The sequence below is a fragment of the Miniopterus schreibersii genome, assembly GCF_964146895.1.
Source record: "Miniopterus schreibersii genome assembly, chromosome: 17".
Lineage (NCBI taxonomy): Eukaryota > Metazoa > Chordata > Mammalia > Chiroptera > Miniopteridae > Miniopterus > Miniopterus schreibersii.
Window position 1 is genome coordinate 44,015,196 of NC_138117.1, and position 134,838 is coordinate 44,150,033.

At 55.9% G+C, this 134,838-nt stretch overlaps 9 protein-coding genes across 22 annotated transcripts; 4 read left to right on the forward strand and 5 right to left on the reverse strand.

Annotated features, from left to right (window-relative positions):
• Positions 1 to 3,803: 3,803 nt before the first annotated feature.
• Positions 3,804 to 6,644, forward strand: HGH1 (HGH1 homolog). The gene is made up of 6 exons (XM_081116901.1): positions 3,804 to 4,499; positions 4,577 to 4,677; positions 4,783 to 4,881; positions 5,061 to 5,152; positions 5,231 to 5,353; positions 5,444 to 6,644. The coding sequence occupies exons 1-6, from the start codon at positions 3,868 to 3,870 to the stop codon at positions 5,621 to 5,623; spliced, it is 1,227 nt and encodes a 408-aa protein (XP_080973027.1). The 5' UTR covers positions 3,804 to 3,867; the 3' UTR covers positions 5,624 to 6,644.
• A 1,013-nt stretch (positions 6,645 to 7,657) lies between these two features.
• Positions 7,658 to 9,382, reverse strand: LOC308547138 (testis-specific serine/threonine-protein kinase 5-like). The gene is given in 7 exon segments (XM_081116921.1): positions 7,658 to 7,785; positions 7,788 to 8,000; positions 8,338 to 8,539; positions 8,710 to 8,786; positions 8,789 to 8,993; positions 9,036 to 9,060; positions 9,173 to 9,382. Coding segments are annotated over 7 exon segments (906 nt in total). The 5' UTR covers positions 9,325 to 9,382; the 3' UTR covers positions 7,658 to 7,753.
• A 3,409-nt stretch (positions 9,383 to 12,791) lies between these two features.
• Positions 12,792 to 69,807, forward strand: MROH1 (maestro heat like repeat family member 1). 12 transcript variants are annotated; one of them, XM_081116539.1, is made up of 44 exons: positions 12,824 to 12,864; positions 22,926 to 22,985; positions 24,784 to 24,862; positions 24,965 to 25,110; positions 26,299 to 26,430; positions 27,003 to 27,165; positions 27,386 to 27,484; positions 27,931 to 28,082; positions 28,519 to 28,659; positions 28,912 to 29,004; positions 31,159 to 31,237; positions 31,461 to 31,574; positions 35,305 to 35,378; positions 36,221 to 36,343; positions 45,896 to 46,000; positions 46,214 to 46,358; positions 46,518 to 46,558; positions 46,807 to 46,948; positions 47,264 to 47,316; positions 47,713 to 47,820; positions 48,134 to 48,253; positions 48,509 to 48,631; positions 49,385 to 49,531; positions 49,613 to 49,639; positions 50,639 to 50,761; positions 50,972 to 51,051; positions 51,133 to 51,244; positions 51,355 to 51,450; positions 52,028 to 52,132; positions 54,723 to 54,858; positions 54,964 to 55,076; positions 56,064 to 56,216; positions 59,991 to 60,145; positions 63,057 to 63,222; positions 63,745 to 63,941; positions 66,348 to 66,485; positions 66,958 to 67,072; positions 67,487 to 67,633; positions 67,829 to 68,017; positions 68,448 to 68,603; positions 68,678 to 68,812; positions 68,895 to 68,997; positions 69,071 to 69,136; positions 69,553 to 69,807. In XM_081116539.1, the coding sequence occupies exons 3-44, from the start codon at positions 24,841 to 24,843 to the stop codon at positions 69,636 to 69,638; spliced, it is 4,920 nt and encodes a 1,639-aa protein (XP_080972665.1). In that variant the 5' UTR covers positions 12,824 to 12,864; positions 22,926 to 22,985; positions 24,784 to 24,840; the 3' UTR covers positions 69,639 to 69,807. The 12 variants fall into 12 exon arrangements, with proteins under 12 accessions (XP_080972660.1, XP_080972664.1, XP_080972671.1 ...); XM_081116534.1 differs by lacking the exon at positions 22,926 to 22,985 and having other exon boundaries at positions 12,792 to 12,864; positions 28,909 to 29,004; XM_081116538.1 differs by lacking the exon at positions 22,926 to 22,985 and having other exon boundaries at positions 12,792 to 12,864.
• A 121-nt stretch (positions 69,808 to 69,928) lies between these two features.
• Positions 69,929 to 90,940, reverse strand: BOP1 (BOP1 ribosomal biogenesis factor; the record flags this gene model as incomplete). Its single annotated transcript, XM_081116546.1, is given in 18 exon segments — positions 69,929 to 70,149; positions 70,224 to 70,331; positions 70,410 to 70,494; positions 70,601 to 70,889; positions 70,964 to 71,144; positions 71,225 to 71,357; positions 71,437 to 71,506; positions 71,575 to 71,655; positions 71,745 to 71,906; positions 71,996 to 72,208; positions 72,273 to 72,374; positions 72,451 to 72,568; positions 72,657 to 72,811; positions 82,956 to 83,045; positions 88,847 to 89,038; positions 90,595 to 90,695; positions 90,698 to 90,839; positions 90,842 to 90,940. Coding segments are annotated over 18 exon segments (2,475 nt in total). The 3' UTR covers positions 69,929 to 69,995.
• Positions 74,368 to 76,262, forward strand: SCX (scleraxis bHLH transcription factor). Its single transcript, XM_081116429.1, has 2 exons — positions 74,368 to 75,004; positions 75,894 to 76,262. Exons 1-2 carry the CDS (start codon positions 74,450 to 74,452, stop codon positions 75,930 to 75,932), a joined length of 594 nt encoding a protein of 197 aa, XP_080972555.1. The 5' UTR covers positions 74,368 to 74,449; the 3' UTR covers positions 75,933 to 76,262.
• Positions 90,919 to 106,254, forward strand: HSF1 (heat shock transcription factor 1). Of its 2 annotated transcripts, XM_081116547.1 has the most exons (14): positions 90,919 to 91,208; positions 101,210 to 101,318; positions 101,714 to 101,850; positions 102,011 to 102,135; positions 103,220 to 103,295; positions 103,368 to 103,429; positions 103,517 to 103,613; positions 103,699 to 103,835; positions 103,921 to 104,193; positions 104,527 to 104,610; positions 105,379 to 105,484; positions 105,554 to 105,619; positions 105,704 to 105,773; positions 105,854 to 106,254. In XM_081116547.1, the coding sequence occupies exons 1-14, from the start codon at positions 91,092 to 91,094 to the stop codon at positions 106,057 to 106,059; spliced, it is 1,665 nt and encodes a 554-aa protein (XP_080972673.1). In that variant the 5' UTR covers positions 90,919 to 91,091; the 3' UTR covers positions 106,060 to 106,254. The 2 variants fall into 2 exon arrangements, with proteins under 2 accessions (XP_080972673.1, XP_080972674.1); XM_081116548.1 differs by lacking the exon at positions 104,527 to 104,610 and having other exon boundaries at positions 91,025 to 91,208.
• Positions 106,255 to 107,630: 1,376 nt separating this feature from the next.
• DGAT1 (diacylglycerol O-acyltransferase 1) lies at positions 107,631 to 116,117 on the reverse strand. 2 transcript variants are annotated; one of them, XM_081116903.1, is made up of 17 exons: positions 115,826 to 116,117; positions 111,483 to 111,570; positions 110,418 to 110,458; positions 110,225 to 110,310; positions 110,090 to 110,142; positions 109,773 to 109,878; positions 109,525 to 109,638; positions 109,351 to 109,431; positions 109,152 to 109,255; positions 109,030 to 109,068; positions 108,894 to 108,935; positions 108,774 to 108,818; positions 108,590 to 108,702; positions 108,449 to 108,514; positions 108,279 to 108,366; positions 108,125 to 108,187; positions 107,631 to 108,029 (listed from the first exon to the last, which is right to left on the reverse strand). In XM_081116903.1, exons 1-17 carry the CDS (start codon positions 116,029 to 116,031, stop codon positions 107,874 to 107,876), a joined length of 1,491 nt encoding a protein of 496 aa, XP_080973029.1. In that variant the 5' UTR covers positions 116,032 to 116,117; the 3' UTR covers positions 107,631 to 107,873. The 2 variants fall into 2 exon arrangements, with proteins under 2 accessions (XP_080973029.1, XP_080973028.1); XM_081116902.1 differs by having other exon boundaries at positions 109,351 to 109,638.
• A 5,840-nt stretch (positions 116,118 to 121,957) lies between these two features.
• Positions 121,958 to 124,866, reverse strand: SCRT1 (scratch family transcriptional repressor 1; the record flags this gene model as incomplete). Its single annotated transcript, XM_081116904.1, has 2 exons — positions 121,958 to 122,901; positions 124,752 to 124,866. The coding sequence occupies 2 exons, from the start codon at positions 124,864 to 124,866 to the stop codon at positions 121,958 to 121,960; spliced, it is 1,059 nt and encodes a 352-aa protein (XP_080973030.1).
• Positions 124,867 to 132,845: 7,979 nt separating this feature from the next.
• TMEM249 (transmembrane protein 249) lies at positions 132,846 to 134,265 on the reverse strand (the record flags this gene model as incomplete). Its single annotated transcript, XM_081116922.1, has 5 exons — positions 132,846 to 133,025; positions 133,213 to 133,298; positions 133,449 to 133,644; positions 133,741 to 133,835; positions 134,052 to 134,265. The coding sequence occupies 5 exons, from the start codon at positions 134,263 to 134,265 to the stop codon at positions 132,846 to 132,848; spliced, it is 771 nt and encodes a 256-aa protein (XP_080973048.1).
• Positions 134,266 to 134,838: the final 573 nt, after the last annotated feature.

The window sequence follows — 134,838 nt, forward strand, 5'->3', positions numbered from 1 at the left end:
AGGGACTTATAAGCATATAAAGTACATAATAAATAATCTATGACTCAAAGAATAAATGGGGGGAAACCCTATAATAGAAAAGGTTTCAAATTAATGGCCTCAGCTTCTACCCTAAGAAATTAAAAAAAGAACAGCAAAGGAATCAGAAGAAAGGAAATAGTAAGATCAAAGTAAAAATCAATGGAATTGAAAAAGAAAGTGCCCTGGCCAGTTTGCATCAGTGGTTAGAGCGTCAGCCAGTGGACTGAAGGGTCCGGGGTTTGATTCTGGCCAAGGGCACATACTTCAGTTGCAGCTCCTGCGGGAGGCAGGCAACCAATTAATGGGTGGAGATGCAGGGTGTAATCACAGAACCAGCTAGTCCCACACCCACATGTAGCAGTTTAAAATCGAGAGAGATATCTTGGCTGTGGAGGTTTCCCAGAGGAGCGAGAGGTCCCAGCCCCACATCAGGCCCCCAGCCCAGGGTTCCAGTACCAGGAAGACAAGTTCCCATAACTTCGGGCTGTGAAAACCAGCAGGGATTGAAGCTGCGGGAGTCCCAGGCAGCTCCTCTTAAAGGGTCCAGACATAGACTTACTAGGATTCACTCCCTCTGAGCTCCAGTGCTGGGCAGCAGCTTGAAAGGAAACTGGGACATTCGGGGAGGAATTAACTTACCTGGAATTAGGAGAAGAGCTAGAGGGGCAGCTTTCTCCCAGACAGAAGTGCTGGCAGAGGTCATTGTTCCTTTGCTGAGCCCTCCCCCACAGAGCCAGCAGGCAGGTGCCATATCTGAGTCTCCATCAATCTGGCTCACACATTTCACCTGGTCTTGGTGATTCTCTGAGACCCCACCCCTCCCTACTTGCAGGTTCATCCAAGCCATTTCCAGTGGCTTTTCCATACAACTGGCCTCTCTAGCCTCATGCTTAGGACTTTCCTAAAATCTCTCAAACAAACAGCAGCTCGCCTCAATGTGCCCTGTACCTCTCAATAAGTGGCTTCAAGCCTGGCACTAGAGGTAGCCCACCTTGGGTCACAGCTTGGCCTCTCTTGGGCACCTCCAAGCCCAACAAAAATAGCAGCCACCTACAGATTGTTGTGTAGCTCATGCTGGGAGGCCCTGGGAAGGGCACAGGCAGAGGCTGACTTTGCACCTCCCAGGAGGCCCCAGAGCCAGTGCACCCAGTGGTCAGCATCGACCACCCTGGATTACAATCCTACCACATCCACGAGTGACACACTCAAGGGGAGGACTTGATGAACAACAAAGCCCCATTGAAGCAAATCCTGCTCCATAGAGGAGTCTCCTGCACAGAAGCTCTCCAGCTGTAGTTGAAGGTGGTCCTCACAGCAGATTGGCCAGGGGATCAACTTCTCCCAGTGATGCCAACAGCAACCAAGGCTCAAGTACAACAGGACAGTGCACACAGCCCACAAAGGAGAGCACCTGGAGTGCCCAGCTCAGGTGATTGGGGAGGCTGAGCCATCGGGCCCTACGGGACACCTACTATACAAGGCCACTCTACCAATTCCAGGAGACATAGAAGCTCTACCTAGTACATAGAAACACAGGAAAGCAGACAAAATGCAGAGACATCAAAGAGACAAATGAAAGAACAGAAGAAATCTCCAGAAAAAAACTAAATGAAACGGAAGCAAGCAAACTACTAGATACAGAGTTCAAAACAATGGTTAAAAGGATGCTCAAGGAACTTAATGAGAATTTCAAGAAAATTAGAACATCAACAACATTAAAAAGGCCCAGTCAGAAATGAAGAATATACTAACTGAAATCAAGAATATTTATAGGAAATCAACAGTAGACCACGCTGAGAATCAAATCAGCAATTTGGAACACGAGGAAGCAAAAAACACCCAACCGGAAGAGCAAAAAGAAGAAAGAATCCAGAAATATGAAGATAGGGTTGGGACAACTTCAAGTGGCCAAACATTCACATTATGGGGAAGCCAGAAGGGGAAGAAAGAGAGCAAGAAATTGAAACCCTATTTGAAAAAATGACAGAAAACTTCCCCTACCTGGGGAAAGAAGTAGACTTACAAGTCCAGGAAGCATAGAGTCCCAAACAAGAGGAATCCAAAGAGGCCCACAGCAAGACATATCATAATTAAAATACCAAAGGTTAAAGACAAAGAGAGAATCTTAAAAGCAGCAAGAGAAAAGCAGTTAGTTCCCTACAAGGGAGCACCCATAAGACTGTCATCTGATTTCTCAACAGAAACTTTGCAGGCTAGAAGGGAGTGGCAAGAAATATTCAAAGTGATGAAAAACAAGGAACTACAACCAAGATTGCTCTACCCAGCAAAGCTATCATTTAGATCTGAAGGTCCAAAAAAGAGCTTCACAGATAAGAAAAAACTAAAGGAGTTCATCACCACCCGACCAGCACTACAGGAAATGTTGAAGGGTCTTCTTTAATAAGAAGCTAATGAACAAAATAAACTGACCAACAAAATAGACCCAGAGAGATTGATGCATGCAACAGACTGATGCATTTCATGGGGGGGGGGGGTTAACCAAAGTTCTTACATGCATATATGCAAAACCCATGGACACAGACAATTCAATGAAAGCTTGGGGAGGGAGTAGAGGGGGGTCAATTGGAAGAAAAAAAGGGACACCTGTAATACTTTCAACAATAAAGATAAATTTAAAAGGAAAAGAAAGCAAGAGAAAATTTATGAATCCAAAAGGTGGTTCTTTGAGATCAATAAATTGACAAAGCTTGCCTGACTGGTGTGGCTCAGCAATTGAGCATCGACCTATGATACAGGAGATCGAGGTTCAATTCCGGGTCAGGGCACATGGGCGGTTGCAGGCTCAGTCCCCAGTCCCCGGCGTGCAGGAGGCAGCCAATCAACAACTCTCTCATCACTGATGTTTCTCTCTCTCTCCCTCTCCCTTCCTCTCTCAATATGTCTCAATAAAGACATACTTTTAAAAATTTTTGACAAACCTCTGGCAAGGCTCACGAAAAGAGAAAGAAGACAGAAATTACCTATATCAGACTCTACATATATGAAGGAGATAGTAAGGGAATATTATAACGAGCTTCATGCCAATGAGTTCCACAATTTAGATGAAAAGGACTCATTCCTTTAAAGACACAAACTGCCAAAAGTCACCCAAAGAGAAAACCTGAATAGCCATGTATCTACTAAAGGAATTTAATTTGTAGTTGAAAAATCTTCCCAGAAAGAATTTTAGGCTCAGATAGCTTCACTGGGAAGTTCTACCAAACACTGAGAAAAGAAATATGACTTTTACAAACTCCTGCAGAAAACTGAAGAGGGGGGAATACTCCCCGATTCTTCTGACTTCAGGATCACCCAAATACCACAACCAAAGGCATGACAAGAAAACTGCAGACCAGTATATCCCGCGTGGACAGAGATGCAAAAATTCTAAACAAGTTTTAGCAAATCGAATACAATAATATATAAAAATGAAAATATATCACGAGCAAAAGGGGGTTATGGTAGGAATGCAAGGCTGGTCTAACACCGGAAAGTCAATGTTATTGATCATGTGACTCTTTCAGCGAAGATGGATCTCTGCCCAATCCACGATGGAGGAGGGCCACGTAGTCAGCCAGCCACCAGGGGCTGGCGGGTCACCCCAAGGCACGTGCCATGGAGGGCGCTCAATGTTTGTACCTAAGGGACCCCCACGGCCACCCCCTCTCCCGCCCCGGAGGGCCGCTCGGGGCCGACCCTCGGTCCCACAATCCCCCGGGCCTCGGCGCGGCCCCGCCCCGCGCGCCGGCCCCGCCCCGCGCGCCCCCTCGGCCTCGGCGCGGTCCCGGCGGCTTCCGGCTTCCGGGCGCGCAGGGGCGGCCGAGCCCGGGCGGCGGCGGTAGCGCGATGCGGGCGGGCGCCGGGCAGGCCGCGGCGCACAAAGGTGCTTCGAATGGCGGCATTGGCCCCGCAGGGTCGCTGACTCCGGAGGCGGCGGCGGCGAAGCTCCTTCCCTTCCTGGCGCCCCGGGCGCCGGCGGACTTACAGGAGGAGGCAGCGCGGCACGTGTTGGCGCTGACCGGCTCGGGACCCGGCCGGGCGCTGCTGGCCGGCCAGGCGGCGCTGCTGCGGGCGCTGGTCGAGCTGGCGGCGGCCCCGGCCCCGGCCCCGGCCCCGCCCCGCGCCGCCGCCCGCGCCCTCGTCAACCTGGCCGCCGACCCCGGCCTGCACGAGCCGCTGTTGGCGGCCGAGCCCGGGCTGCCCGCCCGCCTGCTCGACCGCGCGCTGGACCCACAGTGGCCCTGGGCGGAAGAGGCGGCCGCCGTGCTGGCCAACCTCAGCCGCGAGCCGGGGCCGTGCGCCTCGCTGGCGGCGGCGCTGGCGGCCGCGGGCCCGGGGGAGGCGGGCGCGGAGCGGCTGGTGCGAGCTCTCTGTACCACCGGCTACAACGCTCGCGCGCCCCTGCATTACCTGGGGCCAGTGCTCTCCAACCTCAGCCAGCGCCCCGCTGTGAGAGCCTTCCTGCTGGACCCGGACAGGTGAATATCAGGATGCCCGTCGGGCGTGGTGGTGGTGCCAGTGAGCGGGGACAACACTGAATGGCCCCTCCCTTCAGGTGCGTGGTTCAGCGGCTGCTGCCCCTTGTCCAATACCCCGACTCCACGGTGCGCAGGGCCGGGGTTGTGGGGACGCTGCGAAACTGCTGCTTCGAGCACCGTGAGTGGTGGTGGGGGCGTTGTGGAGGGGGGCAGTGGGGCTTGAAGAGACTGGATCCTGAGGCCCCTCTGGACTGGCCCCCATTCCCGTCCCTTCTCCCTTCAGGACACCACGAGTGGTTGCTGGGGCCTGAGGTGGACATTCTACCCTTCTTGCTACTGCCCCTGGCTGGGCCTGAGGACTTCTCTGAGGAGGAGATGGAGCGTGAGTGGGGTTGGCTTGGCAGGAGGGGAGGCCAGTAGTGGGAGGGGGAAGAAGTGTCCAGATCAGGGCCCCTTCTGAAACCTAGCAGCTAGCTGCTGAGCACAGGCTGAGCTTACAAAGGTGAGTTCTAGCCTGTTGGCCCAACCCAGGGACCCAATGACTCCCACATTCACTCCTAGGGCTGCCCATGGACCTGCAGTACCTGCCGCCAGATAAGCAGCGGGAGTCTGATGCCAACATCCGCAAGATGCTCATTGAGGCCATCATGCTGGTGAGCAGGGTTCCTGCTGCAGTAATCCCACTCCCCAACATAAACACTGGTATCTGGCTAACCTCTGCTGTCTCCCAGCTGACAGCCACAGCACCTGGTCGGCAGCAGGTGAGGGACCAGGGAGCCTATCTGATTTTGCGTGAGCTGCACAGCTGGGAGCCTGAGTCTGATGTGCGGGTTACTTGTGAGAAACTCATCCAGGTGGGTGCAGGGTTTGGTCGGGGGGTGGGTGGGGGGGGTGGAGATGTTCATGGTGTGCCAGTAGCTGCTCACCTGCCACCCCTGCTGCAGGTACTTATTGGGGATGAGCCAGAGCATGGCATGGAAAACCTGCTGGAAGTGCAGGTGCCTGAGGATGTGGAGCAGCAGCTGCAGCAGCTAGACAGCCAGGAGCAGGAGCAATGCCAGTGGGAGCAGCAGGAGCAGGAGCTTTCTCCAGAGCCACAAGCAGAGGGGGCTGCACCCACCTGAGGCCCCTGCAGCTCACCACCAGCTCCACACCCACCTTTACTAGCCCATCAGTCCTGGCCTCTGGCCTCCCAGACCAGGCCTTCCTGCAGCTGCCTGCAGGCCTCTGGGTCACCTTGCTCAGAGACTGTGCCCTACTGTGAAGCAGAACTACACTTAAGGTCCGAGTTCATGCTGAGGACTCTAGGTTAATGCCCCGTAAACATTGGATTGAGGGCAGCTCTCTGTGCCGTTGCTTCCAGCAAAAATGCAGCTTGTTCAAAGGAGCACTGTTCAGCTAGAGCTGCCCAGGCCCTGTGGCCCTTGGGTACCTCCAGGGGGGAACGGCCCATAGAGGCCCTGGTGTGGTGGTGGGGCTGGACAGAAAAACATCGCAAGCCTGATAGGCCAGCTGGAGCTTTCCAGTTCTAGGGGTCTAGGCCTAGGCAGGCACCCAGATGCAAGCAGTGCCCCTTCCTGCCAGTCCCACCCCAAGTCCCTCCATCTGGGCCCTCAGCTGACCCCTCAGTCTCAATGGGCTGACCTCTTGAGACCTTCACCAGCTACATCCTGTCCATGGGGTCTCTTAGAGCTGCACCCCCCTAGCCTGTCCTTGAAGCACTAACTGGGTGCTGCCTCCCCTTTACCCTCTCCACTTTCCCACTTAACCCATGTCCTGGTTCTCCTTGCATCTCCTTTCCAGCACAGAACCTCCTCCCCAGTGCCATGTGTGGTTCCCCTAATTCTGCAACCTCCAAGTAGTTATCAGTGTGGCCCTCACCCCTTTATATTCCCTTCCTGGGCCTCCCACCAAACCTAGTGCTATCTTTTGCACAGGACCCAAGTATGTGCTGCAGTGCAGCTTGGCTCCCCAGGAGTTCCCAGCACCCCCACCTCTTATGTCCTCTGTCTTGGTGCTATTTCCAAAGCTAGAGGTCTGCGCCACTTGTGCTGTCCCATGGAGGCTCATTGCTTCATGGGTGTCTGGTATCTCCCTCTGAGATCCTTTCTACTCCCCTTCCCCCAATTAAAGCTCTGGCATGGAGATTGTGTGGACTCCTTTTCCCTGGTTCAGGAGCATTGCCAGTTTCCCCTAGGCCGACTGGTTTATACCTCTGGCTCTACAGAATAAATGGTTTATGTGGCTTCCACCCTGTCTACCACCACCACCATGCCCCTGCCCTCAGTTGACCGGGTAGTGCCCTAGCACACTCCTGACAGTGAAGGCAGCTTCCTGGAGGTGCCCACACCTGAGTTGGCCTTTGTGATGCTCTGGAACCCCAGCCTGGCAGATCCCACACCTCATCTAGGGCAGACTTCTGGGGGCTCTGGCATTGGGCCAGAGGCACTCTTGGGGGTTTCCTGCTGCTGGGGGCAACGCAGCTGCAGAAGCGTCCTTGGGGGCTCTGAGTACTCTAGGTTCCACTGGATTCTCTCCTGGGACCCTACTGGGGAGTCAGTCTGGGTGCTGAGGGATAGCCCTCCTGTTTGGCCGTGGGGCCCTGCCTAAGAGTGTGTGGCTACCTGCTGCAGGTCTAGGCGCACGTGTGGGCGCAGCTGAAGCAGGGCCCAGATCAGGTCCTGCCATTCTTCAGGCAAGGACTCATGGCTGCAGTGCACGGTCCCTCCCCCTTTGCCACCTACCTTGTAGCCTCTCCCGTCGCTTCCCCAGCCTGTGCTCATCCCCTACCTAGAATTAGCTTTGAGGGGTAAGCTGAAGGACCTCCCCCTGACACCGACTGGAAGACAGGCACTGAGAGGAGAGGCATCTTGCCTTAGGCTAGTGCAGAGCTCACCTTTTCTAAGGTCTTAAGCCCTTTTGCAGCCAGCCCAGCTTCCCTCTTCCCACAGTGGGCAGGGTGTGGGGAGGTGCCAAGTAAGTCCTTTGTTATCCCCTCCATGGCCCACAGTGACCCTTTTGGCCAGATCTCCTGCTGGGACTTGGGAAGGACACAGGGTGGCAGCACTCACCTAGCCACAAGCCTGATGGGAAGGTGGGGCCATGGCATATTAGAAGCAGCAGGTGGTGCAGCCAGTGCTCGTTGAAGGGCAGCTACCATGGCGTAGAGGATGACACCTCTGGGGGCAGGGGCTCTTTAGGTGTGCCTCCCACCCCGGGGTCCTGGCTCACCAGGGGTGTCCATAGAGCACCATTCACAGGCTCCACATGTCCTCCTGTTCCCCATGTACTTTTTGCCCATGAGGGTCTCTGGGGCCTTGTAGGCCACAGAACCCCCAGAGGTGCTCAGCAGCACGTTCTTGAGTCCTGACTGGTCTGCAAAGCCAAAGTCTGTGCAGGGGGGCAGGGCAGGTGGTGCAGCAGGAGGGCCGGGGGTGAGGGAGTAGACTCTGGAGAGATGGCTGTGCAGTGGCCATGGGGTGTGGCGTGACTGCAGGGTGGCTATGGGCAAGGGTGGAGAGGAGGCCTCCTGAGAGGGTTGAAGGTCAAGCCAGGCTAGGGTCGAGTCTGGAGAAGACCAGTGTGGAGGCTGGGAGCCTGACAGGAACAACAGTGTGTAGGGGCCTTCTGCAAGGTGAATGGTGGGGGTCAAGAGTCAGGGCAGGCTGGCACAAGGGTGGGGACTGAGCCACAGGCTCACCGTTCAGCTTTAGGAAGCTTCAGTTATCCAGCAGGATATTTTCTCACTTTACGTCCCTGTGTGAGGAAGTGCATGTGGGGCTGGGCCTGGGCTCAGGTAGACCTCTGTGTAGGTGGGGGTGGGCTGGGTAGTACCCTCACCGGTGCACAATGCCAGAGTTGTGGCAGAAGGCCACAGCACTGACCAGCTGCCAGGATAGCCTGTGGGCCTCCTCCTCCAGCCCAGGACAGCAGCGGTGGTCCAACACTGCATTGATGTGCTCCAACAGATCTCTGTGGCCTGCCAGCTCCAGCACCAGGTAGGAGCACTGGCTGTTGTGATAGGTCTCGTACAGGTGCACCTGCAGGACCCCTATCCGTCTGCTATTACCCCAAGGAGGGGCTGTCCAGTGCCCTGGATTGGGGTGTCAGGATGAGGAAGGGGGCGAGCCTGGTGTGGACAGCAGATGTGGTGAGGGCTGGTGCAGGGGATGGGCAGGATGGGGACAGACATCTTGGTATCTCTACCTACCACATTCAGGTGCTTGTAGGTAGCACTGAGTGATGAAATTTCATGAGGCAGGTACTTTTCGGAGAATTCCACAGGGCTTCAGTGGTAGAGATGATCTTGATAGCCATCTGCAGGGGTGGATGGTAGCCGCTGTGTACAGGCCATAGCCCCTGAGGGCAGGATGTGACTGGACAGGTCCTGTGTCCTCTGTGCACAGTGTGAACTTGGTGGAGAGAGGCAGGGTAGACAGAATTCTGGGGGACAGCACTGACCTTTCCCTCCCTCCTGTCCTGGGCACTTATGTGCTCAGGGGTTCAAGAACTCAAGAGTAGTCAGCCTGTGGGAGCCTTGGCCTCCAGGGAGGATGTGGGACTGGGAGAAAGCCAGAGCAGCTGGGAATTAGCTGGTTAGGACAGGACCTTCTGGGGCTGGGTGGGAGGGCACCCCAAGCCCCTGGCCACCAGGAAACGGCAGGCTGCCTCACCATGGTGTGGCACTTGCCTCGAAGGTTGGAGGCCAGCTTGGGATTGCTTGCCCCTGTGTGGCGTAGGCCAGGTAGACTTTGGAGAAGGCCCTGGAGCCGATCTTGGAAGAAAGCAGGTAGCCCTTGTCCCTGTACTTGCGCACCTGTGCCATGAAGGTTTGCTGATCCAGCTCTTCCCTACTGCTGCCCTTCGTGGAGGGTAGGATGCTGTGGAAGGGGCTAGGGCTATCCAGCTTATGGTGGGCTCTTGGGAGGGGGTGGGGGACAGAGGATACAGGACAAGTCTGAGGCCTGACTTGTTTCAGAGGAACAGGTGACAGGGTCTCAGCTCTTTCAGAAATCTTGCTGGGACTGGGGAAGAAGCAGGGGAATGACCAGGTCTGAAAACTCAGGGTTGGGACTGATGCAGCTGAGGACTGGTGTGGGGGAGGGCAGGCCCTGGGAAAGAAGGGGCAGGTTCTAGAATGAAGGGTTCTAGAGCTGCACCTGCATTGTGCCCTCAAAGGGAATGCCCTTCTGTCCCCAGGACCTGCCCGTCCTGAGAATGTCTTGCTGAAACCAGCCCTATTCTGCATAGGGCCCACTCTCTGTGTGGTAAGAACCCCTAAGGACTAGATGCAGGCTGAGGCCTCTGTGGACCACCCTGGATGTAGCTGGACACAAAGGGCCACCAAGAAGCTGAGGATGGGGAGTGAGAAAAGGAAGGGGAGCGGGTTTTCTAAGGACGTATAAAGGGTAAAGGACAACACATGCCAGCAACTATTTCAACTGCACCCCTTGTCCTTGGGGAGGGTCCCAAGGTGGCAGCTGGGGGGATGGGCACTGGCCTTCCTCTTGCTGAGGCCTAGAACCTTCTCCTGCCCGAGCAAAGGCCTGTAGGAGGCCTTTTCCCCAGAGCTCTCTGCAGACTCAAGGACACATTCCCAAGGGATGTGTGGCCCCACCCCCTGGGCTCACCCCAAACTGAAGCTCCAGGAGAGAGCAGCCAACATGACCCTGCCTGCTCCTGTCCTTGAAAGTCTTCTGTGAGCACTCTTACCATAGGGAGTAGCAGGTGACATTTACTGAGTGCCTGCTACATGCCAGGTGCTGTGCAAAGTGGCCATAGTAGTTGCAACTACCACTTCCCACAGACCACACCTGACATGACCTGTCCCAGGAGGCAGGCAGTGCACGTTCAGGACCTAAAATTGGAGCACAACCAGGTGATGCCCATTTTACAGGTGACAGAACTGAAGCCCAAATATGCGGTCTCTCTCCTGTGAGCTGCATGGCACAGAGGCTGTGTACTGCTGTCCTGGGAGTGTTCCACTGGGTTGTGGTGGAAGCTTAGTGTCTGTGGACTTGACTTGGCCCCCACTGGGTCTCATGGTGTATGTGGTGTGCCTGCTGCAGGGAAGGCCTGGGAATGCTCTTCCTGGGATGCTGAGGCTTTTTTTTATTATTGATTTCAGAGAGAAGAAGGGAGAGGGAGAGAGAAACATCAATGATGAGAGTCATTGATCAACTGCCTCCTGCATGCCCCCTACTGGGGATCGAGCCCACAGCCCAGGCCTGTGCCTTGACTGGGAATCAAACCATGACCTCCAGGTTCATAGGTTGATGCTCAACCACTGAGCTACACCGGTCAGGCTGAGTTTCATTTTTTCATCCCTGTTGAACTGTGAGCTGCTTAGAAGCAAGGCTTCTGTTTGCTATTCCCTTGTTCACCCACAGCCTATGTCTGGCAAATTGCCTAAAATATAGCAAATGTGGACAAACTGGTTTGTTGCTAACCTGGAGGTTAGGAGAAGACCAACCACTCCAGGTATTCAAAGCAGAGGGGATTTAAGGTGGGATTGCTACTCAGGTGTTGGAATGGAGAAGGGCCCTATCTAGAGCTAGAGCAGCACAGAGAAAACTGTGAGGCTCTGGCCAAGGGTGCCTGTGTCCCTACCCACACCCCTCTTACCTTCCTGGCTCCTACCAGGGCCCAGAACACACTGGAGGCCAGCAAGTCAGTCACTAGCTCCATCCACTCTCCCTTTGCCAAGTCTGTCTTACCCTCCTCTTTCTCTGCACCCTAGGTCATCCCTCTAACCCATGGACATTCCTTGAGCATTCATCAAATGCTGGGCTTGATGCTGAGCTCTTGGGAACAAATCACAGACACAGGCCTTTTGTAGATCTGTTGTGGAAGTGAAATTGGCATTAGTAATTTAATAAAAGTGAAATGACAGCTGTGATGTGTGCTGGGCAGTTTGTGTGCTTGGGGACTGAAGTCTGACTGAGGCTGGGGAGGGGACAGGGTCAGCAGGTCATGCCGGGCACTGGTCATGGGAAACATAGGCAGGGCTTAGGCAGGAGAGCAAGCTGTCCAGGTGTGAGCTTGAAAGAAAAAGCCTCCTGTCTCCCTCCCTGGCAACTTCCGCATGCCCTAGTTGACCCCTCCCCCTCCAGCCCGGTGGGGATACGGTTGTGGGTAGGTGTCTGGGCTCTTTCTGAGGTGCCAGCCCCATCTGCCAGCACCTCACTCGGCCATTTGAGTTCTGCCCCTTCCTTTGGGCTCCATCCCTGCAAAAGAAACAACCTGAACTGCTTCTCTCTGTGGAAGAAGAATGCCCCTCTCCTCACTGATACGCTGCCACTCTGCCCCCTTATTGACGTTGGGGCCCCACTTTGTCACCTTGCACCCTGGCTCACAGCTCTCTGCAGACCCAACTTGCAGTAAGACAGACACTTGTTACACCTTGAATGTAGTGCTGCTGACCACTTGCTTCTCAAAATGCGCTGTTCACTTTCTGAAATTCTGGAACGTCACTCCCTCCTTTATTTTGGTTGTGAAGACATCCAAGCTATTTCAATCCCGCGTCTTAGCAGGTGCCAGCGTCTCTGCCCAGAACAACGGCTCCTTTCCCAGGCCCCGGCCGCACCCCCTTACAGCGTGCCCTGTGTCTTGTGGATCGTTTGTTTATTGTCTGCTTCTCCAGATCCAAGGCCCCTAACGCAGAGAATTACCCACCTTGGTTCCCACGGTTTGCTGGCAGACTGGTCATGTGCCTCCTGTGTGCATGTGTGTGTGCACATGTTCGCGGAGGGGTCGGGGGGCCCCGGGGTCTCCGGGTCTTTGTTGGGTGTTCAGTTTGTGTGTTCATGTGCGAGAGAGCGCCTAGTGCCCGTGTGCGCCCAGGCGCGGTCCACCTGGCATGTGTACCCGGTCAGGTATGTGTTTGCGAGGGAGCCGACTTTGGAAGAAATGGCCGGCTTCTCCGATGTGTCCCCCGCTGTGTGGGGCGGCGTCCGGGTGCCGGGATCGTGGGGGACAAGTGTCCGTTGGGGCACACGGAGGAGTGAGAGGCGACCGCGTCCCGCGCCGAGGAAGCCTGAGCACGCTCTCCGCGCCTGCGCAGCGTCCGGCCGAGCCCGCGCGGGGCCCCGCCGTCACCGCCGCGGTCCCGCGGGGCGGGGCCGAGCCCGAGCCCGGGGCGGAGTTTGCGCTCTCCTCTCGCGGGGCTTCGGAGGGCGGGATGCGGAGAGCGAGAGGGACGCGCCCCCGACCTATGAGCGCAGAGGTCGCGTGGGCGGACCCGGGCGGCGCGCGCCGGGCCGCGGTTGGCGGAGGGCGGCTGGGCGGGCTCAGCCCGCGGCCCCGCCCCTCCGTGCGCGCCCGGGCTGGAGGCGGCGGCCCGGCGGCGGCCGTGGCTCCTCCTCAGGTAAACGGCGGCGGGGACTCGCGACCCTCGGCGCTCGCTCGCGGAGGCGGCTCTCGGGGGAGCCTGGGCCCGAGAGCTGGGGGCGTCCCGCTGTCCAGGTTGCGCTGGAGGCCGAGTCAGGGGGCGCCCCCAGGGTCGCCGGGCGAGCGCAGGGGGGCCGGGCTTCCGGGGGCCGAGCCCGCCCTCCTGCCCGCGGCTCGGGTGCGCCCGGGTCCGGCGGGGCCTCGGCGCCGCCTCGCGACCCGGAAAAGAGGCTCGGAGCCTGCGGCTCGCCCGCTTCCTCCCGCCGGCGCGCGGGGCCGGCCCCTCCCAGGGTGGGGCGCGGGGTGCTGGTGCCAGTCCCCTGCCTGGAGGGCGCGAGGTCCCCTTTCCTAGCGCTTGTCACCTCCCTGGGGGCATGGGGTCCACTTCCTGCTCCCCCCAAAGGGGATGTCGGGGTCCTTTCTATGGGAAGAAAAGCCCAAACCGTGAGAGTCCCAAAGCTTAGGGTCGTCGTGCGCTTTCCCTCGTCCCTCTGACGTGAGGGGAAGCGCGGCAGAGCTCGGCGGCGCCTGTCGCAGTCACGAGGGCTGTGCGTCGCCGTGTAAGTGGTGAAGCCGGCAGGGCCGTGGGGAGCCCCGGTCGCAGCCGAGGCTCGGCCCGGATTTGGGCTCTGATTTTCTTGCAGCGCAGCCCAGTGGCGTGCAGCGTTAGGGCCGGAGGAGAGGGTGTGTGGGTGCGGGTAGTCCCACCTCCACGCCTGCCAGCGGGCAGGAGGGTGGCGGGGGAGGGGGCTCAAGTGCGGTGAGGCGAGCACGAAGGGGTGTGGGAGGGGGCAGAGGGCACTGGTCGGGGGGCCAGAGGAATGGCCTTGCCTGGGGATGTAAGCTGGCCTGGCTGGCTGGCTGGTGGCAGGGGCAAGTGGGGTTAAGGTTGAGGCTGCCTGGAAGGGGACAGGCAGGCACCACTTTGGAAGGGGTGTTGGTTGGGGTGGTTGAGGTGGTTGAGGTGTAGAAGGAGGCCAGTGAGGGGCCAGCAGGGTGTGGGAGGGAGATGAGGAAGGGTAGGGTGGGGTGCTGACATCTGACAGACAGCTGAGTGCAGGTGACACAGAGAGAGGCCAGGGTTGAAGACAGTGAGCTGAGTGTCAGCACTGTAAGGATGGAGTGGCAGTGAGTGGTCCAGATGAAGATGCCCAGCAGGCACTGGGCCCCAGGAGACCATGCAGGAATCATCCTCAAGGGACACTTCACGATGGATTGATTGTGACTGGTGGTACCTACAGGTACAGTTCTGGCAGCCAGGGGGCCAGAGGATGCTGCTGTGAGTAGGATCTTCATCCCAGGCCTCTGGCTCTCCTGGCTTAAGTGAGCAGGTGTCTCTGGTCTCACTTTGCTGTCAGAGTGGAATGACCTGAAGCTGAGCTGTCTTGGTTACCTTTACACCAAAGCCTAGGCTGCCGTGGCTCGTTCAGACCGGCATCTCGCTGTTCTTACTCTCCCAGGATACCAGTGGATCAGAGGTAGATCCTATGGGGAACATGCTCGCTCACATCACAGCTGACCCATGTGCCTGGAAGCAGGTGTCTGCTCTTAGTTTTCAGACCCAGGGTCCTCTGAGGCCCAGGTGAGCAGTCAAGTTGCTGCCTGTCTGTGATAGCGGCTTCACATCTCTGAGTCCCTTCACAAGCTGTCATTTGATCTCCAGGTGGGGTCTCCAGGAACACCCTGTGGCTTTTGTGCACTTCTGGCCAGTGCTCAGGGAATTCTGGCTGCTGGACATCATGAGAAATGTACTGTCTTCATGGAGTTAGAGGGCCACCTGGCTTTGGGGGTTTGCCTTCGAACTCAGTGACACAGCTTGGTATGGCTTGTGTTGAGCATCAGCTTTCTCAGGGGCTTGTGAGCCATGCACGACACCTCAGGTTCTTATTGGTGACTCTGGAAATTGACTGCTTCTCTGGCTCCAGTGCTAGAGGGAAAGTCTGCTATGAGGGAAAGTCAGGAGGGCCTACAGTGTGGATGGGGCATCCCTCTGATCCAGAACTGTGTCCTGACTTCCCAGTCCCCCCACACACACCTGCTCTCCAGAGAGACTCACGGCTGCCTCTGGGTTGTGGTGTGCACAGCCTCAGGTTCAGTGCAGTTGGCCCAGTGCCTGTTAGCTAGTACCACGACCTGTGGCAGTGGTAATACGTTGGGATGGTACCTGGTGGGCATTTACTAAATGTGGTTGGATGCATGCTGAGTCCAGGTAAGCAAGGAGGAAACTGGTTATTTATTCATGTGTCTGATGCAGGGAGGGAAGATCTGCCTCCATGACCTGGCCATGGAGTGGAGCTGGGGGTGCCAGACCTGGTTGAGTCCTGCTGCACCACTAACTAGCTGCTAATAGTGTGTTCCTCAAACCCACTCCATCATGTGGATGAAAGGAGATGGTGCCTGTAAGGTGCTGGCTGGGCAGCCAGTGCCAGCACCTTCTTGCAGGACACTGGGGCCTTCCAGACCCTGCCCTGTCTCTGCACCCCGTTCCCCTTGGAGTGTGCACCTCGGCTTGCCATCATTGTGCTCACAGGTCTGTCAATGGAGAGTAGGATCGGTGCTGCCATCCCCCAAGTGTACAATGTCAGCACACAGACCACCTGGACTGGGGCAGGGGCAGGGGCAGCAGCCGCTGATGGGACCTTACAAATTAGCCTTGCTCAGCTGTGTTTCTTTCCAGAAGTTTTATAATTTTTTTTTGTTTTTGTTAATACTCACCAGAGGATTTTTTCCCCATTGCTTTTCAGAGAGAGTGGAAGGGGAGGAGAGAGAGAAACACAGATGTGAGAGACACATCAACTGGTTGTCTCCTGCACTCACCCCAACCAGGGGCAGGGAGCAAACCCACAACCCAGATATGTGCCCTTGATTGGAAATCGAACCTGCGACCCTTCAGTGCATGCCCAACGCTCTAACCACTGAGCACAATGGCCAGGGCCAGAAGTTTTATAGTTTTATATTTATTTGTTTGTTTGTTTATTTATTTATTTTTAAACTTATCTTTATTGTTGAAAGTATTACAGGTGTCCCATTTTCTCCCCCCAATTGGCCCCCTCTATCTCGCTCCCACCCCCTCCCCAGGCCTTCACCCCGTTATTGACTGTGTCCATGGGTTATGCGTATAACTTCTTTGGTTAATCTCTTCCCACCCTTCACACCCCTTCCCTCTTTCCTCTGAAATATGATCATCTGTTGCATGAGTCAGTGTCTCTGGATCTATTTAGTTCGTCAGATTCTTTAGTTCATTAGACCCTTCAACATTTCCTGTAGTGCCGGTCAGGTGGTGAAGAACTCCTTTAGCTTTTTATCATCTGTGAAGCTCTTTATCTGACCTTCGGTTCTAAATGATAGCTTTGCTGGGTAAAGCAATCTTCATTGTAGTTCCATGTTTTTCATCACTTTGTCTTTTTTTAAAAAATATATCTTTATTGATTTCAGAGAGAGGAAAGGAGAGGGAGAGGGAGAGACAGAAACATCAATGATGAGAGAGTCATTGATCGAGCCCGCAACCCAGGCATGCGCCCCGACCGGGAATCAAACCCCGATAGCCTGGATCCCAGGTCGACGCTCAACCGCTGAGCCACGCCCAGCCGGGCTTTCATCACTTTGAATATTTCTTGCCACTCCCTTCTGGCCTGCGAAGTTTCTGTTGAGAAATCAGCTGACAGTCATATGGCTGCTCCCCTGTAGGGAACTAACTGCTTTTCTCTTGCTGCTTTTAAGAGTCTCTCTTTGTCTTTAACCTTTGGCATTTTAATTATGATGTGTCTTGCTGTGGGCCTCTTTGGGTTCCTCTTGTTTGCGACCCTCTGTGCTTCCTGGACTTGTAAGTCTAATTCTTTCTCCAGGTAGGGGAAGTTTTCTGTCATTATTTTTTCAAATAGGTTTTCAATTACTTGCTCTCTTTCTTCTCCTTCTGGTACCCTAATAATACAAATGTTGGGCCTCTTGATGTTGTCCCAGAGGCTCCTTATACTATCTTCATATTTCTGGATTCTTTTTTCCTTTTGCTCTTCTGGTTGGGTGTTTTTGTTTCCTCATGTTCCAAATTGCTGATTTGATTCTCAGAGCCCTCTACTCTACTGTTGATTCCCTGTAAATTATTCTTCATTTCAGTTCATGTAGCCTTTATTTCAAATTGGTACTTTATTATGTCATCGATTTTCTCAGTTGTTTTTGTAATATTTTTACTAATATGCTCGAGCATCCTTATAAACAAAATTCTGAACTCTGTTAACTTGCTTGGATCTATTTCATTTAGTTCCTCTTCTAGAGATTTCTTCTGTTCTTTCCTTTGTTACATGTTTCTTTTCCTCCACGTTTTGGCTGCTTCCATGTGTCTGTTTCTATGTATTAGGTAGAGCTGCTATGTCTCCTGGAATTTGTAGAGTGGCTTTGTGTAGTAGGTGTCCTGTAGGGTCCAGTGGCTCAGCCTCCCCAGTCACCTGAGCTGTGTGTTCTAGGTGTTCCCCTGTATGGGCTGTGGTCACTGTCCTGTTGTAGTTGAGCCTTGGTTGCTGTTGGCATCACTGGGAGGAATTGACCCTCAGGCCAATCAGCTGTGAGGACCAGCTGCAACTACAGCCAAAGAGCTGCTGTGCTGGAAACACCCCTGTGGAGCAGGATTTACTTCAGTGGAACTTTGGTGTTCGCCAAGTGTGCCCCTGAGTGTGTCACTTGTGGATGTGGTAGGGTTGTAATCCAATGTGGTCGAGTCTGACCACCAGGTGCACTGTCTCTGGGGCCTCCTGGGAAGTACAAAGTTAGCCTCTGCCACTGCCTTGCCCAGGGTCACTCAGCATGAGCTACACAGCAAACTGTAGTTAGCTGCTACTTGTGCTGGGCTTGGAGGTTTCCAGGAGAGGCCAAGCTATGAACCAGTGCAGGCTGCCACTAGTGCCAGGCCTGGGGCCGCTTATCAAAATGTATGGGGCCCGCTGCTGCTTGTTTGAGAGATTTTAGGAAAGTTCTAAGCATAAGGTTCGAAAGGCCACTTGCACAGAAAAGCCCCTGGAAATGGCCTGAAAGCTTGCAGGTAGGGAGGGGCGGGGCCTCCGGGAATCACCGGGGTGGGGCCAAAGGTGTGAGTCAGGTGCTGGCCATTTAGATATGGCGCCTGCCTGCCGGTTGTGTGTTGGGAGGAGTCGCCAAAGGAGCAACGGCCTCTCCCAGCTCTTCTGCCTGGGAGGAAGCTGTCCTTCCACCTCTCGTCTGGATTTCAGGCATGTTAGTTCCTCCCCAAGTGTACCACGTTTCTTTCAAGCTGCTGCCCGGCGCTGGAGCTCAAAGGGAGCTCGTCTGAGTGAGTTGGTGTGCAGGCCCTTTAAGAGGAAAGCCTGGGGCTCCCACACTCTCCACGACCCTCAGCCACAATCCCCGCTGGTTTTTACAGTCCAAAGTTGTGGGAATTTCTCTTCCTGGCCCTGGAGCCCTGGGTTGGGGGGCCTGCTGTGGGGCTGGGAGCCCTCACGCCTCTGGGAAACCTGTACCGCCGAGATATCCCTCTCGGGTTTAAACAGCAGCACCTGTTGTGAGCCCGTGGCCGTATCTCTGTGATCCAGCCTGGATCCACCTGCGTCTCCATCCCTCCTAGTGGTCTGGATGCTTCTTCAGTTCCCTGGTTGTAGGGCTTCCGTTCAGCTAGACTTCAGGAGGTTCTGAGTGGTGGTTGTTCTGTATTTTAGTTGTAATTTTGATGTGGTTGTGGGAGGCGGCGGGTGCTGCTGTTACCTACGCTACCATCTTATTTTCCTCTCCCTTTTTTTAAAGCAAGTTTTATAGTTTTAACTTTGACATTTAGGTCATGAATGATTTTGAGTTTTTGTACATGGTGTGAGGTATAGACTGAGGTTTGTTTTCTTGCATGTGGATGTCCACTTGTCCAGGACTGTCTGTTGAAAAGCCTGTCTCTTCTCCACTGAATTGCCTTTGTACCTTTGTTGAAAATCAATTGGCTGTGTAAGTAAGGCAGTGTTAGTCCTCCAATTTTTTTTTTTTAATCTTCACCCAAGGATATTTTTTCCATTGCTTTTCAGAGAGAGTGGAAGAGGGGGAGAGATGGAGAGAGAGAAACATCAATGTGAGAGAGACACATTGATTGGTTGCCTCCTGCATGCACTCCAACTGGGGCTGGGGATTGAGCCTGCAACCAAGGTACATGCCCTTGACCAGAATCACACCTTCAGTCCGCGGGCTCATGCTCTAGCCACTGAGCGAAACTGGCTAGGACAGTCCTCCAATTTTTTTTCTCAGAGTTGTTTTGGCTATTCTAGGTCCTTTGCATTTCCACATGAATTTTAGACTCTGCCAGTTTCTACAGTATATCCACTTATTTTTTCTTTAATATCTCAGCAATGTTTGACAATTGTATTGTATACCCTGTTTATCCTGTCATATCTTGTATCAACTTATCCCTAAATATTTCATATTTTTACATCCTTGATCTTGCTAGCTGACTTACTGATTCCAGTCTCAATTGTAGATTCTGTAGGGTTTTCCACATAAATGATAGCATCACCTGTGATTAAAAACAGTGTTACTTCTTTTTCAATTTGAATGTCTTTTATTGTTTTTCTCTTGCCTTATTGCATTGGCTAGACCCTCTAATATGATGCTGAATAGAAGTGGTGAGGGCACACATCCTTGCCTTGTTCCTTGTCTTGTAGGGATAGCTTTTAGCATTTAGTCTTTCACCATTAAGGATAATGTTCCCTAGGTTCCCTTAGGTGCAGTTTATCAGGCTGAGGAAGTTCCCTTCTATTCCTGTTTGCTGACCATTTTTATTATAAGTGGATGTCTGGTTGTGACAGGTGCTTTTCTGCATATATTGAAATGATAATAGATGCTTCTCAACTTACCCAGATGGGGTTACGTCTGATAAATCCATTGTAAATTGAAAACATTGTATGTTGAAAAATGTATTCACCCTGGGTGGTGTGGCTCAGTTGGTTGAGTGTTATCCTATGCACCAAGAGGTCACCTGTTTGTATTCCTAGTCAGGTCACATGCCTGGGTTGCTGGCTCAATCCCCAGTAGGGGGTGTGCAGGAAGCAGCTGATCCATGTTTCTCTTTTTCCCTCTCCCTCTCTCTAAAATCAATAAAAACATACTTTAAAACATTTCATTGAATACTACACTATAGAGTGTTGGTTGTTTACCCTTGATGTTCCTGTGGCTCCCCAGGAGCTGTGCTTGCTGCCCCTGCCCAGCATCACAAGAGAGGACTGTACTGCATATCACTAGCCCGGGAAAAGGTCAAAATTAAAAATGCTAAGTACAATTTCTACCGAATACATATTGCTTTTGCACTCTTGTAAAGTTGAAAAATTGTTAGTTGAACCATTGTAAGTTGGGGGCTGTCTGTATATGGTTTTTGGTCTGTTATTATGAATTCCACTGGCTGCATTTAAAAATAATATAAACCTGCCCAGCCAGTGTGGCTCAGTTGGTTAGGCATCATCCCGTGCACTAGGAGGTAGCTGGTTGGATTCCTGGTCAAGGCATATGTCTGGGTTGCCGGGCTTGACCTCCAGTAGAGGGCGTGTAGGAGGCAGCAGATTGATCAATGTTTCTGTCTCTTCTCTCTGAAATCATTAAAAAACAAATCAAACAAACAAACTAAACTAAACCAACCTGGTATTCATGGGATAAACCCCATTTGGATATGATATAGTATCCTTTTTTACATGTTGTTGGATATGATTTGATGAAATATTGTTAAGAATTTTTGCCTAGCCTGTGTGACTTATCAGTTAAGCATTGACCCAGGATCCAGGAGATGGTGGTTCAACTCCGGGTCAGGGCACATGCCCGGGTTGCAGGCTCGATCCTCAGCAGAGGGCGTGCAGGAGGCAGCCAATCAATGACTCTCATCATCGATGCTTCTATCTCTCCTTCTCCCTTCCTTTCTCTGAAATCAATGAAGACATAAAAATTAAAAAAGAAATTTTGCATTTGCATCTATGAGGGGTATTGGTCTATAGTTTTAATTTTTTTTTTTTAAATCTTTATTGATTTCAGAGAGAGGAAGGGAGAGGGAGAGACAGAGATAGAAACATCAATGATGAGAGAATCATTGATTGAGCCCACAACCCGGGCATGTGCCCTGACTGGGAATCGAACCCCGATCGCCTGGATCCTAGGTCGATGCTCAACCGCTGAGCTACGCCCGGCCGGGCTATAGTTTTAATTTTTATAGTTACAGTTTAATAGTTATAGTTTCTTTATTATCTTTGCCTGGTTTTGTTGTCAGACTAATGCTAGCCTTATAGAATCAGTTGGGAAGTATTCCCTAATTTAAATTTTCCTGGAAGAATTTGTGTAGAGGTGGTATTTCTTCCTTATCAAGAAAGGGTTGTTGGAATCTCTAATTTGGATTTGTGTTTTTCTCCTTGCATTTTCATTAGTTTTGGCTTTGTGTATTTTGAAGCTCTGTTATTAGATGCATAAATGTTTAGGACTGTATGTTTCTGAAATCTACTTAGTTTGATATTAACACAGACACTCCAGCTTTCTGATGACTATTGTCAGCCTCACTTTTCTTTCCCATCCTTCCACTTTCATTTCTTTATGTTAACATGTTCAGTCTTGCCTGCAGTTTCTTTGTTAATCCTCACCAGAGGATATTTTTTCCATTGCTTTTCAGAGAGAGTGGAAGGGAGGGAGGGGGAGAGAGAAAGAGAGAGGAACATCAGTTCATCGTTCCACTTATGTATGCATTCATAGGTTAATTCTTTTTTTTTCTTTTACTTTTTTTTTGCTTTTGAGAGTGTGTTTATTAAAGCTGAAGATAGTGAAACAAAGGGAGGGCTTAACGTAGGAGAAACAACGGGACAGGAAAAGTCACAGTAAAGGTGACCTTGGAGACAGGTTCAGGGGGTTAGCCTAGGTCAAGTTGCTGCTGCCCACTGCTCACGTGGTTGCAAGTCTTGTGGAGTCCCTTAGAGTTTAGGAGAAAAATAGCAAAATACAAGACATGGGCATACTCTTGGGAGAGCATGCCCCATTGGTTGATTCTTGTATGTGCCCTGATTGGGATGATGCTCCAACCAACTCAGCTACCTGGCCAGGGTGCCCGTCATTTCTTGAATATATTAAATACAGTTATAATAACTGTCTAAATGTTCTTGTCTACTAATTCTTTCCTCTTCTTCATTTCTGGCCAGTTTGCGTCAATTGGTTCATGCTCATTATGGGTTGATTTTTCTTCTTTGAATGCCTGGTCATTTTTTGTTGAATGCCAGACATTGTTATTTCACCTTGTTGGATATTTTTGTGTTCCTATTATTATTCTTGAGCCTGGTGCTGGGATGTGGCTAAATTACTTGGGAACAGTTTGATCGTTTCAGGCCTTGCTTTTAGTTTTGTTAGCTGAGACCAGAATGGCATTTAGTCTAGGGCTCATTTTACTTCTTTATTTTTTTATTTATTTATTTATTTATTTTTTACTTTAGAGGGGAGTGGGGTAGAGAAAGAGAGAGGGAGAGAGAGAGAGAGAGATTTATGTGAGATAGAAACATCAATTGGTTGCCTCCTGTTTGAGCCCCAACCGGGAATCGAACCCACAACTTGCGTATGTGCCCTGACTGGGAATCAAACCTGCCACCTTTTGGTGTAAGGGACGATGCCCAAACAACTCAGTCACATTGGCCAGGGTTCATTTTACTTCTTTACTGAGGCAACTCCCTTTTGCGCACTATTCCCACTGCCCCGAGAGTTCTGGTGTTTCTCCCTCTGACTCTCTGGAGCTAAAGGGATGTTTCCGCTCACCCATTTGGATGGCTCTTTTCTCGGCCTTGGGTGATGTCTTCTCAGACATGGTGTTGTATTAGGTTTCTGTGGCTGCTGTAACAAATAACTACAAACGCAGTGGCTTAAACAGCAGACCCTTATCTTAAAGTCCTTGAGGTTGGTAGTCTGCCATGGATCTCACTGGGCTAAGATCTAGGGCAGTAGGGCTGTGCTCCTTTCTGGGGGCTATGGGGAGGATCTGTTTCCTGCTGTTTTAGATTGTTGACAGAATTTTGTTCTTTGTGTGTGTAGGACCGAAGCCCCTGTTTGCTCAGGTGTATTGCTGCTCAGCCTGAATGTGCCCTCCCTGCGGTGAGCTGAGTGATCTCTGGGTTCCCTGTCCTTCACTCCGGATGTCTGCTACCCTGACAACTGTGGTTTCATTTATTTTGTCCAGTTTTACAATAGTTTGGCTGGGAGGGCCTGTTGGTCCATGACTCTCATGGGGCTGGGAGCTGATGTCTCTTGTGCTTATTTATTTTTGCTTGCTCCTGTTTGAGTTGGGTGAGCACAGCCGTTGCACTTGTATCAGAGGCCTTCCTGATTGGGTAAAGTGGGAGCTGGTTCAGTCCTTGTTTTGGCCAAAACACTGGAGACAGGCTGCTGTGGCTTTCACAGGGCAAAACCTCTGCCCAGGGACAGGCTGCCGGCTTCCTAGACTCAGATTGGGTCTGGGAACTCAGGATTTGGGTTCCACATGAGGGCATGCCCACCCTTCAAAAGTGTGTTCTGTGGGTTCTTTCTGGAACCTCACACCCACCTGTCAGCCACCGTGTTTTTCACCTCCGCCCTTGTGGAGTTTGGGGTTTTGCTTTCTCCTTCCTCTGCCCAAATGGGGTACATATTTTTATTTCTTGTTTTCCTTGTTACATTTAGCTGCTTTCCTGCGGATGCCACCCTCTTCAAACTGGAGTCTTTTTCTCTCTGCTTCCTGTCTGCCTGGGATCCCTAGAAGTGTCTGGTCTGCTAGTTTTATCTTTCTTGTTTCCTAGTGCTCTTGTAGACATTCTAAACATGCCTCTCTCCTGTCCCTTCACTGAGGTCTTCGTGACGGTGCGTGTGTGGGACCTGTCACTGGCATGCAGTGGAGCTCTCACTCACTTGTAGTCCCCACCTCCTCACGTCACAGAGTTTCCACGTTGCCTCCTCCCACCTGTGCACAGCCACTTGGTGGCGTCTCTCCTTTACTACCTTGGTCCTTCGGGAATGAAGGGGTGTGGGCTCACCAGTGAATAGAGGACATGCCTATTAGGAAGCAGGTGGTTCCACTGCTGAGGGCCTGGCTCCTTAGAGAGTGTGACATAGGCCTGAGGGGGTGACCATGAAGTGGAGATAGAGGCCTTTGCATGGTTGATGGATGTTATTCTTTTTTTAAATTTTTTTATATATCTTTATTGATTTCAGAGAGAGGGCAGCAGAGGGAGAGAGAGAGATAGAAACACCAATGATGAGAGAATCATTGGGGATGGAGCCCGCAACCCGGGCATGTGCCCTGACCGGGAATTGAACCTCGATCTCCTGGATCTTAGGTGAATGCTCAACCGCTGAGCCACGCCCCGCTGGGCGATGGATGTTACTCTGTTTCAAGTGGTGCTTGGAGGCACCTGATGTTTGACAGCTGCCACTCTCCAATCCCGTGGACTGTTTGGACCAGTGGTTTCAGGTGCCAGCGAACTGCTGGCTCCCTCTGCTATTTGTCCAGCCTCTCTCAGCCCCGAGAGCCTCATTTACTCTGTGCTGGAGTTTTCCCTGTGAGGAATCCTGGTTCTGAAGGGCTCAGGGCCCTGTTCTTGGAGCTCAGGTCTCCCTGCCATGCGCAGACCCCCAGAACCCCAGGCCTCCTACGTCCTGACCTCTCTTCTTCAAAGTGAAGGCAGGTGGAGGCAGTGACCATGCCTGCTCAGGGACGGGCCCTTGTGGGGACCACAGGTGCCCGGTGGGTACAGCTAGGACCTGTGGAGGGGATGGCGCCTTTCCTCGCGCAAGCAGCCCAAGTGTGGCAGAGATCGTCCTCCAGGATGTTCGTTTAAGTCGTGTGCTTTACGCAGGCATAGTGACTGCCCATAACTGAGAAGGCTATGAATTCAGTGTTGCGCTTTGGTTACTCCAGGTTTGAGAAGGCACTGGCCGCGTCCATACCGCGCTAGAGGAAGCCCAGACCTCCGTGATGACGCAGCTCTACGTGAAGAGTGAGTGCGTGCGGCGGGCGGGCCCAGGCCGGCTGTGTGCTTCAGCGCTGGGCCAGAGTCCTCAGACCAGCCTGAGCACACGCATGGGCTTTGTCGCTGCAGAGCTGTCCGCAGTCCTGCTGGACGCCGTCACTGACAAGGACCCTCTGGTGCAGGAGCAGGTATGCAGCGCCCTGTGTGCCCTCGGAGAGTCGCAGCCGGAGGAGACGCTCAGTGCTTGTGAGGAGCACTTGCGGCAGCACGAAAAAGTATGAGACCGGGGCACTCCTTGCCCTTCCGGGGAGCGGAGGGTCCGTGAGGCCGGCTGTGGGCTGCGAGCGGGAGGGGGGGTCGGGTCTAGAGCCTGCTGGGCTGGGCTGTGGTCTTCTGGGCGGGGTCTGAAGGGTCTGCAGGGCGGGGCTGGGCGCTTCAGGCACTAGACATAAAGCCGCACCTGCGAGTCCAAGCGCTTTCCAGGCCCGGATAGGGTGCGTTTACCGGATAGATGACTTGCCTTGTCTTGTGGCCTGTGGGTTGGTACCGTCTGGGGACTGAGTGCTTAGTACTGGACCGTCCTGTCGCTGGTGAACCGAAGCCCAGTGTTGCCATTCCCTTTCACTCATTGGCTGGAGACTGGATGGCTCTCCCTGCCAGCATCTGTGCTGACCCTGCCATGGGAGAGAACGCCATTTCTCATCAACTACAATAACAGGAACAGGTGGACAAGGGGTGGGAGGTGGGCACACCCTGCAGAGAGGGGATTCCGGAGGAGGCCAGAGCCTCACCTCACTGCCCTCCCACAGACTTTTTTAACTTGTCCAGGTGTGACAGGCTCTAGGGACTGCCTGTTGGCTGTACAGTGGTCCCACTTATCCACAATGGATACGTTCCAAGACCCCCAATGGATGCCTAAATCCTAGATGGTATTGAAGCCTATGCATACTATGTTTTTTCCTGCATATACACATTTTTTCACTTGGTGGAAACACTTATGGCTCTTCTTTGGCATACCTGGTGTCAGCATCACTACTCTTGCGCTTTGCAGTCATTATTAAGTAAAATAAGTGACTTGAACCCAAGCACTGTGACACCATAACAGTTGACCTGAGAGCCTATGGCTACTCAGTGGCTAATGGGTGGGGAGTGTATACATCCTGGAGGTGCTGGACTGAGGGAGGATTCACACCCTGGGTGGAGCAGAGATTTCATCACTACTGAGAACAGGCCACACTGGACGGCAGAAGTCCTCCGATCACCTCTGCCCTTCTGAAGATCATTTTCCCCTTTTATGTGCAAGGCATTAAGTAGGTTCTGAGGGCCTGGAAGAATGCTCCCGTGTTGGGGAAGAAAGGGGTGATGTTTTGAGTAACCCCTGTAGAGAATGCGAGAGGCACTGGCAGGGTGCCTGGGCATTCGGCTCACCTTCCGGGCCCTTCCTCAATGGTTTCTCTCCTTAGCTGGCACATCCATACCGGACGATGATCCTGAGGGCCATGGAGATGGTTGTGAGCAGTCACATCAACGAGCTGGACAAGGACATGGCCAGGGCTGTCATCCTCCTGGCCTCCAGTGAGATGACCAAGGCGAAGGTACTCAGGATCCCAACCAAGTCCCCTTCCTGGCCTGTCGGACTTGGCCATGGCTCAGGGACTTCTTTCCTAAGTCTTTCTACCCCAGGATGTTAGGATGTGGGTTTGTGTCTGGCTGCCTCAGGGTTTGCCCTTGGTCCAGCACACTGACTGCCCTCCTGGGTAGGGAAGGTCACTCTGTCATTTAAGAGGTAGAAACTGAAGCAGTAAGAAAATTCCTAAGCTCTCTTGGTGAATGTAGGAGCACCAGTGCCCACATCCTGGTGTTTGAGGGACAGAGCCAGGCTCTTCGTGGCTGGTCTCTCTCTCCTACCCCAAGCCTGCCCACCCAGGTTCCCTCTCACCGCCTGGGCCTCTTCTGCTCTTCTGCACAGGACTGTGCTTCTTGTGCAAATGGCCCCTGGGGATGGGTGGCCTGGCCTGAGGTCTCCAATAGGTGCTCACTGGGAAGCCTGAAAACAGCAGGTCTGAGGGCAGAGTGTGCATTTTGGCCTCTTGGGTGACTACAGGGTGAGGGCCCTGCATCCTTTCCCTGGCTGGGGTGTCAGATCACCTTTTCTCGGGGGGTGCAGGACTTGGTTTGTGACTGGCAACAGGCTGCTAGCAATGTCCTTGTGGCTGTGGGAAAGAGATTCGTTGGCATGGTGATGGAGGAGATGCTTGGCAAGTTCCAGCCCGGGGTCCTGCCGCACTGCTTTGTGGTACAGACGTTGGCCAACCTCTCAGTCTCCAATGGTAGGTGGCGACTTGACCTCCACCCCCGTCCACCCATGTTCTTGTGCAAGCCGGGAGTTCCTGTGAGCCCTGTTGGCACCTTGGTTCCTTGTGTCTCAGCAGCTTGGCCACCTGCCTCAGGCTGAGCAAAAAGAGCCCTGGCCACATGTGGGTGGGGCACAGGGTGTAGGGGAGATGGGCAAGAGTGTCACAGGACCTCTGTGATCCCTGCCTGTTGCAGTGTTTGGCATGGTGCCCTTCCTGACGTCTGTCCTGAGCACCATGCTGCCCATGCTGAGCATGGCCAAGCACGATACGCTGAGGATGGTGTTCTGTTGTGGTAAGTCGGGGCCTCCAGGGCAGGCAGGGTCTTCAAAGGGCAGAGGTTCAAGGCTGCCTGGCCACTCCTTGTCCTTTTGTCTCCAGCGCCCCTTTGTGGGAGGTCATGGGTCCTCCAGCCTGCAGGCGGAGTGGAGGACAGTGAGAGGAAGGGTGACTGTCTTCTCCCTGTGTCTGTGTTCTCATCTTATGAGGACACAGTCCTGCTGGATTAGGGCCCACCCAACCCCACTGTGACCACATTTTAAAATTAATTCTATCAACAAAGATCCTATTTCCAAGAAAGGTCCCATCCTGAGGTCTTGGACATGAACTTGGGGGGACAGTGCTCACCCAGCATAGTCCCAGAGTCCAGTTTGGCCGGTGTCCTGGGGTTTGGAAGGGGCAGCACTCACATTAGGTGTGATGCCCGCGGCTACTCACCATTCACCGCCTGGGTTGCTGCAGCCCTGCAGCGCTTCAGCGAGAGCACCCTTGAGTACCTGGCCAACCTGGACCAAGCCCCAGACCCCACGGTCAGGAAGGACACCTTCGCCTCTGACATTAGCAGTGCCTACGACACACTCTTTCACCACTGGCTGCAGAGCCGCGAAGCCAAGGTACGCCTCACCTTGCTGGTCACCCTCTCCCACCCTGAGTCTTCCCACCCAGTTCCACTCCCACCACCTGGGCCTCTTCTGCTCTTCAGGGAGGCAATGGAACTGTCTGTCTACATGTGACCCTATCCCAGTGCCATGCGGTCAGGAGGTGGGGTTCTTGTCAGGGAGTAGATGCACCCTGTGCAGTCCCACCTGCAGAGTGCACTGGTTTCTGAGCCCCAGTTGCCATGGACATCACCTCCCACCCCACCCCATGGTGCCTGGGGGGAGGTCCAGGGAGTGATGACAGCATGTGGCCTGGCCCCATTAGGATCCTGTCACATGATACCCTGGTTTCCTCGCATCAACCCTAGGTTCTTATGAGTAAGCTCTTTGCTACTCTTTCCCTGGTGGGCTGTGAGCATTGCCACAGTGGTTTGTTTCACTGTCCCCTCAGCTCCGGCTCGCTGTGGTAGAGGCTCTGGGGCCCATGAGCCACTTGCTGCCCAGTGAGAAACTGGAGGAGCAGCTCCCCAAGCTTCTACCTGGAGTCCTCGCCCTCTACAAGAAGCATGCTGAGACCTCCCATGTGTCCAAGGTATAGAGTTCAGCCCAGGGTCTGGTTAAGATCATCCACCTCCAATGGGAGCAGGAGTGCCCTGAGAGCTGCTTAGACTCGGTGGGTGGGGACCGGTCACATTTCTCCCCATCACCCTGCACTGGACAGCAGCCTGAGAACCTGCACCACTGGCCTCATTCCATGTTCCCTTTCCTCATCCTTCTCCTCCTCTCTGACTTCTGAGGGTGGGGGTAAGGCTTCTGGTGGAACTGATGGCCCTCTGCTCAGCAGAGCCTGGGCCAGATCCTCGAGGCTGCAGTGAGTGTGGGCAGCCGCACCCTGGAGGTCCAGCTAGACTCACTCCTGGCCGCTCTGCATGCTCAGGTAGGCTGGGGGCAGGAGTGGGTGCTAGGGGTGTGTTTGTGGGGGGCACGCTGGGGGCCGGGATAGGTTGCAGGGAGCACTTTGGGGGGCCACGGGGGGCCTGGTCATATGAGAGGTGTGGAGGTCACGGGGACTCGGCAGGGGGCTCCTGTGTCACAGGGAAATACATTAGGGGAAACATCCTCTGATCTCAGTTGATGCAGAGAAAGCTTTTGATGAAGTTCAACACCCACTTATCCTTAAAACTCTTAGCAGCTAGGATCGGAGAGGACTTTCTTTAACATGATAGAGTTTATTTGCTCACACCCTCAACATGTGTCATAATGAGCAGGAAGAACACCACTCCCTCCCAGAAGGGAGGATGGACTGTCCCTTATCACTGCCTCCTGGTCCCCACTTTGTTTTTCCACTTGGCATGGACCTCCTTTTAACAGCTAACCCTGAACAATACAGTTTGAACCACCAAGTCCTCTTATACATGAGTTCTTTTCAATAAATACTGTGATTTTTTTTCTCTAGTTCACTTTATTGTAAGGATATAGTATATAATATACGTAACTTACAAAGTATGTGTTCATCGGCTGTTTATAGTATTCATAAGGCCTCCTGTCACAGTAGGCTATTAATAATAAGTTTTTGGGGAGTCGAAGTTATGTGTGGATTTTTGACTGTTCAGGGGTTGGCACCCCTGTTCAGGGTTCAAACTGTATCAATGACTGCTTGTTGCTGCTCCTGCTAGCAGGGGTGGGGAACCTTTTTTCTGCCAAGGGCCATTTGGATATTTATGACATCATTTGCAGGCCATACAAAATTATCAACTTAAAAATTAGCTATGAAAAAAGCACCTAGATTTATTGAATTTTGAATCCCTCCTGCAGTTGCCTTGGCAGACCCAGACCAAATGGTTTCCCCACCTCTGCACTAGAGGGACATCTGTATGAGATTGTTCTGTCTGTTTCTCTCACAGCTGTGTCCCACACCTAGAGTAGCACCTGGCACTTGTAAGCACTCAGTAATTCTTGTGTGGATGAGGACTGTCACCAGAAATCACCAGTGTGCAAACTAAGTCAGTACACACGTTAGAACCAACCATATAAATTAACAGCATTTCTCTACACCAGTAGTGACCCATGGAAAGGACAAAAAAAGTCCTTTAGTTTTGGGCTCTGTTTATATTTCTTTGCCATGCAACGTACTTTAATTTTTGCATCATCTTTTGTCAGGTTTCCTTATACTTAGAAAGCCTTTTCGATCCTTCACTTTCTTGTCAGATTCTCCCGTTTCCCTGGACTTGTATTGTTGAATCCACCGGAATTTGTTTTAGGGAAAAGGGCTTGAGAATCCAGGTTTGCCTTTCTTCCACATGACTACCCATTTGCACTAGTTACTATTATAACCAGTGACCACAAAACTTAGCACCTTAAACAGAAACTATGTATCTCACAGTCACGGTGGCCAGGCACCCAGGAGCAGCTCGCAGGTGACTTTGGCTGGGTCCCGCATGGTTGTAGTCACTCCTGGGCTGGAGGCTGTGCTTCAACGGTGGCTCCCTCACGTGGCTATAGGCAGAGGCTGTGTTTCCTGGCTACATGGCTCTCCTTAGGGCTTCTTGAGGATCCTCAGGACAGGGCTCTGTTCCTCCAGAGTGAGTGATCAACAGGAGAACAGGCAGGAGAGGTGCCTTTTGTGACCAGGTCCCGTCTCTACGATAGGAACCTGGAGCAGAGCCCTGGGCCAGCGCCTGCCCCCACCTGCTTCCCTATTTCTGAGAGCTGGTTGAGCGCAGGCTGGGCAGGGCCTATGGGTCCAGGGCTTCCCTGCATTATTAGTAACCTCTCTGGTTCACAAGATGGGCTCTACTGAAGCAGGCAGACTCCTTCCCCTTGAGACATCCCATCTGTGTGCTTGGAGGTCCCATCAGCCTCCCTGGCCCACCTGCCCACATCCTGCTCAATTTCAGGGCGAGCTCCTGTTTTGGCAGGTGAGGCCGACAACCTATGCCTGACTGCAGCCGGTTTGGGTAGAAGCCCAGGACCCTCAGCAGTGTGTGTGCCTAGTGCTTTGTCAGGAGCATGTGGCCTGCCTTCCTGCCCAGCTGAGCCCCAGGGTGGCAGTCGCATCCCAGTCACCTCTGTCCCATGTCCCCTGGAGCAGATCTGTGTGCCTGTGGAGTCTTCCAGCCCCCTGGTGACGAGCAACCAGAAGGAGGTGCTGCGCTGCTTCACAGTGCTAGGTGAGTGGTGGCCTGGCCTGGAGACCCTCACGGGGGGTGGGGGGGGTGGGGGTGGGGGGGTGTTGCAGGCATGGTGGCAGCTTCAGCGTGGGCCCACCTCTGCCTGGGCCTGCATATGGCTCCATGGGCCTCAGTCCCAAGTGTGCCCCCTGCTGGGTGGGTTTGGAGGTGTAGGCAGCTCAGAGCAGGAGCAGATCCTTATGATCTACATGCTCTTCTGTAGCGTGCTGCTCGCCTGAACGCCTGCTGGCCTTTCTGCTGCCCAAGCTGGACACCAGCAATGAGAGGACGCGCGTGGGCAGCCTGCAGGTCCTGAGGCATGTCATCAACTCGGCTGGTGAGTGCGCAGAGCCGTGCCTGAGAATCTGCTAGGTAAAGGCAGTGTCTTGCTTTGAATTCTTTGAAAATGTTTCCCAACTTTCTATTTTGTAAAATAGCGAGCTTTTTGAAAAGTTTACCTCTGACACCGGCTGCAGATGCCAGACACGGTGTCCCTGACCCTGACTGGGCATTGGCCACATGCCCACGGTCAGGTTACCCAGAGTCACACAGATGAGACAGACCTGGTCTGCTGCAGCTGCCCCTCCGGGAGAGTCACACGCTGCTTAGCTGTCTCTTAGATGGACCTTTTGGAAGAGTTGGGGCCAAGTGTCCTGTAGAATGTCCCTCAGTTTGCATGTCTGGTGGTTTCCTCACAATTAGATGGAAGGGTCCAGGTTTCCTGCTTTTATGGCTAATTTGCCCTGAGTTTGTTTTTGATGATCTTGTTCCCACCCTGTTACCGGGCTCTGTGCAGGGGCCACATGAGGCCTGCAGCCCATGGGGTTGGGAGGGTTTTCTTTTGTTTTTTTCAAATGTACACATTTTTATTTTATATATATATATATATTTATTTATTTATTTTTAAAACATATCTTTATTGATTTCAGAGAGAGGAAAGGAGGGGGAGAGAGAGAGATAGGAACATCAATGATGAGAGAGTCATTGATTGGTTGCCTAGCCTGCAACCTGGGCATGTGCCCTGACCGGGAATCGAACCCCGATCTCCTGCATCCTAGGTCGATGCTCAACCGCTGAGCCATCCCTGGCCGAGCTTATTTTATATTTTTTAACCCTCACCCAAGGATATTTTTTCCACTGATTTTTAGAGAGTGGAAGGGAGGGAGGAGGGGGAGAGGAGAGAGGGAGAGAGAGAGAAACATCGATGTGAGAGAGACATATCGATTGGTTGCCTCCTGCACCCACCCTGACCTGGACTGGGGATGGAGCCTGCAACTGAGGTATGTGCCCTTGGCCGGAAATCGAACCTGAGACCCTTTGGTCTGCGGGCCAGTGCTCTAACCACTGAGGAAAACCGGCCAGGGCTAGGAGGGGTTTTTTAACATTAACAGGCTGCAAAGGTGAGCAAGGTTGATGGAGACCTCATGTGGCCCTGCCACTGGCAGTATTTTCACTGGCCCTTTAGGGAGCAAGTGTGCTGACAGTCCCATGAGGTTCAGGTGTCGGTGCTGGGTCACAAACAGCACGGTGGATGTGGGGCAGCTTGGGAAGGGACAGGGGCATGGGACAGTGGCAGCCCAGACAGACCACAGCCTGCATCACACTGGCTCCTGAATACAGCTCTCCCACTCCCACACTGAGGAGGAAACCAAGGCTGAGGGAGGTACAGGGACTTGAGCTCCTCCTGCAACATTTGAGGTGGAGCCCGGTACCTGTGTGGGTAGTGGCAGTCCACCCTGGTGTCCTCGTTGATTTCTGTTTACTTTGGGTAGAGAATGCTTCTTTCTACTCAGGAGCTCACCATTTGTGTGCCTGGCATGCTGGCCCTTCCTTGGTTAATTCTGACTTTGTGTTGATGTTTCCAGAATTTGTCTCTCCCTGGCCAGTTTGACTCAGTGGTTGGAGCATCGGCCTGCAGACTGAAGGGTCCTGGGTTCGATTCCGGCCAAGGGCATGTACTTCGGTTGCAGGCTCGATCCCTGGCTCCAGTCGGGGCATGTGTGGAAGACAACCCATTGATGTGTCTCTCTCACATTGATGTTTCTCTCTCTCCCTTCCTCCCTTCCACTCGCTCTGAAAAGCAATGAAAAAATATCCTCGGGTAAGGGTTAAATAAACAAAAATCCAGAAGTTGTCTCATGTTCACCTGCTTGTTTTCCCCGTAGGTTCTTCTCTGCATTTAGTGCGTATTTGTGTGTATACGCAGAGACCTTTTTTTTCTTAACCAGAGACCTGCTTTTCACTGTCTAGTGCACCTGAGGGCACATGGTGTCCACACATGTGGCTCTTTCGCGCTCATTATTTAAATTTGGAGTGTGACACACACAGAAACATGTATGTGCTCACTCTGCCTTGTGTGTGTGTGTGTGCGTGTGTGTGTGTCTAGTGAGGACCAGGCCCGCACAACCTCTGACACCACTGTGTGAACGGGACCCGAGAGTGAAGGATGTGTCTGGCTTCTTCCCCTCCATTCCCTGGCTGTGGATTTTACACCTTTAGTGCATTCATTTCCCCTCTGGGAAGGTCCTAGTGCATGCGCCTGCCCCTCTGTCCATCCTGCTGGTGTGGGCGAGTGGCAGGGTCCTTTTAAAGTTTTTGGCCTACAGTTATATATTTTTTTCCTTCAGAATTTTATTTTCTAATACTGAGAATAAATTGCATTCAGTAACATGCACAAATATCAAGTATAATTTGGTGACATTTATACATTATTCACCCATGTGACCATTACTCAAAAATGTGGAACGTTTCAAAAGACCCAAGAATATCCTTGTGCTCATTTTCAGACAACAGCCACCCCCTACCCTAAGCATTAGCCACTTTTCTGGCTTCTATCACAATAAATTAATTCTGCCTGCATATAAACTAATTCATTCAGTTAGGTAATCTTTTACATCTGTCGTCTTTCACTGAGCATCATATTTTTTTAAATACCTTTATTGATTTCTGAGAGAGGAAGAGAGAGGGAGAGAGAGATAGAAACATCAATGATGATAGAGTCGTTGATCAGCTGTCTCCTGCACGCCCCCAACTGGGGATCGAGCCCACAACCTGGGCATGTGCCCTGACCAGGAATTGAACTGCGATCTTCTGGATCCTAGGTCGATGCTCAACTGCTGAGCCGCACCAGCCAAACAATATCTTTGAGACTCATACGTGTTGTGTCTGTACCTCTTCCTCCTTTTTTATTGCTGAATTGTATCCCATTATATTTTGTGAATAAAAATGTATTCTGTTAATGGACATTTGGGTTGTTTCCATTTTTTGGCAATTATGAAGAAATCTGCTATGAACATTCTTTTTTTTACTTAAAATGACTTGAAGTGTGTGTGTTTTTAAATTCCCATCCCCCCACCCTCTCCCCTTTGGAAACCATCAGCTTTTTCTCTGTATCTATGTTCTGTTTCTGTTTTGTTTTGTTCATTTATTTTGTTCTTTAGATTCCACATATAAGTGAAAGCATATGGTATTTGTCTTTCTCTGTCTGACTCATTTCACTTAGAATAGTACTCTAGGTCCATCCATATTTGTCAAGTGACAAGATTTCATTCTTTTTTTTATGGCCAAATAATATTATATATATGTACCAGGGCTTCTTTATCTACTCATCTATGGATGGGAACTTAGGTTACTTCCATATCTTGACTATTGTAAATAATGCTGCATTGGACATGTGTCATTCTGAATGAGTGTGTCTGCCCATCTTGGTTGTGGAAGCTCATTCCCTTGTGGATCCACAGGAAGGCTCGTGTGAACACAGTCCCTATTTCTTCTGCTCATTGAGAATAGTTCCTTGGAGCCTTTGTACTTGGTCAGTTTTGCTGGTTATAAAATTCTTGGTTTGCATTTCCTTGACTGTCCTGCTGCCCTAAACTGCCAACCTTCTAGCTTTTTAATGGTATAAAATGTTATTGGGGGGAAAAGTCACTTGTCCCCTGGAGAGAAGTGGTGGGCTTTGCTTGTGTGCTCCCCTCTCCACTCACATGATAGCCACGCTGAGGCCAGACCTGGGTGACAGGGCCTTGGGCCTCAATGGGGAGGCTGAGCCACCTGCTTGTTTCTTGCAGCTGCTCAGATGGAGGTTAAGAAGCCCTTTATCCTGTCCTCCATGAGGCTTCCTCTTCTGGACACCAACAGCAAGGCAAGTCACGGGCCAGCCGAGGTGTACCACCAGCTGGCCAGGGAATGTGGCCAGGCTGGTATCTGCTACCACCCTTGACTTGGAGGCCAGCCCCCTGTCGGCCCTCAGCATCACAGGGGGCACAGCAGTTGTGTTTCTGGGAGTCCCCACATCTTTCTCCTGACACAGTTCCCCCAGGTGTGAAGTTAGGCTCAGGTCCCAACACCACCCTCAGGATCAAGAAATCTCTAGGAGTCCAGAACTCATGAGAGCTGTCACACTCAGTTATGGTTCATTCCAATGAAAAGACAGAGGGCACTCAGCTGTGAATGAGGCATGTGGGGTAGGCCCAGGAGGGTATGATGCCGAACTCCAGTTGTCCTCCCTGTGGAGTTGTGGGCAGTGATGTGACAGCACACAGAGGCTGTCATGCTGGGAACCCCCCACCTGTGTTCAAGGTCTTTAACGGGGCCTTCATCACATAGATCTCAGTCACCAGCCCCTTGGAGGCTGAGCTAAAACGGCATGGTCCTCAGCTCTGGGAAGGGCATACTGATTTTAGCTATTGTGACGTGGCCATACCCTCAGGTGGAGCCACTGAGGGGGGCTGGATGGTAGGCTCAGGACTCCCAGGGGAGTTTGGGTGACAGTTGCCGATTGAGGGACCTCCCCATGAAGGGTGAGACAGAGCAGGGGAGGGGGCAGGAGGAGCACAGCCCCTGGATGTGAGACATCTGTGAGGTGCAGTGAGGAAGATGCAGGTGCTGGTGCATGTGCAGGTGTGGTTAAGGCAGCTGCAGGCAGAGGAAAGGGCGAAATTCATGTGTCCAGAATGAACTGTCCAGGCCTGTCCCTCCATGCAGGTGAAGCGGGCGGTGGTGCAGGTGATCAGCGCCATGGCCCACCACGGCTACCTGGAGCAGCCTGGGGGTGAGGCAATGCTGGAGTATATTGTACAGCAGTGCGCACTGCCCCCCGACATCCAGGTAAGGTGTCTCCCACCACCCACTGGGGCTAGGACCTATCAACTCTTCTGGGGAGCATGGGCACCAGAAAGTGTGCAGCCCCAAGTGGGGGGCAGGTGGGGCAGGCACAGCCTCGGGCTGGTGCCCAGCAGCTCTCTCTAGTGTCAGTAGGGGCCTCTGCACCCCAGTGGTCACTTCCTCAGTGACTGGAGGGGCAGACAGGCACAGGGCTCTCTTTAGGGATTTTCTATTTAAAAAGTTACTAAGAAAATCCCACTTTCTAGAGGGAGAGCAAGGTAGACCCTGGTGAAATAAACAAGCACTATGGGGTGGTCACAACATCCCTGCCACTAGCCTGTGGTGAGCATGGGGCCTCAGTTGCCCTCTTGCTGTAGGCCTGGTCTCTTCAGGTCCACAGAGCAGGTCCACAGAGCTCAGGACCCAGGCATGCATGACAGGGGACCCATGTGCCCCCAAACAGGACATTGGCTTTGATGCTGAAACACGAGTTCAGCCAGAGTGAGGGGGGCTGTGAGTCTGTTCCAAATATCGGCAGGAACCTCTTAAGCAAACCCAGCTGCCTGCTTCTCTCCTCAGCCTTGGGAGGGTGGGTTCCTTGTCAGAGTTGTTAGGCACAACTGGGGAGGATCCAGACTCCCATGGTGGGATATGCTTTTAATTCCTTTTGATAGGGAAGGCTCTGCAATGAATTCTATGATTCCTTGTCAACGTTTTGAATCTGAGGAAATGAGACTTAAATGACTTTGGAGGCAGCAGCTACTTGCTTGGCACACTGCCTGCTGGTGGATCAGGTGGAGATGTGGGTGTTCACTGTGTAGTCTTTCTACATTTGCCCGTGTTTCAAAATGTCCATGCTAAAATGTTTAAAAACAAACCAAAGGACTTGGCTTTGAGACGAGTTGCCTTGGACAGTGGGTCTGACTGCCAAGAGAGATGAGCGGTGGTAGAAGAGGCCGTGCCATGTGCCTGTGCGGGCACGGCCCGTCACTGGGTTGGCGTAGAGGCCAGTGAGCCCCTGAAGGATTCAGGAAGTTAGGTACAAGGGCACTTACTGTTCTGTCTACTTTTCCCCCTCAACTCTCTTCTAAAGTCAGGGTTATGTCCCAGTAGGGCATGGCTCAGTGGTTGAGCATCGACCGAGGATCCAGGGGATTGAGGTTTGATTCCCAGTCAGGGCATATGCCCATGTTCCAGGCTCGATCCCCAGTTGGGGGCGTGCAGGAGGCCGCTGATTAATGACGACTCTCTCATCACTGATGTCTCTATCTCTCCCTCTCCCTTCCTCTCTCTCAAATCAATATATATATATATATATATATATAAATAAATTAAAAAGTAAAGTCAGGGTTATGAAGTGTAGTCTGCATACAGCAAAATGCACCCTTAAAAAAATTTTTTTTTTAATCCTAACCGAGGACATGCTTTTTTTGATTTGAGAGAGAGGAAGGGAAAGGGAGAGAGAGAAATATCGATGGGAGAGTGAAACATTGATTGGTTGCCTCCCATATGGATTGAACCCTCAACCCATGTGTTTTCTGATTGGGAACTGAACCCATGACCTTTCAGTGCATGGGATGGTGCTCCAGCTGAGCCACACAGGCCAGGGCAAAATGTTCCCTTTTAAGTGAGCCATTAAGTTCACAGCCCCGCAGCCGCTACCACATCACATCAGGACACAACATTCCAGCACCCCAGATTCCCTTTGCCTCCATGTGGTCAGCCCTCCTCCACCCCAAGGCCCTGGCCACTGTCATCTATCTTCCATTCCCGAGGGGTATCTTTTCCAGAACATCACCTAAATGGAATCGTGTGGTTCAGAGCCCTTTGAGTCTGCGTTCTTTCTGGTGTGCCCCGTGTTTGAGGTCCTCTGTGTTGTTGCACGGACCAGTTATTCATTTTTATTGCTGGGTCATATTTCGTCGTGTGCTTGCTTGTCCACTCGCCAGTGGAAGGACGTTCGAATCACTTTCAGGTCTGGAATTTATGGTACAGTTTCTACAAGAGTGCTGTGGGTACACCTTGGGCAAATACATGGTGTGATGCTGCTGGACTAATGGACAGAGTATGTTTAACTTCACAAGGAACTTCCAGACCATCTTCCAGAATGGCTGCACTGTTTTGCCCACAGCAACCCACAGGAACACAGTGCCTGTTGTTCCATGTCCTTGTCAGCACTTGGGGCTCTTGGTCAATGTCGTGTTGTTTGTTTTTTAAGCCTTTCTAGCAGGTGGGCATCTCACTGTGGGTCTACTTTGCATTTCCCTGATGACTGTTGATGTTGACTCCTCATGCTCTCACTTGCCATCCACCTGTCTGTTCACAGCCTGCGTGTTTGAACTGGGTTGTGTGTTTTCTTGTTCTTGACTAGTGAGTGTTCTCTTCATATTCTGGGTATAAGGTCTCGGTCAGATTTGTGGTTTGCAAATATGTTCTGACAACTCTGTTGCATGTGTGTCTTTATATTCTTAATGGTGTCTTTCAAAGAGCAGAAGTTTTAGTATTTTAAAAGTTTAGCTAATCGGTTTTTTAATTTATAGATTATATTTTCAGTGTCCTAGCTAGTAAATCCTCGCTTAACCCAATAGTTTTCTCCTATGTCGTCTTCAAGAAGTTTTAAGTTTTACATGTAGGCCCGGCATCCATTTTGAGTTAATTTTTGTTTGACCAAGCTGAGGTCCATTGTTCCTGCTCCACATGTACAAAACACTCTTTTGTCCATACTGCCAACTTGCCTGTGCCTGTTTGTGAAACATCAAGTGATGTTGTGGGCTCTGTATGTTCCACTAGCATGTGTCCTTCTGTGGGTCCCATACTCACGTGTATAGCTTTATGGTACATTTGAGGTCAGGTAGCGAGTCCTCCTGCTGCAGTCTTCTTTTCTAATTGTCTTGGCCATTAGAGTTATAGTACCTTTGCTTTTCCATAAAATTTTAGAATCATCTCTTTGATTTCTACACAAATAAACCTGTTGGAATCATGATTAGAATTGTGTTGAATCTGTAGACAATTTGGGAAGAATTGGTATCTTTATAATATTGTGTCTCCAAATCCATAAAAATGGTACATCTCTACATTTATTTATGTCTTCTTTGATTTCTTTCATTGGGATTTGGTAATTTTTAGCATATAGGTTCTGTACACATTTTGTTAGATTTGTAACTATTTTATTTTTAGTGGTATTGTGGTTTTTTGGGGGGGTTTTTTGTTTGTTTTTTTAAAAATATATCTTTATTAACTTCAGAGAGAGAAGAGGAGAGAGAGAGATAGAAACATCAATGAGGAGAGTCATTGATCAGCTGCAGTCCACAACCCAGGCATGTGCCCTGACCGGGGATCGAACCCTGATCGCCTAGATCCTAGGTCGATGCTCAGCCGCTGAGCCAGGCCTGGCTGGGCCTTTTCGTGGTATTGTAATAGTATAGTTTTGTTCATTTCAGTCTCCAGTTCATTACTAGTGAATAGAAACACAGTAGATTTTTTGCATATTGACATTGTATCCTGTGGCCTTGCTTTTTATAGATTCTTTGGGATCTTCTCCGTAGAACATCATGTCTTCTCATAGAGAGTCCTGCTCTTCCTTTCCAATCTGATGCTTTTTACTTTTTTTCTTGCCTCATTGCATTGCCCAGAGCCTCCTGTACAGTGCTGACTATGACTGGTGAGATTAGACGCCCTTGCTTTATCCCCATTCTAAGGGGAACACATTTCATCTTTTACTATTAAACTTGAGCTCTTTCCAGATATTGGCTATTGTGAATTGCGATGCTATGAACATAGGGGTGCGTAAGTTCTTTGTGATTAGTGTTTCAGGATCCTTAGGATATATTCCTAGGAGTGGGATCACTGGGTCAAATGGCTGTTGCATATTTAACTTTTTGAGGAGCCTCCATACTGTTTTCCATAGTGGCTGCACCAGTCTGCATTCCCACCAGCAGTGCACCAGGGTTTCCCTTTCTCCACACCCTCGCCAATACTTGTGTGTTGATTTGTTGATGGAGCCATTCTGACAGGTGTGAGGTGATACCTCATTGTGGTTTTAATTTGCACCTCTCTGATGATTAGCGACGTTGAGCATTTTCTCATATGTCTCTTGGCCATCCGTATGTCCTCTTTGGAGAAGTGTCTATTCAAGTCCTTTGCCCATTTCTTAATTGGGTTGTTTGTCTTCCTTTTGTTAAGTTTTATGAGTTCCTTATATATTTTGGATATTAACCCTTTATCAGATGTGTCCTTGGCAAATATGTTCTCCCATACAGTGGGCTCCCTTTTTGTTTTATTGATGGTTTCTTTTGCTGTGCAGGAGCTTTTTATTTTGATGCTCCCATTTGTTTGTTTTCTCCTTTGTTTCTCTTGCCCTAGGAGATGGATCAGCAAACATATTGCTACAAGAGATGTCTGAGATTTTGTTGCCTGTGTTTTCTTCTAGGATTTTTATGGTTTCACATCTTACATTTAAGTCTTTCATCCATTTTGAGTTTATTTTTGTGTATGGTGTAAGTTGGTGATCTAGTTTCATTTTTTTGCATGTACCTGTCCAATTTTCCCAGCACCATTTATTGAAGAGACTGTCTTTACTCCATTGTATGCTCTTGCCTCCTTTGCCAAATATTAATTGAGAGTAATGGCTTGTATCAATTTCTGGGTTCTCTGTTCTATTTCACTGATTTTTGTCTGTCCTTGTGCCAGTACCAGGCTGTTTTGATTACAGTTGCTTTGTAGTATAACTTGATATCTGGTGTTGTGATCCCAACAACTTTGTTCTAATTTCTCAAGATTGCTGAAGCTATTCTGGGTCTTTTTTGTTTCCATATAAATTTTTGAAGTGTTTGTTCTAGATCTGTGAAATATGCTGTTGCTATTTTAATAGGGATTGCATTAAACTTATAGATTGCTTTGGGTAGTATGAACATTTTAATGATGTTAATTCTTCCACTCCATGAACATGGCATATTCTTCCACTTGTTTACATCTTCCTCTATCTCTTTTTTCAGTGTCCTGTAGTTTTCAGTGTCCAGAGTACAGGTCCTTTACCTTCTTGGTTAAGTTTATTTCTAAGTATCTTTAATTTTTTTGTTGCAATGGTAAATGGGATTTTTTTTTTTTTTTTAGCTTTCTGAGATCATTGTTGGTGTATAAAAATGCCATCCATTTCTGGGTGTTTATTTTGTTTTTTATGTCTTTATTGATTTCAGAGAGAGGAAGGGAGAGGGAGAGACAGTGACAGAAACATCAATGATGAGAGAATCATTGATCGGCTGCCTCTTGCACACCCCCCACTGGGGATAGAGCCCACAACCTGGGCATGTGCCCTGACCTGGAATTGAACCGCGATCTTCTGGATCCTAGGTTGATGCTCAACCACTGAGCCACGCTGGCCAGGCTCTGGGTGTTAATTTTGTATCCTGCTACCTTGCCGAATTCATTTATTAAATCTAGTAGTTTTTGGATAGAGTCTTTAGGATTTTCTACGTACCATATCATGTCATCTGCAAATAATTTGGATGTCTTTTATGTTTTCTTCTTGTCTGATCACTTTGGCTAGAACTTCCAGTACTATGATGAATAATAGTGCTGAAAGTGGACACCCCTGTCTTGTTCCTGTTCTTAGGAGAAATTATTTTAGTTTTTGCCCATTGAGTATGATGTTGGCTATAGGTTTGTCATATGTGGTCTATGTTATGTTGAGGTAAGTTCCCTCTATTCCCACTTCGCTGAGAGTTTTTATCAAAAATGGATGCTGGATTTTGTCTAATGCTTTTTCTGTGTCTGTTGATACGATCATGTGATTTTTGTATTTCAGTTTGTTTATGTGATGTATCACATTTATTGTTTTGCGAATATTATACCAGCCTTGCATCCCTGGAATAAATCCCACTTGGTCATGGTGTATGACCTTTTTAATATATTGCTGGATCCTATTTGCTAATATTTTGTTGAGGATTTTAGAATCTATGTTCATCAGGGATTTTGGCCTGTAATTCTCTTTCTTTCTAGTGTCTTTATCTGGTCTTAGAATTAAGCTAATGCTGGCCTTGTAAGAAGAGCTTGGAAGTGTTCCTCCCTCTTGGATTTTCTGGAAAAATTTGAGGAGGGTAGGTGTTAGTTCTTCTTTGAATGTTTGGTAAAACTCCCCTGTGAAGCCATCTGGTCCAGGGTTTTTGTGTGCTGGGAGGTTTTCTATTCCTGCTTCAGCTTCATCAGCAGTTATTGGCCTATTCAGGTTTTCTGACTCTTCCTTGATTCAGCTTTGGAAGGTTGTATGTTTCTAGGAATTTGTCCATTTCATCCAGGTTATCCAGCTTGGTGGCATATAGTTGCTCATAGTATTTTCTTATGATCCTTTGTATTTCCGCGGGGTCAATTGTTACTTCCCCTCTTTCGTTTCTGATTTTGTTTACTTGGGTCCTCTCTCTTTGTTTCTTGATGAGTCTGGCTAAGGTTCATCAATCTTCTTTATCTTTTCAAAGAACCAGCTCTTGGTTTCATGGATCTGTTGTATTGTTTTTTAGTCTCTAGGTTATTTATTTCCACTCTGACTTTTATTATTTCCTTCCTTCTACTTGCTCTGGGCTTTTCTTGCTCTTCTCTTTCTAAATCTTTAAATTATAGGATTAGATGGTTTATTAGAAGTTTTTCTTGCTTTTTGAGGGAGGCCTGCAGTGCTATGAACTTCCCTCTCAGGACTTCTCTCACTGTGTCCTATAGATTTTGGGTTGTTTTCTGTTCATTTTCATTTGTTCCCAGGAGGGTTTTTATTTCTTCCTTGACCTCATTGGTAACCCATTCATTGTTTAATAACATGCTGTTTAGCCTCCATGTGTTTGAATGGTTTTTAGTGTTTTTATTGTAATTGATTTCTAATTTCTTGTCATTGTGGTCCGAGAAGATGCTTGATATGATTTATGTCTTCTTGAACTTGTTTTGTGACCTAACATGTGGTCTATCTTTGGGAATATCTATTTTTTAGAAGAATGTATGTTGTACAGCTTTGGGATGAAATGTTCTGTAAACGTCAAATCCATCTGATCTCTTGTGTCATTTAGGGTCACTGTTTCATTGTTGATTCTTTGTCTAGAAGATCTATCCAATGATGTCAGTGGGGTGTTAAAGTCCCCAACTATGACTGTATTGCTCTCAATCTCTCCCTTAAAGTCCTCCAGAAGTTTTTTAAAAATAAACTTAGGTGCTCCTATATTGGGTGCATATATGCTTATTAGGGTTATATCCTCCTGTAGGTTTGATCCCTTTAGTATTGTGTAGTGACCTTTCTTGTCTCTCCTTGTGGTCTTCATTTTGAAGTCTGCTTTTTCAGATATGAGTATTGCTACCCCAGCTTTTTTAAAATTTCCATTTGCATTAAAAAAATTTTCCATCCCTTCACTCTCATCCTATGTGAGTCTTTTGTTCTGAGGTGGGTCTCTTGTAGACAGCATATATTTGGGTCATGTTTTCTTATCCATTCAGCTACCCTATGTCCTTTGATTGGAGCATTTAATCCATTTCCATTTAAGGTTATTATTGATAGGTGCTTATTTATTGCTATTTTATTTCTTTATGCCTATGTTTCTCTCTCTATTTCTACTTTCTTATTATAGCAGTCCCTTTAACATTTCCTGCAATGCTGGTTTGATGGTGATAAACTCCTTTAGCCTTTTTTTGTCTGGGAAGCTCTTTATTTCACCATCTATGTTGAATGATAGCCTTGCTGGATAGAGTAGTCTTGGTTTCAGATCCTTGTTTTGCATTGCCTTGAATACTTCATACCATTCCCTTCTGGCCTGTAGAGTTTCTGATGTGAAGTCAGCTGACAGCCTTATGAGAGTTCCTTTGTAGGTAACAGATTGCTTTTCTCTACCTGCCTTTAATATTCTTTCTTTGTCTTGAATTTTTGGCATTTTATTTATGATATGTCTGGGCATGGGCCTCTTTAGGTTCTTGCTTGACACTCTTTGTGCCTCCTGAACTTGTGTGACTTTTTCCTTGATCAGGTTAGGAAAGTTTTCTGCCATTATTTCTTCAAACAAATTCTCTATCCCTTGCCTATTCTCTTGCCCTTCTGGTACTCCCATAATGTGAACATTGTTATATTTCATGTTGTTCCACAGCTCCCTTAGACTGTCCTCCTGTTTTATCATTGTTTTTTTTCTTTTGGAATCTCTGATTGAGTGATTTTTTTCTCTACCCTGTCTTCTAATTCCCTGATCCGTTCCTCAGCTTCCACTAATCTTCTGTTTAATCCTTCTAATGTTTCTTTTATTTCTTCTATGTCATTCTTAATTTCCTTCATAGTTTCCATACCTTTATTCATGTTGCGCATTCTTACAGTCAGTATTCTGAACTCTATATCTAATAGGTTGCTTATCTCCATTTCATTTAGCTCTACTTCTGGAGACTTCTCTTGTTTTTTCATTTGGGGCTTGTTTTCTTTTGTCTCCCCATTTTGGCTGCCTATTTGGGTTTGTTTCTATGGATTAGGTAGATATGCCAGGAATCTCAGTCTTTTTGGATGGTCTCTGGATACAGGCCAATGTCAGACAGTGTTTGTGACCGGCCTTGACTTCCCTGTTTGGAGCTATCAGCAACCCACAGCTTGTGGTCCCCTCTGCTGGTGCTGGGTGCATTCAGACATTACCAAGATGCGCACTACAGCCTACTTTTCCAAGGCCCTGGTCCAGAAGCAGGTTAGGCAAAGACTCTATTTTTATTTTTAAAAAATGTTTTTATTGATTTTTCAGAGAGAGGAAGGGAGAGGGAGAGAGAGATAGAAACATCAGTGATGAGAGAGAATCATCAATCGGCTGTCTCCTGCATACCCTCTACTAAGGATTCAGCCTGCAACTCAGGCATGGGCCCTGACCAGGAATCAAACCCTGATCTCCTGGTTCATAGTTCATGCTTGATCACTGAGCTACACCAGCCAGACTATTTGGTATACTTTTAGAGTGAGCTTTAAAAGTTGTTATTCAAGGCCTAAGTATCTGTAGTTTTTCTAATGGGCTTTGATTTCTAAGTGAGAAGTGTTAATAATCTCCACAGTCAGTGCAGTTTCTCTGTGAAGTGCTGGTATTTCAAATAATGAGCAGGAGGCCAGGCAAATCCTTTAGAAAACTGGTCATTTTCTTGCTTGTAACCTTTCCAGGAACGCCGCTTACTGTCTCCAGGTTCTAGTCTGTTCTTGGTGAAAGTGGGAGTCTTCTCAGGTAGTTTTGTCTGCAGGAAGGCCCTCGCATTTCTGCAGGTGTCAGCATTGCCGGAGTCAGGGATGAAGTTACTTGTCAGGCAGTCAGTGGCTTACAGGAAATTCTAAGAGTTTCCTTTACTTTGGAGACTAAACCTAAGCCAGGTGAGCCTGCTTTCTTGGGCGATTTTAGCACAGACTGTATTTCCTGTCCGTGGTAGATGACATGGGTGTCGCTTCAGTGGTGGCTGGGCAGGGTCTTTCCAGTCCCCATACAGGCTGTGTTCTCAGGGCCCAAAGCCCACGACCTTGGGTAGCCTTGGAGAACGGCGCATGCCCTGTGGTGCTCCATGTGCTCCTTCCCCCGCCCCCAGCCTCAGAAGCCCGGCAATGGGGAGGAGCCCCCGGCCGACAGCGTGCGTGACATTAGCATTAGTACCCTCTACTTGGTCAGCACCACTGTGGACAGAATGAACAATGTGAGTGTGCAGCCCTGCCCCTGCCCCTGCCCCTGCCCCTGCCCCTGCCTTGTGAGTGACCACACCCTTCCTGGCCCCTCAGCCGAGTGCCTACTAAACTGGGCAAACCTTCTAGAACACTGCAGTGCCAGTGGGGTGGGGTGGGTGAGATCCTCTCCGAGGCTGTCACCCTTGCAGCCGCACTACTGAGACAGACCATGGCACTGCCCCCAGGTCCTCTGGCCATACCTGCTCGAGTTCCTCACCCCTGTGCGCTTCACCGGGGCTCTGACCCCGCTCTGCAGGAGCCTGGTGCACTTGGCCCAGAAGAGGCAGGAGGCGGGAGCTGATGCCCTCCTCATCCAGTATGATGGCAGCGGTGAGTCCCCAGACCCTGACTCAGCCCGGATCCTACCCCCAACCCCTGACCACGCCGTGTGGCCACCCTTCCAGGCCCTTTCCCTTATTAGCCCCGTCCCTGCACCCCATCCTGCCCCACACCAGGTGGTGGCTCCTGAGAATCTTGTCTTGTTTGCAGTGACCCTGCCATCTCCTTATGCCATAGCCACGAGGCTTCTGGTAAGTGGTGCGGCACCCTGCGAAGGACGTCAGGAAAGGAGTGGGCTCTCCCCTCTGTCCCTGGGTCCCGTTCCTCCCCCTATCACAATGCAGGAAAGGACACTGCCTCTCAGTGGGGCCCAGTTAGGCACTCCCATTTGGATATTGGCTAGCTTGTTGTCTTGGAGGGCTCTTTGCCTCCACCCCAGCACCTCGTGGGTGGTCTTGTGGTCCAGCATGAGCGCGAGCTCCCATCTGTGCCTCCGCAGACCGTGTCTTCACGCCCCTACCTGGGGGATGGCCGAGGGGCAGCCTCACTGTGCCTCCTGAACGTCCTGCATCGGGATATCCACCCTTTGCTGGGTCAGCGGTGGGCAACAACCATCCCCCTCCTGCTGGAGTACCTGGACGGTGAGGCCCCAGGAGGTGGGCAGGCACCACCCCATTGTACCTGTCAGGACAGCACCAGGGTTTTGTAAGTGGGAAGAAGTGGCCTCCACTGTGGTTCAGGAAGGGTCTAGACAACAGGTCAAAGGTGCTCTTGCTGGTGCCACTTGGGAGCACCTGGGGTGTGGGCCCACTCTGGGTTTCCTTTGTGCTCTGGAAGATGGGATGGGACCTGGGCCAGGAGGGGGCTGCTGAGTGGGGCTGGACTGGGTACTCTGCACACTCCACTGTTGTCGGTTGTGATAGGCCTGCCAGGCTGACTGGTGACTGTCATTTCAGAACATACTGAGGAAACCTTGTCCCAGAAGGAATGGGAGGAAAAGCTGCTGATGGTGAGAGAAGGGAGAAGAGACTGAGGAGTAGCCTGGCCTGGGTGGGGAGAGCTTCGGGGGCTCTACCTTTCTAGCCTGACCTAGTGGCACGGCTGGGGGAGGGACAGGTGGGTGTCTCTGGAGTGAGGACTATCTGCCCTCACAGATTGCCCACCCTGCTGTGACAGCCAGATTACAGGGGCTTTGAGCTGCCCTGACCATGGCAACCTCTGTTGTGTCCATTGCCTAGCCCAGAGCTGTCTGCATCCCTAACCCATTGCATACCTGCCTGGACTCAAAGGTCACCCACCGTTCAGAGCCATGGCACAGAACCACCCTGAGGTCACTGTTTGACAGCCCTGGGCCTTGACCCGTGGAGGCTGAGTTCCCAGCCCTCACTGCTGCTCCTGTCCGCAGTTCCTTCGAGACAGCCTTCCTGTTGTGTCTGACAACACATGGATCTGCCAGCTGAGTCTAGAGATGTGCAAGCAGCTACCCTGCTACAACGAGACACCCCAGGAGAAGGTCCCAGGAGCCCCAGAAGAAAGTGGGGGGATAGCTTGCTGAGGTTTCTGGGCATGGTCCTTAGGCCCAAATTCCTGTGCTTTGATTCTCTGTCACTGGCTGCTTGAGCCTATCTCTGGTGGCCCTTGTGACTCTGGCAGAGCCAGGAAAAGAAGGCCTGTGAGCCACCTCATAGTGGCTAGTGCCTGGGAGATTCCCTCTCATGTAGTAGCCAGTACCATGGGTTCCTGACAGTCCCTCCCACATCGGGCTGGCAGTGCTGGGCCTCCCTCCACTGGGCATCAGCACAGCATGCTCCCTGGCTTTGCTGCAGAACTTCCTGTATAAATGCGTGGGGACCACCCTGGGTGCTGCTTCCAGTAAGGACGTGGTGAGGAAACTTCTGCAGGAGCTGCTGGAAACGGCCAGATACCAGGAGGAGGCTGAGCGTGAGGTGCCAGCACCTGCCCCCACCCCCCATGTTCAGGAATCCCTAGACCCACAGCTGGCTTATAGTGCTCAGTGTCTTCAGGCACTGAGCCAGCATGAGTATGTGTGCATACGTGTGTGCTGTGCACAGGTGCAGCAATGTGGTGTGTGCACGTGTGTGCACTGTGCATTCATAATGCATGATCCTTCTGTATCTGCCCGCACACCTGCCGCTGTGCCTGTCCCCTCCCCAGCGTGAGTGCCCCGTGTGCTTCCCCAGGGCCTGGCCTGTTGCTTTGGGATCTGTGCCATCTCCCACATGGATGACACCCTGGCCCAGCTGGAAGACTTCGTGAGGTCAGATGTGTTCAGAAAATCCATCGGCATTTTCAACATTTTTAAGGTATAGCAGTCAGGCTGGGGAGGAGGTCTAGTGGGACTGGCCTGGGTTCTGAGATCCTGGGGGTGGGTGGGCATCCTGGGCTCAGGGTGCCCTGCAGGCTGGGGATGGGGTGGGGAGCTGCATCCAGTCTCTGCTTCCTTGTGGGCCAGGCTACTGAGTGTGGGCTCCCTCCCAGCTGGTGACAAGGGGCATGCAGCCCTCCTCCCCCAGTCTGGGCAGCAGGGATGGGAGCTGCCTCCTCTGCTCTCCCATCTACCGGCTGTTTGTCATCTGCCCCCTGGTGGCCGGTGGAGGCTGCATTCTTGCCAAAGTCCATTTCAGGAGAGCTGTGTGCCCTTGTCCCTCCCTGTTTTGTCTCCCAGTGCCTGTCCCAGTCACAGAATCTCAGGGTTGGAATGGGTGTGCAGGACCGGCGCACACTTTTGTGTATGCAGGTGTGAGCAGGCCCTGAATACGGAGGGACCCTGGCTCGGCTCCGCAGATCTTCCTCCTGCTTGACACTCCCTCCTTAGTCTCCTACTTAGACCTTTGGTCTCTGTCCCTTGGTCCCCAAAGAGCCTAAGTGTGGCTTGTCCTGCTGTCCCCAATGGAGGGACTCTCCCTGGGATTGAGTGTCGTTGAGTTAAGTCTCTGATGTTGCTGGCAGCTCTGCCAGCTTCCAGAGGGACTTGGGGGTTGCATGGGGGGCCTCCTATGTGTGGGGGTGGGGTTAACTGTGTGATTGAGTCCTGCTACCCCCCACTCCCACCTCAGGATCGGAGTGATAACGACATAGAGAAAGTGAAGGGCACCCTGATTCTGTGCTATGGGCACGTGGCTGCACAGGCCCCCCGAGAGCTGGTGCTGGCCAGGGCAGAGCCCGACATCCTGCGGAACATGTTTCAGTGCTTCAGCACCAAGGTGGGCTCCTGGGCCAGCATGGGGGGAGGGCGCCAATGCCACCACCTCACGTTTTAATGCCTCTCACTTTTTGTTGTTCAGGTTCTGGGAATAAAGGTAGAGACCAAGGTACAGTGTATAGGAGATAAGCACGGACTATGCTTTTCTCTCTCTGTTGGGCTGGGATGAGCTTCAGGGGCAGGAGCCAGGGGGGTGCTCTCTGGGCTCCCTGGTCCTTGTCCATGGGGACAGCCTCTCCCCTGTTCTGACCTGGGCTCCGGGTGGTGGGTGGGAAGAAGGGGGGCCTCCTGCCACTTCAGCCACAGCGGCAGGTTTGGTGGCAGGTTTGCAGAGAGCTGTGGGCTGCAGTCCCTCCTGGCTCTGCGCCCTGATGCTCATAGGGCTGACCTCTCTGTGATTCCTGGGAAGGGGCTGAGTTCTAAAGCCAGTGACTGTGGCCTCTGGCCTCACTAACATGTTTCCTCTCTGGAACCTCTGTCACTAACCTGGACCTAAACCTAACTCTGGCACTAAGCCCCTCTCTGCGACCATCAGCCCTCCCCTTGAGGACAGATCCTCTGGTCCTCTGGGGTTGGCCGGGGGAGGGGCTGTCCTGAGAGTTGTCTTCCCCCACCCACTCTGAGCCCATTCGAGTAGCAGGGACAAGGCACTATCCATGTCCCCCAGACAGCTGTCCTCACCGTCTTCCCCAAACCCCCAGAGGCCAAGTTGCAGGGACAGGCAGGAGGCAGCCCCACTCTGCTGGGGCTCTTCTTGGGTCTCCTTCCTTCTTCCACCTTGGGGGACCCTTCCAGCCACACCCCAGGGTGCAGGGGACACGGGGATAGAGTGCGCCATCTGCCTGCAGTTGTCCGCCCAAGGCCATGACCCAGGGACCCCAGGGGCTGTGCCAGGCAGAGAGCTGAGTGCCTCAAGGTTCCTTCACGGGAGGCCTCTTAGTCCTTGTGGCTTTGACGAACAGGGGGCATGTGGTCTGGCCTCTTGCTGTGGGCAGCCACCCATTCTGGGCTCAGCCCCATGGGCCAAGAGGCAGTGGCCGCCACCTTAGGGCAGAGCTGCGTTGGGGAGTGGTTATTGGCAGTCTCCTGCAGCCCGCTGTCCCTGCAGGACCCAGCCCTGCAGCTGTGCCTCGTCCAGAGCGTGTGCATGGTGTGCCAGGCGCTCTGCAGCAGCACAGAGGCCGGTGCCTTCCACTTCTCGCGGAAGGCAGAGCTGGTGGCCCAGATGATGGTGAGGATGGCAGGGCCTGGTGGGTCCTGGGGTGGCTGGAGGGCACTGACAGACGAGAGGAGGTGGGCCTGGGGAGGTCGGGGCACGTGCAGCGAGGGCCCCAGCACCTACTTGGCATCGAGCTTGACCAGAAGCCTTCACCTGATGGGAGCCTGAAGGGGAGGAGAGCTGGTGTTTTGGCCCAGGGCTGAGTCATGTGCTACCCCCTAGGACTTCATCAAGGCGGAGCCCCCAGACTCCCTGCGGACACCCATTCGGAAGAAGGCCATGCTCGCCTGCACCCACCTGGTGTATCCTTTCCTCCAGACACAGCTCCTGGGGTGAGGGTACTGGGGCAGCTAGACAGGCCCAGCCCTTAACTCGCAGCTCAGCTCCCTGGAGCCAGAGCTGGAACAACAGGCACGGACGGACATGGTCCACGGCTGTCTGCACAGCATCATGGCCGTGCTGCCCGAGCCTGACAGGGAAGATGGCTCCCGGGAGGTATCTCCGCGTGCCCTCACCCCCTGCCCGTGTCCATGGGGGGCAGAGAAGAGCCTGCTGTGGGTGGTAGGGTCACCAGTGGGGCTGGCGCCTCTTTTCCTCCCTTCTAGTCCCTGTTCCTGGACACCATGCATGCCCTTGAGGATCTGCTTAGGAGCATCCTTCAGCGGAACATGACCCCCCAGGGCCTGCAGATCATGGTGGAGGTGTGCAGCGGGTGTGCACTGCCCAGGCCGGGGGTGGGGGGGCACCTGGCAGCCAGCCCACGTTTATGTCTCAGGGCCCTCCTTGCCCTGGGGCAACACAGGGGCTGTTTGGTGCTTTCTGCAATGCAGAGTCTGTAGGCAGGTATGCAGATTGGGGTGGGTCCTCACCCAAGTGGGGCCTGGAGCCTGTTCCCGTGTTTCCTTCATCTTGTGGTGCTGGAATGCAGAGACCCTGCAGGAGCCCCAGATGTTAGCTTCTGATTATCTGGGGCTATCAGGACAGCGGGATGGGCAGGTGGTCGTCATGCTATCTCCCTCCCTGGGAACACCTGGTACCTCTATAGGCCCAGCTTGCTCTGGGTCCACCTGGGGTGGCCATGTGTATGATCCAGGCCAGCAGGACAGAGACAGGGCAACGGTGTGCTGCAATGGTGGTGACCCACCCGATCTGGCCCACTAGCCCCCGAAGCTTGGAAGGGTGGCCTGACAGGGACACTGACCTGCCCACGGTGTACAGGCTCCCGCCTCCTGGGCTGTTCCCAAGCTGGCACCTGTGTGAAGCCCCCCTCTTCCCTAGCACCTGAGCCCATGGATCAAGTCCCCTCGGGGCTATGAGCGGGCGAGGGCGCTTGGCCTGAGTGCCTGCCTGCTGCAGTTCTTCCTGGAGCATCTACATGTCAGTGTGAGTAACAGGTGGTGACCGCACAGCTGCCCCCCCCCCCCTTCCTGGCCATCCCATTCCCAAATCCCATGCTTGGTGACTGATGTTTGCTGCCCTCACATCACAAAGTGCCCATCAGGCTTTCTTGCTGTCTTTGGTCCACCTCCTGGGCTCATCCCACATTCCAGAGAGTGTCCATGCTCCTTCTTAAGGCAGGGACAGAGGGCCAGTCAGGGCCAGGAGTGTCCTCAGGGCTGGCCACTCAGAGTTCAGTCTGACAGGCAACTTTATCATTTGGAGCTCATGCATCAGTCAGGACTGATTTGTGTTATGTTCCCCAAGGGAGGGAAAGTGTGCTGGGGAGCAGGCATGAGGAGGAAATGAGAGCATTGGAGGTGGAAGCAGCAGTTTGGGCAGAGACGGAGCCTGGCCACACAGAATGTTGTGGAAAAGGCAGACAGATACTAGGGGAGGTCAGAACTTGCCCCAAGAGCTACAGGGGTGTGTGTTTTAATGTTCAGTAAGACTTCAGTGCCTACCCTATGCTCTTCCAGAATTCCACAGATGTCCTTACAAGGCCATTAATCCAGGTGGTTTGGGGTCCATGTGACACAGCCCTGACATTCTCATTGTGGTTGTGATGGGATCCATGGACTAAGGAGTTGAGCCAGCAGCGTCTGTGAGGATGGGTGTTTCCGGGCTTTCACAGGGGTGGTTGTGTTTGTCAGTGTAACTCTTTCTTCAACTGAACCTAATTACTACTTATCGCTGGTATGGGGGAAACTGGATTTTTGGATACTTAGTAACTGGCTGGTTTACAAGACTCCTTTGTTATTTCTAATGAGCTTTCTAATGAGTTTCCTTGTGCTTTTCAGATACACAGGCACATAGTTTACAGATGTTGGGGACTTGGGCTTTTCTCCTAATACTTTTACCTGAGTCCCTTCTTCATTTAGCACTTTGGGAACACAACCAGGGTCAGTCCCGCTTTGGGTAGTTTTGATGCTGAGCAGAGGCTTCACCTGCAGGGCCATGTTTACTTTTTCTCATGTTCAGCAGCACCCTGTTCGGTTTTTTTGTTGTTTGTTTGTTTTTGTTTTTTTAAAAATATATCTTTATTGACTTCAGAGAGAGGAAAGGCGGGGGAGAGAGTGAGATAGAAACATCAATGATGAGAGAGTCATTGATCGGCTGCAGCCCACAACCTGGGCATGTGCCCTGACCAGGAATCGAACCCCGATCGCCTGGATCCTAGGTCGATGCTCAACCGCTGAGCCACGCCTGGCTGGGCACCCTGTTTGTTTTAATGAGACTTTTATTTTTGAATGTATTGATTTGAGAGACAGAGACATGGATTTGTTGTTCCACTCATTTTTGCATCATTGATGGATTCTTTTTTTATATATATATCTTTATTGATTTCAGAGAGAGGAAAGGAGAGGGAGAGAGAGACAGAAACATCAATGATGAGAGAGTCATTGATTGAGCCCGCATGTGCCCTGACTGGGAATCGAACCCCGATCACCTGGATCCCAGGTCGACGCTCAACCGCTGAGCCACGCCCGGCCGGGTGATGGATTCTTGTATGTACCCTGACCAGGGATGGAACCTGCAGCCTTGGCATATTGGGACGATTCTCTAACCAACTGATTTACCTGGCCAGGGCTTTAATGAGGACTTTTGTCAGGAGCACAGACTAGATGTTGTCAGATGTCTTTTTTTCATCTATCAGGATGGCTGTAGGCATTTTCTCTTGGTGTTTGACTATTTCTAAAAATGTACCCAAACTTTCATTCTTTATGTGGCCAGATCTTCCATGTGTCTCCCAATAGCTCTTGCCTTCTGTGCCCTCATGAACGGGCTTTTACCACTCAGATTTTCTCGTGGTCGGTCTTCACAGGACCCTGATCCAACTCGAGTTTGTCTTTGTGTCAAGTTTGTCCGACCTGGCTAAGACAAACAGCACCTTCTCCTCAGGGTCCTTTTCCCAACACTCTAGCCTCCTGTTAATCCCCACGCTGATTACCCCAGATCCAGGGTGGGAGCAGTGGGGGCAGGAAGGCTGAGGGGTGTGAGGTGGGGTGGTAACTGGTGTTGAAAGGTGCGGGGCAGGAGGACGCAAGGCTCAGTATTTGAGGAGAGAAGAAAGGGCTCTGAAAAAACAGGACCAAGACCCAGTGACGATGAAAGGGGGGGGTCTCATGCAGTTTCTGTCACCTGATGGGATTTGCCTTCTGAGGGAGGGGGCTTCCCATGGGGGTTGGTGGAATCAGCTGAGCCTTGCCTCCTCTGCTGGCTATGGGGGCTCCATCTTTGCCTCCTGATCAGCCCCCAGCATACACATGCCAGCCAGCCTGACAGGTGTCCCCTCTTAGGGACCCCAGGAGACTGCTCATGGTCAGAGCTGAGCCGGGTGGAGCCAACACTGGGGGTAGCAGGGTCTCCCCTGCAGGGGACAGGCCTCAATGGGGCCATGCTGGCCACAGGGTTTATATCTGGGTCCCAGTGGTACAGCGGCACCTGCCCGTTCCCACATCCCCAGAACCCCAGCTTCCCTCTCTGGCCATCCTCCCCAGCCTCCCCAAAGCACTTCCTACCCCCTCCTCTCCAGGCCCTGGTGCCCTTCCACAACCTGGGCCTTCTCGTCGGCCTCTTCTCCCCACGGTGTGCGGACCTGTGGCCTGCCACCCGCCAGGAGGCCGTGAGCTGTGTCTACTCTCTGCTCTACCTCCAGCTGGGCTATGAGGGTGAGCCTCTGGCTGGGAGAGGTGCTGGAGGGGTGAGGAGCAGAACCGGGGCCCCAGGTGGCCAGGGAGGCCCTGCCCAGCTCCACACTCCCTCCTGCCTCGCAGGTTTCTCCCGTGACTACCGGGATGACGTGGCTGAGCAACTCCTCACCCTCAAAGACGGCCTTGTTCACCCGGACCCTGCTGTCCTCTTCCACAGCTGCTACAGCATAGCTCAGGTACCTGCAAGGCAGTCCACAGAGGGGAGAAGGTCGCTGTCTGGGCTGAGAGAAACTCTTGCAGGAACACCTTGCGTCTCATGGGTCCTGCAGGGCACTGGGATGGGGTGCAGCCTGGGGCCAGTGGGGTGGGGCACAGGGATGGGAGCACAGCAGGTTTCATTCAGAGAATTAGCTGTGTGGCACCACCTCTGCCCAGCACCACTTCTGTCACCCTCCTGACTCCCAGGGTTGAGAAAGCTGCCCCTGGTCCACCCCATGAGCCCCCAAGCCAGGGCAGTTCTGTTATTCCATTTGGTGTTGGAAATAGCATCTCGAGGCTTTCTCTCCTCAGAAGCAGGAAGGGAAGGGGATAAGCAGGGCCTGTTTTATGGGGACTTGGATGCTGGAAGGCAAAGACCCCGACCTCGGGAGTTCTCAGCGGAGCAGGAAACTTCGTGGTTGGGATCAGACTTGTTGATATTTCACCACCTTTATGCTTTCACATCTGGTACCCAATGTTGTGTTTTCCTTCAGCCTTCATGCTGCTTAATCTGCCTTAGCTTCTGGCTGCTCAGTTGTGCTCAGGGGAGAATGAAAGGAGCCCATGGCTGGGCTGGTGGGGGAGTGGAGGGTCCTGTTGGCCTCTGGCTGGGCTGTCTAGGGTGGGACCTGTTGCCCTCTGCTCTTGACTGTCCTAGAGAGTTCCAGAGTGGCTGCTCCTCCAGGGCCACTCCCAGCCCACCCCAAGTGTCAGGGCCCTGACTACCTTCCAGGGGTCCTCAAAAGGCTATACCCAGAGCCTGACCAGGCTCCAGTGGGGAGTTGGGGCTCCTGTGAAAGGGCCACAGCCCCTAGCACCCCAAAGGAGCTCCTGAGAGCACTGGGCCAGGAAGAGAGTGGGGAAGCTGGAGCAGGGACCTGAGGTGGAATGGTGCTGGCCCCTCCCAGAGAGGCTATGTCCGGAAGCCCTTCCACTGTTCTTTTGACACACAGACCTCCTCCTAGATTATTGCGAAGCGCCTCCCACCAGATCAGCTCATCAACCTCTTGCTTACCTTGTTTGAGAGCCTGGGAGACCCTGACAAGAACTGCTCCCGAGCTGCTACCGTCATGATCAACTGCCTGCTGAAGGAGCGGGGCAGCATGCTCTTGGAGAAGGTTGGCATGGGCTGGTGGGGCAAGGTGGGGCTGGATAAGGTGGGGCTCCCTGCTCTGCGGGGTTTGACCCTCACTGCTCTGACCCCTTTCCTTGTGGGCCTGATAGAGACAAATTCTTCTCTTTTGTTTGAGGATTGAGGTTAGAATTTGGCAAAAGTCACTGCTCAGAAAGTAAGGTGAGCAAAGGAAAATGCACTGAGCGGCGTAGAACTGGAAGCTGGTTAGGTCTCAGGCCATGAGGGTACCAGGTGCCTGCACAGAGGGCCCCACAGTGGGCTGGCCCCAGAGAGGCTGCTGAGGTGCTGCCAACCCTCACACACCACCAGCTCCACATCCTCTGCTGGCATGCGCGGGTGGCTATCCCCAAACTTGTCCCCAAATGTGCACTGGCTCAACTCTGGGTCAGACATGTGAAGCGACAGCTGAATGGAGGTTGGAGGCTCCAAGGGTCAGGTGGCTCCCAGAGTGCGTGGGGTGGATCTCTTTCTGATGGATGTGCAATGGCTTTACATCAGTTCATGCATTTCTTACACACCCATACTGGCTACTCCAACATCTTCTTTTGTGAGGATACCAGGCTTTGGCCTATTTTTCTTCTGGGTTGCCTGTGCTTTTCTTACTGATTTGCAGCAGTACTTTATATAGTGTAGACAAAAGTTTTGGTTTTATTGTTGCTGACTTGTAGGAGTTCTTTGTATGTTCTGGATATTAACCCCTTGTCAGGTATATGATTTGCAGATATTTTCCCCTATTCTGTATATTGCCTTTTCGCTATGTTGATTGTGTCCTTTGATGCATAAAAGTTTGACATCGCACCATGTCTGTTTTTGCTGTTGGTGTAGTGTTCAAGAAATCATTGCCAAATACAATGTCATAAAACTTTCTCCTGTTTTCTTCTATGAGTTTTATAGCTTTGGGTTCCCCCTATTGGTAAAGGTAGGTGCCCCACGTACTAAGCTGGCTTCTGGACTTTTGTGGGAAAGGCTGTGAGCTGCCTCCTTCCCAGCCCAGGTTCACAGACAAGTGGTGTGGTGTTCCTGCCTCCGAGGCTCATCCTGGAGCAGATTTGCCACTTGCCACTCAGTCTCAGTGTAACGTTGCCTCTAGTGTCTTGTACCTACAGGGGTCATGACAGGCCACCATTTCCTTTGCTGCCCTGAGAGACCTTGGCAGGGGGACCTTGGCAGGAGGACACTTCCTCTGATATTGAATCAGAAAATGTGGTCCTAGCAAGTGACATGCGACCCATGACCATAAAATAGAGCACATCGTAAAATACAGAGGGCAAGGCGGGGCCGCTCAGCAGGCTCCTCCCCTCAGTTGTGTAGGGAGTAGGAGAAGGGCCTCTTGGCCTGGAGAGGTGGACAGGAGGCCAAGGCAGTAGGAGGGAAGAGACCCCGCTGAAAACAGAAGGTGGAAGGAAAATGGAGCCACCACTGCAGAACATTTTGGCAGCTCCTCAGAGTTCAACAGTCTCCACAGGATCCAGCCATCCCACCCCTCAGTATGACCCTGGGGAGATTGAAACATGCCCACAGAGGCTTGTGCACAGGTGTCACAACAGTACCATGACAGCCAAGTAATTGGGACAACCCGAATGTCTATCAATTGATAAGTGGATAAACAACGTGTGCCCATCTGTACAATAAAACTTCATTGGCAACAGAAAGGCATGGAGCACTGACACTCTGCAACATAGGTGAGCCTTGCAAACACAGCAAAGTGAGGGGAGCCAGATACAAAAGGCCATGTAGTGTCCAGAACAGGCAAATCCAGAGACAGAGTGTGGATCAGTGGTCACCAGGGGCTGGGAGGGAAATGAGGGTGTGAGGCTTCTTTTGGGGGTGATGGAATGTTCTAAAATTGATAGTGGTGATGGCTATACAACCCTGTATGTATGCTGGCAACCACTAAGTTGTATGTTTACCGTGGGTGAACTGTGTACATGTGGGTTACACCTCAGAAAGGGAAAGATCCCCCCATAGTCTCTGGGAGAGGTGAGCCTGGAACACCCTGGCAGGCGCAGTGTACAAAAAAAGCCCCACACAGTGGGCAGCCACCACACAGGTCCCTGTCCTGGGACTGGGTGGACCCTAGTGTGGACAGCAGCCAAGAGCCCTCCACATCCAAGTGCCAGGACACTGTTGGTACCATTCACTGATGCACAGATTCAAGCTGCTCCAAGCACCAGTGGACCCTGTTGGAAAAAATATGCCAAAGCAAAGAAAATACTAGAGAAGACAGGTAAACCCACTGAACCAATGAGAAATACCTGTGACAAGACAGCGCTCAGGGAAAGAGCCGACATCCAGAGAAGCAAAATGCAAGTGAGAAGGGGAAAGAGTGGGTTCACTGACATTTGAGAAAAGGGGGTGTCTGACCAGAGCATCCCAGGCACTGAGGCCTGTCGGAGTGGACAGCTGTCTGAAAATGTTGGTTGGTCTTGACTCTGATGCAGACAGATGGCTGAGTGCAGTTGGCCCAGGACCACAGGAGTGACTGAGTGCTCAGTTAGGTGTCCACTCACAGTCACCAGCCTGCGTGACTTCAGGGGACAACAGCCCTCCTCACTGCCAAGAGCCCAGGAGACAGTGTGTGCCTGTGTCAGCAAGGAACATGGATGGCAAGATCCCTACAGGTCTGTCTGCAGACGTCGCAGCACTGGCAGGCTGAGGAGGGAGACCCTGGCTCCACCTGTGCAGGAAGCACACATCCTAGTTCAGTACCTCCTCCTGCCAGACCACCCAGACTAAAGCAGAGGGCTATGGCCAAGAGGAAGAGCCTATGGTGGCTGCAGGAGTCCCAGACCCATCTGGTCCGGGAGACATGGCTATGCCTAGGTCCTTGAAAGGGGGACATGGAGAAAGAGCTAATCCCTGTTCTGTACTTGAGGTGTCAGTATGTTCACAAACCCTTTGAGAGAGGGAGTGACAGTGGCAGCACCTGGCCTTGAGGTTGGGGCTCCGGCCTGCACTGGGGAGGACCCCACACCGTACACTGCTTGTATGAGCAGGTGGGGGCTGGCCTGGGAGGTTCTATGCCTGAGCCACGGCCAGCCCCTTCTTGCTGTCCTATCAGGCAGCCTTGCCCGGGACCCAGAAGTTGGCGGAGTGCACGGTCTGCCAGCAGCCCTGTCCCAGGGACCGTGTCCCTGCAGCTTTTTCTCCTCTGTTTTCACCTCAGACTAAGGTGTTTTCTAGGTGTGCAGTACGGCAGCGGGGGTGCCTGTGGTTGGGGACGGCACTGCCTTGGGTACAGGGACCCAGAATGATGAGGCCATGCCTGTCACAGGGCCTTCAAGCCATGCTGAGCCCGCTGGAGGCCAGTCAGGGTGTGGAGCTGGATGTGTTCCCGCCCACCAGCCCCATGGGCCCTGAGGAGGCTCCAGGCTGGGGGACGGCTGCCTGCAGCCTCGCCCTGGTTGCCCCATCTCTGGCTTCTGCAGTGGGGGTCATGGCCCTCCTTCTCCTGCCCTTCTCAGTCTGGGGATTGATTAGTCTCCCTTTCTGTCCTTCAGCCCCCAGCCCACTGCCCACCTCCTTGGTCAGACCTGGCGATTGTGTGGGCAGCCCATACACCAGAGGCTGGGTCTCCTTAAATAGGGTGCTCCACACACCCCAGAGGGCACCAGGCTGCCTCCTCTGCCACATCTGCTGAGGGGCTCTGCAGCTCTGGGGCTGCCCTCCCCATGGCCCCATATGGATGGCCCCTGGCATGGGTGCTCCCCAGGGCTGTCCTGCTTCTGGGTCTGACCAAGGTGCCTAACCCCCCCAGGTACCCGAGATCATAAGCGTGCTGCGCTCTAAGCTTCAGGAGACCCGAGAGGAGCATGTCCTACAGTCCGCACAGCACAGCGTGTACATCCTGGCATCTCAACACTGCGTGGCCGTGGTGTCCAGCCTCCTGGGCAGCCCCCTACCCTTTGACAGGTACTGGGTGCCTACCAGCCTGCTGGGGTGACACCAGGCACAGGGGTCCCTCCTACCCTAGTGTGGTGCCCTGCGCCCCCAGCCCCTCCCTGCCTCTGTGCTTGACGACTCCTTGTGAGAGCCAGGGAGATCCCAGGCCCTAGGCATGTGGGAGACACCCCTGCCCCAGTGTCGCTGTGCCCTCCTCTGTGTGCTGGAGGCTGCCTCACGTTTCAGTGGGCACCTGGGCTCACTATCACGAGCTGTGCCATTCACTTCTCCTGGCCTGTCCTCTGCAGGGTATCACCACTGTCTGTGAGCAGACCCCTAGGGCCTGGCCCTCCCTTCAAGCCAGGAAAGGGTTCCCATCCCCCATGTCGTACTCCCAGTCCCATCAGTGCCCCATCCTGCCTGTCTGCCGCCTCCTCTCCCGCAGTGGCCCTCCGGGTGGCCGTTGCTGTGGTCCCAGGGCTGCTGGTGCTGCCTTTCTATGCTTTCGCCGTCATTGGTGGAGGCCCACTGTGTCTTGGAGACCCCGTGCTTTTTGAATTTTGGGCCATAGAAGCCTTGCTTTTGCACAAGCTCCCTGGGCGTCACCTGACGAAGCGCCTCTCCTCACTGGCAAGGCCTTTGCTCATAGGTGCGTCTTAGCTGATCACTTGCCTGGTGGCTCCTCTACCATTGTGACACTGCCAGCACCCTCTGTCCTTGCGTGGTCATCACACCGCTTTTCCATCTCAGGGCCTGCGCTTTCTTGCTGATGCAGTTGGGCCTGAGTCCAGTCTTATTTTTTCTGTCTTACCTGCCTTTTTTCTGTATCTCCTTCTTGTCTCTTTTTTAGATTGACGGGGTCTTTTTTATAATTTCCTTTTTTCCACTCAGTTACTTTTTTTGCTTCTGTTCTTTTAGTGGTCATCCTAAAAATGAACATGTGGGCACAAGGGACGTACCTGCATGGCGCCTCCCTCCAGGCCCCTCCACACACCACCCGCATCACCGCAGCTCCGGTGGTCCCTGCGGTGGTATCTGTGGTGGTGTCTGCAAGTGGCTTTGTTTATCCCTTTCCTTCAGTTTTTGGGGGCATCACTCACAGGGGGCCTGGAGGCCCTCACTGGGTCAGGCGGTGATGTGGGGGATATGGTGGATGGAGCCCTGAGGGACGTGCTGTCTCTGGCACACACGAGGTTGCTCATTCCTTTTGGCCACATGGCCTTCTGTGGGCACGCTGGTTCTGGCTGGAGTGGGCTGTCCTGGGTCAGGGTTGGCACATGCAGCCCTGCCCCACATCTCACCTGCCACCTATTTTTGCACAGCCTGTGAGCTAAAACAGGTTTTACACCTATCAGTGGTTGGAGGAAATCAAGAGCATAATGTTTCATGACATGAAATCACCTGAAGTTCGGGTCTCAGTGTCAAGGAAGGTGTTATTGGGCCCAGCACTCCCACTCGTTCCCACAGCAGTACCCATGTGGATGGGCTGCCCAACTGCCCACTGTCCATGTACCTGCAGTGTGTCCTCTCCGTCCTGGTCGGCATATGTCTCTCCACTGGGCCACCTAGTTTTTGCACCTCACTCTGCATCTCAGCCCCTCACTTTCCTCCCATTTGAAGTGCATCCTCCAGGATTTCCTTACTGAGGGTCTGCTGCTGAAAACACTGCACTTTGTTATTTGAAATGTATTTGGGTTTTGGGGGGTGGTGGTGGTGTGTGTGTTTTTTAAGAGAGAGTGGAAGGGAGAGGGAGAGAGAGAGAAACATCGATGTGAGATTGAAACATCCATCGGCTGCCTCCTGCCCCCACCGGGGATGGAGGCTGCAACCTGGGCATGTGCCCTGACTGGGAATCCAGCTGGCAACCTTCTGGTTCACAGGATGATGGCCAACCACTGAGCCATACCAGCCAGAGTCTGAAATGGATTTGCCAGGCCGCCTTCTTGACTATTGTTTGCAGTGTTTGGAATTCTAGTTTAGCAACTTTTCTTTCCCTGTGTGTAAGAGGACGTGCTGTCTCTCGCTCCTGGCATCTGACTGGAGCTCTCTCTGAGGGATGCCATGTGCTCTTCTTGGATGGGCAGGAGACATCCCTTGTTGCTGACTTGTGTGTGTTCCAGGTTGGGGCCCATGGGTCCTTTTTTTTAAAATCTTTATTGTTGAAAGTATTACAGATAATCATTTTCCCCCCAACCCCCAGGTGGACCTCTTCACTCCACTCCCACACCGTCACCCCGGGGGTTCTTTTATTATGCTGGAAGTGCTGAGCTTCCTGAATCCGAGTCAGTGTCTGGCATCAGTTCTGGATACTTTCCAGCCTGCTCCTCTTCAGGCTTTCTTTCTGCTTCTCAGGTGCAGGTCAGTGTCCATAGACCTGTCTCTGGTTCCATCTTCTGGACCCTACCGCAGCCTCTCCCTGCGCTGGGTTATGCTGATTTCTTGCATCTGTCTTCCAGTTCACTGTTTCTCTCTTCTCTGCACATGTGTCCACCGAGTGCAGTGCTACGCTTCATTCCTAAAGAGCTGTTGGTTCTCTTGTCTATTTTTAGAATTTCCAGCTCTGTCAGGTATTTGAAGTTTGTCACTTCTCTGTACACACATTAACATTAAGCACAGCCGCTTCCTATGTGTCTGAGCACCAATGTCTGCAGGCTGCATCTGCTCATTTCACGTACAGACTGATTTCCCATGTGCCTGGTCTCTGGCCATGTGCTGCTTGCTGCTGTGGGACAGGTGTTCGTAGGTGCCTCCGGGAACCCCTCTCACCACCCCACTCAGCCCTCTCTGTTTATGGACCCCTAGGGTCAGAGGAGGGGTGAGTTTAGATCTAAGGTCAGGGCACCATTTCCTGCCTGGCTAGAGTTGAGTCTGGTGGGCATGTGTGGGGCGTGGAGCTGGGGCTGGCAGTGGCCTCAGGTGACCATCCTCTCCCCTGCTCCAGCCTCACCTGTACCCTGTGGCGGGCAATGGCGGTGGAGCCGAGCCTCAGCACACAGGTCCTGGAGCTGCTCTTGGAGAAGATGAGCAGAGACGTCCCCTTCAAGGAGAGCCGGGCCTTCCTGCTAAGCAGCTCCCCCGACCGCGTGGCCACGCTGCTGCCCCTTGCGGTGAGTGCTGGCCCTATGCTTCCTTCTCTTCACTGGCGGGACGAACCCACAGATGGCTGGGTACCGCCCCACAGGCACCTGGTAGTTGACTGGGACCCCAGAGCCAGTGAGCTTGGAGCCCAGCCTCATAAAGGCCCTGCAGGTGTTGGTCCCCAAGGGAGACCACTCTGTTTCATCCTGTGGAAACAAAATAAACCCAGCTTGGCAACATCTTCAGCAGTAAAGCAGCTGTGAGAATTCCCTCCTCCTCTCTGCTAAGGAGTCAAGAGCAGATGGTCGGGGGCTGTCTCTGGGTGGCCATATGGCCCCTGAGCCTGCCTCCTGCCCCAGAGGGCCCAGCTGGGCAGCCCCGGATTCTTATTCTCCCTCCGAACCCAGACCTCTGGTACACACAGGGCGCACACTGACGGGCCGTGGGCTAGCCTGGATCCTAGGAAGCAGGGACCAGCTTTCATACTGGCCACCCTCATTATACTTGGCCCCAAAGGGAGGGGTGAGCCTGAGGTGGTCCCTGTCCCCCAGGCCACCTGTGCACTGCACGAGATCATGTCTGCTCCAGCATCCGGGCCCGCGGTGATTGAGCTTTACCCTGAGCTGTTTGCTGGGCTGCTGCTGCGCATCAGCTGCATGGTGGGCGTACAGCTGCCCCGGAACCTGCAGGCCAAGGAGCGGAGGGCCGCCAGCTCAGTTCTGGCCTCCAAGACCCTGGATCCCTGCAGGTAACAAGTCCTCACCTCCTGCCTCAGCGTCTTTGTGTGAGCACAAAGCATGTGGTGTGAGCTCGCTGCATGGCGTGCCTCTGGTGTGTGTGCACCAGGCCTCAAGGGTGAGTTTGTGCCTGGGAATCACGCCGCCTCTGGTGACATCCGAGGGCACCTGAGGCCACTGCCAGCCCCAGCTCCACGGCCCCCACATGCCCACCAGACTGCGGCTGGGAATGCAGCTTTCCTGGGCTGCCCCCCTCACTTTCTCCTGGAAGTCTGGGACAGGGACTGTCGCGGAAGCCACTGCAGGTCTCTGGGGCAGTGCTGGCCTCAAGATGGTGGGCAGGAGCTCTTTGGGGATGGTCTGGGGTGCTGTGGGACCTGCAGGGAACCATGCCTCCAGCACAGCCTTTGCAGCTCAGTCCTCCAATCCTCTTCAGACAGAAACGCTGCAGTGGCCTGACCACTGTCCCAGGTCAGCCACTGGCCCCAGCCTGTGCATGCACTTCCCCTAGGCTCTCATGGGGTCCTGGGGTCTCTGCCAAGCAGGTGTTGGGTCCTGGCAGGAGACCAGGCACAGGCAAAGTCCAGCTACTTGCTGAGGGCAGGGGTTACAGAGCTTTAGCAGCCTGCCTGTCCTGGTCCTTGGGGCCATTACCAGGCCCAACACACTGGCACTTTGGGGCTCCCTCCAAACAGACACCTGGGGCCGCAGGGTGAGTACAGGAAGCTAAGTGACAGTGAGCCCAGGTCACTTCTTTATCCATCCCAGGTGTCTGGAGTTGGAAGTGCCCCTTGGTTGGGACACATGGGGACAGCATCACTTCACCCACCCCCACTGCAGGGCTCCTCCACCACAGGACCAACTCGTAAAGTCTGGAAGAGGCTGCATGCCAGGGCTTGCCCGGCTCTGCATAAGCCAAGTGGAAAATGTGAACAGACCAGAGGACACTAGCCCAATGAGCCCTGGGCCTGCCGTGCCGGACTCTGCCCCATGGCCATGAGCTGTGGGGGCTACAGGCCGCACACCCCCACCAGGGGCCCCTGGGCTGTATCCCTGAAGTGGAACATGAGCAGAGCCAGGCACTGGGTTTGGCTCTGACAGAGGCTGTCAGCCAGCGAGTCAGACCCTTGCAAACGCCACATCCACAGAAATTCCAGGCAGCAGGCAGACAGGCAAGGGAGGCACCCTCACTTAAATTGTTCACATTCTCCCAAACCAGACTGGCGCCTCCATTTGTTGCAGCCAAGAGCCGCCCAGAGTGCTGGTCTCAGCCTAGAGCAGGGTATGGGGCTGACCCCATGGGCCTGGCCCTGCTGCTGCCCTGGGCATCTGCCCAGTGGCCATGGTGGCCTATGAGGGAAGCCCCAGCAATGACTGGGCCTTCACTGGCTCCAGGGACAGCAAAGGAGACACAGCAAGAGCCACCTTCCAGTGCTTTCTCTCTGGGGAGGGGCTGTAGAGGGGGGGTGTTTGCTGACACTCAGCGAGGGTGACCATGGGGATGGGATGGGCCAAGTGCACTGGGTTGTGTCCACACTGTTGGGCTGAAGGAGGCCAGTCAGGTATGCTGCCCCCTGGCCCCAGCCTGTGTAGGCACTTCTGGTGGGTGTCTGCCCTGAGGCCAGGAACTCCCAGGGGCGAAGCCTCGTTCACACACTTCTGTAGGCCAGTGTGAGGTGACCACTGTGCAGAAGAGTGTGGGTAAAGGGGGGCTCCCTGTGTGGTTCTGAGGACCCTGCCAAGCTGTCTCTAGGCCACAGGCTTTGCTGGGAGGTTCTGCCAGGTGTAGAGCCCACACTGTTCTCCCCAGACCTTGTCTTGAATGCTTCTGCCTGAGTTGGGGGTTTATCCAAGCAAGAGGAGCTGACACTGAATTCCAGCTGGGCCCTGTAAGCTCTGGCCCCTCCTATGGGATTCTGGTTGGGGCAGCAGGCAAGGCCCACACCTGCCATCCTCCAGCTGGCTCAGCTGGTGGACAGAGTTGGACACTCTGCCAGCTGCTCCAGCTCTTGGCTACCATGTGTCCTGGGAGCAGGGTTCTCTCCATGACTTACATAGCAGCCCAGTTGATATCTGGGAGTGGGCTGGGCCTTTTCTGCTGTCCCTTCCCCCAGGGCTGTGAAGTCTCCTGGGTGGGTAAGGCTGTGCATATAGGAGAGACAAGGCTTGAGGTGCAGAAACAGGCTTTGTGGGGGTCCAGGCCCAGGAGTGGGGGACAGGTGCAGTCTTCACAGCTCACCTGAGACCAGAGAGTCCATAGCTACCTGGCTGTGCCCTGTGCCCAGAGTGGGGTAGGGGGAGCTGAGGGCCTGCTTCCCACAGGGGGTAGCTGGCAGGGTGGGAGCACTCAGCTCTGGGACTCGTGTTTGGGGGTCGGGGGGGTGCAGAGCTGAGTGCGCAGCCACACGCCCCTGCAGCTCAGCAGTGGATGCTCTTCGGGCTGTACTGCTCCGGGGCGGCAGCGAGGACGTGGTACAACGTGTGGAGCTGGAGGGAGGCTGGGAGTCACTGAGGACCACCATAGGGCACGAAGACGGGGTCGCCCAGCTGGCCAGGTAAGCACTGTGGGCCGGCTCCTGTATAGGCAATGTCTAGGGGCTCTGGGACCTGCAGAAGGCCCAAACGAGGGACTCCCCCAGTGGCACAGAGCTTCCTGAGTCTGTGGGCCCAGCCTGAGAGCAGGTATATCAGTGAGGGCCCACATGGGGCCTGCCATCTGGCATTTGGAAGGGGGGGGGGGGCACACGACAGCTGCTCACTTCAGGTTGTGTTGGGGTTGGTAGCTGTCCTGGAATTGGTGGTGGAGAGAGGCCCTGCTGTGGAGGCGGGGCAAGGTGGGCTAGGAGGGGTGCATCTGAGGGGGAGGAAATGCAGGGACTGGCATCTAGGCACACAGGCTCATAGGGCAGAGGGCTTTGAAGTGCAGGGATGAAGTAGAGGCACCCTCCCGCCCCTGATGGAGTTGTCCCAGGGTTGGCTTGGGTGGCCCAAAGCCCCACCTTTGCATGGTGTGGCCTCCTTCCCCAGCGCCATGGCGAAGTTTGCGGGCCCCCGGCTGCCCCTGGTGATGAAGGCGCTCCTGTGTGCACACAGCAATGTGTATGAGGCCCAGAGGGTCACCTCCACAGCCTTCCTGGCTGAGGTAGGCGCTGCTTGGTCTGGGTTGCTGCCAGGGGCCCAGCAGGGTGGGGCAGCTCCCACAGACTGGCACTGACCTGCCCAGCCAGAACCATCACCCAGCCCCCACTTGGTGCTGCAGCGCCCTGGGCCACACCTGCTCTGTGCCAGTAGAAGCCTCAGCTGGACCAAAGCACTAACAATGCTGAAGATGTGCCCAGGGCCATGCCACAAGAGCTGGGGCTGGGGCTGGGGCCAGGTTGGGGAAGACGATGAGGGGTGGCTTGAGCATAGCCTGGCCCTCAGCTGACTTTTGCAGCATCCACCTCACAGTGGCCTGGGAGGAGCTGTCGGGTAGCTGGTGCAGCCCTGAGGGAGGCCAGGCTGGTGTGGTGTGAGCCCCTGGGGGAGCAGGAGGTCACAGCACCTCTGCCTCCAGCTGCTCAACAGCAATGTGGTGAACGACCTGATGCTCCTGGAGTCGCTGCTGGACAACCTGGCAGCCCGGCAGAAGGACCCGTGTGCCAGTGTGCGGCGGCTGGTGCTCCGTGGTCTGGCTAACATCACCTCTGGCTCCCCAGATAAGGTGAGCCAGCCAGCCAGCCGGCCCCTCTGGAGCCCTGAGATGGACAGTAGGACTGTGGTGGGACCCACAGGCAGGTGTAGGGGGGCAGGGATGTGCATGGCAAGCTTACAGGGTGGGGGGCTAGGTCATTCTGTGAAAGAACAGGCACCAGGGCTTGGTGACCTGGGGACACAGCTGAGTGCAGGGTGTCCCCAGGTGCAGACTCACGGCCCCCAGCTTCTAACAGCCATGATCAGTGGGCTGGACGACGGGGATGACCCACACAGCCTGGTGGCCCTGGAGGCCATGGCGGGCCTGGCGAAGCTGCTGGGCCTGGTGGAACCTGGGGACCTGCGCCCGGTGCTGCTGCACACAGCCATCCGTATCCGACCTTTCTTTGACAGTGTAGGCTGGGCAGGGACAGGGGTGGGGTGGGGTGGGGTGGGGTGAGGGGGGGTGTTGTACACCCACTCCCAGCCAGGCTAGCCTGGCACCTGCTGCCTGGCCCTCCTGCCTCTTCTCTGAGCCTCAGCCCTTGCTCCTGGGGTCTCAGCAGCTGTGCCTTGACACTTTTGCTTCCTCCTCAGGACCAAGGTCCTCCAGAGTGTGGATTTGGCCTGGGGTAGCTCACAGTGTGTTCTTGGCATTGGCCTCCCCACCCCCGGGTCTTGTCCCACCAGCATCTTCACTGCTTCAGGTGCCCTGCCAGTCAGGCCCGTGGCAGGTGGGGCAGTGTCCATAGCACGGGGACAAGGATGCATAGGGAAAGGGCCTAGGGCTAGTGGTTGTGCAAGGCTGGGAGCATCCTGTGGGGTGATGCCTGTGTGCCCCCCAGGAGAAGATGGAGTTCCGCTCTGTGTCCATCCGCCTCTTTGGGCACCTCAACAAGGCCTGTCATGGGGACTGCGAGGATGTCTTCCTGGAGCAGGTTGTCAGTGGGCTGGTGCCCCTGCTACTGCACCTGCGGGACCCCCAGGCCCCCGTGGCTGGTGTGAGTAGCCAGTGGGGGATGGGTGAGCCAGGCGGAGCTCAGACTTGGCATGGGAACTGAGTGTCACACTGCAGGCCTGCAGGTTTGCCCTGCGCATGTGCGGCCCCAACCTGGAGTGTGAGGAGCTGGCAGCTGTCTTCCAGAAGCACCTGCAGGAGGGCCGTGGCTTGCACTTTGGGGAGTTCCTCAACACAGCATGCAGGCACCTGGTGAGGGGTATGGGCGGGGCAGGGGCAGGGGCATGGGTGTGGCCCTCATGGGGTGCTCCTGACTGGCTGATGGCCTCTGCAGATGTGCCACTTCCCGGACCTGCTGGGCCGCCTGGTGAGCACCAGCCTGTTCTACTTCAAGAGCAACTGGGAGGACATCCGTGCTGCTGCCCCCATGCTCACAGGTGAGTGCCCTCCTTGCCGCCCCTCCACTGAGGCCTGACCCTCATTCACCCTGACCCCAACCCATGCCCGCAGGGTTCCTGGTGCTGCATGTGGAGCCCCAGCATCGGTCACAGGTGGACCTGGAGCAGCTCATTGCTGGTGAGCAGCCTCCACCCCCTATGAGGTCAGGGGCCCAGAAGCCCCCACCACCCCCACCTGTCCAGCTGCACATGGCTCCCACTGACCCTGTGGGCACCAGGGGGGACTAAGTGATTTTCCTGGATTTCAAGATTTTTTCCCTGTCACTGGTGACCTCATCGTCTCTAGTAATTCACGGAAACTTCCTAACTGTTCCAAAAGAGCTTAAAAAACACTAAAAAAGGAAAAACTATCTTTCCGTTGGCTCCTGAGCCCTCCCAGCAGAGGCCTGTCTTAGGAGGATGGTAGGCGTGCTCCATGGGGTCCTGTGCCAGGAAGGGGGTGGGACGAGTCCTAGCACGGCTGAGCGGGGACCCCAGCTCAGAGTCAGTTCTTGGAGGGCCATGGAGGCGCCCCACAGCAGCTCTGTCCCCCAGCCCTGCAGCTCCTGCTCAAGGACCCAGCCCCCACAGTGCGCATGAAAGCTGCTGAGACACTGGGCCGCCTGGTGAAGTTCGCCTGAGGCTCCTGCATGATGCCCCCCATAAGCAGCACCAGCCAGGACCTCTGAGACGGTCTGAGGAGCTCCTGCCCCTGGCCCACACTGGGGACCAAGCAGCACAGGGCAGTCTGTGCCCCCCACCTTGATTCCAATAAAGCAGTTCACTCCTAAGCAGGTGACAAGAAAGTGCAATGCCCTGGCCTTTCCTCATGGGAGAGGTCATCTGATCTCCCCCACTCCCTACTGGGAAGACTGAGTGAGGGTAGTGGGGGTAGCTAGTCAGGAACCCAAATTCAAGGTAACACCACTAGTCAGAGAGAGAAACATCTCTATTGAGGGTCCTGGGCACCTGCCTGAACCCAGAGCAGGCAAGGCACCTTAAGTGAAGAGGCGGATGGTGCCGTCAGCCCCTGAGGAGAAGACCCACGGCTGGGTGGGGTGGAAAGCCACGTCCAGCACGCCCAGGTCACAGGTCAGTGTGTGCCCCCTCAGCACCTTCACGGGCACCAGCAGTGGGTTCTGCAGCAGGTCACTGTGGGAGAGGGGAGGGGCTCAAATGGGGGCAGTCCCCTGGGGTGGGGGGGGCAGGCAGGTGTCAGCACTCACTTGTACACCATCCCGTGGCAGACGATGACACTGCCGTCGTCAGAGCCAGATGCGAAGAGCGGATACCGGGGGTGGAAGGCCACTGCCCGTAGGGCCTTCTTGTGGTGTCTGGGAAAGGGATTTGATTGAGGGCAGGCCCAGCCCATGACAACCCCCACACCCACACACGTGCGGGCGGGGCCTCACCTCAGCATTCTGTAGGGCTTGGTGGAAAGGTCCAGGTCGAACCATACCAGCTTGCTGTCGTAGCTGCCGCAGATGACGTGGTCACCTGGGGTACATGTGGTGGTGGGGACCTGGTGCCCAGTGGCGCCACCCTCAGGGTATGCCCCCCTCATGCCCCCACCTGCAGAGTACACCTAGCCCGTCACCCTCACCTGCAGGGTGTACGGCCAAGCTGGATACCCACTTGCAGTTGGGCATCAGCTTCTTGGTGAGCTCCTGGCGCAGCAGGTGGTACAGGCGGACACTGCGCTGGGAGGCCACCAGCAGAAAGGGACGGACAGGGTGGAAGGCCACACACTGCACCTGTCCGTGACTGCGGCGGAAGGGGCTCTGGCTGAGGCGGCGGCTCAGCTGATGGATCAGCACTTGGGTATGGCCCTGGGTGGCCAGCACCACAGCCATGTAGTCCCCACGCCCATGCCAGGTCACCTGGGTCACTGGCTGCAGAAGACGAGATTGGCTGAGCAGGGTCCTTCTCCACCCCTCCCATGCCCCCCACCCTCCACGCCCCACACCTTGCCATGGCAGATGCGCAGCCTTAAGCCCCTCTGGCGCTCCTCCTCTGAGGCTTCCAGCCAGCGGGCAGGCTGCAGGGTAGGCTCCTGGGGTGGGGTGAAGGCACCCAGCAGCTGGTCCGTGCTGCCCACCACCAGCCGGTCCCCGAGGGATGGGTTCAGCAGCAGTACTGCATCCTCCCTGCAGACCAGAGCCAGCACAGCCCCTCAGACACCGCAGCCCCTGCTGCCCCAGCTGCCCACCCCCAGCCTCGCACTTACACAGCCACGGCCACCAGACAGATGGTGGGGTGGGGGTTCCATGAAACACTCTTCACCACACCCCCCACAGGCACAGTTTTCATGCAGCGGGCAGTGGCCACCTCCCAGAGCCTCACCGAGCCATCATCTGAGCCTAGACACAGCAGATAGACACTCAGCACCCACTGTCCCACCCAGGCCCCCACACTGGGGCTCCCTGAATTTAGGCCCACCTGAAGCCAGCCACTGGCCCCCTGGGGAGACGCTCAGGCAGCGGACGAGATCGCTGTGACCCCTGTAGACCTGCAGACAAGGGGCAGTGAGGAGATGGACACCCAGGAGTGTGCTGCTTGCCCATCCCACCTGCTTACCAGGGCCTGGCATGTGGGGAAAGGCTGCAGGTCTCGTGGGCGAGGCAGTTTGGGGATGAGGTCTTCAGGGTCCACATTTACCTGGGGCAGGAAAGCATGTGGTCGTGGTCGGTCACCTTGTACCCTGTCCCCCCCATACCCCTGCCCAGGTATACCGCCCCCCTGAGTACCCTCATCTTGCGCTGACGTGGGCACAGGTAGAGATCCAGGCAGCGTTCAAAGCGCTCATGGATGAAGCGTCCATAGGCAGGCACAGCCCGAAGGCTCGGAAACTTGTGTGGTAGGAAGCTGAGCTTTCGTTCACTGGGCTCCTGCTGCTGCCACACCAGGCACTGTGGACACGGGGGGGGGGGGGGGGGGGGGGGGGGGTGGTGAGCTGGGGCCAAGATCCGGGGACCAGACCCATCCAAGTCAGACCCACCTCCTCCTCGCTCGGCAGGTACTCAGGGGGTGGGTTGTAGGACTCCGCATGGCCAGGCAGGGCCAGCTTGGGGGCAGGCACATGCATCTTGTGACGTCCCAGCACAGCACTGGGGTCCTCCTGGGCCCACAGGTCATAGAAGTTTGGGGTAGGGTCCCGGGGGCGGCGAGGCTGGATCCAGCCCATCTTGATAGCATGCACCATGCGAGAGACCTGCAGATAGACACAGTCAGGGCAGGACGTGTGGGGGCTGCACCCTGGAGGAGAGGGCACCCACCTTCTCCTTCTCCACCAGGGACGGGATGAAGCTGCGCTTGTCGGCAGGGCGGTTGGTCACGGGGTGGATCATGAGGTCTCCACTGAAGAAATCCACAGCAGGCTGGGGAAACAAGCACAGGCTGTGGGCCAGGTCCCTGCAGGTGCCCCAGAACCCAGGGAGATTCACTGCCACCTACCTCATACGGGTCAAAGCTCATGTCCCCAAACTGGCCCCTCTGCAGCCGCTGCACCAGGGCCACCTGCTCATCTGTCAGTCGCACATCGTGCCCCGTCATCCGGTCCTGCACTGTGCGCCTGGGAGGCTGCCCATCAGAGCCAAGCTCCCGGCCCCCATCCTGCCCCATAGCCCTGCCCCCCTCTAGGCTCTGCCCTCCAGGCTCACCAATAATCAGGGTCATCCATTTTGTCCAAAAACTGGTCCAGCTCATCTGGGGTTCGCACTGGCTTATAGATGCGCCTGCCATCCAGGTCGTAGCCCACATGCGGGAAGTCATCGTACCACTGCAGGGGCACGTTGCCCACCGTGTTCCGTACATCCTGGGGCAGCAGGCAGCATGTCAGCAAACCCACCGTGCCCACCCCCCTTCAAGCCCCTCAGTTGAGGGGGAAGAGTGAGAACCAGGGGACGGGCCTCGAGGCAGGACCAGGCACCCTGACATGTGCCTGCCCTGGAGTGTGACGTGGCATGGTGGCCAGGATGCCCCCCTTCAGTCCACAGAGGCTCTGGAGCTGCACCTCACATTTTCCACTGAAGTGATGCCAACCCCGCGCCCCCCCCCCCCCCACTGGATTCCCTGGCCAAGGCTCTGGAGCCACAGACAAGGGTGAGCTCATCGAGTGGGCTCTTTCCCCTGGCAGGACCTTAAGCAAAAATGGGCAGCCATAGGCAGGGAAGACCCTGCCAACCCCCTCCAAGGGGAGGCAGGAGCAATTGCATGCTGTCCTACTGGCACTTGAGGACCTCCCAGCTACCCCCATCCTGTCTCCCCACCCCCAACAGGCAGAGCAGCCACATTCCTGGACACACATTCCTGATCGAGGCCCCTGCCAGCCACCACCCTCCCTCCGCCCAGCACAGAGACTGCTGCCCTGGCGGCCACTTCCTGCAACAGTAACCACAGGGGGAGGGGCCCAGATGAGACTTAGCCCAGCTGGGAGCCCAAGGCCCCCCTTACAGCAGGACAGAATCCCCTGGGCACTGCCCTCTGCACCTGCCAGCCTCAAGACCTGCTGACTTTAGTACTTCCAGCAAGCACACACGTATGCCCCTGCTCAATGCTAGGAGTGCCCTTCCTCCTCCTCTGCACAGGGTGGGGAGCCTCCAGGGCCCCCAAGTCTACATGGACATTTCTGAACTGGACCCTGGTGTGGGGCAGTGGCAGGGGTAAGTGGAGGGACATGGGGTGGCTTCTCCACAGCAGGGGAGTAGGCATGAGCCAGGAAAGGGGGAAGGGTTCCAGGCAGAGGGCATAGCTTGTGCCAGACGTGGAGGGTGCAGCTGATGCCAGACAGGGGCAGGTGCAGAACAGGCTGTGGGCCACCAGGGGACCCCACGTGTAACTGTTGGGCAGAGGGGGCCTGCAGGGACTGGGGCTGAACTCCAGCTCCTCAATTGCTCCCCGCCCTACGCAGAAGGCCCAAGTGTACATGGGAGGGAGACAGGGTGTGGCTAGGAGCCCAGGGCCTAGGCAGCTGGGTTAACTTGGTCATGCCAGAGGAGAAGGCTGGGATGACCCCATGACGGATCCCTTTTGACCCTCCTGCCCCTGATGAGGGGGAGGGGAGGGGCTGCACAGCACAGCTCCAGAACCACCCAGAAGGGGGCTCCCACTCCCCCCCAGAGACAGCAAGATGCTCCTGGCCATGCCGAGGGCCCCTTCAGTGTGGCGAGGGAAGGCAGAGGGACGCAGGGCCCCAGCTCAGGCGGCCTCCAGGGGCTGGGAGGCGGGGAGGAGGGCGGGGCCGCGAGGGGGAGGGGCCGCCACCACTATAAAGGCCCGGCCCGCGGCCCCACTTCAGCCAGGGACGCACACGTGCGCGCTGTGCCGCAGCCGCCGCCGTGGGCGCCCGCACCCGCGCCTCCCCGGACCGGACCGGGCGCCCGCCCACCAGGGCCGGCGGCATGCGCGGCGCGCGGAGGAGCTGACAGCGTGCCCGCTGGCCTTGTTCTTCACCATGCTGCGCTCTGCGCCGCCCGGCCGCTACTTGTACCCCGAGGTGAGCCCGCTGTCGGAGGACGAGGACCGAGGCAGCGAAAGCTCGGGCTCCGACGAGAAGCCCTGCCGCGTGCACGCTGCGCGCTGCGGCCTCCAGGGCTCCCGGAGACGGGCCGGGGGCCGGAGGGCAGGGGGCGGCCCGGGCGCCGGGGGACGGCCGGGCCGGGAGCCCCGGCAGAGGCACACAGCAAACGCGCGAGAGCGGGACCGCACCAACAGCGTGAACACCGCCTTCACGGCTCTTCGTACGCTCATCCCCACCGAGCCGGCTGACCGCAAGCTCTCCAAGATCGAGACGCTGCGTCTGGCCTCCAGCTACATCTCGCACCTGGGCAATGTGCTGCTGGTGGGCGAGGCCTGCGGCGACGGGCAGCCTTGCCACTCCGGGCCCGCCTTCTTTCATGCAGCGCGGGCTGGCAGCCCCCCGCCGCCCCTGCCGCCCCCCGCCCGCGACGCAGAGAATGCCCAGCCTAAGCAGATCTGCACCTTCTGCCTCAGCAACCAGAGGAAGTTGGTGAGTGTGGACGCGGGTCATCCACGGACAGGGACCTGAGGAGGATGTGGCACCCCTACCTCCAAGTCATCCCAACAGCCCACACCTGCTGGGCAGAGGCAGGGCCAAGGAACAACCCCCTAGCAGCACCTGTAATCCAAGGGCGAGCGTCCCAGGGAGGGAGGACAAGGCTGGAGCTGGCAGGGCTGGGCCTTCTCCTATGAGTCCTCAGAATACAGGTTCTATGGGGACCAGGGAAGCCCACCCAGACCAGGTGGGGGCCTGAGTGGCAAGCAGGCTAGACACCAACCTGGAACAAGCTGGGGGGCCAGACAACGGTTGGTTCAAGCAACTCTAGCACCCACTGCCTCCAGGATGGGGATTCATGTAAAGTCCCTCCAGGCCAATATGCCAGACTATAGTCCCTGCCACTGGCCTAAGGTTTATTGGTCACCTGCCATCCTTCCCCTGGCCCCAGCTTGGCCCCAGGGCTGCCCACTCAGATGTGGCCGTGGGTCTGAAGGCAGGAGGCTGGCAGGAGACTTGGGAGCTGGGAGTGAGGGCCATGCTGTGGGACGCTGGACGCTGTGATTTACAGCTCCTGCTGTGCTTGGTGGCACCGGAAAAGCAGGGTGAGCATGGAGAAAATACGGCTCGGCTTTTCCCAATCCCCATTTCCTCTCCAGACAGCACGCGCGAGCTCCTGGGGCCTGAACATCTGGGAAATTTAATTTTACAATTCCGGCTGCGCAGCAGTGTGTATTCTCCTCCCCAAGTGCATGGGGAAGCGGGGTGAGCTCGAAAGGGGGTACTTCCCTTGCCTGCCACCTGAGACGGCATGGGGGAGCCCAGAGGCACGGGCTGGCACTGGGTCTCTGCCCAGGTCCTGACATTGCCCTCCCCTCTGCAGAGCAAGGACCGTGACAGAAAGACGGCGATTCGGAGTTAGAGGCTGATGCCACTGGGCGATCCACGGAAAGCCCCCATGGACCTGACTCGGGCACAGGCCTCCCATGAGGGCACCCACCAGGCCTGCTCCGCCTCTGGCTACAAGTGGGGCCGATGGACAGGCAGGCGGCAAAAGGACTCTGAGCTTGCCGCAGTACTTGCCCAGGTCCACTGGAACTTTTCACGCTGGCTTCCCACCTGGGTTTTCTTCTGGTCACTACATGCTGGCATCTTGTGTCTTTGATATGATAATATAAAGTCTGGGGATTTTGTATAATTAAAAACAAAACAGTATCTTCCAAAAGTGGAAGCACACTGTCCTCTCAAAGCGTCCAGTATCCATCCTGAGCCCATCTCCCACCCGATATGGGCTGTCTCTTTCCAGCCCTGTCCTCCCTGGGCTGGAGGCACCCCAGTCCTCAGGGAAGATCCCCACCTTCCAGGCCTCAGGGTTGTCCTTCCCAGACCCAAGGCAGAGTGAGGCACCTCCTGCCAGGGAACTGTGGCCTGGGGGACAAAAGGGAGAGGAGGGCAGGGCTGATGGGATGCAGCCAGCCCTGGGGCTCCCACTCTCAGGACCTGCATGGTGCCCAGGGCTCCATGCCGGACCTCAGGGCCTTGGCACTTCAGCCTATGACCATGGAGCCCCAATAAATGGATGTGTAGGGAAGCTGAGCGAAGGGCATTGCCTGGAAGAGTGGCTTCCAGGCCTGGGCGGCCTGAAGGCATGGGCCAGGAGGCAGCTGCCTGCATGCACCTCACCCCTGCCCAGCCCTGCACTTGGCCCCTTGCAGCACTGTCCACACTGGGAGGACTTCTAGCCATCTACCAGCACGTCCACCCAACTCCTCCAAAAGTCCTATCTGCCAATGAGGAGGGCAATTCAGGCCCCTTCCCTGAGTTGTGCACAGCTGGCTCACCATTAAAATCCTGCAGGTGACAATTATAGTTCAGCAGCTGTGAGCTCCAGGGGCACAGCAGAGAAGAAAGGCCCTATGTCGGCCACCTCCCCCACCAACCCAGGCAGGCAACCAGCCCGACTTCTGGCCAGTGTGGGGAATGGCCAAAAGAGCCAGGTGCCAGCCCCAGGAACTCTCAACCCTCAGTGCAGGCTCAGGGCCCCCATTGAAATGCCCCCTTTGGCCACAGGGGAGCAGCCAGGTGTTGAGGCCCAGGTGGGCACCCCAGGAGGGCAGGGCCAGAGCTGCCCCTCCTCTGCATGGATGGGCACCAGGGAACTGTGAATCAGGAAGTGGTGGTGTAATTTTGGAGGAAATTCTCAAAGCCAGAGCCATTAAGGCCTAGAGAGGGGCTGTGTCCAATATGATAGAAATAGAACAGGATAAAAAGTCATAGTGGCAAGGTCCCATTCAGAGAAACCCAACCCCAAATTTCCTCTCCTTAATCCTGAAGGAGCCTACAGCTGGCCCACGGAGGGGAGGAGAGGGTGAGCTCCGTCAGAAGCCCCCCCACCTCCACCCGTCTGCTTGGGAGCCAGGACCACCAGGGACTGAAAAAGACATCCCTTCCCCTATCAGGACCCCAGGACATTTCAAGAACATGCCCTGGGGCAGAAGTTTTGGCAGGCAGCTACCCTGGGGTATCTGAGGCACCTCCTTGCTGCACTGGGCACCATGCAGGCTGTAGAGAGGCTCCACGGCCCACTGGCCTCACATTTCCAAACCTGGGCCTGAGCTGGGGGTGCAAACCTCCTTCATGAACCACCTCCAAGATGATGGGTAACCAGTGGGCACTCACCTCACAGTCTCAAAGTGGCCACAGGGGAAAGGGAAGCACACAAAGTAAAGCCAGAGAAAAGAAATACAAAGGGAGGGATACCTGGAGCAGGAGGATAGACAGGGAGGCTGGAGAGGAGCAGGCGTCAGGGACAGGGACACTAGCCTGGGGCAGGGTGCAGGGGGAGGATGTGTGGAGGTGGAAAGTCAGTGGGAAGACAGGCTTCTGGGATGGTCCCCAGGGCCCAGCTGGTCCAGTGGTGCATGCGGGCCAAGCCCTCTACTGCCGCGCCTGTGACTCTAACAGCGACTCCCAACAGCGGCTGCAGCTTGGCCGGCCTCAGGCCTGGGCAGTGGGCCCGGCTGCTCCCTGAGCTGCACCAGTAGCAGCGGCGGTGGCGGCAGCGAGGGCCTGGACCGCCAGCCAGCAGGGGAGGGGAGGGGGTGGGGAGGAGCACTCCGTCACCCTCCACTGCTCCAGAAATTCAAACCAGACTGGGGGTGGCTGGGGCGGCCCCACGCAAGTCCACTCGGCAGCCGCTGGGCTGCTGGGCTGGGGTGGCAGGTGCTCCCCGCCCACCACAGCCCTGCTTCCTTCCCTCTACCACGCCTGGCCCAGGGACAAAGACCCAGGGCTTTCAGTGTGTGTGCCCCACAGGCATCTGGAAAGGAGGGGCCAGCCCACACTGGGGCCAGCAGCCGCCTCTGTAGGCCAAGCTGGGCTGGAAACACTCCGATCGGCCTCGGCTGTCAGCTCCCTGTCCCTGGCCTGGGGAACGAGCTGCTGGCGGCACCACATGATTCATCACCAGGCTGCCTGGGCCCACAGGCCAGCCGGCCCCCACCCTGCTCAGCACCTGCGGCTGCCAGGAAGCACATGTGACCTCGAAGGGTGAGCACCGCCAACCCCTCCAGGTCAGGCACTGTGCTGGGAGCCCAGGCTGAGAGCACAGACAGTCTGGGCCCAGCTCTCCAGGGGCTGCTCTGCCCCAGGACCAGTATGTGGGACACACTGGTGGGGTCCCCACCCCAACTTCACCGGACAGGGCAGCCACTGGCTGTGCGGCTACGACGGTTCTGCTCTATGAGCCCGCCCCTCCCCCTCCCCAAAGTGGCTGCAGCTGTCAGGACCGCAGATTGGAACTGCAGGTACAGCCTGGCCCGCTGCCACCTCCCTCCCTGTCTGTCTGCGAGGGAGGAAGCCGGCCCACCTCTGGAATCCTTCACTCGCTCCTCGTTCCCTCTCCACCTGTCCCCCGGGAGCCCGGGGTCAGCCGCCCTCGCTCCGGCTCGCTCTTTTCCCTTGCCCCTCTCCGATTACAATGCCGGCAGTGTTCGCTCAGCTCCCCTACACGAAGCTCCCGCCTGTCTTGGAGCAAGCCTCAGCCTTCCTGCATCTCTGTCCTTCCCAGCTCCTCCGAGGTGTCTAATCTCTGTCAGTGCCCCAGCTCACCTGCTGCAGCTGAACCCACAGAAGGTTCTAGCAGATGAGTCCTGGTTGTTAGACCAAAGAGGAGAAAGCCAGGTCCTGCTCCAAAGGCCAAAGCCAGCTGAGGGGACCCCAGCAGTGGGAGGGCCAGAAGGAGACCGAGCCCACTGGATGTAATCAGCCAGGTCCAGTGCGTCAGGCAGGGAATTCAGAGTGCTCTTCCCTGACCTCCTCCATCAGACTGCCCCATTATTTTTGGACTCAGGTAGCAGGGCAACTCTTTGAGACCAGCCCAGACACCCCAAATTCCATCTGTCCATCCCTCACAAAAGCCATGCTGGCTGGTCCTGCACCTGAACTGTCAGACACTTGTAGGCACAGGGCCCATCCAAGCTCACTGCACAGCCCCTACCAGCACCTGCCTGGCTGTTAGGGAAGCAAGTCTGCCCCCATGGGGTCCACAGGATGGGGAGAAGGCACAGAGACCACCTCTATTCCCAGGTCCTCAGACACCCGAGACCCAAACCACTTGTCCCTCTTGTGGGGCTGACCAGGGTGCAGTGCATGTTCCCAGGTGGGTGCAGGCTTGGGGCCCCTTACTGCGTGGCAAAGGCCTGTTCTAAGCCACACTATTCAGAGACAGAGGTCAAATTGGGCCTGGTCCTGGGAACTGTACACCAGCCCTCACCTCCTTCCCTCACCCTCAGCCACCCAGAGCTGCTCCAGCATCCCTGCCCAACCTTCCCCACAGAGCTTGCCTCCCAGCACCAGACCTCCAGCCCAAGGGCAAACACTCCTCTCACAGGAGGCCCCTTCCCAGCACCCTCCCGCCATGGAAAGTGGCTCCCAGCAGGGATGTGGCAGGCTGGGGCTCTGAAGCCCACCTTCACCTGCCAGCTGCTGCCAGCCCCCCCAGGCCCCAAGACCCTGCTGGATCCCAGGATGCTCACTGTATACCTCCTAAGGGGCAAGGACATCCACCCCTGCTCCCTTCTCACTCACCCCTATCCTACCCTGCCCCCCACCCCAGGGAATCTTCTCTTCAACCAGAGTGGCAACTGGGAAGCACCAGCCAACACAGAGCAGGGGCCCCACCCAAGCACCCTGGCCTCGCTCAAAGCTGAGGCCAGGCAAAGGTACCAGGGGGCACCCTATGGTCACAACCATTACGCCCACGTAGCCCTCCCTCCACCTACAAGGCTGTGGGTCAGCAGTGCAGGCCAGTAGCCCTCCCAGGAGAGGCAGAGACCAGACCCAGGTCCTGGCCAGTGGCCCCATTCGGAGGCTGGCTGTAGGGGTGGAAGGCCGCCAGGGAGGCCGGGGCGTGGGGCGGTCGGTCTGCGAGGCTGAGACACTAGCAGGCTCAGCGCCCGCCGGGCGTCCCACAAACAGCTCAGAAACCTGAGCCGACAGGCTCTGGCTGCCAGCAACGACGCAAGCGCTCTGAGTGCACGCAGCCAGGCGGGGTGGGCGCCCTGGGAGGAGCAGGAGGCCGCCAGCACTGGAGGCAGCTGCCGGTTCAGTAGCTCAGAGAAGCCATTAACGGCGTTTGGCGAGAGAGCAGAGGGGATCGTGGGTTCTGGATGCAGACAGGCCCAGCTGTCCCTGAGGGATCCGGGTTACCTCGAAGCCAAGGGGGGCCAAAGAGCCGGTCAGTGCTACAGCCTACAAGAGGGTGTGGGCCCAGGGTCCTCCCATACTCTTTGGCCAGAGTTCACAGCGGCCCTGAACCCCTCGCCTTAGACACACAACCACAGGCCTGCGGGGAGGCTCCTCCTCCACCCATTGTGGTCCTCAGTTTCTCCAGCTGCTTGAAACAAAAAAGATGGGCAGCTGCGGTAAAGGCCGCCAGCCCCCTCCCCAGCCCTCTCCCCCGCCTCCTAGGTCTTGGCGGCTGGATGAGATCACGTCTGTGGGGGGGGGGTGCCCTGGAGAGGGGTGAGGTGGACATGTGGGGGCAGGGCGGAGGAAGCTCACAGGCTCCTCCCACAAGGCCAGGACCCTGCCAAGAGCAGCAGCACATCAGGGGCTTTGCCCAGAGCAGGCTGGGACGTGAGCCTGGGGAAAAGGATAGGGGGTGCGAGCACTAGGCAGGGCTCAGGCCTCCCAGGAAGGTGGAGGGCACCACACCAGAAGTGTCCGGGTGGAGGGTCCTCAAAGCTAGGCCCAGCAGGGGCCACAGCCAGAGGGCCCAGAAGCCCAGGCGTCCCTCAGCCCCCCAGCCCAGGGCTCAGATCTAGACCCAGGGAGTGGGTAGGGCAGGCCCAAGGGACAGGCATGGAGGTCCTCTCTCCCAGGAGCACACACCCATCAGGACCCCTGCTCACTGCTGAGTGGGACCCTGGCACTACTGCCTATCTCCAAAGACACTGCTGGGAGCAGAAACTGCCCTGACTCGAGTGGTGTTCACAGATCCTAGCCTCGCAGGCACCAACCAACCAGGCACAGCCACAGGGAGTGCCAGGCTCTGCACCCCAACCCTCGCAGTCACCATACCACATGTGCTCCAGCCTCCTTGGCCTCTTCCACAAAGCCCACTGAACTTTGCTCAGATGCTAGAGACACAGCCACAACCTCAGGGTGGGAGACATGGGCCCAGCAAGCACCCAAGGGGCACACATTTCTGGATGGGGGCATCTGCCAGGGCTCCTGAAAGCTGGGCTCTGCCGCCCCCTCCAGTCACCACTGGAAGCAGAGGGGCGGGCAGCACAGCGGCTCCCTTCTGTCACTCAGCCGACATATGGGATACTCATCTCGAGGAAGCGCCCACAGCCCCCGCAGTGACTCCGGGACAGGAGCACCCCCTCCCCCAGGTGGAAGGCCCCTCCCCCAGCCTGCACTCCATTTACAATCATCATCGATTTCTCAAAATACCAAATATAAAAAAGTAGCCGACAGGATGTGGCTGCCGACAGCCAGAGCCCTTGGGAGGGGGAGACAGGCAGGGAGCCGTACTGCACAGCCCCCCTTCACCGAGTGCGCCCGCTGCTCCGGCCAGGAAACCAATTTATTTTGTTTTGTCTCTGTTCTCTGAACGCACAGAGACCGGATCGGGCGAACAGCCAAGGCTCCTGCAGCCGCTGCCAGCAGAGCCTAGGATGGGGGTGGAAGCAAGTGGGGGGGCCGCCCTCCCCAGGCCCGGCTGCCCTGACAGAAGGCAGGAAGCACTCCTGAGGCCAAGGACGCGGTCCCTCAGCCTCTAGGCCACACCTGACTCAGAGACACCAGGGAGGGGACAGGTGGCCAAGTACCACAGCCACCTTGGGGCTCAGAGCTCTTCAGCTCTCAGCCCTCCCGAATCAGCAGGCAACTGAGATATAGCCTCCACCCACCCACCCATCAGGACCTCTGGACCCCAGACTGAGCACCCCTGGGCCAACATCACACTGTCCCTGCTTTCCCCTTCAAACCACGAACATGAGGGAGACAACCAGATTCAGGGGCCTCGATTGGCCTATGCCTCGAAGAAACTGGACAGGTAAGGGGCAGAGCACCCGGGCTGTTGGGTCTTCTGCAGGAAGCTGACAGTGCTGCTGTCTCCCGTGCCCAGCAGGGATGGCATCCAGGTCTGTCACAAGGCTGGCTGGTGTGGGGAAAGCCCACCCAGAGTGTGAGCACAGCCTCCACAGAGTACTTGGGGATCCCAGGATGCCAGCCCCCCATAGGGCCAAGACGTGGGCATGGGCTACTGCACCACAACCCTAAGCCTTCCCTGGCGATAACAGACACACTCCTGCAGTCATGATTCTCAGACCCCAAAATCACTCTTCCAGACCAGGAGTGGAGCCCAGGGCCAGGACACCCATTCAGGCCCCACCAAGGGCTTTCTCCCCTCTGCCCCAGGCAGAGCCCACCCTACCTCCTCGTCAGAACTGTCTTCTGCGTACTCATCGCTGCCCCGTGCTCTCGCCGCCTCCATCCCTGGGGGGGAGGACGGGGTCCTGACAGCCTGTGGAGGACAGAGAAAGTGCTTAAGTCAAGACACCAGAGCCCTCTGACTGGGTAGATCCCAGGCCTCTCCTGGTTGGGGGGGCAAGAAGGACAAACTGTCCCTCCTCCTGACTAAGGCCAAGGTTCCCACCGCTCCAATCTCTGAGAAGTTCCAAATTGGCCCCAGGCCTCAGGACAACACTAGGGATACCCAGGTCTAAGTGGGTCTCTCAGGGAGAGGGGTGGGCCCAGCCCCAGCCCCAGCCCAGGTCCTCTGTCAAGGGCCAAACCCATCACGATATCCAAGCTCCAGAAGAGGACCACCCCAGGGAGGGGACGACACCTGGTGACAGACTGGAAAAGGGGCAGTGAGCAACAAGCCACAAGCCGTCCTATGCCCCTTAACGAGAAAAGTGGCTGCAGGGATCCTGGCCCAACAACCCCACAACCAGCCCCGCCTGGCCCACTGCCAGCCTGGGGGACAAAGTGAGAGCTGGGGAGTCCCACCTGAGGAAAGTGTGTGGCATTCACTGCCAGCCACCTTCACAGCTGGTCCACTACTAGGGCAAGACCCTCGCCCCGAGGCCTAGCTGAAAGTCACATCTAGCCCAGCAAGCCAAGAGGAACCCGGATGCTCAGAATGCTGGGGACTCGGCCCCCAGGAACCTCACCCCACCCACCACATCCCTGGCCCCAGGCTGACCCCATCCACCAGGTCAGTGAGTGGGTGTCGCTGAGCATTCACACCTCAACCTGGAAAACAGATTCCAGTCACAGGGTGGGGGGATCGGGTGCACCGGAACCAGGGTGATGGGGAAAACAGCCCACTACTCACCCTTGGGGGCAGTAAAGTGCTCAGGAGCAGAAACCCCTAAGCACAGTACCGCCAACCAGCCCAGAGCCCACTCCCCTGCCCCCGCCCCCACCCGGGCAGGAGCCAAAGGCCTGCGAGGCAGCTCTTCCTCTTGCCTGTTTTTCCCCTCAGTGTGAGGAAGGTGGAAGACTAAGTTTTTTTCCAGGCCAGGAACAAGGCAGGATTTGGTTTGCATGTCTCCCCTGCCCCTGCTCCCAGTACTGCGGGTCAGCAAGGCCTGGAGCCTGGGTGCGGAAAACAGAGGGCAAGCACCAAGCTCCTGCCTCTGCCCAGGGCCCAAAGCTCTCTGCCGTCCTTGCCCACAAAGCCACCAGCAGGCACACATGCTCCAGGTCCTGGGCCAGCCTGTCTGTGAATCTCAACAAGCACCCTATGAGCCATTGCTCATGGCTGCCCACAGTGCCATCCTGCCCGATGCTCCTCCAGGTGCCAAACCCCCGTGTCCCACACCATCTGTACCACAGGTGTGGTCAGGGGATGTTGGCAGGAGACAACAGACACTTCCCCTGTACTACATGCAGCACAGTGAATCCCACAACACTCAGTTGCACAGCCCTCCTGGGGCATCACATCCTCCTCCAAACCTGACGCTGCAGGGCAGCCGGCAGCCGCCAGGGGGCAGTGCATTTAAAAAACATTTATAGTTAAGAAACAAGACCACTAAGGAATAAAACAGAAAAGGGTGCCAGCTCAGAAATGAAGGTCCCTGCTCACCACCGCATCCCGGCTGCCAGCATCCAAAACCCTGGTTCCTCAGGCACACACACAGAGTGGTGGGGGTGCCAAATCTACATGGCCCAAGATGGGTTCAAGCACTACCTGGCACTGCCCCCCTGAACCTGCCCATGTGGGCTGCTCAGGGGCCACAGGCAGGCCCCAAGGGAAGCGGGGTTCTGTAGGCAATTGCCCCAACCCAGGGACTGAGGAGGGGCTGTGGGTGGAGCAGCCCAATATGGTGGAGTCCCCACGCACCACTCCCAGGGTCTACAGTGAGCTCTGTACAGACAGCACAGGCAGGACTCCTTAAATTATCTGGACAATACTACACATTGGGCTAAAATATTACTAGGTCTCTTGATTGTGGCATGGAAACTAATGAAAATGGGAACTTTTTCACAAAAGATTAAGAAAACAAAATAGAAAAAGACCCCATATAAACAGAAAGAACCAAACCCAACACAACAAGTAGAAGTGGATCTAAACGAGCAGAAAAGGGAAGAAATGGCTTTAGGCACAAGTCCACTCAACATGTGGAACCAAGAGCAGGCACAAGGGCACCATGGCATCTCTGCTGTGAGATAGGAAAGGCCTGCTGAACACCACAGTGCTGTTGGGGGGTCTGGGGGGAAGCCCTGGGGGGGTGGAGTGGGGGGGGGGGCTAAAACCAGCAGTTAAGCCCCAGGGCAGAAACAGGACAGGTGTGGGTGGTCAGTGGAGAGCCAAGGAGAGCACGGAGGCGGACATGGGAGACATGGAGGTGAGTGTGGCCACCTTCAGTGACCCAGGTACAGCCAGCTGGCACAGGGCTCCCAGCAGCAGGCTCAAAGACACTGACATGCTGTTAAGAGTGTGAAGGGCAGGGCTGGAGAGTGTGGCCAGGACACTGCGTGACTGGCCTGGTAGACAGGGACTCAGGTAAACAGGGTGGCAAAGGACCGGGACAGGGCTGTTAGCCCTGAGGGGCTGAGACAGGACGGGTGCTGGGGCAGAGCGGACGCGGCGAGGAGGTCACTGCAGCAGAGCAGCGAGTCCCCACCCAACTACACTCAGCACAGCAACAGATCTGGGTCCACTGTGGGGGGAGGAGAGGTGGGGGAGTGGCCAGCACCCGACGCTGCCCTGCGAGGCTGTCTGTGCTCACTCACCCATGTGTAGCCCAAGTATACCTCGCTCTTCCTCAGTGAGCTCCTCCAGCTGACGGCCAAGTGAGAGCTCAGAAATCTACTGTCAGGATGACCTGTGTCTCCCCAACCCCACACTCGGGGAGGACATGGGCTAACAGGTAAACACATAGCTGTTTCCACACAGGAAGAGAAAACGAACCTGAGGCCGGGCAGTAAACTGAGTTTTAGGGAAAAAGGGGAGTGAAAAGGGAATTCTAGGAAAAGGGATTCGAAAGAACAGTCAGAGACAACCACACCTTCCCCTCAGCAGTGAGCTAGAGCCCAAAGTATGCAGGGGGCTGAGGATGCCTGACAGCATGGCAGAGTGGTCGCTGGGGGGGGCTGCCCCATCCTTGGTAGGAAAGTTATAAGGGACACTCTGGCTGGTGAAATGTGGAGGAAACAGCGACAGTGCTAAGTGGCAGCCGGGAACACACAGCAGAGGAGTCAGCAGAAAGCTGCTGGCATGGTGGGTGTGGGCAGCCTGGTGTGAGCCAGGCCCTGGGAGGGAGGCAGCAGGAGAAAAGGCGGGGGTGGGGCTGTTTGCTCTCAACAGAAGTCATCTCCCTCTCCAGTTAGCTCACCTAAGGACCATACAGTGGCTGTGGCCATGGTCAGGTGTCAAAGAACCTTAGAGACTTTCCATTAAAGTGCCTGGACATTTAGCCAAAGCAGCAGAAGTGGATGTCCCTGCTGGCATGGGTTTCTGGAGCTTATCATAATGGGAAGGGGGTTCTGTGTTGAGGACCCACCCCCAGAGGCAAAAACTTCTGGGAAAAAACCTCCATGGTGTGGCAGGTGACAATCCACCAGCTCTGGCAGGTAAAGGTGGGCCAGCAAACCCCTAAGAGGGCCCTGACCTCCCCAACAAGGTAAGAAGGTCCGAGCAGACAAGCAACCCTCAATCAGCTCCAGGATGAGAGGAACAGGCCAACTAGAGGCCATGGAAGCAGCTTATGACAGGCTTTCATAGGTCCACGTGGATGCCTCATGTGAGCACATGGGAGGACAAAACATGCAGGAAGCAGTGACTGGCCTGCTGGCTCAGTTCCCAGCCACAAAGCTACATGATGGAGACTGGACTCAGACACCCAAAGAGAAGCATGAACGGTAGACATGGAGGGGAATAACCAGCTCATCCAAGTGGCGGGTACAGACAGCTTTTGAGAAACAGGTGAGAAAAAAAAGAGTGATGGGGGGTTTGCCACTGAGGAGCTCAGAACACCCCAACCTCTTCAATTTGCTCTCTTGCCCTGAAAAAACTGAAAGTCATGAAGACATTTCTTTAGAATAGAAAATCCTCCAACAGGAGCTGATTGTACCCTTCAGCTAAAGCACAAAAAAGCCAGAGACGTGACTTATAGGGCTCCTGTGCAGAATAGCCCACAGGAGACAGAGATGGCCCTCAGAGCCTGGGAGTGAAACAGAAGGACATCTCACTGGCAGGAGCCAAGGCAGGTGAAGTCCTGACACTGCCCCTGCATAGCCTGGGGGGGCCACAGTCCTGGGTGTGCATGGGGGACAGCTTGGGCTGCTGCAGAGCCACAGGCACCCTCACCCTGAGGACTGCCCTCATCCAGGTGGCCCCATCCAGCTTCCTGAGACTGAAGGCTCAGATGTCATCTTGCCCTCTGGAGAAGGTGGGGCAGGTACCCTCTCCTGGGCTGGAGCCTCAGTTCCACTAACCCCAGATGGCAGCACTGCAGAGAGCAGCCAGTGACATGGGTGCAGAAACCTGAGCAAGAAGCCAGGTGCACGAGTCCATGTCCGGTGGCTCGGAGAGAACAGAGTGGGCACACCCGGAGCCAGCACCCCTTCCACTGGACAGCCTCTGGGGACACCTGCACACATTACCTACTTTAGAAAAGTTTAAATTAAAAATTCTTTTCATTAAAAAAACTTGAATTTTAGAAATTATTATAAATATCTTGTTTATAAGAAAGGATAAAAATTTAGCCCTAGCCCATTTGGTTCAGTGGCTAGAGCACTGGCCTGCGGACTGAGGGGCCCAGGCTCTACTCCGACCAAGGGCTCGGTTGTAGGCTCCATCCCTGGTCCCAGTCGGGGCCCATGAGGGAGGCAACCTGTCGATGTGCCTCTCACATGGATGTCTCCCTCCACTCTCTGAAAAGCATGGGAAACATGCCTGAGTGAGGACAGGAGAGGATGAAAACTTAAACACTAATGTGCAGGCCTTAATTTCTAAGGTGGGAATATGCTTGAACTATTGTGGCTTCCACTGGAAAAAGGGCAATTAGTGGGAACTTCCCCTTTGTTGAACACTGCCGATGGAAGATCTATTCACTTTTTTGTCAAGGAGGCTATCTTTTGTAATTTTAAGAAGTTAAAAAGAAGAGGAGGAACAGTTTCCCACAGTCCTACACACCAGGGTCAACAGAATGATGGTACCATCTCCTCTGTGAGCCCAGCACTGCAGTTAAAGCCTGAACAGTGGAGGTTTAAGTCTGGTTTTAGATTTTCTTCCTAAGGAAACAAATCAAACCAGCAAGGCTTTCTGGTTTCCATTATGGGAGCAGACTTCTTTGTACAAGCCAAGGTCTTCACTTCTAGAACACAGGGCCAGTATAAATAGTTATAAACTTGTTTCTAGAACATTCCAACTAACAAATGTTATATTTCAGTTGAATTAAGCTTTTCTTTCCCTTTTCTAACTTCAGACAAGAGCAGGGTGCAGCCTTCCCCATCATCACAGAACAGGTGGCCCCTGGGGTCAAGTGGGGTAGACTGGCTCTCTCCTGTGTCCCTTGGCTTTGAATCCTCACCTCGGGATTTCCCCTATGAAACCCAGCCTATGACTGAGTTGAGCAAAATGGGCTGAGTGCCCTGGAGAGCACCCCAGCTTCAAACAAGTGTTCCACCGAGTCCCAGATGTGTTCCAGGTGCATAAAGGAGGGACAAGGGCCTGGGGGTTCCTAAGGAAACTTGGAGAAAGCAGTGCAGGGACAGCCCCACCCCAGAGAACCCAAGGCCTGGCGGGTGCTTTCTTTCCTGGCTAATTTTATTGAGACAGGGGAGCCCAATGAGGAATCCTGGGTCACCCACCTGCTGCCCGGTGATCTTCTCTGTACTGACGTGGCCCTCACCACTGCTGGCCCCATCACGTCCCTCAGTGGAGTCTTCACTGCTGTCACTGCCAGAATCTTCCAGGCCTGAGAATATACTCTCCTTGCTGTCAGAGAGGCCAGAATCGCTGTCATCCCTAAGGCTGGGAGCAGGGGCCCAAAGCAGAGAGGGCTGCAAGAAGCACAGTGTTAATGAATGATGGCAGACCCCACAGCCTGCCCACTAGGCTGCATGCTGACCTGCAGCTCTCTGTGGCCGGCCTCCAAGGCCACAAGTCACAGCCCTCAGGTCACAAGCCTCCACTTCCACTACAACCAGCCACCTACCCAGGTCTTCCTTACTGTCCACCTCCTCCAACACCATGACTACCTGCCCTTGGAAGGGACAGTTAAGTCCCAGGATCTGACATGGAAAAGACTTTGAAAAACAATGTCCCCTTCTTAGAGCTCAGTTCCCATCCACTCTCTACCTGCCACACCCACCCTGGCATCTGAGGCCCCAGAGCTTTGAGGGCACTAGGGTAAGGACTGGGGCCAGCAAAGGACCAGAACTCCTAAGGGGCTTTTCTCACTTGAATAGCCTCTGTACCCAACCAGGTTGGGACAGGCAGTGGGTGCAAAGTTTGGTTGAAGAATGACAAAAATGAAGCTTGACTTAAAAACAAGATTACCCGTTCAACCCATGGAGCAAGACCCGTCCTTTCTGAGCAGACCCCATCTCATCCTTAACTCTACAGACACAATACACAGTGAGCAGCCTTGTCACTGCCTTTAAAGTGGAACAAGGGCCCTGGCCTGTGTGGCTCAGTTGGTTTAAGCTTCATCCGGTGCACTGAAAAGTGGTGGGGGGTTCGATTCCCAGTCAGGGCACATGCCTGGGTTGTGGGTTTGGTCCTGGGTCAGGGCACATACAAGAGGCAGCCAATCGATGTGTCTCACTGTTTCTCTCTTGCTCCCTCCCTTCTTCTCTAAAAAATCAATTTAAAAATTTTTTAAAGAAAACAGATTCCTCTTTTTAAAAAAATGGAACAAGAACTTGCAGACATTTAAGAAGCATCTAAGTGCAGAATCCTAGATTTCACTGTTTCTCAACATTTACAAGTCTCTCACCTAACTGAACAGTCTGCATTTATTCCACAGCACTCAACTCTGTTTTCATAGAAGCAATTCTGATATATACTCTCTCAAGGGTCAGATGGACAGCGTTAGTGCCCACAAGTCCAGTTAAAACGATGTGTCCATTGCGGCAGGCATTGGATTCTATTCACGCTTCCTTATTCTCACAGCCTCTTTTATTTTTACAACAGATCTAACACATGTGACGTATAAGTATATAAGTACTTACCGCAGGTGTGAGCTAAAGTCTTTTGAATGGTAGGAGGCATAATGCAAAGGGTTTGAGAGGCTGCTGCACAGGGGGCTGCGTCCCGTTCCCACTTCTCTGCTGCTCTGACATTCTGCCCCCCCACAGACCCGTCCCCTCGCCTCCCACTCCAGGCCCGTTCGCGCGAGACGTGCTCTCTGCCTAGGACGCCCCCCAGGGCCGCCTTCAGCAGAGGACAGGAAACCGACTCCTGTTCACTTTCCTAGGCTCGCCACACGCTGGGCCAGCTCGCGTGGGCCCGCGGCCGCACACGTAGCTCAGCCCCGCGCCCCAGCCACCACGTGGGACCGGCGCCGCGGACCCAGCCCCGCTGACCGCTCCCGTCCCGCGCAGCCCGCTGTCACCTCCTCCGGCTCCGGCAGCCGCTTCCCGGGCCGCGCTCCCGCCGCCACCGCGCACCCCGAGCTCCGCGCGCTCGCCATTCTCCCCAGCGGGTCCCGACCGCACCGCCACTTCCGGCAGCGACCCGGTCGCGTGGGCCTGGGGGCGGGGTCCGCGGGGTCAGAGGGCGCGGCCGCCCGCCCCGCGCGGTCTGATTGGTGAGGCTCAGCGAAGCCTGGATGCGCAGGCGCGCGGCGTCCCGAGCCGGCCGGGGCCCGAGACCAGGGCGGGGCCGGCGTGCACGCGCCGTGTGGACGCAGAAAGGCGGCGCCGGCGTGAGGGCGCCCGTCGCAAGATGGCGACGGCCATGCTAGGCCCCGCGGCCGTGTGTGCGCAGCGGGCGGCGGTGGCGCGGCCCGGCCTGCAGACCCGGCGGCGGCGCTAGCCCGGCCCCGGCCTCTCCGCGACTGCTGCTTCCGCCTCGCCTCGCCCCGCCCCGCCCCGCCCCGCCCCGCCCGGTATGGATCTGCCCATGGGCCCCGGCGCTGCGGGGCCCAGCAACGTCCCGGCCTTCCTGACCAAGCTGTGGACGCTCGTGAGCGACCCGGACACCGACGCGCTTATCTGCTGGAGCCCGGTGAGGGCAGACCCCTGCCTCGGCCGTCCGGTGTGGGGGCGGAGGGCCCAGAGGGAGGAAAAGCGGCCGAGGCCCTCTCCCCGCCCGCTCCTGTCCGCGCTAAGTTTGCCTGGGGGGCAGGGGTGCTTCCCTTTCCTGGGCTTTTGCTACCTGTTGGGCAGCTGCGGAGGTGGGTCTGTCCTTTGAACGGCACCCAGGTTCGCTAGTGAAAGTTGTGTCCAGTGGCCTTCTCTGTTTTCCCAAATGAGTTACCAGTTGTGTGGTCGGCCGCTATTCGGGAAACATCAGGACTTAGCTCATGAGTCCGAGGGCGTTGCTCTAGTGCAAAAAGAAAAAGGAGCGAAAACAGAAAGTAAGACGTCGTGAAGTTAGGGTTGATCTCGAACTTGTGCCCAGATACCACAGCTGGGGTTCCAAGAGCAGCTTTACTTTTCGTTCCTCACTGGGCGTCTTTATTTACGTCCCTGTGCCCAGTTGCCTGGCAGCAGTCCTGTTTACATGGTCTGACCCTGCAAGACCGAACAGCTCCGGTCTGCAGAGGTAAATCAGAGACTGTCTGCAATTGTAGCTGAAAACCTGCTGTTCACATACTAGCTGTAACGTCGTGTCCCGGGAAGCTAGAGCCAAATCCCAGGGCAAATATGTGGCCTCTAAAAAGGCTCCCTGGTCGCGCCCTACCTCCTGAGAGCCGAAATGTGTGTGCCAGCAGGCAGGGCAGAGGTTCTCAGACTCTTTGAAGTGCTTCCCTTTCATAATCTTAAGCTCTTAGGACCAAACAAAAGTCTGGACTGGAGGCCTGGCTCTCTCACTCTTGGATTGTCTGCTGAAGCTCTGCTCTGCTTTGCCTGAAGAGTGTTTGGGAATAAAGAGACTAGAAATCATGTAGTGTTCCCATTGGAGACATTTTCTGTTGGCTCCAGTGCCATCTTTGTGCAGGTGTTCTCCATTCCCCAGTGCCTGTTTCTTAACTGGCGACACAAGTCCCAAAGAGCGTCTTGTGCTTTCCCACAGGCTGTCCCATCACCACCATCCCCTTGTTCTAGACCTTGAACTTTACTGACCAAGAGAAATGACCCCATGGTTTTCTCCTCATTTATTATTATGTTTATTTTAACGTAGCCATAGTCAGCTTTATTGAGTTGACCGTCCATCAGAAGGGCACATCATCTCTTCCTTTATCCTGCCTTCCTCCTCCTCTTTCTTTCTCTGAACTCTCAGGGAACAGTCTTACCCAGTTCAGGGAGGGGCATCAGAGATACTCTGGGGTAGTCTGAGCTTAATTCAACTAGGATGATTTGTCCTGCCCCTTAATCTGCTTGCTGTTTGTGCTTATAGAGATTGTGAGACATGTAGGTGGAGCCCTACAGGCATACTTCCAGGACCCGCAGTCTGTAGTCTGGTCAAAGCCTTTGCGCAGGAAAGTCAGATAGCAGTCAGGCCTGTGACAGCCTCCACTCACAGTGGCCACAGTAGCCCTAAGCCCTGTTGGCCAGTTCTTCGTGGAGAGAAGAGCCAGCTGGAGCTGGAGCTGGAGCGTTTAATCCTACCTGGTCTGTGTAGCTTGGGATCATGGCCAGGGTGAGGCACTCAGGGACAGTTTAAGGAGGTACTTCTTTTTAGATCCACCTATACTTGGAGGCCCTGCTTAAATTTTGGCCCCTGGTGTCTCTCGGGCCTCATCCTAGTCCCAGCCTGGTCAGTGCAGTTCTCCTCTTTGGAAGTAGGAATGACCCTAACAGTTGTGTGGGGCTGGGAGAAATCCCAGAGTCTTAGTGACTGGAGGTCACCAAGGCCAGGGTCCAACCCAGGTGGTCCGTGTGAGTGCCAGTGGTCAGAGGGTCACTTGAGAGGCCAGGTCTCTGGTTGGAGAGTCTGGGGCAGAGTGGTCCCTGCAGTTAGGTCACCGTCTTCCCATGAGACCACTCAAAGAATTGGCCTGGGCACTCAGAGCTGGCCATGGACCGTTTTCCGAGCTCCCGTGGCAGGCAGGTCCACCCGTCCTTCCTGGCTCAGCCTGTTATGGCCCAAAAGCCTGCTGAGCCCATTCTCAGGCAACTGGCAGGACCCAGCAGGTCCTGGGGGCCCCGCCCTTGGTGATCTGGCACTTGACCCAAAGTGCTGAAGGAGTGCCCCAGGTTATGGCACTCCAGGAGCAGAATGTGAGGTGCTCTGCAAGGCTGGAGGCTCCCTGTGCCTCCCTAAGCCCGAATGGTTGGCTGCGGTGATGACCAGTGAGCAGTATCACAGCTGTCCTTGTTAACTCCTTATGTGCAGCATGAGGCTGAGCTCTATGTGTATCAGTTCTGTTCCATCCACAACCATGCAGGGAGGTGACAAATGGCCATTTTGTAAATAAGAAAACTGAGTTTCAAAGACATCAAGAAACTTAAAGTTAAGAGCTAGACAATGGTTGAACCAATTCTGTTATATATACATATATGTGTGTATATATGTATATATATATATATATAGATTTCAGAGAGAGGAAGGGAGAGAGGGACAGAGAGAGAGAGAGAGAGAGAGAGAGAGAGAGAGAGAGAGAGAAATCAATGATGGGGGAATCATTGATCAGCTGCCTCCTGCACACCCCTTACCCTGAATTGAGCCACAACCTGGGCATGTGCCCTGACCAGGAATAGAACAGTGATCTCCTGGATCATAGGTTGATGCTCAACCACTGAGCCACGCCGGCTGGGCTTGTTGAAACCAATTCTGAAGTCAAAATTCTCTCTGCTGACATCCAGCCATTGCTTGCTGCCTGCCTTTGCCAGGAACTCCACGTCTCCTGATTGGAGACAGCCCACTAAGGCCCACGGGGTGAAAGCTCTGGCCTGACGCCAGCTGCTTTCTTAGCCCCCAGCCACACTTGGACTGACCACTACAGGGTTCACCGTCAGGGTTGTAGCACTTCTCTTTAACAATGCATTGGACATTGTGGTCAAACAATATGGCAAATAAACAAATGAAAAACATAAAGATTGGAAAGTAAGACATAAGACTGTCTCCATTCCTAGAAAACGTTGTCATTTAGAGAGAGGAAGGGAAAGGGAGAGGAAAACATCGATGCGAGAGCAAAACATTGGTCTGCTGTCTCCCGCATGCCCCCCACCAGAGACGGAGCCCACAACCTGAGCATGTGCCCTAACCAGGGACCGAACCAACAACCCTTTGGGACATGAGACAACTCTCAACCAACTGAGGCACACTGGCCAGGGCACAGAGTTTATTCTTGTATTATTACTTATTAATTGTATTCTTTTCCATACAAACAACTATAAGCCTCCTTTGCCCCAGCCTGTATTTCTAAATACTAGTGATACACGTTTAGAGTGGAAATGTTTACAAGAGTGTCAAAAACCACAAACTAGTAGTTGCCTTACCTATTGCTGTGTGAGCAGTGACCTGAAAGTGACTGCTCAAAACAACAAGCACACATTATCTCAGTTTCTGAGAGTCACTGACAGATTCTGGCTCAAGGTCTCTCATGAGGTTGCAGTCATCTCAAGACCCAGCTGTGGATGAGACCTACTTCCAAGTTCACTGCACTGCTTATTGGCAAGAGGCTTAATCCCTCACCATGTGGGACACTCCGGACTGCCAACAACAGGTCAACTTAGAGCAAGTAATCTAAGAGAGCCAGAGCCCAGAGTAGCTTTGCAGTGTGTTTTTTTGTTTGTTTGTTTTTAAATATGTCTTTATTAATTTCAGAGAGAGGGAGATAGAAACATCAATGATGAGAGTTTCATTGATGCTGCCTCCTGCACGCCCCCTACTGGGGATCGAGCTGGTAACCCGGGCACGTGCCCCAACGGGGACTCGAACCACTATCTCCTGGATCATAGGCCGATGCTCAACTCCTGAGCCACGCCAGCCAGGCTGCAGTGTGTTCTTGAGTGCCATCACATCTGCTGGATGCTACTTGTCACACAGAACAACCCAGCACATCATGGGAGGAGACAGTACAGGTGTGAACTAGAGGTAGGGGTCATTGGGGGTCAACTACAAAACACTGCTAAGAAAAATCAAAGACCCAGATAAGTGGAGAGAAGTGCCATGGTCATAAGCAGAGACTCAGTATTGGTAAGATGAGAATAGACTCCGCACAATCCCTGTGAACTCCTAGCAGGCATCTATACAGGTATTGAGAAGCTGATCTTAGAGTTTATATGAAAAAGCAAAGGACAGAGAATAGCCAAGCTTTTTTTCCCAAAGGAGAACAAAGTTGGTAGACTCACACCATGTGATTTCAAGACTTACTACAAAGCTGTAATAACCAATGCCAAGTGACGTTAGACAACTATAAACGGAACAGAGATAGACCCGTAAGAGCTAAAACTAATAAAACTTCTAGAAGGAAAAAACCCAGACACAAATGCTGATAGCACTTTTATTCATAATAGTCAAAACAGAACAGAACCGCAGTGGCCACCAACTGGTGACTGGATAACCAGACTGCAGTGCTACTCAGCAGCTTACCCATGCAACACTGGCTACCTCCCAAAAGCATTAGGCTCAGTGAAAGGTGCCAAACACAAAAGGCTATATACTCTGTGATTCCATTTACATGACATTCTGGAAAACTTAATACCATGGGTTCAAAAGTCTGATCAGTGGTGGCCTGGAGATGAGGGAGGGATTGACTGCAGAGGAACATAAGTGTAATTTGGGGGGTGATGGAAAATGTTTTCTATTCCTTGCTTGTGGTAAACAACTCTATGGCAAAATCATTTCACCTTCGTGATTAAAATGGTAAATGTGATGTAGGTTATATGTTCCTTTTTAGAAGTATTGGGGGGAGTACCTAATGGCCAGCTGTGTAGAGTTGCCCAGTTAACAGAGGTGGAGCTCAGCAGTCTGTCCTGGGAGCAAGGCAGGATGTGGTTTAAGTCATGGAGATGGATGGTAGATGTCACCTGGGGAGTGCCTTCATCAAGACTAAGGAGGAGGTTACAGCCCCAGAAGGAATTGTATTTTCTTCCCTCATCTCCCATCTGAGAGGATCTCCATGTCCTATGCCACAGACCTTCCCAGCAGTCCACCAAATGCCTGTTCTCTAAATGTGAGATCTACCTAAAGCAGTGCCTAGCAGGAAATGAAGTGACTATTAGGAAATAAAAATGACTTCTAAGCTTCCACCTTAAGAAAGTAAAAAAGCCCTGGCTGGGTGGCTCAGTTGGTTGGAGCCTCATCCTGTACACCAGAAGGTCACTGGTTCAATTCCCTTTCAGGCACATACTCAGGTTGCAAGTTCAGTCCCCAGTCCAGGTGTGTGTATGGAGAGCAGCCTGTTGATGTCTCTCTCATACCAATATTTCTCTCCCTCCTCCTCTCCCTCTCTGAAATCAATGGGAATGGATCCTTGGGTGAGGGGCATAAAAAACAACAACACAGGGCTCAGGGTCTATCTCCAAATCCATGTTTCTCCCCCCCCCCCCCCCCCCCCGCCCTTCAAAACAAATCAACCAAAAAAATAAAAACTACATTTTGGGTAATGTAGTACTTCTAGATGATTTCCACCCTCCCCACCCCTAAGCTTGTTTTTGTTGTTTTTTGCTCATTTGTTTTGTGCCGGGGCTGGTCTGTTAAGTGAGGTCTATTTCCTCCTTCTTTGAACTCTTAGTTCACTGCCTCATGTTATACCAGCCTTTAGACTCTATAATTACTGCCTTACTGTCCTGTTGTTTTTGACAGTGCCCTAGGGCACAAATTGTTCAGCAATCTGATCCAAACTAAATTGGAGCAGTGGTAGTTTTTGAGGTCTCTGAGCCCAGGAGGGCTCTTAGTTGTCTCCTTTCTGTGTAAACAAGCTGGCCCTGGTTTAGCTTGTTACTCTTAATTTGGAGGACCTATTGTTTTCAAGAACACCCTTAGGCTTGAACTTTCTCACCCTCTGTTTCAAATAAAGTGAGTCCCCTTGGGGAGAGCTTTAGAGAGCTCTCTTCCTTTGGACTGCCTGTCCCCTGAGCCAACTCTCTGAACTACTACTCTGGGTGCTGGACAGGGCAGTAGCCTCTTGTCTTCTCAGCTTGCCTCTTGTGGCATGGATGCTCTGTCCTACCTGCTAGCTGAGTGAGGGTAATGGGAGCCCCAATATTCTCAGCCTGCCATGCCTTTGTTAGAGCCTCTATTCTATGGGTGGGGGCAAAATGAAGAAGGGGACCCCCAACCTCTTTGTTGCAATCCCCAGCCATTTTGCCTCTTCACCTTGGAGCTGGGTCAGATGAGAAATGCTAGAAATGCTGTGCCCCGCCCCCTCATGAGATACAGTCAGCCTTGATTGGAAACTGAGGGGAGAGTAGTCCACATCTTCTTGGCTATACCCCTCAAAGTGTAGTGTCAATCAAGGCAAATTGGTGTGACAAGGGGAGAGTGGGTTGTGGCTCAAATGCTAGACTCACTGTTCCTAAAGAGTTTTAGAAGATTTTCGTAAATAAATGTTTTTCTGTTGTTATATGCCTTCGGGACAATTCCAAAGACTATGTTAATTTAGTAAGCTATGCTTGCTTTACTTCGAAGTGGTTCAATGGGTCTGCTCACACTGCCATCCCAGAAGTGGAACTTGCTCCTTCATTTCCTAAGGCTAGTTTTGTTGGGTATAGAATTCTTGGTTGACTGGGGTTTTTTCCCCCTTTTACCACATTTATTTATTTATTTACTTATTTGTAGAAAAGCAAGCAAGAATTTATTGAGCACAGCAAAAACACACTAAGGACAGTGAAACAAAGAAGGGCATAGAAGAAGCAACAGGAGAGCCTAGGTTGGACTGCTTTGGCTCACTGAGAAGTCAGAAAAGGGGACCTTGGAGACATGTTCAGGGGGTTAGCCTGAAATGAGCTGCCACTGCCCAATGCTCCCCTGGTTGCAAGTCTTGTTGGGTCCCTTGGAGTTCAGGAAATACATGCTTGAGGGGGAAGGGAATAGCACAGGTGTGCTCCCTGGAGGGAGAGTGCTTCAGCACCTTTTTTTTTGTTGTTAATCCTCACCAGAGGATATTTTTTCTATTGAGTTTTGGGGTTTTTGGGGGGGGTTTTGTTTTGGTGTTTTTTTTTTTAGAGAAAGAGTGGAAGGGAGGGAGGGAGGGAGGGAGGAGAGAGAGAAACATCACTGTAACAGAGACACATCAATTGGTTGCTTCCTGCACGGGCCTTGCCTGATGCAGGCATCAAAACTGCAATCTAGGTACATACCCTTGACTGGAAATTGAACCTGCAACCCTTCAGCATTTGGCCTGACACTCTAAAAACTGAGGCACACCAAGGCTCAGCACCTCTAATATAACCCCACTGCCTTCTGGCCTCCACTGTTGCTGGTAGAAACCAATTGTTGATCTTACTAAGGATTTCTTGTGCATGATGAGTCTATTTTGCTTTCCAGGTTCTCTCTTGATCTTTTGCTTTCTGCAGTTTGACTCTAAAGTGTCTAGGTGTGAATTTCTTTGAGTTTACGCTACTTGGAGTTTGTTTAGCTTCCTGAATATTTTTCAAATTTGGGGAGTATGGGGCCATTATTTCTTCAGATATTCTTTCTGACCCTTTTTCTCCTCTCCTGGGATGCCCATTATGCATATGTTGGGGTTTGGTAGTGTCCCACGTGCTTCTGAGGATCTGTTCATTTTGTTTGTTTTTTCTTTCTGTTCCTCAGACTGGATAATCTCAATTGGAGTATCTTCATGTTTGCTGATTCCTTCTTCCTGCTCAGATCTTAAATCTGAGTTGCTATATTTTTTAACTTCAGAATTTCGGATTGGTTCATTTTTATTTGTTTTGTTTCTCTATTCTGTGAGATACTGTCATGCTTTCTTTTATTTCTTTAGATGCAGTTTTGTTTAGTTCTTTGAAAACATGTGAAATAGCTGACTTAAAGTCTTTGTCTAGTAAGTCAAACATCTGAGCTTCCTTAGGGACAGTTTCTATTGATTGCTTTTTTTCCTTGTGTATGGGCCATACCATGTTTCTTTGCATGTCTCATAATTTTTTGTTGAAAACTAGACTTTTAATTAGCATAATGTGGCATATATTAAACTCTAGATATCAGATCCCGCCCCCCCTTTTATCCCTAGGATTTATTGCTGTTGCTGTTTCTTGTAGCTGTTGCGATTTGACTTTTCTGAACTAAATCTGGACTGTACTTTGTTTTTGTTTTGTTAATCCTTACCCAAGGATGTTTTTTCCATTGATTTCTTAGAGAGAGTGGAAGGGAAGGAGAGAGACAGAGAGAGAGAAACATCAGTGGTTGCCTCTCCACATGCCCTGACCTGGCCAGGATTGAGCCTGCAACCCAGGTACATGCCCTTGACCAGGAATCAAACCTGAGACTCTTCAGTCCATGGGCCGATGCACCTAACTCCTGAGCCAAACCGACTAGGGAAATCTGCACCTTTTATATTCTTTGTTTGTGACCACTGAAGTCCTTGTTCACTTACCTTAGTGGTCAGGTAGTGAAGGGGACAGAAATTTCCTTTAGGAACCAGTAAATCTTCCAGTCTCTGATAGGGGACTCTGGGTATGTGTTGGGGGCATGCCTTCAACACTCAGCCAGGCAGTTGACAACTCCATCCTCTTCTTCCTGCTTATGCAGAGTCTCCAGATCAGCCAGAGGTGAGAGCTTAGGGCTTTCTAGGGTGTTCCCTGAGTGTGCACACAGCCCTAAACATGCATGTGGCTTCTGCAGCTTTTCAAAGTTCTCTTGGTATCTCTACCCTGCTCTTCCTTTTTTTTTTAACATATTTTTATTGATTTCAGAGAGGAAAGGAGAAATAGAAACATCAATGATGAGTCGTTGATTGACTGCCTCCTGCACTCCCCATGCTGGGGTTCAAGCCCACCCCCCAGGCATGTGCCCTGACCAGGAATCAAACCTTGATCTCCTGGATCCTAGGTTGATGCTCAACCACTGGGCCCCAGCTCTTCCTTGTAAGTTTTCTGGTGAGCCTATTTGTTATCCACTGTCTTAGGCAGCCACAAGGTTTTAAAATTAGATATCTCTCCCTCGCCAGTTTGCTCAGTGGGTAGAACGTCAACCTGCAGACTGAAGGTTTCTGGGTTCGATTCCAGCCAAGGGCATTTACCTCGGTTGCAGGCTTGGCCCCAGTGGGGGCATGTGCAGGAGGCAACCAATGTGTCTCTCTCACATTGATGTTTCTCTCTCTCCCACACTCTCTGAAAAGCAATGGAACCCTTGCTGGTTTGGCTCAGTGGTTAGAGCATCATCGGCCTGCAGACTGAAGGGTCCCAGGTTCAATTCCAGCCAAGGGCACATACCTCCATTGCAGGCTTGATCCCTAGGGCATATGCAGGAGGTAACCGATCAATGTATCTCTCTCCCATTCTTTTTTTCTATCTCTTCCTCTCCCTTTCTCTCTCTGAAATCAATAAAGACATATTTTTAAAAAGAAAAGAAAGGGAAGGGGAAAGAGGAAGGGAAAGGAAAAAGAAAAAAGGAAAGGGAAAGGGAAAGGAATGCTCCAGTCCTGGATTAACACTGCAGGGATCATTCTGGCTTTTCCCTGCCAGTATCTTTAACTCCTTTCCCCAACACAGGGAGCCTGCCCCGTGGCCTTAATACATTCACGGGGTTGCATGTCCGCACCCTGACACCCCTTGTGGAAAGAAATGGAAGAAGCAAGTAGTGTAGGGATTTTGTATAGTCTGTTTCTCATCTCAGATGCCAAGATGAAAATGAAATTGCATGTCTGAGCACACTGTTTTTTCCTCCAGAATAACTGAAATAAGGTTCCCATTTTCTTGACTGCCTTAATTTGGGGTCTTAGCTGTTCTTAGGGTAAATTTGCTTATTAAAGCTAAAGTGGGATTCCCCTAAAGAATGGGCCTGAAGGGCTGTGGTGTTTCATGAATGTAAACTTGGCTTGGGGAAGCTCCAGGACCCTGGGGTGGGGGCTCCCTGACTGTGATGAGGCTCCTCACCCTTCTCCAGCCCTACGGATCCCAGGGCCTCAGCCCCACAGGATATGAGTGTGACTCCACCCGCATGTCTCCTGGCAGAGTGGGAACAGCTTCCATGTGTACGACCAGGGCCAGTTTGCCAAGGAGGTGCTGCCCAAGTACTTCAAGCACAACAACATGGCCAGCTTCGTGCGGCAGCTTAACATGTGTGAGTGCCCCGCCCTCTGGGTTTCATGGTGGGGCAGCAGGATGCCAGCACAGTGACCCTGCCTGTGGTGAAGGACAGAGCCACCAGGTTTTGATCCCTGATCCCCAGGCTGGGGTAGGTGTCCTCTTCCCCAGGGAAAACAGTCCTCATGGGACTGAACCTGAGGTCCCAGGGAAAAGTTCACGAAGCCTCAGCCAGCCACGGCCACATCTGTGTGGGGACATGGGGTCTCTTAGACCCAGACTGCCCAGCTCCTGCAGGCAGGGACTCTGAGATGACAGTGCTGAGTGTGAGGGGAGCCTCCCTTCATCCACCAGTGGGGCTTGACTGGGCTAGAGTGGGGGGGTCTGGTCCCCAGTCCTGAGGCAGTGCTGCCCTTGCCCCATCATGTGCAGATGGCTTCCGGAAGGTGGTGCACATTGAGCAGGGTGGCCTGGTCAAGCCAGAGAGGGACGACACTGAGTTTCAGCATCCATGCTTCCTGCGTGGACAGGAACAGCTCCTTGAGAACATCAAGAGGAAGGTGACCAGCGTAAGTAGCAGCCTTCCCATCCCCAAATCCTCCGGCCTCACTGCACCAAGCCCTCTTCCTAATGGCCCCCTCCAGGCTGCAGCCCCTTTGCCCTTTCCCCCATGTCCCAGACCACCTCTTCTGGGGCGGCCATCATAGTGACCCTTCTATGTGGACCCAGGTGTCCACCCTGAAGAGCGAGGACATAAAGATTCACCAGGACAGTGTCACCAAGCTGCTGACCGATGTGCAGCTGATGAAGGGGAAGCAGGAGAGCATGGACTCCAAGCTGCTGGCCATGAAGCAGTAGGTCGCATGGCGGGGGGGTGGGGATAGACAGGCAGGGCAAAGGCAAGGGTGAGACACTGACAGCAGGCCACTGTGTCCTGGGCCTCTCCCCACCTCCTGCAGTATGTGTGGCAGGTGCTTTCGGTGCTCTCAGGTCTTTTGTTCCCCAAACACAGAATTAGGTTTGGACTTGCATACCCTCAGGCCCCTGCCTGGCCATCCTCCTTTCCCAGGAGGTGGGGTCTGACCAGTTCTTGCAGCAGCACGCAGAGCTGTGCTCCTCCGAGCACTAGCCACATTCTTGGGCTGCTCACACCAGCCCTCCAGGCTCCCCCTGTAGGCCAGGGTGGCCAGGCCCCTCCTGCTGGCTCCCGCTGTCCCTGGCATCACTCAGCACAGGTGTCACCTCTCCTGCCTATCCCCACCTCAGTCCTAGGGAACAAGCAGCAGGTGCTTTCTGGAACCCCTGCTACTGGCACATGTCTGATAACCATATAACCAGCCTTGTGCTACCCCCTCAGCCAAGATCCCCAGGAAGGCCAGCTTGCCTCATGCATTTGAGGGTCCTGGGAACCTCAGGAATTCAGCCTGGGGTGGCTGTCCTTGGCTCAGGGTAACCTCAGAGCTGCTCAGGGGAAGGTCCTTGTGACCCATGTCATGGAAGTGGCTCCTGGGCTCTAATTCTCTTCACATTGGGTGCCAGGTGAGCTTGGCCTTCCAGACATGGGTACCTCTCTAAGTGAGGCCAAAAGGATCAACTCTGTCAAGAAGACATGGGGGGGCCTTGGCAGGGCTTCCTTACCAGAAGGGCAGACCTGCTCACAGCCCCGCTCACCTGGTTGGGGGGATATGCTCCAGTGACCATTCTCTGAGGCCACCTCTGAGCTACTTTCAGGTTCTAAGGGTGGTAGTGCCAGCAAGCCCTGGCCTGCACCCTAGTCCTATCACATAGCCAGTCCTTGTCCATAGTGGGGACAACCTAGCAATATGTGGTCACCAACAGCCCTGCACCTGCCCAGGTTGGGGTGGTGTGTTTGTGAAGCCCCTCCAACCTGGTGCTCCTGGAATCTGGCCCCACCAACTGCACCCTGGTCTGTTGCAGCGAGAATGAGGCCCTATGGCGGGAGGTGGCCAGCCTGCGGCAGAAGCACGCCCAGCAGCAGAAAGTCGTCAACAAGGTATGAGGCGGGCCAGCAGAGCACCAGTGGTCCCCATCCTCAGCTCTGCTAACTGTGCTTTTCCCCCCACAGCTTATCCAGTTTCTCATCTCGCTGGTGCAGTCGAATCGGATCCTGGGGGTGAAGAGAAAGATGTGAGGCGTTGTGGGTGCCCAATCCTCAGAACTGGGTCACGGGTGCCACCAGGGCCAGGAGGCAGCTAACCCCACCCTTCCCCACAGCCCCCTGATGCTGAATGACAGTGGCTCAGCACATTCCTTGCCCAAGTACAGCCGGCAGTATTCCCTGGAGCCCATCCAAGGCTCTGGTCCTTACTCGGTAAGCTCTAGGCACAGTGGGCCTGGCTGGGTGGGATGGGTGCTGCCTCAGCACCAGCCACATGTGTCACCTCCTTTGATGGCAGGCTCCATCTCCGGCCTACAGCAGCTCCAGCCTCTACTCCCCAGATACCATTTCCAGCTCCGGACCCATCATCTCTGACATCACTGAGTTGGCTCCCGGCAGCCCCTTGGCCTCCCCCTCCAGGAGCATAGATGAACGGTGGGGACCACATCATCTCCCAGGTGGTCAGAAGAGGGCTTTGTTCCACCGAGGTGCCTGCTAATGTGTGTCCCCCCACCTGCAGGTCCTTGTCAAGCAGCCCCCTGGTGCGAGTCAAGGAAGAACCTCCTAGTCCTCCTCGGAGCCCCCAGGTGGAGGAGGCGAGTCCCAGGCGCCTGTCCTCAGTTGTGGAGACTCCCCTGTCCCCAGCTGCCCTCATTGACTCCATTCTGGGGGAGAGTGAGCCTGCCCCCACTGCCTCAGCCACACCCCTCACAGATGCGGAGGCCCAGCCTCCCTCCACCCCACCCACCTCCTCGGCCCCTGAGAAGTGCCTCAGCGTAGCCTGCCTGGACAAGTGAGTGCTGCCCTTCACCACAGCCTGGACCTCTAGCTAGGACTGTCCTGGAGGGCTGAGTACAGGCTCTACAGACTTGGTCTTGAGCTCAGAGCTTTGGTTTGGGGAGGGAGGTGGAGACCAACCAGGCTGCCTCACAGCCTTTTCACTGCAGGAGTCAAGGGTGGTGTGATCTGTTGCACCTGCTCTCTGGGCCACCCTGGCTGCAGCTGTCACCTGGTCCTGCTGCCCAGCAGAGGCCCTGCCCCCAGAAGCCGGGTGCATAAGGGCAGGGGTTACGGCACCCGCCGGGCCCCTGCCTGCAATGGGGGCTCTTGTCTTTGTATCTTGCAGTTTGGCTCGCACTCCACAGATGTCTGGGGTCGCCCGCCTCTTCCCTTACCCCTCCTCCTCTCTGCATGGCCGATTCCAGCCAGGGTTAGCGCTGTCCCCCATGGGGAGGGAGGAGGGCTCTGCCAGAGCTCGGGCCCCTCCCCAGCAGTGGACCACTTGGTCCTGCCTGGTGAACAGGTATCCTGGGCCCTCTGCAGGGGGCATGGTTCCCCCAGACTCTGGGGCCCAGGCCAGTGCCCCAAGTCACTGACTGACAGGGAGAGGTCTCCCAGCCTGGCATGGCTGTTATTATGGTCAGGGTCCCTACTGCTGTACAGACTGGCTTTTTCTCCATGTGGGGCTGGCCCCATGGGAACCTCCAGGAGCCGGCCTGGACTCTCAGACAATGTCACAGGTGCGCCCCATGGCCCAGGACATTCTCAGTCACAGCCACCAGACCTGGGTGTCTTTCCCACATGCACCAGGGGAGAGACCAGCCCACCACACACTGAGCACAGCTCCCTTCCCCATCCCTACTATCTTCCAGTGCAAAGGCAAGACCTCCCCAAGCCTGAAAAACTGCCCTCAGCCTGTTCTGAGCACCGAACCCTTTTGGGCAGCTTTAAGTGCTGCCAGAGGCCTTACAGGGCCTGGCAGTGACAGGATCTCAGCCAGCATGGCCCAAGCCACTCTCCCCCCAGTGGCTAGGCTTCCAGGCCCTTTCCACACACATACACACTGCCCCTATGGCCCCAAGCAGGGATGGGTGTGGCTGAGGGGAGCCCTCTGGCAGGCGGATAGTGGCTACAGGGGAAGGTGTCTGGGTGGGGGTGTCTGGGGCAGTGCCTCAGCTGCCCCACTCACTCTGGCTAGGGCCGAGCTCAGTGAGCACTTGGACACCATGGACTCCAACCTGGACAACCTTCAGACCATGCTGACAAGCCACGGCTTCAGCGTGGACACCAGTGCCCTGCTAGATGTGAGTCCTGCCCCCGTCCCCCTCCCACCCTGCTCATAAGCACCGCTTGACTCTCCTCCTCTCTTGCAGCTGTTCAGCCCCTCGGTGACAGTGCCAGACATGAACCTGCCCGACCTGGACAGCAGCCTGGCCAGTGTGTGTAGAATGGGGGGTGAGGGGGGTGAGGGGAGGTGATGAGCGGGACAAGCAGGAACCCTTACTGCCCTCCTGTCCCAGCAGATCCAGGAGCTTCTTTCTCCCCAGGATCCCCCCAGGTCTCTTGAGGCAGAGAACAGTAGCCCTGACTCAGGTGAGCAAGCCCCACCTGCCTGTCCCCCCATCCCCTCCAGTCCCCTCCTGCCAGCACCCTAACCTGGTCCCACCCCCCAGGAAAACAGCTGGTGCACTACACGGCACAACCCCTGTTCCTGATGGACCCAGGCCCCATGGACATGGGGAGCAGCGACCTGCCTGTGCTCTTTGAGCTAGGGGAGGGCTCCTACTTCTCAGAGGGGGATGACTATGCAGACGACCCCACCATCTCCCTGCTGACAGGCTCCGAGCCCCCCAAAGCCAAGGACCCAACTGTCTCCTAGAGGACCCACGAGGAGGGCCAGCTGGCCTCTGTCAGCAGTGAGGGCCCCAGCCCCGCATGACATGACTTGCTTGGGGCTTCACAGCCACGCCGAATTGACCAATACTGTGGGCTTTCACAAATTGTATTTTTGGTTTTTACATGAGTCCTTCTTTCCCCCTCCATAGAAATAAACATATAGCTATATGTATACATATATATATATGTATGTGTATATATATACATATATATATATGTAGACAAACGGACAAGACAGGCAGAGATCTATAAAGGACAGGCTCTACACTGGCCTTCTGTGTCCACTTCCTCCCAGGGTACAGTGAGGAGGGGCCCAGGGTGCACCTGTGCCCACCTGACTCCACACATGTGCACTCATAATTATTAAAGGACCAGGGAGGGGTCAGTGGGGCTGCAGGATCCCTCTTCCCCACACCTCCCCAGTAGGAGCCCATGTGAGACACAGCTTGTCTTCCCGCAGAGCATTCACAAGGTGCTAGGCCAGGTTTGGGACGGGAGCGGTTCTGGCCAAAGAGAAAGGGATTGCAGCCCTGCCTTCTGGGTCTGTCTCCCAAGCTCTGCTAGCCAAGGAGTGGGGGAGACACAGTCTGCCTGACACCTAGCACCCCCAGGAGTTTCCCTCAGTGCTCACCATCCTCCTTGGGCAGGGGCCAGGAGATACTACCTCATTCTGGGCTCCAAGGGGCACCCCCCAAGTAGACCCTTTCCCTCCAACACCTCCATGGCTCAAGGGAGGTAAGGACTTAGAGTTGGGCAGATTCTGGTTGGGGCAGGGGTGGCACAGCTGACACCACCACCCAGGCATCTCAGACACAGCCCCTGTGGGGGCCATAGCTGCAAATCAGGGCATACCTGGCCTGGCATAGCCCCAGGCTTTTCAATCCTGAAAGCAGACCCACAACAATAAGGTGGGAACAGGCCCAGGGCTGCCTCCCACCCCACCCCCATCAGGCCTGGCAGGTGGCAGAGTCTGGGAACAGCATCCTGAGGGCTGCACCATGGGAACTACCCAGCCCCAGGGTCTCCCACTCAGGTCAGTATAGACAGTTGCTCCAGAGGCACCCATGCCCCTGCCTCTCTCTGGATGTATCCACTAATGAGAGGGAGACCCCAGGCAAGGATTGGTGTTGATACTTGACCCTCTAACCTGCCCTAGCCTCCAACCCCTGCCCAAGCCAAGGTCTGCTTCTAGGAAGACTAGGCACCTATTTCTGAGCCACACACCCCCATATAGGATTAATGGGAGGTGGCCAGACAAGAAGTCTGACCTTAGCTGAGCCTTTTTAGGCAATGAGAGTTGCTACCCATGATATCTGGTAGGGTCTGCCTGACTCCCAACACAGCCCCTCACACCCCCACCCAAGGGCACTGTTCTCCCAGGGCATGGGCTCCAGGGAGGCCTGTGGGACTGTTTCCCATCCCAAGAGCACCACAGCAAAGCCTAAGAAGGCCCTTTTCTGAGCCCCTAGAGCAGCTGCTTCCCATAGCACTGTTGGACCATGTGGTATGGGGGCTATCACCTCCCACCAGCCCAGCACCCTCAGTAGGCCAAGGTCACTCTGGACAGTCCTTTATTGACACCCTTGGACAAGATCAGCACAGATTCTTGGGGAACTGGCCTGTGCTGGGTCTCCCATTCCTGAAGGGCAGAAGGAGCCCCATAGGGGCGGAGAGGCCTCCCAAGGGCCAGGAGGAGGCAATGGGCAGCCAGCCCCCTCCCCAGCACACAGGCAGGGGTGAACTCGCCATGGGCAGTGAGGCAGGTGACGTGGCAGTGAGGAGTGTGGGCTAAGTAGCTCAGGCCCCTGCCGACAGGGCCTCATGATGAAGCACGTAGTAGTCGTGGACATACATGAGCACAGCCACTGGCTGCCCGATGATGAGCGTCAGCCACACAGCTGCGTTGCCGTAGTTGCCACGGAAGAAACGGCTCACTATCCAGGCCAGCGGGATCTGGGGGCAAGGGGGTACACAGTCAGCTGCCCATGATGACCACAGGGCTGTCTGCCCCAGGTACACATAAAAGGGTGAGGCCACAGGGTGCTCACCTGAGCCATCATGCCGGTAAAGGCCCAGAGACGGAACATGCGCAGAGGGATGCTCACCAGGTACTGGGTGGGTGGGAGAAAGGGGTGTCACCTAGCTCCTTGGCCACAGCCACCCCAGCTTCAGGCCTGAGGCAAGACGCCCAAAAGCACTGACCTCATGGAAGAAGGCTGAGGCCAGGAACACCCCAGTCCTGGCAACCCACTTGCTGTAGCCACGCCGGAGCATCGGCTTGTAGAAGTGTCTGGGGGGGGGGAGAAGGCCATGGATGGGCGCCCAGGTCCACTCAAGGGCTGGCCACCACCCACCACACTTAACACACCTACCTGAGACACCACTTGTGCACTGGGATATTCCAGTTCTGCCAGAAGTAGGTGACAGACTCAGAGTTCCTGGGGTTAAGAGACAGTAGGTGATCAGATGGCACCATGACCCACCCCAGCCCCAGCCCCAAGCAGGTCACCCACCACCAGTCCCGGTAGAACTCTCGGTCTCCAAACTGCAGGAGCTCGCCTACTGCATTCAGGCAGGAGTGGAAGAGCCAGTAGAAGAAGATGAGCCAGATGAGGTGGTTGGGGACCTGGGGGGGGGGGGGTGTCAGACTCCACAGCCACCTACCCTCACACCCCACCCACCACCCAGCCTGCTCACCGCCAACTTCAGGAGACGCTCGATGATGCGTGAGTAGTCCATGTCCTGTGGGGACAAGGCTCAGCTGGCTCCCTATTCCACCCCACCCCCTCCAAGCCTCAGGGGAGCCTGAACACTCACCTTGAAGGGCTTCATGGAGTTCTGGATAGTGGGGACCATCCACTGCAAAGGAGGGCACAGCTTCAGCTCCTGCCCACTGAGCATCCAGGCAGGACACCTATGCCAACCTCACCCCACCCCATCCTGCTCTTCATACCTGCTGGATAAGCCCCACCTGGAGCTGGGTGAAGAACAGCTGAGGGAAAAAGCAGAGAGCAGCAAGCTGAGCCCCCCAGCATCTGGTGGGCCCTGGAGCCCCTCAGAGCCCCCCAGCCTCACCATCTCAAGTAGCCGCCGCAGCAGGAAGCGCTTTCGGATGCGAGGGGAGCGGGGAAAGTTGAGTTCATAACACAGTGTAGGAGCAAAGAGGAAGTAGTACAAATCTGGAATGGGAGGGCAGAGCTGGCACCAGGGCCTAGCCTGCTGACCCCACCACTGTCCGACCACCACCCTCAGGCCTGCGCTGCAGGCTCCTCACCACGGTAGGTCAGGTTGTCTGGGTACCTCACAGTGCCCGTGAGTTGGGCCGCCCCACCATTGGCCTTCTTACTTGTAGAAGCTGGGAGGTGGCAAGGGGAAGAGAGGAATGGGTAAAGTGAGGCCCTGCTGCTGCCCAGGTCCCACCCCCACACCACGGCAGACATCCCCTCACCGGCCTTAGCCTTGGCACTAGCCCTGCGCTCTCGGCACCACAGGTTGACGTGCCAGTAGGAGAACAGCTTGAGGAACAGGATGGTGTACACAATCAGGGCCAGCACGGCGCCCACTGCAGGAGAGGCAGGCTCAGGCCATGGCCTCCCACACCACCCACAGGAGAGCTACGGCCACAGGGCAACCCCTGAGCTGGCCTGGGTCTCTCCTGAGGCCCCCCACAAGACAGGCTGGGATGGGGGGGGGCACCTGGAGTGATGGACTCCAGGAGGAAGGCCACAGATGCTGGGAAGCAGAGAATGGTGGCCAGGTTGACCATGTGCAGCAGCAGTCCTGCCTGCTCCGTCAAGGCACCCTGGGGTGGAGAGGAGCATACTCAGCCAGGGCCCCCACTCCCTGGACAACGGGTCTCCCTAGGCAAAAGCTGCCAGGCCTAGGATGTAGCTCCTCCCAGGAAAGCCACACACACTCTAAAGCATAGTGGGGAAGGTGGCACCCTGCCCTAAGCCCAGGCCTGGTGAAGAGTGGACCTCTGACCAGGAAAGAGGCATGAGGGCACTGCTTACCACTGCCAAGCGCTTCTCCACTTGGAAGGCAGCCACAGCAAAGACATTGGCCACTGAGAACAGAAGAGCATAGGGCACGTTCAGGTCAGGATGAGTCCTCTTCCCACCCAAGGCCCTCCTCCCTACTGAGCTCACCAATAACCAGGCACAGGGCGGGCCAGCTGTAGGGGTCCTTTAGGAACAGAGACACCACCTGGATGGGGTCCACCAGAATGCCGTACCTGGGGGTTGGGGAGATGAGGGCCTGAGCAGGTAAAGGGGGCCTGAGTTGGCTGTGAGAGTAGCTGGGCCTCAAGGGTGGGGCCAGGGCCCTAGGGAAGACACTCACTTGATGAGATTCTCCAAAAACAACCGTGCATTGCTCAAGATCTGCAAGAAAGGGGAGGGCATAGAAGCTCTGAGCACACTGCACATCTGCGGGGTGGGGATGACAGAGGCTCCAGAAGCAGGGCAAAGGCTGTGAGGCTGTGCCAAGGGCCAGGCAGGCCCAGGGGCTGCAGAACAGACAGTGCTTCCCAGCTGCCAAGCCTCTTTACAAACTCAGCCCAGGCCAGGAATGGCCTCCAGAGGACAAGGGGACATCATCTGATGATGTCCCCTTGCCCAGCCAACCTCTCACCCACCAGGCAGTCTGCCCCCCACAGCTCTCCTGGGAGTAGAGGCAGGGAGGGTATGGGTGTGCCTGGAGCCTCTTCCACACAGGCAGCCACAGGAGCCTTGCCTTTGACACGGAGGCAGGTGTGTCGTGTCGGGGTGAGGGTCGAAGGCCTAGGGCCACATCAGCCCTGAGTGGTAGGGGCTGCGCCCAGAGAGGCCCTTGTCCCCTGCCCCGCCCTGCATAACTGCCCCTTTGAGCCCTGAACTCCAGCTGCTTCTGGGCCAGGACTGCTAGTCCCACCCCCACAAAGTGCCAGCAGGAACTGAGCCCCAGAGGCAGGGGCCTCAAGCCAGGTCACAGGGTAAGGTGGAGGCATCTTCCTGGGGGGTACCTATGACCCAGGCTGAGGGAGAGGGGCTGGAGGCCTGCAGAGCAATGGCTGGGTTGCTGCACTGAGCCCCGACGCCACCATCTCACCCCTGCTGGCCCCAGGCCAGACCAGCCATGGGCTCCATACCCACAAGGACCATTCAGGAGCAAAGGGAATAATTCTTAGACCCCAAAACCACTCATGCATGCTGCTAGCGAAGCCCCGTTCCCATAGAACACCCTGTCCACAACCCCACAGCTTACCATCCCAGGGCCAGCCACCCATCCTATCCTCTCCTCTCTGTTCTCCAGTACCCCTCAACCACAGCTCACAGCACAAAGGCCTCCCACACAAACCCCAGCCATACAAATTGTGCTCAAATAGAAGCCACCCTCAATTGACTCCCCAGCCACCACCCTACTCACCAGCATCACCACACACCAATTCAGGATGCCACGGTAGTTGCTGAAGCCACTGTCCGAGCTGAACAAAGAATCCTGCAGACGGTGGCACCTGACAGGGTGGGAGACACTGAGAACCTTGGGCAGGGCCAAAAGCTGCACACACCTCCAGGACCGGGACAGGTTAGGGCCCTGGCAGATACCTGAGAGCTCGGCCAAATCCAGCCCCTCACTCTGGGCAACTTATCCATCCCAACACAGGAGCTATGGTCCATACTCCCTACTCCAACCCTCTCTTCTACTCACACACCCTACCCATTTACAGTCTGAGAGGAGTCAGGCAGGATCCTGCTCTCAGGACCACCCCAGGGCCCGCCCCTCCAAGCACCAGGCAAGGGCATGCCATAGACAGAAGCAAGCCAGCCCTGCCCAGCCCAGGGCAACGTGGGCTGGAGCACCCTAGGCCAGGAGCCCAGCCTCACTCCACAGAGGCCTCTAGCTGCTACCACCCACACTGGCTCTGGAGTGGTGATGGGCCCACAGGAAGAGTCCACCCCAGGGATCTGTGGGCCCACCCAGCAATGCTGGACAGAGGTGGGGGCATGAGGCAAATCTACCTTGCTCAGTCAGCCCATATCACCACCCAGCGAGCTGAAGGGTCCTCACCTCAAACTACCTCCTCCTCACACTTGGCCTACACACCTCTGAATAGGCAAAGGGACCCAGGCCAAGGGCCAGCTGAGCACCCCTTATGTGACCTTCCAGGGAGCAGTGCCTGGCCAGCCCTCATGCACTTGTGGCTTCCCAATTGTTTTGAGAAGTGACAGCCTGTCCCAGTTCAACCATGGGTAAGTACTGAGTTCCTACTGGGCTGGGGAGCTGAGAGGAGCCCACCTAATGGCAGGGGGTCTCCCACAGAAGCATGCAGGATTGCTCCCACCAAGAGCTAGGGTGTTGGGATACATCAGCAGACCTGCCTGATCCTCAGGGTAATGCAGAGGTGGAGGAGGGGCTACAGCTTGTTCACAGGCTGTGCCCAACCTCACCCCAGCAGCATGCCAGCAGGAAGCCCCACAAAACATTGAGCAAGGCCTCCAGTTTTGTAAGAGGTGAGGCCAGAGCCTCCGCTTCCCTCCTGCAGACATACATCCCTGTCTTGAGAGGTACCCAGATCAGGGAAGTGGGCACCACAGCTCTTCTCAGGGCTAGCCCTGCCTCAGTGGCAAGCCTGACTACAGTTGGGGTCAGCACTCAAGATGAGAGGTGAGGAACCAAGAAGCCAAGATGCTGCTCAGTATTCTTCAGCCAGGACAGTGCAGACAAGTTACCTCTGCCTCCCAGACCAAAATCTGCAACTTTGCCCAGCCCACCTGCCTCAAAGTCGCAGGCCTGGTCAACTTGCACCCACCTTCCAGGTCCCTCCTGGGCCTCACAGTAAGGCTGTGATCTCCACCTAAGGCTCTCTTCTCCATGAATCTCTGCACCTGCCTTTCCACAAAGGTGGGTAGGGGTCCGAGGCCCAACTCCCCAGAGAGTATGGTCTCTGAGCCTGTCCCAGGTGCCCTCCCCCAAGTTCAAGCCCATTGGCTTTCACTGGAACACACCCAAAGCCTCCTCCTGCGGTGCTGGTGCTGGCAGGGCACACCCACAGGGCTGTTTCACAACACTGTGACCCCTGCCCCCTTTGGGCCACCAAGACGGTGCTGGCTTTATTTGCGGCAATCTCTAAGATGAAAATGAGGGTGGAGAAAGGGTGTCTTTTTCCACTCTGACACAAAATAATGTTATAGAACCTTTTAGACCTTTCCCAACTGGCCCATGCCCATCCTTCAGTGTCTTCCACAGGCCTCCTTATCATCCTCAACCCCAGGCAGCACCCTTCCTCCACAGGTCAGAGACCTGCCAATTCAGGGAAGGAAGCCCACCAACCACCAAGGCCCACAAAGGTCCAGCCTCGCCAATGCAGTAAGCAGCAGTGAACCAGAGAGCAGATAGGCACACTGGCATAGGAGGCAGGATCTGGCCATCATGCCAGAACTGTCTTTGTCACCCTCTCCCCTACTGCTGGGGCTACCCACACCTCTGTGCCCTGTGGGGGTCCTACACCCACTCCCCTGGTCCACCCAGCCAGCAGAGCCATTCTAAATCATCACACACGTGTCACCTCACTCAGCCATCACATCAGCACTGGGAGCTGGACACACAGAAAAATTGAGGCTCGACAAGGTTAGAAGCTCGCCCAGAGGCACAGCCCCCAATTATGAACCATGCCTGGGACTACAGGATCCAGCTCCTGGGCCAAGCAGAGCAAAGAGGGAGCAGAGTGCCAGCTCACCTCTCAGCTGCCACCTCCTCAGCACTTCTTCCACCCAGCCTCTGGGCCAAGCCCTGGAGTGCAAGGTGGCTGAGTGAGCTACCCATATTCTCAGACCCTGCTGGAAGGGGAGAAACAGAGGACACCCCAGGGACAAACACCCTGGGAGAGCCATGAACTGAGGGAGAGCTGTGGGAAGGAGTGAGCTACAGGCATAGCAGAAAGGGGTGCCCTCTCCTTCCTGCCCCACAGCCACACCCTGCCCCTGGGTTGGAAGAAATGAGCTCATACCCAGAGCCTGACCTGCCTCCTGCCCAGGCCAAGGTGAGCAGGAAGTATAGGGAGGGGTAAGAAGGAAGGGAGAGAGAAAAGGCCACAAAGCAGGGGGGACAGGCAGGTCCAGAGGAGGTGGTGTCCCAGAGGCCAAGTCCCAGGAGGGCAGCCAGACAAGGCAGGCTCAGCCACCCCTCAGACCAAAGCCCCAACCCCAGGGGACGCTGAACCTTGTGGCATCCTGGTTTGAGGAACAAGCACACATAGTCTACATGTCCTGGAAACCAGGAGGGGACTGCAAGCACCAGGTTCCCTCCAGCCCTGGGCAGGCCCATCCCTGCCACCTACTGCTCCTCTTCCCAGAGGTCCAGACCTCTAGGGTGGGCAGACAGGGACCCCACTCACTCCACCCAGCTAGCAAAAGCACAGGACAGGCTTCTGGCCACCTGGCCTGTGCAGAGCAGCAAAGTGACTACCCATTCCAGAGTGGCAGCTTGGCCTAGAGCCAGTACTCCCCCTCCCTGCACCCCATCTCACACAAAAGGGCCTGATTCCCACCTCCTCTAGGGCTAGCCATGCCCCTGCCCCCTGGAGAAGATAACTCAGGGAGTTAACAGAGGGTACTTCAGAACCCCCATTCTTTGCAGCCTCCCTCAACAGTACCCCACAGGAAGCAAGCACCCCCCTCAGTAGAGCCACCCTTCTCTGGGACAAAGCCTTCGTGAACTTCGTGTCTGACCTTTGCTCACACTGCTCAGCACTGGGATTATCTTATCTCTCAGGTGGACTGTGAGCACTCTAAGGGTGGGGACAGTGCCCAAACCCCAGCTGCCCTTGCCCCAGGGCACCCCATGAAGAAAGCCTCAGTTCTTGTTTACTAAGAGAGCAAATCCTTGCCAACCAACCGACTGTCCACTTCCTCCTTGGTAACTTCTAGTCCTGATGCTGCTCCCAAAGCCAGAGCCCCCAAGGCCCCCTAAGCCAAGATGAAGGCTGGAGGGTGGCAAAAGGACCTCTTGGCGCCATCTTGGAAGATGAAGCCAGTGTTCAGACAAGCCAGGTCCTCCCCATCAGCCTCGCCGCTTCCTCTGACGCCTCCTGTCAGAATTTCACCTGTGGGTGGGCCCACTTCAAACCCCTCTCCTGTACTCCAACCAGGACCCAACTCTGTCCCTACAGCAAGCGCTAGGGCCCCGGGCCAGCCAAGCACTGGGTGAGGGATGAAAGAGCCAGGAAAGGAAGGGACCCCTGTCTCTCCTCTGCATGGACAGAAAAGCCTCTTACTGCTCCTGTCCTCAGGCAGCCCCAGTCTCCTGCTGGTCCCCTCCCCAGCTGGCCCGCCCTCCTCTACCCCTAAGGCACCCCTCACAGCCCTCAGGAGGGACCCCCTTCATCCCAAATCGCCGGATCCAAATCATCTCCCTCCAGACAGAGGAAACTTGTGCATGGCTGGAACCAGCCCGCCTAAGCCGCGAGGCTCCTGACTCACCCTGGGAGAGCATCAGGACCCACCCGAGGATGTGCAGACGGAGGAGGGTCTGGGAGCTGGGGCTGCTGCCGGCTCCCTTCTGCGCCCCCCGAGTGACCTCGGCAGGCGACCCTCCACCCCGAGGCCTCAGTTTCCCAATGGGAGCCCAAGGGGCACGCCAGTCTACGCGAAGTCCTGGGACCAGGCTCTCGGACTAGGAGCCCGCGCTGCTGCGGCCACGCCCGAGGGCAGGGGAGGGTCGCAAGGGTCTCGGTCGGTGGCCAGAGGTTATGAGTCAGTAGCTCCGCTAACCTCAGATCCCAGTGGCCGCTGCCCACGTCGGCGTCTCCGTCCTTGCCCTTCTCAGGGGCCGGGGCCGCGGCCGGGGCCGGCGCGTCCCCCCCGGCGCCCACGTCCCGCACCTCTTCTTCCGCCGCCGCGGGGCCGCCGCCCTGGCTCGCGGTTCGCGACCCCGTCCTCCGGCGCCGGGAGCCGCCCGCGCCGCCGCGGTCCCCCATGGCTCAGCCCGCACCTTGCCGAGGCCCAGTCGTGGCCCGCCGGGCTCTCAGCGCCGGAGCCCGCGGCCCCGCCTCCGGACCCAAGGCCAACGGCCGCCACCGCCCCCTGCCGGCCGCCGTAGCCCGCGCGCCGGCCCGCGCCGCCAATCAGCGCGCGGCCGCCAGGTCTGCCGCGGTCCGCCGCCGCGTCGCCGAGAGCCGCTCACTGCCGGGCGGCCGCGGCGCGCGCCCATTTGTAGTCCGCGGGCGCGCGGGGCACCCTGGGAGTCGTGGTCGCCAGACGCGGGGCACCCTGGGAGTCGTGGTCGCCAGACGCGGGGCACCCTGGGAGTCGTGGTCTCCGACGCCGGGCGCCCTGGGCGCGGTGGTCGCCGCGCGCGAGCCCGAGGGCGGCGGCTGCGTGCGGCGGGCCGCAGCCCTTGCTCCCCACGGCCTCGGCGTCTCCGCGGACACGCCGGCTTGCTGGCAGCTGCGCGCCTCCCTGGCTGCTTGCCTGCCTCGTGGCCCACTCCGTAACCACAGGCGCGCAGTGTGGGGATGGAGGTTAGTTACGAAACGCCTTCTGCGTTACCGTCCGGCGGCCGGTCGGAGCCCTGTCCGCGGGAGCGCGCCTCGCCCACCATCCAGCTCTTTGGTTCCCGAGAGCGCACCTTGCGGAGCACGGCTGTGAGGACCACCGCAGGCACCACTTCTCCTCGACTCATATTGTCAGACAAGCGCCCGGCCAGAGAATAGAGCCGAGAAAGGCCCCAGGTCCCGTGTCCCCGCGTCGCCCGCCCTGCCCGCCGATGCCCGGGACCCGACGCGGGTAGGGAGACGGTGTTGGCAAGCGGAGTAGCCACGCCCCGGCACGCCCCCTCCAACCGACCTCCCTTCGGCCCTCGTCCGCAGACCTGCGGGGCCTCTCCCTCCCCCCCCCCCCCCGTTTCCAACCCGGGCCAGTTTAGCCAGGGCGTGGGGAGCCCGGAGTGCCGGATCGCAGGGACCCAGAGGCTTCTGTCATTGGACAGCCTATGCAGTCGCCCCTGTGGTTAAACGAAAGTAATCCACCGTGACAACCGCAAAATGCGGCCCGCGGGCTGGCAATTCCGCGTCCCACCTTATAAACAGGCTCAGCCTGGGGTCAGTGGCCTCTCCTATGGGCCTAGCTCTCCCCTGCACCACCACCTCTACAACAGCGCCCAGTCCCCCTGGTGACACATTCTTGCTGCCACCGGGCCTTCTGGGGCTGATGCTACCCTGGCATCCCTATTGGCAGTCTGGGGCTACCTAGCAGGTATCTTCCAGTAGGCTGCTTGAAGGGGCCGCCCTGACTGGGAGATTAGCCCCCGCGTGCCCACGTGGCGCAGCTTCGGTGGGTCAGGCCCAGCCCTGTCTCCCATCCAGCCTCCCAAAATGTTTATCTGTTCACTGAACCACCCAGGCCAGACAGAGTATTGATCCCAAGGGAGAGAGGACAAAGGGTAGGTCCTCTTGGGAGGCCGAAGAGTAGGGGTCATTGGACAGCCTATGCAGTCGCCTCTGTGGTTAAACGAAAGTAATCCACCGTGACAACCGCAAAATGCGGCCCGCGGGCTGGCAATTCCGCGTCCCACCTTAGCTTAACCCATATCTTGCACGGGGCATGAAATGTGAACATCCTGGATCTCGGGATTCGTGGACTTACTGGGGGCTCAGCTCTGGTTTACCAAAAAAACACACCTATAGCAGCAGAACCCATTAGTCATTCTGAGAAGAGCTCTGCCACTCCATCCCCGCTCCATCTCCCAGGCCAAGAACAGGGAAGACTCGCACTGGCGCCCACGTGTCCCCACGCGCCTTCTGGCCTTGCTGGTCTCCAATGCAGAACCAAAAACTAGAGGGATGGCCCCGTCTGGGACGCCGATTGGCAGAGGAGAAGATTGACGGTTCACGCTACCAGTAGGCTCAGAGCAGAGCAGCCGAAGAAAAGTGAGGATGGATCGTGTTGGAGGCGTGTAACTGCGTCCACGTCCCTGGTCCAAGGGGCCGGCTGACAAGTGGAGACCGGAGTGAGGTGACCAGAACGGACCGGGCATGGGGCCAGGGGGAAGCCAAGGTTCCCGCACTGGGGTTGAGGGCGATGAAGGCAGGGCCGCGAGCCAAAGGGGAGGCACGGACTGTGAGCGCACCAATAAGGAAGAACCTCGGCACCTGCGGGGACCCGGCTGGGGGGGAAGGCGGGGCCCATGTAAGCCCCACCCAGAGCATCAGGCCAACTGGTTAGCACCCGCTGCAGGGGTTAGGCTCCCCTGCTGTCCACCGGATAGAGTCCGCGTAGGCCTGTCCTCTGCCAGTGTGGGAACAGCTGTGCTGACCCTCGGCTGACCTCGTTTGACCATATGTCTCCAAAGACTTTGGGCCTCTCAGCTCATGCCTAGCTATCTCAGTGTCAACCCTGTCCCGGGCTGACCCGCACAGCACAGCCCCACCCCTCATTTCCTCAACTTGACAGATCTTCTCGAGAGCCCCGGGTCTGTGGGTGGCTGTAGAAGCCTCTCTGACCCTGGATACCTCCTCCCCAGATGCGAGGTGGGGGGAGGCACCTATCCCCTGAGTCTGAGGGTCAGGATGTGGGCAGCAGGCTGCAGCAAGGAATCAAACCTCACACTCTCTCCAATCCCAATTTTCTCCACTGGTACCAAGAGTGCTTGCTGGTGGCTGTTAGGCCTGCCAGGGCAGCAGGAACCCCTGCAGGGAGAGTAGGGGCACCTCAGGCCATAGGACTGCAGGCCCTGCTGTACCTGCTCTGCCCGTTCTAGAACCGCGCTGAGTTGGGCCTGACTTCAGGCTGGGGTCCCTAGCTCCTCCAGTTCCCGGGGTAGAGTAGATTTACCTCCCACAGGAGAAATGACAAATGCTGTCTTGGGGGGAGGGGTGCTCCTGGGGCTTGGAGCCCTGTCGGGAAGAAGACAACTCTTGCAGAAGAAGACACTGGCGTACCCTATGGAAAGGCAGCAATGTGCCACCAGGGCTGTGTGAGCAGGCTGCCACTCAGTGCTGGGCCTGGGCCTGTCCACCCCACCCCACCCCACCCCTGCTCCCCAGGACGTCTCCAGAGCCCCTGCAGTTCCGGCCCAGCCCTGGATACATCACCCAACACTCCAAGTCTATCAAGAGTGGCATTTATTCTCCTCGTGGAGGTGCGGTGCTCCGGGGAGCTGGTGCTATTGTGCTTAGGAAGGAGGTCTGTCCGTCCGTCCGTCTGTCCGGCCGGCCTGGCCCCAAATGGGGGCGGAAGAGGGGCGCGGCCCGAGTAAAAATCCCGGCCTGTTCCGGGTGGGAGTATGTACAAGGCGGCGGGGCGCAGGCGGGGTGGAGGCGGGGCAGGCCGGCGGCCGCGGCCCCCACCCGAGGACCCCCGCATCTCCGGCCCTATTCGTTGACTCGGTACAAAATAGGTCTACCTAAACGTTCCTTCTACCTGAATTCGCTAAGTCGGTTATTGTGCTGCTTAGTTATGGGGGCAGGAGGGGGCCCATGGCTTTCCACGGCGGTGGGGTGTGGCGAGAAGTGGGAGGCCCTGGCCGGCCCACTGCCCTCCGGCCTTCTCCTTAGGTAGGTAGACAGGCGTGGGGAGGGGGAGTAGGGAGGTGCCTGTGTGTGCGTGTGCATGCGGGTGTGCCCGACACAGGCGGGCAGGCCCAGACTTGGGAGCTGTGTGGGTGCGCAGCTGGGATGTAGGGGGTTTGGGATGTGGGCCCTGCTCTACTGGGCCCTCGGGTCGCCCCTGCGGATGCAGCTGGGCAGCAGCGGGGCTTGGTGTCCACCGGGATGGGGCTGACCAAGTCATACGCTCCAGCCTGCACCTTTCTGTTTGGTCTGGGGTCCTGGCCCAATAGGGCAGAGCCGGTAGAGCCGGGATACGGAAGTGCTAGTGCCGGTGTGGGCCACCTTGGCGGCGCCGGACCTTAGGGCTCTGTTTGCCACGGAACCGAGAACGCCAGGCCCAAGTCAAAGGCAGAGACCAACTGCGCGCAGCACTGGACCCAGGTGAGGGTGGGAGCGGGTTTGGGTCTAGCGATCCCGCCTCTCTCCGCATCTGCCGCCGTCCCTGGCTCACCCAAGAGCGTTGGGCCCCTGTCACCGCGCAACTCGCTCAGGTCGCCGCGGCCCTGGCAGACTCAGCAGTGGGCCTGGCACAGAGTCGGTACCCAATGAACGGTCAATGGGTGATGAACAGGTGAAGAAGGGGACTTGGGGGCACCCCCGCCCCTGAAACCATGACACCGCCGGGCTCTGCCGTGGGGGGATCGGGGCAAGTAGAGAGTAGGAGGGGAAGAAAGTCTGCGCGTCCGGCCCCGCGCAGCGTCCCTGATCTAGGGGCCTGTGGGAGAGGAGGCGGGGGATACCTGATTCTCTGTAACTCTAGAGGCGGCGGCAGCTTCGCATGCAGTGCACGTTATTGCTCTATAGTCGGCATCGGACTAACTAAGAGGAGGAGGGAGCGGGCAGCCCCGGGAAGGGACCGGAGGAGGGTTGGGGCTGCATGCAGTGACGTCACAAAGGCGGCGGCCAATGGGGCGGGCCCTTAGGGCCGAGTCGCCGCCGAGGCTTTGGCATAGACGGGAAAGTTGGCAATAGAGTGCGGACCGTGCCTGCGGCTCGGGGAAGGGGCCAGCCTCTGAGAGGCGGGGCCTGAGACCCCCAGGAGGCGGGGCCAGCCTCTGAGAGACGGGGCCTGAGACCCAGGAGGCGGGGCCAGCCCCTGAGAGGCGGGGCCTGAGAGCGCAGGAGGCGGGGCCAGCCTCTGAGAGGCGGGGCCTGAGACCCAGGAGGCGGGGCCAGCCCCTGAGAGGCGGGGCCTGAGACCCCCGGGAGGCGGGGCCAGCCCCCTGAGAGGCGGGGCCTGAGACCCCAGGAGGCGGGCCAGGCGGGGGCGGGGTTGAGGGGCGGGGAAAGTGATCCTGGACCTCCCAAGCCCGGGTCGCGGTGGGAAGGATCGGGCCTCAGCGCCCCTTCCCTGACCCGAGTGCAATCCGTTCATAAATAAAACGTACAAATACAGAAAGAAAGAAACCCGACGCATCCGCAACCCCCCCAGGGGGATTTACCCGCAAAGCGAATACAGAGAGGTGTGTAGAGGGCCGTGCTCAGGCCTGCCTGCCTGGCCCCAGGAAGCCTCCCGCACGGAGAGCCGGGGTCCGAGCGAGCGAGCCCCGGAGCGGGACGGGAGCGGGGGGGGGTCTGAGGAGGTCGGATCAGTCCATGCGATTCGATATGCTCGTTGTCTTCGTTATGGAGGACAGAGCCCGGGAGCTGGGCTGGAAGAATGGGATTTGGCAGAGGACGCGAGGCGAGGGTGAGTGAGCGGCTCGGACTGAGGCCCGGGGAGGGACCCGAGGGAAGAGGTGCCGCTGTCCACCTCCCTCCCTAGTCCCCAACGCGTCTAACACTCGGGGTTCAGCGAAGACTGAGGAGTAGGGACGCCTCTGCTGGCTAAGCTCCTGCTGCTTCCCGGCCAGCTCTGGGGAGGGACCGGCGCCCTGGACGTCTAGGCCGCAGGCCTGGCCCTGGAAGGCTCAGGAAGGGCAGGGAAGACCTGAGTCTCTGCGACGCGATCCAGAGCGCAGAGGAGGGAGGGCACTCCCTACCTCACCTGGCCCCGTCTTCAGAAACCTAACTCGGTGATGAGGTTCGGTTCTGGGTCTCCTCGACCCTATTGCTGGGAAAAAGCCTGGGGCACCCTGGAGGGGAAGGGAGGGAGCTCGGGGTGGGTCTCCCCTCGGGACCCTATTGCTTGAAGGGGCGGGCAAGGCCCCCGGCGAGCGGAGCGGGGCCGGGCCCCCTCCCCCTATTGCTGTGAGGAGGGGCCCGCCCTCCCGCCCCTCCACCCGAGCGCCCGCGGAGACTTCCCTGGGGGACCGTATTGCTGAGAGCCAACCTGGCTGACGGAGGCGCCGCCGCCCTAAGCCTGCACAGGGCTGAGCTGCGGCGGCGCGGCCGGCGCCTGGGCTGCGGGGCCACTGCCACCGGCGCTGCCCTTGAAGCAGGCCGACTCGTAGTGCTTGTTAAGATAGGACTTGAGCGCGAAGCTCTTCTTGCAGCGCTTGCACTGGAAGTGCTTGAAGGCTGAGTGCGTCTGCATGTGCGCGCGCAGGTTGGAGCGGTCAGCGAAGGCCTTGCCGCAGTGCGCGCAGCCGAAGGGCTTTTCGCCGGTGTGGGAGCGCATATGGCCCTGCAGCAGCCAGGGCCTGGAGAAGGCCTTGCCGCACACGCCGCACTTGTGGCGCAGATCGTGCGTGAGCAGGTGCATGGCCATGGCCGGCATGGACACGTACACCTTGCCGCACGTCGGGCAGCGCCGTGCCAGCTGACTGTCCAGGCTGCGGTGCGTCTGCTTGTGGCGGCTCAGGTTCGACGACGTGGCATATGTTTTGCCGCACTCGCCGCAGGCGTGCCGGCCCCCTGAGCTGCCGGCCACGGGCCCGGCGCGCGCCTCGGTGCCAGCCCCGGCGCGCGTGCCGCCCCGGATCCCGGGCCCGGACCCCATAGCGCGCGACCCGGCCACGGCCCCGCCTCCGCTGTCGCCGTCGGGGGCCGAAGCGGAGGCGGTGGAGGGGGCGCCGGCGTTGGCACTGGCGGCCTTTCGGCGCGAGCGCCCGTCGGTGATGAAGAAAGCATCAGCCGCGTATCCCTCGCTGACGGCCGCGTCGCCGTTGATGTAGCCGCCCGCCGCCGTGGCCAGCTCCGGGCGCGGGGTGGGTGGTGGCGCCGAGCCCGCGGCCGCCGGGCCCAGCTCTCCCCGCACCGCGGCGGCGTACATGGGCTCGGGGGACGGCCCCTTGAGCAAGGCCGCCTCGGCGTCGCCATCGTAGACGGAGGCGGGCCCCGAGTAATCGCTGAGGTATCCTGAGGACCGCGGCGGACAGACAGGCAGACAGCGGAAAGGAACCGGGCATCGTGCGAGACACAGACAAACGGCAGCGGAGACGCCGGGGTCCGAGAAGAGGCAGCCGGGAGCACAAAGGGGAAGGGCCGAGGGGCGGCGGGCGGGGGAGAGAGGAGAGAAGAGTGAGACCCGGCCGAGCCTGGCTCCGCCCCCGCCGGCGGGCCCCACCCTCCGAGGAGGATGAGGCGCCTCTTCGGGCGCGGCCGCCCCTTCCGCAGCCTCAAGGTCAGGGGGGCGGGGCGTGCTTCCCTCGCCCTCTTTCCCCTTCTCCCCATCCCCCTCGGGCTCTCCCCACTTCAGCAGTTTTCTCCGATTATGCAACACTCTGCAGACCCGCAGCGCACCAAGCCGGGGCTGCCCGCCCGGGGATTCCCGCTGGCTCTTCCCCGGGCCCCCAGAACCCATACCCGGTCTTGACGCTGGCCCCTCTGGTCCTGGGGGTCCCCCAACAAGCCCTGGAGACATGGACCTCGCAGGCCCTGGAGCCCTCACGAGCACCAGCCTCTCATCTCCCAGGTCTCCCGCTCATTGGACTTGACCCCTTCTGGCTCCAGCCCCATCTCCCTCCTTCAACTCTGCTTCTCCCTGCACTCCCTTCCGTCACCCTCGGGTCCCACTTCTTCCACATTGCCCTCTTCCCCCAGGCCATAACCCCTGCGGGGGCCTTCCCGAGACAGGCCAAGCAATCAAGGAGAGCACCAGGGTGTCCACCAGGGGACCCTTCCCAGGGACAAGCTGCAGGCAGGCAGCATCGTTCATGCTGGTAACTGCGGTTGTTCTCAAGGCACAAGATGGGTCTCACAACCTCAGTCACAAGTGCGCACCCCACAAGATTCAGACTCCGGCTTCCTCAGGGCATACCCAGCCACCGTCAACCCTGGAGTCCCCTCACAAGGTGAGCTGTGCACAGGTCCGAGAGCACACCGCCCACTAACGCAGGGTCACACACGCAGCCACCCCAACATCCTCTCAGCAAGGGTCACCAGTCACATGGGCTCACAGCAGCCTCAGTCACATGGCCCCATGCAGGGGCACACAAGCAGGCCCACACTCACACAGGGTCACACACAAGCGCAGTCACATGGCCACACGCAGTCACATGGGTGCACACAGGCGCGTGTCCCTGCAGGTCACATCTGTTCTGCCATCCCATCCATGTTGCTGGCACTCCCAGCACCCTTGCCTGCATGCTAACAGTTGTCCTTGAACTTGGGCGCCCTCACACAAAGAGCCTGCCCGGGCTTCCAGCGCTTTGGACCTCCCCTGCCCACAGCCCTCCTGCCCACAGCCTTTCTTCCTGCCCCTGGCTTCAGGGAGGATGCCGCTGCGCCTCTGCTGGTACCTTCGCCCTGACAGGTGGGCAACCCCACTGGACCCCACGCCTGCTCCCTGGAGCTCACAGCACTTCCCTGCTGGCCTGGCAAGCAGTCCCGGGGGTGTCACCAAAGAAGAGAAGCGGGTACTGAGCAGGCCCAGGCTTTGAGGTGTGGGTCTGCATGCACCCCTAGGTTCCGTCGTGTCAGCAGGTGTCCATGGGTCAGTGTGCACCTTCAGGCGCTTCCTGTTCCTGACCCCGGTTCCCCACCCTCTCTCCTGCATTGACACTTTCCCTGCCTGGCCCTGGGCCAGTTCTGGCCTGTCTCTGCGTTCGCCTTTCCCCAGCCCCCATCTCCATTCGCTCCGCAGCCAGGTCTCAGCCACCGCCTCCTGGCGGTCTGCTTCCCTAGGGCCCACTCCCCAGGGACCCCGTCCCCTCCGCCCCTCCAGCACGCCCAGGGCCCCGTCCGCCGAGCCTCGGCGCCGCGCTCACCTTTCTCCTGCAGTCGCGCGCCCAGGTCGCTGCGGGCACGCCCGTAGGAGCTCTCGAGGTCTGCGGCGGAGAACGTGTCAAGTTTGACCTTCTTGACCAGGAAGGACCTGGGCATGGTTTCTGCGGGGCTCCGGCGCTGTGGGCCTGCGGAGCCGGGGCGCGGGGGTGCTGCAGCGGCAGCGAGGCCCCGTCACCATCCGAGGAGCGGTGGCGGCAGCCGGGTCCCCACTCCGGCCTCCGGATGCTGCCGCGCGAGGGCTCGCTCTCCTCCCGCCGCCTGCCTGCGCCTCTTCTGCTCCCCTCCCGCGCTCTGCTCTGCTCTCCTCTTCTCTCTTCTCCTCTTCTCTTCTCTCTCTTCTTCTCTTCCCTTCTCTTCTCTCTCTTCCTTCCTTCTTTCCCTCCTTCCTTCCTGCCTGCCTTCCCTCCTCTGGTCCCGGCTCCCCAGCCCGCAGTGCCGCCCCTGGACAGGCGGGGGAGGAGGCTGGGGGAGGGGGAGCGGCTCCGTCCCGGCCCGGAGGCTGCGAGTGGGTGCAGGGCTGCCCGGCTCCGCGGCCCCTTCCCCTCCCCCGCCGCCGCGGCGAGCCTCAGTCAGCGGCCCCCCATGCTCCCGGGGGTGGCGGCGCCGGGCCCGGAGAGCACGGCAGCCGCGGGAGCGGCGGCAGCTTCAGCACCGCGGCCAGCGCCGGCCCGGCCAGCACCTCGGCCAGCGACGGGCGCGCTCGGCGGGCCGGGCGGCGGGGGCGGGCCGCGGGGGTCGGCCGCGGGCGGGGTGCTCGGCGGGGTCTCCGGTAGGCTCGCTTTATTGTTCTGCAGCCCGAGCGAGCCGCGGCGGCGGCGGGGGGCGGGGGTCCTGGGGGAGGGGTACGCAGGGAGGGCGGGCCGAGGGAAAGCGGGGGAGGGCGGGCCGGGGGCGGGGCTCGGCGCTCGGACCGCTCGGGAGCCCGGCCTCCTGCGCCCGGCAGCCCCTTCCTGCCGCCCGCCCGGCCTCTGGCTTTTGAAGCCCGGGAGCGGCGGGGGGCGGCAGGGCGGCGGGAACGGCTGCGCCGGCCCGGCCCCCAGGGTCTCCCGGGACGCGCCCCAGGGACGCCGCGGCTGCCGCCCTTGGAAGCTCCCGGCGGCTCCGGGAATAGAGCCCGGGGGTCGGCGGCGCTGCCGAGGGCGGGGAGAGAGGTGGGAACCGGCCTGGGACCACGACCCCCGACTTGGGGCCCTTCGGGAGGAGCGCAGGCCGGCCGCAGGCGGGTCCGGCCCGCCTGGCCCCCGGACGCGGCGCCGAGGACCTGCGGGGCCGGGTGGGGAGCGCGAGGCGAGGAGGCCAACGCGAGGCGGCGGGAGCGCCGCGTGCCCCCGCCACTCGGTCGCCGCGCCGGCCCGGTGCCCGCGGGAGAGGCCGCCCTCCACCCGCCTCTCCCCCGGGGCAGGTGTCGAGCGCGGCGGCGACGCAGCGAACGGGATGTGGAAGGGAAGAGGGCGCCATGCCCCCGCTCCAGACATTTGGCCTCATTGGTGGTTTTCCGCCCTTCCGCGCGGCTGCAGTCCCCGCCCCCGGCCCCGCAACCAGGCGGACACCGGAGAGCCCTTCCCGCAGCGCCCGATCGGAGCCCGCAGCCCCGTGACGTCAGGCCCGGCGGCCAATGGCAGGGGGCGGGGGGGTCTGAGCCGCACAATGGCCGGCGCGGGGACCTCTGTCCCCCACTAGGGCCCGGCGCCGCCATTGAGCCCCGCCCCGGCGGTGCGCCCCCCGCGGGGGCAGGGTCGCCGGGTGGCTCCGCCGAGTGCCCCGCGCGGCCGAGCCAGAAGCCTGCGCAAGCCTGGGCGCGGTGACCTTGGGCGGGGCGGGGCGCCGAGCTCAGCGCCCCGCCGCCCTTCTCCCTCCCGCGCCTCCGCCCTGGTCGCGGCCGCGGCGGGGCAGTCGCCCGTGGGGCTGTCGCCCTCGAGGGGCGGGGCGGGGCGCGGTCACCCCCTCGTCGCCCAGCCGCAGCCCGCGAGGTCCGAGCGGGGGCGGGACCAGGACCCTCCCCTGCGGGCCGCGGGTCCCCGCTCCCTCCCGGCGGGGCCGGGCCGAGGCGCAGCCGGAGGCCCGGGGCCAATTAGCATTTTGATGGCGGGCCTGGGGGCCCATCTGGACCGGAGCCTAATTACGGGCGAACCTTCCAGCTGCCGGCGGGGCGTGCCAGGCGCAGTCCCTCCCTCACCCGCGCTCCCTGCCTTCTCCGGAACAATCTGTCCCCTTCTCTGCTCTCCGACTGCAGCCCTGTCCCTCTCTGTCAGCCCCAGTCACCCTACCGCCCCCTCCCCGTCCTTTGTCCCTGCACCTTCACCTCTTTCCTCGACCGCCCTTCACTCTCCCCGGGTTTCTGTATCTGCCCGCCGTCCATGTCCCCGCCTCTTTCTATCAATTTCCCCACCCCCTTGGCCCCCAAACCTCTTAAAAGAGGAGGCGTCAGAGCGCGGACACGCGCCCCACTGCCCGGTGCTGTCGAGGGGACCCTAGAGGCAGCGCTGGCGCCCTCTCCTCCGGCGGAGCTCGCGACCCCCGGGGGCGCCGGGGCGGGGCCGCTGGGCCCAGGCCTGCGTGTGAAGCGCACACGCGCTGGGCTCAATTACTTGGGCCTCCTCGCCTTGACCCCCCTCCCCCATGCCCGGGTCCCTGTGCCCCAGTCCCGGGTCCAGCTAGGAGAGGCTGGGAAGGGACAGTTGGTGATTCGCACGCTTTTTGAAAGTTTCAGCCCTCTTCCACTGGAGGCCATCCTGAGTCTCCCTCTGAGAGCAGGAGACCAAGGGAAGGGGTGGGGAGGGGTGGGGTGCGGTGGGCTTTGTTGCAGGAGAGGAGACTGGGACCCCAGGCTACTCCATCCACTATGCCCCCCAGCAGGTCCAGCTGGTTGCAGGATACTCCAATGCCCTGGACACACCAGCTGTGCTTGGCCTCCTCATGGAGCCTCTGGGCTTCAGGGACTGTGTTCCCTAGTCCTGGTACATGTGCCGCTGGGCCCAGACCTTTCTCCATGTGGGATGGGAGGGATGCATATTTGTTATATGTCCCTCTGCCTCCCTCTGCTTCTGGGTGTGCTACCTCCAGTCCTGGGCAAGTCCCGCATTGCTGAAAGGCTAGGCTTGAAGGGAGATAGCCCAAGTGTTGTGTCCCCATCATCCTGCCCCAGCAGAGCCAGTAAGCCTGTATGTGCCCACCGTGGGCCCTGTGGTCACCTTCCAACTACCTTTCTGCCCTAGTGGGGCTCCAGCCCAGCCCAGCCAAGAGGATCCGCCCCTGGATATCTCCCTCCCTGGCTCCCAGGGTCCTACCTTGGCTGGAAGCTTCCTTTGGTCTGGCTCCTTGGCACCGCAACACCCCCCAGCCTTCTCTTCTACTACAGAATGGGTGACGGGGTGTCTTGCCTTCCTGGAAGCCAGTTGGTGTCCTGGGTGCATAATGGATGGGCAGCCCCTGATCTGCTGCTTCTGGCTCAACCCCCAGTTTCCCATCTGTGAAATGGGACGCTGTGTTCTGTGCAGCCCCAACTCACCTGCAGCTCAGGATTCAAAATTCACTGCACCCTTTAAGCCTCTCAGTGCTGGGGGCCCTTGCCCTCCAGGCCACAGCAGGGTCCACCTCTGGGCTTCGCCAGGGACAAGCTGGGGTTGGTGTGGGTCCAGTTAACAAGAACTTAGAGATGTGGGTGTGTCTGGAGCTATTTCTGCCTTCACCTTACAAACTTGTATTGAACACCAATCTGTGCTCTGCAGTGCTTGTTCAAGGTAAGGGCAACAGATGCTGGCCTCTGTGCTCCCAGAGCTCACAGTAAAGCCCAGGACAAAATTCTAACCAGAAAGAAGAGTGAACCAGGTAGGTGATAGCTTAGATATGAAAACAGGAGAAGCAGCACCTGGGGTGAAGATAGGCAGTGGAGGGCTGCTGAGTCTTCACAGTACCGGGGAAAACAACCTGTGCAAAGGTCCTGAGGCCATTGTCGAGTGTGTGGGTGGAAGCCCTAGGCCAGAGAGGGGTAGGTGTGTGAGGAAAGTTCTGGAGTCTGGGGAAAGAACCACCTGAAAAGATGAGAAGGAATGGCCTTGGAGCTCACACAGGATGGGAAACAGGTGTCAGGTTGAGCATTTAGAAGGGTTTTCTTCACTGAGAGGAAAACTAACACTAAACAAAAATCACACTCTGAGACCTCCTAACAAAGCTTAAAAGGAAGGCCTTAAGGGATCATACTGTTTCCAATCAAACTGCATCAAAGAGCCAGCCTCAGGGTCATTCATAGGAAGACACCACTATCTGGAGCCCCACAATGTAAAATTCACATCTGGCCACCAATGAAAAACTTACCAGGTGTCCATAGAGCCAGGAAAACACTGAAAATGAGGAGAAAAATCAACAATCAGAATTGAGCCAGGCCCTGGCTCAGCTGACTGGAGCGTCATCCTGATTCACCAAGGTTTCAGGTTGTATCCCCAGTCAGGGCACATACAGGAAGCAACCAATGAATGCATGGATGGGTAGAACAACAGGCCTATGCTTCTCTCTCTTTCTCAAATAAGTTAATAATAATAAAAAAATAACAACAACAAAAAAAACTGAGCCAGGATTGGCACAGATGATAGAATTTGTAGACAAGGACATTACCAGTTAGGACTATGCCAGCTGTTCTGGGAGCTAGAGGAAAGATAGAAAGATTGAACATGTTAAGTAGCGACATGGAAAGTATTTAAAAGACCCAAGTTGAATTTGTAAAAATGAAAACTTTGATGCTTGAGATTAAAAACAAACAACCAGGATGGAATTGATAGATTAGACTTTGCAGATTAGTCAATGTGAAGACCTGCAATAGAAATGACCCAAAGTGAGACCCAGAGGGGGAAATCCTGAAAGAAAGAACAGAGCCTTTATCCCTGGCTGGGTGGCTCAGTTGGTCCAGTACACCAGAAGGTTATGGATTCAATTCTTGGTCAGGGCACATACCCAGGTTTCAGATTCGATCCTGGGTCAGGGCACATGTAGGAGGCAACTGATTGATGTTTTTCCCTCACATCAATGTTTCTCTCTCCTCCTTTTTTCTCTTTCTCAAATAAATTTTTTTAAAAGGTTTTTTTTTAAATGTCTTTATTGATTTCAGGGAGAGGAAAGGAAAAGGAGAGAGAGAAACATCAATGATGAGTCATTGATCAAGCCCACAGCCTGGGCATGTGCCCTGACCGGGAATCAAACCCCAATTGCCTGGATCCTAGGTTGATGCTCAACGGCTGAGCCACGCCCAGCCAGGCTCAAATAAATTTTTAAAAAGCATGTCCTCAGGTGAAGATTCAAAAAAAGAGAACAGAGCCTTAGTGAGCTGTGGCACAGTTTCAAGTGGCCTGATACACATGCGATAGAAAGGGAGGGGGGGACTGGAAAAAATATTGATAAAAACAAGGTCAACACCCCCCAAACACACATTATAGGAAGAAAACCACACCAGGGCACATCCTAATCCAATGATAACGGGAAATATTAAAAGCAGTCAGAAGGAGGCCCTGGCCGTGTACTCAGTTGGTTAGAGCGTCATCCTGATGCACCCAGGTTTCAGGTTTGATCCCCAGTCAGGCACATACAAGAATCAACCAATGATGCCTAGGTAAGTGGGGCAGAAAATCAATCTCTTTCTCCCCTCCTCTCTCTAAAGTCAATCAGGGTGTTAATATATGGTGATGGGAAAAGATACGGCTTTGAGTGGTGTGCACACAGAACAATATACAGATCTTGTAACAGAAACCCACACCTGAAACCTTTATGTCACCCTACACTAACCATTGCCACCCCAATAAATTTAATAAAAATTAAAATCAATTAAAAAATGTTAAAAGATAGGGGCGCCCTGGCCTGTGTGGCTCAGTTGGTTGGGTGTCATCCTGATCGAGGGCACATGCTTGGGTTTCGGGATCAGTCCCTGGTGGGGGGCATGCAGGAGGCAATGTTGTGCTCACATCTATGTTTCTCTCTCTCCCTTCCCCTCTCTCTAAAAATTAAACTATTAAAAAAGGAGGGAGAGATGGGGTAACATCTTTAAAGTGCTGAAAGCAAAACACCGTTTGTCTAGAATCCTATACCCAGTGAAAGTATCTTTCAAAAATGCAAGTGATATGGACTTTTTAGACATACAGAAGCTGAAATAGCTCATCACCAGGTGACCTACACTACAAGAAATCCTGAAGGAAGTCCCATAGGCAGAAGAAATGACCCCAGATGAAGATCTACATCTCCACAAGTAAGAAAAGTACAGAAACTGTAACACAGCAGGTACACCTTGTAAAGACTTTGTTCTTGTTATTTAAAAGATACTCAACTGATTAAATAAAAAGTAACAGATGTAGGAGTAAAATGTAAGACTAGATAGCACAGAGGCCAGGAGGGGGCAATGGAAGGACATTAGTATTAAGATGCCACATGCACTTAGGGGGCATGTCTCCTTAGTCTCCTATGCTCTGTGACAGTTTCTCAGTCTTCCTTCTTTTTCATGAACTTAACTGTTTTGAGGCGTACTGGTCAGTTTTGTAGAATGCCCCTCAGTTGGGGTTCGTCTTATGTTCTGGTGATTAGCGAGGATCTGGGTTTGGAGAAGAGACCTCAGAGGTGAAGTGGTCATTGCCTTCCAGTAGAGGGTCCGTCCGCATGATGCTGACCTCAGTCACTTGGTTAAGGTGGTGTCTACCTGGTGTTTCTACTATAAAAGTACTATTTTTTTTCTTTTCCATACTTGATTCTAGCGATTTTCAACCAGAGTGGCGCAAGAGTTTTTAAAACCACACCTATTTAGTCAAGGACATGGACCTCTTTCCCTTAGGTTGTCAAATAAAAAACAGCCAACACAATAGCTGTCTGGTGTGAATGAATCAAAATTTTTTTTGTCAGCAAACAATATATTTTTGTGTGTGCTGCAGAATTTTAGTAATTACTTTATGTGCCATGAGATGAAAAAGGTTAAGATTGCTGCTCTATTCTTTGGTAGCATGTCACTAAATCCAGCCTACCCTCAAGGCTCCTGATTTTTTTTTTTATTGATTTTTAGAGAGAGGGAGCAGGAGAGAGAGAAACATCAATAGGTTGCCTCCTGTACATCCCCTACCAGAATTGAACCAGCAACATTTCAATGCATTGGACACACCCAACCGAGCCACACCAGCCAGGGCAGTCTCATGGAAATTCTTAACTGTTTAACGATGGGCTCAGCATTTTTGTTTTTCACTAGGCCCTGCAAATTATGCAGCTGGTGCTGGTTCCAGGGACACTCAGCTAACACAATGCACAAAGACCCAGGTCACCAACATGGCCATGAGGGAGAATGCTGACCATGAGAAGCAGGTGGACAGTGCCAGGCACCACTCCTCCAGGGTCCCCATGGCCCACTGCCTTCCCTGCTCCTACAGCAGCTCCCAGCACCCAGGAGGCAGGAACAGCCACTGGACAATGGATCATGGACTGGGGTTCCAGCAGACACAGGGTCTCCCCCCAGCTGGTGGTGAGCCCTGGCTTAGGGATCTGCAGCAGAAACTTTGGGACTGTCCAGTCCAGGACACACCTCCAGGCACAGGGCTTGGACCTGTAGCTGTGCCCCATCTCACTGCTGATGGAACCAGGAACAGGCGCCTGACCCAGATTGGACCAATCAGATTCTGACTCCTGGATTCTGCTCATGGGGCAGCACTTGGGGCCAGGTAGGACCAGTTCAGTGCTGCTGTCCAAGAGGGGCAGTGTGGCCCACACCTGTCTGAGGATGGGTCCTACCTCCTGGAGTCCTGGCTGCTCCTCAACCTCGCTGGCACCACTACCCCCACCTTTCAACCCAGACTCCGGGGGTGGCTCCCTCAGGGCAGCCTGGAGGCCCTGAGAAGTGTGCGCTAGGAGAAGACCCTGGAGGGGGAGCCTCCCCGACCCTGTAGAGAAAACGACCCCTGGAAGCAAGAGGCATCTTTATTGAGAGGAGGGCAAGTGGTGGGTGGGGTGCGAGATTAGAGAGGAAAGGAGAATGCTGCCCTGGGGGTGAAGGAGGGGCAGAGCGCGCCGCAGGTCACACGTCCAGGTCCGACTGAGAGCTCTTGTCGCAGGCTCGGGTCTTACGCAGCGCCACACCCCGGCCGAAGGCGGCCCGGCCGAAGGCGGCCGAAGGCGGCCCCCGGGCCGAAGGCGGCCCCCAGCGGCCAGTGGCGGACCACGTGCCGGTAGGACGTTGCCAGGCAGTCGAAGTAGTTAATGTTGAGCTTCCGGGCGATGTGCCGGCCCAGGAATTCCATTTGCTGGGGGAGCGGCGGTGGTCAGATCCCTGCAGCACAGGAGACGCCCACTGCCCCCCGCGAAGTGTCCCTCCCGTCTCCAGGCCGCGTCTCCGGCTCCGCCGCGGGCGCCAGGCGCGCCCCGGACCCGGGCGGCCGGCTGCGGGGCTGGGCGCAGGAAGGGCGATGCCCCGGGGCGGGCGGGCCCTACCTCGTAGCGCTCCGACAGCCGCACCAGCACCAGCGGCTCCAGCTTGTGGCCGCACAGGACCAGCTGGAAGAAGCACCTTCCGTAGGCTGGCGAGGAGCACGCGGCTCAGCCTGGGGGGCCCGGGGGCGGGGCTCGGCGGTGGGGCTCCCGCGGGCCGCGCAGAAGGCCGGCTGCCGCCCCTCCCCACTCCCGAGCAGCGCCCCTGCCCCGCACCCCGCTCCCGCCCCGTCCGTCACCGTCAGAGCTGAGCGCCAGGCGCACGTAGACCAAGTGCATGGGGCCCTGACACACGGTGCGGCCCTGGATGGAGAAGTGGTACATGCCGAGCGGGTGGTTCAGCACCAGGCGGCGCCGTGGCAGCGACGAGATCATGATCCACAGGCCCACGCCCGCGCCATACGCAGCGAAGCCCCAGGTCTCCTGCTGTCGCACCTGTGGGCGCCATGGGCACCTTCTGAGAAGGCCGGGGCAGGGTGCCGAGTGGCGGCCCGGAGGGAGGTGGATTGGTGGGGGGCTAGGACCTCAGACCTGGCGCATGAGGTCGAAGCTGACGAGGAAGAGACAGATGACGAAGAGCAGCGTCCCCTTCCACAGCGTGTCCAGATAGTACTCGAGCACGAAGACTGCAGGCGGAGTGGCGGGGGCACATGAGGACAGCAGGCCCCTTCTCGCCGCGGGGGTGGCAGCGCCAGGGCTTGGGCCGTGACCAGCATCCTGCCTGCGAGTTCTGGGGTACCTGGCACCGGCCAGCCCTCCCCCCCACCTCCCAGTTCAGGTCCCAGGCCCCACCCCCACATCCTGGCCCCGCTCCGCCCAGGTCACCGCCCCACCGTGCGCACCATTGGGCTGCTGCTGCGTGAATGGGTACAAGCTGTTGCTTTTAAGGCGCTTGGCCACATGGCGCTCACTGCAAAAGAGTCCTAGGGCCCAGAGCTGGAAGCACTTGCCATTGGAAGTCGTGGGAAGGCCGCTGATCAGGCCCTTGGGGGCCGGGGCCTGGGTCAGGCATAGGTGGTCAGCTGGGCGACTCATCTGCCGCCACCCACTGCCCATAGTCCTATTCATACCTGGAAGAGAGTTTCCAGGGCTGCGGTCCAAGAAGCTGGAGCTCTCAGGTGATAAGCAGGAAAGTGACACCAGGTGGCAGTCTAGGCTAGGCTGTCAGTGTGCTTGGGTTCTAGAAGCTTGGGGTGGTGGGTTCTAGAAGGGTCTGTACTGTTGACCACCCCTTCTCAGGAGAGTTCCCTGGCCAGGTCCCAGCAGTTGGCACTCATTCCCCTGCTGGTCCCACCCCACCCATAGGAGGCCCCCTATACAGCCTGGTTCAAAACCTTACCTGAAGGATGGGGTGGTGGGGTAACCCAGATCTAAAATGTACAGAAATCTGTAGGCAGGCACCCCACACCAAACCCCATAGCTGAGCAGGCCTTCCCCTCTCCATCACCACACCTACCCAGGCCAGAGCCTCACAAGCGAAGACAGCTCATCTCCGTATCTCTGAGGATGGGACACACACTTAATCCAGTATTCCTGCCAAAGGCACAGCTACAGGCAGACTCAGGATCCCAAAAATAACAACAGGTTCCAGGCCAGCTCTAGCCCTGAGTGGTTCCCTCAGATATAAGC

What these genes read in the sequence shown, in the direction of transcription:
- MROH1 (XM_081116534.1), top strand. Translation starts at nt 24,841, where the DNA reads ATGACGCAGCTCTACGTGAAGA. An exon ending in GCCTGCAGATCATGGTGGAG is followed by an intron (nt 51,451 to 52,027) that starts GTGTGCAGCGGG and finishes CCTCTTCCCTAG; the next exon opens with CACCTGAGCCCATGGATCAA. An exon ending in GCTGCTACAGCATAGCTCAG is followed by an intron (nt 55,077 to 56,063) that starts GTACCTGCAAGG and finishes ACCTCCTCCTAG; the next exon opens with ATTATTGCGAAGCGCCTCCC.
- SCX (XM_081116429.1), top strand. Translation starts at nt 74,450, where the DNA reads ATGCTGCGCTCTGCGCCGCCCGGCCGCTACTTGTACCCCGAGGTGAGC. An exon ending in TCAGCAACCAGAGGAAGTTG is followed by an intron (nt 75,005 to 75,893) that starts GTGAGTGTGGAC and finishes TCCCCTCTGCAG; the next exon opens with AGCAAGGACCGTGACAGAAA.
- DGAT1 (XM_081116902.1), bottom strand. Translation starts at nt 116,031, where the DNA reads ATGGGGGACCGCGGCGGCGCGGGCGGCTCCCGGCGCCGGAGGACGGGG. An exon ending in AGCGGCCACTGGGATCTGAG is followed by an intron (nt 111,571 to 115,825) that starts GTTAGCGGAGCT and finishes CCACCCTGTCAG; the next exon opens with GTGCCACCGTCTGCAGGATT. An exon ending in CCTGGAGTCCATCACTCCAG is followed by an intron (nt 109,639 to 109,772) that starts GTGCCCCCCCCC and finishes CCTCTCCTGCAG; the next exon opens with TGGGCGCCGTGCTGGCCCTG.
- HSF1 (XM_081116547.1), top strand. Translation starts at nt 91,092, where the DNA reads ATGGATCTGCCCATGGGCCCCGGCGCTGCGGGGCCCAGCAACGTCCCG. An exon ending in TCAAGAGGAAGGTGACCAGC is followed by an intron (nt 101,851 to 102,010) that starts GTAAGTAGCAGC and finishes ATGTGGACCCAG; the next exon opens with GTGTCCACCCTGAAGAGCGA. An exon ending in AGCGTAGCCTGCCTGGACAA is followed by an intron (nt 104,194 to 104,526) that starts GTGAGTGCTGCC and finishes TGTATCTTGCAG; the next exon opens with TTTGGCTCGCACTCCACAGA.
- HGH1 (XM_081116901.1), top strand. Translation starts at nt 3,868, where the DNA reads ATGCGGGCGGGCGCCGGGCAGGCCGCGGCGCACAAAGGTGCTTCGAAT. An exon ending in AAACTGCTGCTTCGAGCACC is followed by an intron (nt 4,678 to 4,782) that starts GTGAGTGGTGGT and finishes TTCTCCCTTCAG; the next exon opens with GACACCACGAGTGGTTGCTG. An exon ending in CTCTGAGGAGGAGATGGAGC is followed by an intron (nt 4,882 to 5,060) that starts GTGAGTGGGGTT and finishes ATTCACTCCTAG; the next exon opens with GGCTGCCCATGGACCTGCAG.